The 112,500-nt window shown below is 46.5% G+C and overlaps 8 protein-coding genes and 1 pseudogene across 15 annotated transcripts; 3 read left to right on the top strand and 6 right to left on the bottom strand.

Annotated features, from left to right (window-relative positions):
* Nucleotides 1-17,261: 17,261 nt before the first annotated feature.
* ch25h (cholesterol 25-hydroxylase) lies at nucleotides 17,262-18,577 on the bottom strand. The gene is made up of 2 exons (XM_080872051.1): nucleotides 18,090-18,577; nucleotides 17,262-18,004 (listed from the first exon to the last, which is right to left on the bottom strand). Exons 1-2 carry the CDS (start codon nucleotides 18,516-18,518, stop codon nucleotides 17,672-17,674), a joined length of 762 nt encoding a protein of 253 aa, XP_080728177.1. The 5' UTR covers nucleotides 18,519-18,577; the 3' UTR covers nucleotides 17,262-17,671.
* A 6,549-nt stretch (nucleotides 18,578-25,126) lies between these two features.
* On the bottom strand, nucleotides 25,127-26,384 carry LOC308390261 (cholesterol 25-hydroxylase-like protein). Its single transcript, XM_080872050.1, has 2 exons — nucleotides 25,955-26,384; nucleotides 25,127-25,869 (listed from the first exon to the last, which is right to left on the bottom strand). Exons 1-2 carry the CDS (start codon nucleotides 26,381-26,383, stop codon nucleotides 25,537-25,539), a joined length of 762 nt encoding a protein of 253 aa, XP_080728176.1. The 5' UTR covers nucleotide 26,384; the 3' UTR covers nucleotides 25,127-25,536.
* A 2,511-nt stretch (nucleotides 26,385-28,895) lies between these two features.
* LOC308390249 (interferon-induced protein with tetratricopeptide repeats 5-like) lies at nucleotides 28,896-42,189 on the top strand. 2 transcript variants are annotated; one of them, XM_080872026.1, is made up of 10 exons: nucleotides 28,896-29,144; nucleotides 34,582-34,761; nucleotides 34,837-35,026; nucleotides 35,782-35,973; nucleotides 36,130-36,357; nucleotides 39,250-39,391; nucleotides 39,465-39,591; nucleotides 39,677-39,815; nucleotides 40,142-40,189; nucleotides 40,633-42,189. In XM_080872026.1, the coding sequence occupies exons 1-10, from the start codon at nucleotides 29,140-29,142 to the stop codon at nucleotides 40,828-40,830; spliced, it is 1,449 nt and encodes a 482-aa protein (XP_080728152.1). In that variant the 5' UTR covers nucleotides 28,896-29,139; the 3' UTR covers nucleotides 40,831-42,189. The 2 variants fall into 2 exon arrangements, with proteins under 2 accessions (XP_080728152.1, XP_080728151.1); XM_080872025.1 differs by lacking the exon at nucleotides 28,896-29,144 and adding an exon at nucleotides 29,277-29,849.
* On the top strand, nucleotides 41,184-54,288 carry LOC308390270 (interferon-induced protein with tetratricopeptide repeats 5-like; annotated as a pseudogene). The gene is made up of 10 exons (XR_013974747.1): nucleotides 41,184-41,294; nucleotides 45,596-45,775; nucleotides 47,452-47,641; nucleotides 49,246-49,437; nucleotides 49,633-49,857; nucleotides 49,990-50,131; nucleotides 52,860-52,983; nucleotides 53,330-53,471; nucleotides 53,638-53,685; nucleotides 53,780-54,288. The product of XR_013974747.1 is annotated as an interferon-induced protein with tetratricopeptide repeats 5-like (transcript).
* Nucleotides 54,289-54,435: 147 nt separating this feature from the next.
* noc3l (NOC3-like DNA replication regulator) lies at nucleotides 54,436-64,065 on the bottom strand. Its single transcript, XM_080872008.1, has 21 exons — nucleotides 63,277-64,065; nucleotides 59,789-59,993; nucleotides 59,571-59,700; nucleotides 59,315-59,469; nucleotides 59,150-59,233; nucleotides 58,902-59,032; nucleotides 58,665-58,826; nucleotides 58,473-58,566; nucleotides 58,214-58,389; nucleotides 58,016-58,144; nucleotides 57,794-57,925; nucleotides 57,085-57,165; nucleotides 56,897-56,997; nucleotides 56,708-56,780; nucleotides 56,543-56,606; nucleotides 56,029-56,100; nucleotides 55,765-55,946; nucleotides 55,310-55,438; nucleotides 55,114-55,211; nucleotides 54,910-54,994; nucleotides 54,436-54,825 (listed from the first exon to the last, which is right to left on the bottom strand). The coding sequence occupies exons 1-21, from the start codon at nucleotides 63,283-63,285 to the stop codon at nucleotides 54,694-54,696; spliced, it is 2,424 nt and encodes an 807-aa protein (XP_080728134.1). The 5' UTR covers nucleotides 63,286-64,065; the 3' UTR covers nucleotides 54,436-54,693.
* A 791-nt stretch (nucleotides 64,066-64,856) lies between these two features.
* LOC308390246 (uncharacterized protein) lies at nucleotides 64,857-67,235 on the bottom strand. Its single transcript, XM_080872022.1, has 5 exons — nucleotides 66,917-67,235; nucleotides 66,488-66,647; nucleotides 66,352-66,410; nucleotides 66,180-66,276; nucleotides 64,857-66,107 (listed from the first exon to the last, which is right to left on the bottom strand). The coding sequence occupies exons 1-5, from the start codon at nucleotides 67,064-67,066 to the stop codon at nucleotides 65,083-65,085; spliced, it is 1,491 nt and encodes a 496-aa protein (XP_080728148.1). The 5' UTR covers nucleotides 67,067-67,235; the 3' UTR covers nucleotides 64,857-65,082.
* Nucleotides 67,236-67,799: 564 nt separating this feature from the next.
* nudt13 (nudix (nucleoside diphosphate linked moiety X)-type motif 13) lies at nucleotides 67,800-71,560 on the bottom strand. 5 transcript variants are annotated; one of them, XM_080872040.1, is made up of 9 exons: nucleotides 71,448-71,559; nucleotides 69,899-70,008; nucleotides 69,679-69,821; nucleotides 69,488-69,595; nucleotides 69,296-69,399; nucleotides 69,025-69,150; nucleotides 68,851-68,962; nucleotides 68,548-68,702; nucleotides 67,800-68,433 (listed from the first exon to the last, which is right to left on the bottom strand). In XM_080872040.1, exons 1-9 carry the CDS (start codon nucleotides 71,535-71,537, stop codon nucleotides 68,239-68,241), a joined length of 1,143 nt encoding a protein of 380 aa, XP_080728166.1. In that variant the 5' UTR covers nucleotides 71,538-71,559; the 3' UTR covers nucleotides 67,800-68,238. The 5 variants fall into 5 exon arrangements, with proteins under 5 accessions (XP_080728166.1, XP_080728165.1, XP_080728168.1 ...); XM_080872039.1 differs by having other exon boundaries at nucleotides 69,296-69,402; nucleotides 71,448-71,558; XM_080872043.1 differs by having other exon boundaries at nucleotides 68,296-68,433; nucleotides 68,834-68,962; nucleotides 69,296-69,402; nucleotides 71,448-71,560.
* Nucleotides 71,561-74,204: 2,644 nt separating this feature from the next.
* On the top strand, nucleotides 74,205-81,136 carry rpp30 (ribonuclease P/MRP 30 subunit). The gene is made up of 11 exons (XM_080872049.1): nucleotides 74,205-74,364; nucleotides 76,391-76,449; nucleotides 76,619-76,741; nucleotides 77,028-77,099; nucleotides 77,429-77,518; nucleotides 77,603-77,719; nucleotides 77,803-77,832; nucleotides 77,906-77,943; nucleotides 80,111-80,190; nucleotides 80,269-80,343; nucleotides 80,956-81,136. The coding sequence occupies exons 1-11, from the start codon at nucleotides 74,283-74,285 to the stop codon at nucleotides 80,991-80,993; spliced, it is 804 nt and encodes a 267-aa protein (XP_080728175.1). The 5' UTR covers nucleotides 74,205-74,282; the 3' UTR covers nucleotides 80,994-81,136.
* A 1,382-nt stretch (nucleotides 81,137-82,518) lies between these two features.
* LOC308390269 (uncharacterized protein) lies at nucleotides 82,519-86,083 on the bottom strand. 2 transcript variants are annotated; one of them, XR_013970420.1, is made up of 4 exons: nucleotides 84,406-86,083; nucleotides 83,549-83,644; nucleotides 83,337-83,390; nucleotides 82,519-83,215 (listed from the first exon to the last, which is right to left on the bottom strand). XR_013970420.1 is itself a non-coding variant. In XM_080872057.1 (4 exons), the coding sequence occupies exons 1-4, from the start codon at nucleotides 85,807-85,809 to the stop codon at nucleotides 83,186-83,188; spliced, it is 243 nt and encodes an 80-aa protein (XP_080728183.1). In that variant the 5' UTR covers nucleotides 85,810-86,043; the 3' UTR covers nucleotides 82,519-83,185. The 2 variants fall into 2 exon arrangements, 1 of the variants encoding a protein (XP_080728183.1); XM_080872057.1 differs by having other exon boundaries at nucleotides 85,747-86,043.
* Between the last annotated feature and the right edge of the window lie 26,417 nt (nucleotides 86,084-112,500).

Here is a 112,500-nt window from a genome sequence, read left to right as displayed (position 1 = left end):
GTGTCATACAACTGCAACATTCAGTTCTGTTAACAAGGATTAGAACAGTTACAATCTCATAGAGAAATAGAGCTAGGTGTGTGCCAGAAAGCACCTGACTAGCTAACTAGTATTAGCGTAGCATCCTAACCAAAAAGGCTACTCATGAATAAAGTTACTATCCGGTCGTTAAGTGATGATGTGACGAATCCTACTTCCAGCTAGCCAAACGTCAGTAACCCTACAAACGTCACTGCTGTTTAGTTTTCTGTCTTCATTTATGTTGGAAGTCATAACAGAGCTGTACGTTTGAATTTGTTTCCAAAACCCCGCAGTCAGGACATGCTATATTGTATTTAGATAGAAGCTAGCGAGCTAACTCCCTGCTAACTTCTAACTCCGTTAAATGTCATAAATTCCGTTTTCATGGATGCCTGGATGTTAAACTCAATTGTTACACCTGGTAGAGCAGAACACTGATCATTTTATTAAAGATGAAAGACTTTAGACAGTTTTTCAACTCTCAGTAATGCCATAGTGATCGTTTGATATGTGGACCTGCAGCGGAGTTTAGGCCCAGACACGGCTAGTGACGTCAGACTGAACGACCGGATTGATGCACCAAAATGCCTGTAGATTTCATGCTAGTGCTGCTTACAATAATACTACATATTGACAATTACCACTATAAGAATGTTTTCACTAAGAGACATTTAGAATTGACAACAGCATCGCTCACGTGCACCAACATCCATCTAGGGATTATTTTCCTTTGCTGAGGCATGCACTGTGTAGCGATTTGGAACCCTAACAATGTAGGTGCGGTATTTGACCAGTAGGTGTCTCCAACTATTCACAAAGCACACCAATTTTTAGGAAATTCATTAAGCTGTTTTCGAACTAAGTTACATCCAGTGTTGCCAACTTAGCGACTTTGTCGCTATAGCGAGTTTTCAGACCCCTTAGTGACTTTTTTTCTAAAAAAGGTCGCTAAAAAACACGTGAAAGCGCGTATCGCTTTTACTCTCAACAAGCAGCGGGTGCTGTAACGCAGTCAGCTCTTCTTTTACTCTTATGCTGTTTTGTGGATCACAAGGTTTAAAACTACTTAGAAACACACACACAAAGTAACTCCACCAGAGCGCCTATTTCGGGTCACTTTTGTCGGTCCAAGCCCGGGTAGGGTTGCCAACCGTCCCTTGAAAAACGGAATCGTTCCGTATTTAGAAACAAAAGTATTGAGCTGAAAAGGGACGCACTTTGTCAAATGGTGAAAAAAATAATTTCACACACAAAAAAAGAGCTAAAAAATTCCCCACACTGGGAAGGGTGAAGACTATCGGGTCGCCCAGCCCTGGCCATGAGGTGTCCCATATTTATTTTTCAGGGAGTTGGCAACCCTAAGCCCGGGTAAAGGAGCAGGGTTGGAATTGTGACATTAAAAAAAACAATAATTGCTAAAAGAATTTAATTTGTAGTTCTAAATAAACTCTAAATGCATTTAGGACGTTTTTTACTCACTTTATGTCTCTTCCACGATGTTATTTCTCTCTCCAACAACATAGGTTACAATTACATTAGCATGACCAATTATGCAAATTAGACGATGACGTCATTTAGCGACTTCTAGCGACTTTTAGGACAGCCAATAGCGATTTTCCTTACTGAGGAGTTGGCAACACTGGTTACATCTGCCATACTATGTGTGGCTCTTCTTCAGTGTAGCAGACCCAGATTCTGTCCACACATATTTGCAGTCAATAAAGTTTTTTACATTTGAATTCGAAAAGGCAGTGAGCCGTGGGCAGTGGGGTGAATAACTCGACTGCAGGGTGAGCAGTTTACTTTTGTTAGCCTGCTACAATCAGCTGCTCCATCTCACCTCTCCTCATGTCTGCCTTCATGCAATGACTCTGCAGAAAATAGATGCAGAAAATATAATGCTTACTCTGAACCCTTCGCCTGATGCATGTACACCAGCATGCATTTCTTACACAGGAAGGATTTGACAAATCAAACTAGTCTGCAGCTTCTGGAGTAACTGTGGAGGGACTGTTGCTCCTGGATGGTCTGTAGCTTGTATCTGATACAGGTTGGCTAACAACGTCAAAGGACGATGGCTCATAAGCACAAGGGCAGCTACTTTAATAGGCCATGAGTGCAGCGCAGCTGAGACAGCAGCAAATAGCCTCTTCCTGTGCAGTGAAAACTAGCATACCTAATAAACTGGCAGAGATTTGAAACCGAGGTGTAACTTGAGCTGTTTGGAAGAGCAGCGCCACCCTGTGGTTGCATGTGTTCCTTCAGGAAAGGAGAACGCCTTCATCCTGAACTCTGAATGAAAGTCAACAAAATCACACAGAAAAACAAACAAATACAACATTTGTATGAATGTAATAATAAAAATAACATTAGTAGATAGGAATAGAAACTTTTATTGTTTTTTAATGTAATGTGCTGTTCTGAAAGCAGACAGAAAGAAAACTTATTGCTGATACAGAAACAGTTTTCTATACCAGCTCACTGTAAAAAGTGCAGCCTTACCTAATCTCCACCCTATTGTTACTCATTTTATATTAAGATTTAAAAATCTAGTTGCTATCCATCAACTCTAACAGTCTGCAGTCTGTGAACTAACCTCAGCTAAAGCCAGCTAACAATGTAGAATAGAATAGAATAGAATAGAATAGAATAGAAAAGCTTTTTATTGTCTCTGTTACAAGAACAATGAAAGGCAGTTTGGCATCTCTCCATGTGTGTGATGTACACAATAGTGTAAGTATTTACACAATAACAGACAAATTTACATTTACACAAGAAAGATATGTACAAGTTATGCATACACCTGCAAACATATACGCACATATTTCCACATGCACGCTTACATCTGTATACATAATAAATCACACAGTAATAGTACATTCATGTAGTTGTAAAAACTATGACAATATATCAAGTAATCCAAAGTATTCAGAATACATTACTCCCATTAAGTAACATAACGGAATACGTTACAAAATACATTTTGGGCCATGTAATCTGTAGTGAAACACTGCTCTGACCACAGCATAAAAATCTGATTGGACTCAAAATGATCTCCAAAGCCTTGTGAGTTTACCTGGCAGGTGAGAATTGCAGTTTTCTGACTTGTCCTCTTAGCCCCGCCCCCTGGACAGCCAGTGCCCCCCTCTCTGTCACAGAGCCAAGCTTGCAGGTGTGAGCATGGAGCAGGAAATGAAATCCAGGCTGAGGAAGTGAATCTGTGGACAGATCACCTGATATTGCTGCACACCTGTACACTGTCTTTGCCGCTCTTCATCACGTTCCGTCGCTGATGTTCTCCAGCATCACACAGCTTTAATACCCCTGAGGTTAGGCACTGTGAACACGTTTAGTTTCCAGTGTCATGGCTCGCTCTCTAACAGCTGACTGGTAAATTGATAAATATTACCATTAATGCCCTCACTGTGCACTGCCTGCACTCAGCCAGCAGGGGCAGCCAGAGGAGTGTCATTGTGCAGTGGAGGTGGGCGGGGCATTTAGATGTGGAAATACAAAAGAACAGTAACTCATTTCCTGCCTTAGCTGAATTGAGTTACTCAGTTATTAATTGAGTCATGTGATGGTCATGTGACCGGTGATCAAACATCCTGAAGGAATTTCCCGCAAATCTGCTCTAGTTTCACAACACAGGAAGTTACATAATCACACACACACACACACACACACACACACACACACACACACACACACACACGAAAACGAGACATTCCCTACAGAGCTGCAAACTTGGATTACCTCGAGTATTTGGAGATGGCGCATTCATCAGATGCCCAACAATAGAAACTGAATAGAAAACAGCTGGAACAGCTGGCTGTAAGAGTGCTGTGACACAACTTCAGATTTTAACTGTGAACTCAGTTTACTGAGTTACTGAGCAACTTAGACATGGTAAATGGTAAATGGCCTGTATTTATATAGCGCTTTACTAGTCCCTAAGGACCCCAAAGCGCTTTACATATCCAGTCATCCACCCATTCACTCACACATTCACACACTGGTGATGGCAGCTACATTGTAGCCACAGCCACCCTGGGGCGCACTGACAGAGGCGAGGCTGCCGGACACTGGCGCCACCGGGCCCTCTGACCACCACCAGTAGGCAATGGGTGAAGTGTCTTGCCCAAGGACACAACGACCTGTCGCGCTGTCACTTGGTGTTCGCTCGCTCTACAGTAGAGTATCACTTCCTGCTCCTGCTCAAACACAGTGGTGTTTCTGAGTAGCTTATTTGCTTAGCAATTTAATTAACAACCTTTAAATACATTCTTCTTTCATAGTATAATCTTCACGTGCTTCATCCGAAGCACACTTTCTGTGTACTCACTACCTAAGTTATAGCCAAAGTATTCACTCTCTGTCTCTGTACTGTTTCGCTAGCTTAGCTTAGCTCGTAGCCGACTCGTTAGCACCATGGCTACTTCACCTGTCCCTCCTGCACTTTCTTGCTCATTGTGTCAGATGTTTAGTTACTCCTCGGCCTCCTTTAGCAGTAATGATATCTGTAACAAATGTAGCATATTTGGAGCTCTGGAGGCCAGGATTACTGAATTGGAATATTGAATCGGTGTGCAACTTTGCCAAAACAATGTCGGACTCTGTAGTTTTCTCTGGTCCCCTCCCCAATCAGACCAGGAGTGACATGTTTAGCCGCATGTTCTCCTTAAATTGCTGGCTGTCTGAGTGGTGTCCCAGAAACAATGTGGGCTTCATAGATAATTGGCAAACCTTCTGGAGGAAACCTGGTCTTGTTAGGAGAGATGGCATCCATCCCACTTTGGATGGAGCAGCTCTCATTTCTAGAAATATGGACAAATTTATTAAACCCCCCAAAATATGACTATCCAGAGTTGGGACCAGGAAGCAGAGTTGCAGTCTTACACGCCTCTCTGCAGCTTCTCTCCTCCTGCTACCCCCCCAAAAACCCATCTCCATAGAGACTGTGTCAGCTCCCAAACAGACAAAAAACAAACTAAAAACCATCAACAAACAACTTAAACATAAACAATTACAAAGAAAGAACAATACGGTATCCACATCTGAACCAAAGAGTAAAACAGTGAAATGTGGATTATTAAATATTAGGTCTCTCTCCTCCAAGTCTCTGTTAGTACATGACTTAATAATTGATCAACAAATCGATTTACTCTGCCTTACAGAAACCTGGTTGCAGCAGGATGATTATGTTAGTTTAAATGAATCAACACCCCCGAGTCATTCTAACTACCAGAAATCTCGAAGCACAGGCCGGGGGGGCAGTGTGGCAGCAATTTTTCACACCAGCCTATTAATTAATGAAAGACCAAGACAGACTTTCAATTCATTTGAAAGCCTGATGCTTAACATTGTCCACCCCAGCTGTAAAACTCAGAAACCAGTCTTACTTGTTCTCATCTATCGTCCACCTGGGCCTTACACAGAGTTTCTGTCTGATTTCTCAGACTTTATATCTGATTTAGTTCTGAGCTCAGATAAAATAATTATTGTGGGTGATTTTCATGGGGCGCCGTTTGTAAAGTGAAACATGCTGAAATTAACGGCAACATTTTTCCACATTTAGCTCAAAACCTTACAAAAACATATTTTTTCGAGTAATTTTTTACAACATTTAGTAAAATATTTGTAACTTTTCATCAAATGTTAAATATTAAATCTAAATGTTAAATATTAAATCTAAATATTATATTTAAATCTAAATGTTAAATGTTAAATCTAAATGTTAAATGTTAAATCTAAATGTTAAATGTTAAACCTAAATGTTTAGGCTAATATGCAAATTTTTTGTACGGATCAACGGAAATACCAAAATAAAAGCTTCCCGAAAACCTCCGGTGCAAAATTGTGTCTGTTCTCCTCCTCACTTCTCCCCGCCATGTGCTACTTCACTTCTTGCCTACCAGCATGTCCAGCGATTTTGCTGGACATGTGCTGCAGCGATTGTGAAGTGGAGACTGCAGCTGCTAAGAGTGCACTACTGCTGAACCTTTGGATGGCCGACAAAACGGATCTTCCGATGTTTTCAGCTAAATTGCCGGACGTGCTTTCTCATGGTCGGGTTATGGCTGAATTCCAGTGGAATGACGGTCCCGCCATAATAGACGTTTCAGCCATGTGTTCCAGCCCTAAACCTAACCTTATCCCTAACTATAACCTTATTCATAACCTTTACTAGCAGTTAAATGACGTAAAATAGTGTTTTCCAAATCGATTTTTAGAAAATGAACGAACATGTGTAGATTGAGTCCAAACGGTTCTCATGTGCTCTCCTTTTTCCGATGCCGTCATTTAGGAACGTGTTGGGTACCCGAAAGCATAAAATGTTGACAATTTGTCACCTAGCGAAAATTATTACGCTTTGGGAGTGAGAACGTGTCTGACCACTACCGGCACACTTTTGCACCGGAGGTTTTCGGAAAGCTTTTTAGTATTTAGTATTTATTTATTTATTGTCATTGTCAAGAACAATGAAATTGCGTTTGGGGCTTCCATACAACCCAAAAAAAAGAAGAAAATAATAAATACCCCTTAAAACCCAAGTGTACATATTTAACCCAGTGTGACTCCAATGCAATAAGACAATCCTTAGCAATAATGTTCGTAGAAATTCAGACAAAGACCTGAGAAACATGACAAAATACAACAATGCAACCCATTCAATATTATTGTACTGTGAGATATGATATCAGATATGATAGTTATCTATTTAAGAAAGAGGGGGGGGGGGGGCAGGAGGGGGAAGAGAATAAAGATATGATGCACCAATGCAGACCAGTTCATTGCTATTAAGAAGTTGGATATGGTTATTGTCCGTGAGAGGGGGGCAGAGAGTTCAGGAGCCTCACAGCCTGTGGATACAGGCTGTTGGCCAGTCTGGATGTTCTGGCCTGTATAGACCTGTACCTTCTCCCTGAGGGCAGCAGATGGAAAAGGTGGCGCGCAGGGTGATGTTGGTCCCGCAGGATACTGTGCACCCTCCTCAGACAGCGAGTGGGGAAGATATTACTGATCTCTGGCAGACTTGTTCCAATAATTCTGCCAGCTTCCTTCACCACCCGCTGGAGTGCTTGCTGATCGGCCTTGGTGCAGCTGGGGAACCACACTAGAAATCCATACGTCAGAACGCTGCTGATGGCACAGTTGTAGAAGTTCAACATCAGAGATCTGGGAATGTGTGCGCTCCGCAGTCTCCTCAGGTAGTAGAGGCGCTGTTGGGCCTTCCGTACAACTGAGGTGATATGGTTGCCCCAGGACAGGTCCTCGGTCACAGTTACCCCCAAGAATTTAAAACTGCTCACCCTCTCCACCGCCTCACTGCCAATGAAGAGAGGCAGATGGTTGTTATGACCCCTCTTCCGGAAATCTACAATGATCTCCTTGGTCTTTTTGGTGTTTAAGACCAAGTTATTGTCGTGGCACCATGACTCTAGTTGTTGCACCTCTGTCCTATAGTTTGTCTCATCATTGTTGGATATAAGTCCGAGCACTGTAGTGTCATCTGCAAACTTAACAATGAGATTGGACGCGCAGGAGGAAATACAGTCATGGGTGAAGAGAGTGTATAGCAGAGGGCTCAGAACACACCCCTGAGGGGCACCGGTGTTGACCACAAGGGTGGAAGAGGTGTTCTTACCCACTCTGACACTCTGTCTACGGTTAGTGAGGAAGTCCACAATCCAGTTGCACAGAGAGGAGTTAAGTCCCAGTTGGTGGAGTTTGGGACGTAGTTTGTATGGCCGGATGGTATTTTGGTATTTCCGCTGATCCGTGCAATAAATTTGCATGTTAGCCTAAACATTTAGATTTAACGTTTAACATTTAGCATTTAGATTTAACATTTAACATTTAGCATTTAGATTTAACATTTAGATTTAGATTTAACATTTAACATTTAGATTTAACATTTAGATTTAAGATTTAGATTTAAATATAATATTTAGATTTAACATTTAACGTTTAGATTTAAATATAATATTTAGATTTAACATTTAACATTTAGATTGAATATTTAACATTTAGATTTAACATTTAAAATTCTGTTTTAAATATGAAAAGTTACAAATATTTTACTAAATGTTGTAAAAAATGACTTGTTTTGAGCTAAATGTGGAAAAATGTTGCCGTTAATTTCAGCATGTTTCACTTTACAAACGGCGCCCCATAGATTTTAACATCCATGTAGATGCTAAAAATGACAGCCTCAACATGGCATTTAATCTGTTATTAGACTCAATTGGTTTCTCTCAAAATGTAAAAGAACCCACCCACCACTTTAATCACACTCTAGATCTTGTTTTAACATATGGCATAGAAACTGAACATTTAACAGTGTTTCCTGAAAACCCTCTCCTGTCTGATCATTTCCTGATAACATTTACATTTACAATAATTGATTACACAGCGGTGGAGAGTAGACGTTATCACAGTAGATGTCTTTCTGAAAGCGCTGTAACTAAGTTTAAGAATATAATCCACCCACTGTTATCATCTTCAATGCCCTGTACCAACACAGAGCAGAGTAGCTATCTGAACGCTACCCCAACAGAGGTCGATTATCTTGTTAATAATTTCACCTCCTCACTACGTACGACTCTGGATACTGTAGCTCCTGTGAAAACTAAGGTCTCTAATCAGAAGTACCTGACTCCGTGGTATAATTCTCAAACACGTACCCTAAAGCAGACGACTCGTAAGCTGGAGAGGAAATGGCGTGTCACAAATTTAGAGGATCATCATTTAGCCTGGAGAAATAGTTTGCTGCTTTATAAGAAAGCCCTCCACAAAGCCAGAACATCTTACTATTCATCACTGATTGAAGTAAATAAGAACAACCCCAGGTTTCTCTTCAGCTCTGTAGCCAGGCTGACAAACAGTCAGAGCTCTGTTGAGCCAACCATCCCTTTAACGTTAACTAGTAATGACTTCATGAACTTCTTCACAAATAAAATTTTAATCATTAGAGAAAAAATTACCAATAATCATCCCACAGATGTAATATTATCTACAGCTACTCTTAGTACCATTGATGTTAAGTTAGACTCTTTTTCTCCAATTGATCTTTCTGAGTTAACTTCAATAATTACTTCCTCCAAACCATCAACGTGTCTTTTAGACCCCATTCCTACAAAACTGCTCAAAGAAGTCCTGCCATTAATTAATGCTTCGATCTTAAATATGATCAACCTATCTCTAATAATCAGCTATGCACCACAGGCCTTCAAGCTGGCTGTAGTTAAACCTTTACTCAAAAAGCATCTCTAGACCCAGCAGTCTTAGCTAATTATAGGCCAATCTCCAACCTTCCTTTCATATCAAAAATCCTTGAAAGAGTAGTTGTCAAACAGCTAACAGATCATCTGCAGAGGTTTATTTGAAGAGTTTCAGTCAGGTTTCAGAGCTCATCACAGCACAGAAACAGCTTTAGTGAAGGTTACAAATGATCTTCTTATGGCCTCTGACAGTGGACTCATCTCTGTGCTTGTCCTGCTAGACCTCAGTGCAGCGTTCGATACTGTCGACCATAATATCCTATTAGAGCGATTAGAACATGCTGTAGGTATTACAGGTACTGCACTGCAGTGGTTTGTATCATATCTATCTAATAGACTCCAGTTTGTGCATGTAAATGGAGAGTCCTCTTCACACACTGAGGTTAATTATGGAGTTCCACAGGGTTCAGTGCTAGGACCAATTCTGTTTACATTATACATGCTTCCCTTAGGCAGCATCATTAGAAGACATAGCATACATTTACACTGCTATGCAGATGACACCCAGCTCTATCTGTCCATGAAGCCAGATAACACACACCAATGAGTTAAACTGCAGGAATGTCTTAAAGACATAAAGACCTGGATGGCCGCTAACTTTCTGCTTCTTAATTCAGATCAAACTGAGGTTATTGTACTCGGCCCTGAAAAGCTTAGAAATATGGTATCTAACCAGATTCTTACTCTGGATGGCATTACCTTGGCCTCCAGTAACGCTGTGAGGAACCTTGGAGTCATTTTTGACCAGGACATGTCCTTCAACGCACATATTAAACAAATATGTAAGACTGCGTTCTTCCATTTGCGCAACATCTCTAAAATTAGAAATATCCTGTCTCAGAGTGACGCTGAAAAACTAGTTCATGCATTTATTACTTCCAGGCTGGACGACTGTAATTCATTATTATCAGGATGTCCAAAAAACTCCCTGAAAAGCCTTCAGCTGATCCAAAATGCTGCAGCAAGAGTCCTGACAGGGACTAGAAAGAGAGAGCAGATTTCTCCTGTTTTGGCTTCCCTTCATTGGCTTCCTGTTAAATCCAGAATTGAATTCAAAATCCTGCTCCTCACATACAAGGTCTTAAATAATCAGGCCCCATCTTATCTTAATGACCTTGTAGTACCATATCCCCCTATTAGAGCACTTCGCTCTTGCTCTGCAGGCCTACTTGTTGTTCCTAGAGTATTTAAAAGTAGAATGGGAGGCAGAGCCTTCAGTTTTCAGGCCCCTCTTCTGTGGAACCAGCTTCCAGTTTGGATTCGGGAGACAGACACTATCTCTACTTTCAAGATTAAGCTTAAAACTTTCCTCTTTGCTAAAGCATATAGTTAGGGCTGGACCAGGTGACCCTGAATCCTCCCTTAGTTATGCTGCAATAGACGTAGGCTGCCGGGGGATTCCCATGATGCATTGAGTTTTTCCTTTCCAGTCACCTTTCTCACTCACTATGTATTAACAGACCTCTCTGCATTGAATCATATCTGTTATTAACCTCTGTCTCTCTTCCACAGCATGTCTTTATCCTGTCTTCCTTCTCTCACCCCAACCGGTCGCAGCAGATGGTCCCGCCCCTCCCTGAGCCTGGTTCTGCCAGAGGTTTCTTCCTGTTAAAAGGGAGTTTTTCCTTCCCACTGTCGCCAAAGTGCTTGCTCATAGGGGGTCATATGATTGTTGGGTTTTTCTCTGTACCTATGAAGCGCCTTGAGGCGACTTTTGTTGTGATTTGGCGCTATATAAATAAAATTGAATTGAATTGAACGACCGAGACTGTCCAAGCCGGGGCTCAAACCGGCAACCTTCCGACTACAAGGCGAACTCCCAACTCTTGAGCCACGATCGCCTCATCACCACCATCATCATCATCATCATCATCACGTCATCATCTTTATCTTCACATCATCCTCATCATTCTCATCCTCATCACCACCATCATCATCAACCTCATCCTCATCACTACCATCATCATCATCCTCATCTTCATCACCACCATCATCATCATTATCACCACCACCATCATCATCCTCATCCTCATCATCACCACCATCATCATCATCCTCATCCTCATCACCACCACCATCATCAACCTCATCCTCATCACTACATCATCCTCATTACCACCACCATCATCAACCTCATCCTCATCACTACCATCATCCTCATCCTCATCACTACAATCATCCTCATCACCACCACCATCATCAACCTCATCCTCATCACTACCATCATCCTCATCCTCATCACCACCACCATCATCAACCTCATCCTCATCACTACCATCATCCTCATCCTCATCACTACAATCATCCTCATCACCACCACCATCATCAACCTCATCCTCATCACTACCATCATCCTCATCCTCATCACCACCATCATCATCATCCTCATCCTCATCACTACCATCATCCTCATCACCACCACCATCATCATCCTCTTCATCATCACTACCATTATCATCATCATCCTCATCACCACCACCATCATCATCCTCATCCTCATCACCACCACCATCATCATCGTCATCCTCATCACCACCACATCATCATCCTCATCCTCATCATCACCATCATCATCATCATCATCATCATCATCATCATCATCATCCTCATCACCACCATCCTCATCATCCTCATCATCCTCACTTCATCACCACCATCATCATCATCCTCATCACCACCACCATCATCATCCTCATCCTCATCACCACCACATCATCATCCTCACTTCATCACTACCATCATCATCAACCTCATCCTCATCACTATCATCATCCTCATCCTCATCACTATCATCATCCTCATCCTCATCACCACCACCATCATCAACCTCATCCTCATCACTATCATCATCCTCATCCTCATCACCACCACCATCATCATCCTCATCATCACCACCATCATCATCATCCTCACATCATCACCATCATCATCATCATCAACAACCGTATCATCTTCACATAATCCTCATCATCCTCATCATCCTCCTCCTCATCATGTTCCTCACAGTATCAGCATCATCCTCATCATCCTCATCCTCCTCCTCATCATCATCATCGTCATCACATCATAACATCATATTCCTCATCATCACTGATCAACTCGAGCTTCATACAGAGGAAGTCAGGATGAAGATTGATGTTGAAGATGGGTTAAACTGACCGAGGCCTCGCTGGGCTGGATTTAGCCTCATGTGTCGGCAAAGAAGCTTGTTTTTGAGTTTCCACACAGGAAGTGGACGAGCTGCTGCAGGAGCTGTTAGAGGAAGGTTATGTTATGGTTATGATGATTATCTGAGCTTCCCGAGGAACTCCCATGCTTGCTGTGGTGAAAAACTGAAGCTAGTTCCTTGTAGTTCCGGCGCTGGGATAAGGCTGGGCGTGGACGAAATGCCTCACATTGTACTGTGTTTTGAAAGAAAGATGACCTCATGGCCTGGCACGCTGTCGTAACGGACAAGTGGACTTTCCATGGGTGGTTTCCAAGAAGTCGCTCAGTTCTGGTCAGAGAAGAAAATTGGTGTTTCTCCTGTGGATTTCCACAGGAAGTAAGAGGCAGCATTGAATCTGAGAGGATTTAAATAACTGCTGAAACCGAAAGCGCTCCACACCAGCGTCACTCTGAGCATTCACAAACAGGAAGCTGGACTGAAGGCTTTAACCTGCTGGGCTGTCAGGGTTTACCTGGCCGAGGAAAGCAGCTGCAGGCAGCTGTGGCTGTCTGAATAAAAGCAGAGCCGCAGGTTTCCCGTCCTGTGGGTGGACAGCGTGCAGGTGTGACCTGAGTCCTCTGACAGCTGGCTGCAGTTTAATGTGGCGTGATCACCTGTCACTGTGTGCGTGCAGGCAAATGCACACACAGGTCCCGTTCAGCCGTCTGTCAGTCAGAGAGTCATGCAGACTCTAACAGAGTTTAAGCGCTCACAGTTGTTACGACGGAGAAGTGAGCACCTCTGCTGGATGGTAGAGGAACTGCAGGCTCGGAGCTTCTTGTTTGTGGAGCTCGACGGTCGTGTCACTGAGCCACAGCGTGAGCCGTCAGTACAAACCATTTAAAGGTCATGTTATAGGCGAGGCCTTCATGGCGGGACTCCAGCGCTCTGGACGGAGCAGCTCAGGGGCAGCCGTAATCGCCTGAAAGAATGAGCAGCGAGATCCCAGAGCTCTTGGATGGAACAAAGGTGGAACTGTGTGGATCCGTGCTTTGTGGTTCCACAGGGGAGGTTTTAAGGAGGCGCACTCTGAACTGTCAAAGGCTTCATTGTGCGTGCCACTACCCGATCCGTACCAGAAACCCGATTGGTACCACGCATGTGCAAAAGGCCACTACTTCCGCTCGAAGCATTTTACGATAGTTACAGGTCAGAGTATCAGTTAAGATGTTAAGAATAATAAGCATCTCTGAAAATGTTTGCAATGAACAATTTCAATATAATCTAGACAAAAACGAAAAGTAAAAAGATAGTTACGGATCAGGACTCTACGGAGCCCCGCAGGGAGAAAAAAAATTAAGACGGACTTTTGCGAGATCCCGAGTTTGTTTTGCGAGATCTCACAAAAGTCCGTCTTAATTTTTTTTCCTCCCATGTCCCCTGCGGGGCTCCGTAGGACTCCCTGATCCGTACCGCACATGTGCAGGTGTTTTCTTCTTCTTCTGTTTTGTCTAATGGCAGTTTACTCCCCAGTGTATGAGGATACTGCCCCCTGCTGACCGAGTGAATGAGCCCTATGAACTAGCGTCATTACAAACGTGTGTTAAATTTGATTTAGTGATAGTCGAGTGTGTTTATGCTCGTCTGTGTGCAGAGGATTGTTGGAATAGTGATGATGATGTCCACTATCACTGTCAACTGCCAGTAAACACTTCATCTGGCTGCTGAATCATCACGTGACATATTACAAAGTCTGCATTATTAACTCTGTAATTAGGCGCCTGAATTCATGAAGCATGAATTTGTTTGTAAACGGATTATCCATTGTTTAAATGTCGAAAAGGAGGCAGAGCTGTTGAGAAATGCTAGGAGCTAACTGGGTGCTAACCGTGTCACTCAAATACATTAATCGTTGCAATGTTGGCAAAGAGAGGAAGTGACGTAAGATTTGTGCATGCGTAGTACCAATCGGGTTGCCGGTACGGATCGGGTAGCCGGTACGGATCGGGTAGTGACAGTGCGTCCTTTTGCCAGCATGTGAACTGGTTCCTGCTCCGGGGCTGATCCCAGAACCCTCAACGATTCTTCAGATATTTCACACTGAAGCTGAAAATGATCACAGTAACTGTCATCTGTCCGGACTGTAGCAATCGCCCAACAGATTTTTTTCCCAATTGCATCATTGCGGCTTTGCCATACTGGTCCACCTGATTGTCATAGTTTGTTTGAGAAACAAAGAGAAAGACGAGGACAAAGGACGATGGAAAGAAGCTAAAAAAAAAACGGAGAAGAGACACTAAAAACCTGCTCGATCACCTGCTGGGAAAAAAAGCTAAAAATACCTGGCATCTTCTAACAAACCCCGCCCCCTCTGACAGCAGTGAGCAGTGGAACAATTCAAGATTCAACCGTTCAGCTGTCGTCAGAGAGTTTCCACATGGGTGACGAATGGCGTACGTGCTCTGCAGAGAAGCACAAAGAGGCCTGCCGAGACACGACTGCAGACAGTTGCACAACCTTCACACACACACACACACACACACACACACACACATGCTCACGGTCAGGTAACCTGGTGCTTGTCACTCTGCAGACGCCTTCATCGCTCTCATCATTGTCCTCTGACCAGCTGATTGGTCCGTCACCGTGTGCAGAGGGCGACCTTTGACATTTCACGAGTCAGTGTTACAGCAGGCAGGTCGATGCAGGTCACAGAGGAGCACGCTCGGTTCAGTGCGATTACTCATGCTGCAGCACATTCCTGCGCTTACCTGTCTCTTCCTTTATTGGTGAATCATATCAGGGAAACAAGGGCCTGATATGATTGAAAAAAATCCTCTTTCAATGTTTAGAGATCAGGTCTGAGTGACGGCTCTCTGCACGCACCTCATTCAGGCTCAGGGAGGGGCGGGGCCATCGGTCGGGGTGAGAAAAGGAAGACAGGATAAAGACATGCTGTGGAAGAGAGACGGAGATTAATCCGGTCTGACGTCACTAGCCGTGTCTGGGCTCAAACTCTGCTGCAGGTCCATAAATCAAACGATCACTGTGGCATCACTGAGAGTTAAAAACTGTCTAAATTCTTTCATCTGTAATAAAATGATCAGCGTTCTGCTCTACCAGGTGTAACAATTAAGTTTAACATCCAGGCATCCATGAAAACGGAATTTAAGACATTTAACGGAGTTAGAAGTTAGCAGGTAGTTAGCTTCTATCTAAATACAATGTAGCATGTTCTGACTGAGAGATTTCTGAAAAAGTCAAACGTACAGCTCTGCTATCACTTCCAACATAAATGAAGACAGAAACTAAACAGCAGTGACGTTTGCAGGGTTACTGAAGTTGGGCTAGCTGCTATATAATGATGTGCTACGTGATTGCTAGCGACACAGCTATGTTAGCATAAACAGTGAAGCTGGAGGATGAACACTAACTTCTTTCCACTCTATAAAAGTTAACGTGAGGGTTCCTGATGGTTAGAGACAAATGCAGTCGCATGGCAGGATGCTGTAAACGGACCAGACTTCAGTCAGGAGAACAACTGAGATAATCCATCCACAATACGAGGTTAGTCATTAATATACTGCTGCATGGGCTGCAGTTACATCCTAAGGATTTAAAAACTGAGCTTTAAAATGAATAGCGGTAATAAAAACCGAGAGAGGCCGACAGTGATCACTGACTGTTTTTAGGGGCTTTTTAGATCAAATAGAACAAGATACAAAGCATTAAACATGTTAAAAACACAAACGCCATGTTAACTGCAGACTACTTTGGGCCCGGAAGCAGGATTCGTCACGTCGTCACTTAAAGACCGAATAACTGATATGATTCAATGCAGAGAGGTCTATTAACACATAGTGAGTGAAGAAGAAACACCCAGTGCATCATGGGAATCCCCCGGCAGCCTACACCTATTGCAGCATAACTAAGGGAGGATTCAGGGTCACCTGGTCCAGCCCTAACTATATGCTTTAGCAAAAAGGAAAGTTTGAAGCCTAATCTTAAAAGTAGAGATAGTGTCTGTCTCCTGAATCCAAACTGGAAGCTGGTTCCACAGAAGAGGGGCCTGAAAACTGAAGGCTCTGCCTCCCATTCTACTTTTAAATACTCTTGGACAGGGGTCTCAAACTCCAGCCCTCGAGGGCTGTTGCAACACACCTGAAAAGTGCTCTAATGGGGTGGTATGGTACTATAAGGTCATTAAGATGAGATGGGGCCTAAAAACTGAAGGCTCTGCCTCCATTTTTACTTAAACAACATGACGACGTCTCTGCAGACGACGTGCTGAATAATTGTGATTATTAACAATAAACTTTATTCCTGCTGAATGTTCACAGATGCTGTTTGAATCGTGACGTTCAGAGATCGTCTCCACCAACGATCTGTCTCCTGCTGAAGCTCACAGACACACAGGTGTGTGTGTGTGTGTGTGTGTGTGTGTGTGTGTGTGTGTGTGTGTGTGTGAGAGTCTGTGTGTGTGTGTGTGTGTGTCTGTGTGTGTGTGTGTGTGTGTCTGTGTGTGTGTGTGTGCGTCTGTGTGTGTGTGTGTGTGTGTGTGTCTGTGTGTGTCTCTGTGCGTCTGTGTGTGTGTGTGTGTGTGTCTGTGTGTGTGTGTGTGTGTGTCTGTGTGTGTGTGTGTGTGTCTGTGTGTGTGTGTGTGTGTGTCTGTGTGTGTGTGTCTGTGTGTGTCTCTGTGTGTGTGTGTGTGTGTGTGTGTGTGTGTGTGTGTGTGTGTGTGTGTGTGTGTGTGTCTGTGTGTGTGTTTTGGACACAAACAGGAAACAGACTTGTGTGTTTCTCTTCACAAACTTTATTTTAGCTTCATTTTGTCTTCAGTGCTCAAACTTTCACTTCCCAGTTCAGAATCAAACTTTCCAGTTTCCCTCTGACGCCGCGCTTCTCCTTCAGCGGCGGCGCGACTCCTCGTCTTCCTCGCCAGCTTATCTCTGTCCCTCGTTTCACTTTCGTCTGTCCCGCGCTCGCAGCCAGCTGCCTCATCGGCACATCTGTCCGGTATCAGTTAACGTGCTCACGCCGTCGACGGCTCACGGCGCTCTCGTGGCTCCGACTGCTCCGTCTCTACGTCAGAGAGGAGCAGCGAGTCGAGGAGAGCCCGCTGTGATTGGTGGGCTCAGAAGTGGCATAATAAATAAAAACAGGAAGAAATAAATAAATAGAAAACGTCTCTACATCAGCTCCTCGCCATCACGGCGGCTCAGTCCTGCGTCTGCAGCGTCCCGGCCAGGCGGTCCCAGTGGGTGAAGTACGGCGCAAAGTTGCACTTGGACTTGAGGTGGTGAAGGTCGTGGTGGCGCGCCCCGCCGTACAGCCCCAGCGGCACCAGGCGGTGCGTGGCCCACGGCAGGTCGTAGCCGCAGTGATCCTCCACCGACAGCCAGATGTTGACCACGAAGAAGGCGAGCTCGGTGAGCGGGTGGCAGCCCAGCAGGAGGGGGTTGGCGGCAGCGAACAGGCCCAGGCTGAGGGTCTCCCAGGTGCCCGAGTACTCGGCGGTGAGGGCGGAGGTGGAGGTGTAGGTGTGGTGCACCTGCAGGAGGAGGAGAGAGAGCGTGAGGTGGAGGAAGAACAAAGGCGTGACACCGTCACCACCGCCATCGTCCTCGGGGACTCACCTTGTGGAAGGTGCGGTAGAGCCAGGGCACTCGGTGGTGCAGCAGGTGCCAGGCGAAGCTCTGGAAGTCAAAGAGCAGCAGGCACACGAGCACCTGAGCCAGCAGGCGCGGAAGGGGCGGGGCCTCCTCGGTCAGGTGCACCGGCCTCAGGTACCAGTGCAGCACGGTGAGCGGGAAGATGAAGACCAGGTGGTTGTAGAGCGTCAGAGCCAGGCAGCGCCGCACCGACGACCAGCTGACGGAGCTCTGAGGCTGCAGCTTGTACCTGAGCACCCACGCCCACCTGGTGGACAGCGCGTCCAGCAGCAGGAAGGGCAGGCAGAAGGACAGGTAGACGCAGAGCGAGAAGAGCACGGGGAAGAAGGGCGAGCGCAGGAGGGGGGCGTGTCCCAGCACGAAGGTCCACAGAGGCTGCAGCAGCATCGCCATCCTTCAGTTTGTCTCACAGTCGGAGCTCTGCTCGCCTTCATCACCACTGCTCCATTTAATCAGGCAGCAGGCCCCGCCCACACAGCGTCAGCAGCAAGAACCCGCCCTGCCGTCCTTATTGGGATGTTTCCTACTGCCGGAGGGAAAATGGAAAACTCTCCCTCCCACACTTCCACATTCCACAGCAGGCTCTTTCACTGTGCACTGAGGATTGTCCCTGTGAGAGCCGCTCACCTGCTTCCATTGTTGGCAGGTTGAGCACGTGTGTGATGTTTACACGGGCTGAAGCAACCTTTAGCTACAGCTGCGGTGTTAGCCCGCGCTGCCACACCTGAGCTGTGCAGGTTCACACACCTGAGGCTCTAAGTGAACATTAAAGAAGCTGTGCTTCAACTTTGTGGTGCGTGAGAGTCTGTACCTCTGCTGAAGTACAGGATGTGTGTACTTGTGTACTCGTGTGTGTGTGTGTGTGTGTGTGTCAGCATTATGAGAAATGAATGTGTGAGCTTACAGTGGTTCAGACTCACTGAGGATGATGACGACAGGTTGTTTCCTCTGATGATGAAGGCTCACATTCCTCGCCGTCTCTTCTCGTCACGTGTCAGTCGAGCGTCGCGAGGCATCAGAAACCGGAGAAATGGCGGTAGGTGGTTCCGGTCCGTGTAAGGATGTCGGCTCTTCATTTGTTGACTGCACAAACTGTCGACTCAGGAGCTGATGGGATTTAAACATCGTGCCAGTTTGAGCCACACAGGTTCTTCTGCTGTTCTCAGTCTTTTCTATATCTGATCGCAATAAATAATAATAAATAATAACATCTTCATTAAGGAGGCGTTCCTTCTTCATTGTGATAAAAAACTGAGTTTATTGATGAAACATTTGGAACTTTACTTTTCCAGAATCACAATAAAACATTTCAGTTTCATTTCACTGAAACATCAGGAAGTAACGATGATGTAACGCAGCCGTCCTGCTGCAGGGTGCCGCGCCGTGGCGAAATATCTGCTCTATTTACAAGAAACATCAGTAAAATGACAAAACCTGAACATGTTAAATGTAAAGCTGTGAATAAACTTAAATCACATGCAGTCACAAATGTAACAGTAACAGTTATTAGTGTTTCACAGATAAGTACTGAAAGTTTCTGTAACTGAAATAAGACTAATTATGGTGTTGGGAGGTCAGATCTTCGTTCTGAGCAGGAAGTGGTTTATGGCGGAAACGCTGGCGAGGACATTACAGAGTGTGGGACGCTTCAAACGCACAGCGTGGACTTTTCAGCCTTTTGGGAACGAAACAGCCAGAAACAAGAGAGAGCAGAGCGGTTTTAGCGTGAACCGAGTGATGACAAAACGCAGCTATTATGTTTATTTGTGAACACAGGGGAGGTGGCAGCGACTGTGGTTAACACACTCTGACGCACACTCCAGCAAAAAGCGAAGACAGCTCCTTCATTTTCCTTCTGTTGTGTTCATCAAAAGCCACCTGACACCGAGAACGTCCGATTTTATAACCAGCTGTTTGAAACACAACTATTTGTTTTGTCATCACAATAAATGAAGGAAATAAGCGTGTGCTAAATGTCTGAGAGGTGGCACTGACACTGAATCTCATCCTTCTGTCATGTACGTTGCTCAGCTTAAATATTTCTTTGTTTTAATAAGTGAAATTACATCTGAAGTCATAAAGTGGATTCAGAGGACAAATATAGCAAAGCAAACTGTAGCAATGCTGCAGTTCAGCTCTGTGATCACATCATTAGATGAGGTGACGTAGCCTCTGTTACAGTTTTTTACAGACGCTAGGACACATGTCTCAGTACTTAGGTCACGTTTGCAAACCTCCTCACACAGTGAGCACAACAGAAGTCTATGTGGGCTAAACTGAGGACCAGTTATCATTGTTTTGGCACAAAATGCATTCAATGACTACATCTCTCAAATTTCATGAATTATCTTCTCACTCAGACACAACAACTGCCAAAACTCTTTGTACGTACAGGACATTTTGCATGTGCTTACATACTGTTTTCAAAACTGTTAAACTTATGGCCAAAACAATAACACAATGCAAAACTTAAAAAGACAGCAAAATCCAACGGCAATATTTTATTGAAACATATTTTAAATCTAACAATGCAGTTTAACCAGCCACAGCTGATTCTCATTGTAGATGAACATCTGCACAGGTGTTACTCCTTCAATTTTTCAACTCCTTCAATTCTGGCAGCCAGAAGATTCTTTCCTAGGTGTGTTGCCCTAGATGACATAAGATGTGATGTGGATGAGAACCTGTGGCCAAATGGAGAAGACCGAGTAGATTAGCATTACTATTGTATGTGTATCAGTGGATGGTGTGTATATAAATACTTGTATTTTGGGATTACTTAGTGCAAAAAAAAATAAAAATACATAAACAAATATTAACGAATTCTGCATGATGTCTGATTCATTCCAGTAACATATATTGAAATTATAAACAGAGATGTGTCCTTGTTTTACACAAGAAAACACTGTGTAATGCTACATGTTGTTAGTGTTTTTAGGTCATTGTTTTGTGGGTGACAAAGTGTGTTTGTCAGCTGTCAACCTTTGCTAGTGTTCTGGAAGAATGAGGTTATTTGAGACCTGAATAAAGTGTTTTGGTAGTTGTAGTGCATTTTGAATGTGGAATGAACTGCTTTGCCAAGCTGACGGTCAGTTAGGAGGATTGTGTGAAGAGTTTTGCAAAAGTGACCTAAGTATTGTGACATGTGTCCTAGCGGCTGTAAAAAACTAATCCCACAGAGGACAAGCTCCCATTGTTCCAGCAGCAAAGGAGCCAGGCAGCAATGAACACACAGATGGAACATTCATGTCCAAAAACAGAAGAAAATATAAAAATATACACGTAGAAGAAATATATAGATAAAAATATATGTCCATGTGCTCCCACGGAGGGCTGGGATGTTAACAGCAGCAGGTTTTCAGCTTTGAGAGATTTTTGTCTTATAAACCGAGTTTCTGTGCACGATGGATTATTTTCTTATATTAAAGATTTGAATGTAAAAGAATTTTCTGGATCCGTGATGAGAAGAGACGACTGTTCTCAGGAATCATCAGGGGAACCACAGCCTGTCATCATCATCCTCAGTGAGTCTGAACCACTGTACGCGCACACATTCCTTATAATGTTGACACACACACACACACACACACACACACACACACACACACACACACACACACACACACACACACACACACACACACACACACACTGGTTTAGCCTCCCCTCGCTGTGATGAAGACCCTCCCCCTCATGCAAACACACGCCTCCATAAAAACAGCACACATGTCTGATCTTACTGTAAAGCACTTTGTGATTTTTATCTGTGAAATGTGCTATATAAATAAATTTTACTTACTTACTACAAATATTTCCTTCATCTCAGAAATGTGAAGCAAGAATTTCAAATAAAATGCAACAGAAATAAAAAACCAAGAAACTCAGTCAGAAAAGGATTTGGTCAGATTCCAGGTCTCAGGCTGTAATCACAGCGCGGGGGGGCAGGAAGTCAATGAATGTGTGTGCGCTGCTTGAAACAGAAAGTGCAGCAGCACAAAGAGGAGATTGAAGGATAACAGCATGTTTGTGCGGCTCTGACTCACTCGGTCTCCCACGCGCTCCACAGCCTTTCCAAGGACCAGCGTTTCTCCTGAAGTGACGTCAGATTCCTGCTGCGCGCAGATTTCATGTCATCCTGAAACACACATCGGGATTTTCTGGCCTCGCTCCACCAGCTTCCCGACTCCCGAACACATGTTTATCACATCTCTTTATCTCATTCTCAGCACACTGCAGCTTTCAGAACAGTTCAAACGTGTTTCAGCACTAAAGCCATTAAAACTTTTCACTCAAATCACTTCAACTCTGATCAATTCAAAGTTTTCATCCCCGTTTTAAAACTTGGACAGCAGATCTGATCCACGTTCACTGGCTGTGAAACCACTTCTGTGGGTTTGCATCATAATCGGGAAGAAAGATGACTGAACACGGTTGTTGATCTGAGGGTTTCACAAACTGCTGACTTGTTGGGACACGACAGAGAAAGCGTTTCTCACACAGCGATTTGTTTCCCAGCACCGAGCTGAATCTCAGCCACCAAGCAGCAGACCCGAAGAAAAACGTGGGTCAGCCCGGTCCCAGCAAGCTGTACCTGATAAAGTGATTTGTAGCATAGGCATGGGTGTGACACGCACCTGAGAACGTGTCGAACTGAAGGACGCGTCGCTGTGGACTGAGCATGCTCACTCTGCACAGGCAGGAGGTAACGCAGTACAAATACTGTGTTTCTCTACTTAAGTAGAATTTTCAGGCATCTGTACTTTACTTGAATATTTATTTTTTAGGAACATTTTACTTCAAAACTTGGTTTGATTCGAGGGGAGCTAATATTTCGTCACAGCCTCCTGTTCTGTATAATCTCCATATTCAGGGCTGAACGTGAGCACATTCGGCACCACGCTGCAACGACTGCAGGACTGGAAGCTGCAGTTAATGGATTAATAATAATGGATTGGATTTATATAGCACTTTACAAGGCACCCAAAGCGCTTTACAATGCCACTATTCAGTCACTCTCACGTTCACACACGGGTGGAGGCAGCTACGGTTGTAGCCACAGCTGCCCTGGGGCAGACTGACAGAAGCCAGGCTGCCATATCGCACCATCGGCCCCTCTGGCCAACACCAGTAGGCAGCAAGGTAAAGAGTCTTGCCCAAGGACACAACGACCAGGACAGAGAGCCTGGGGATCGAACCGGCGACCTTCCGGTTACAGATGCGCTTGCGGTACATCAGCATCCAGCTAGCCCGACTGAAGAGGAGCGAGCGCAAAGGCAGTGACGTGGGGAAATGTGCAAGGCAGCTCTACAAACATCAGCAAACACACAAACTGTTGTGTGCAGTTTGTCTCACAGTGTGTTGCAGATAAAGTCCAGCTGCTGTGTGTGACAGGGAGAGGAGAGACAGAGAGCTAAGTTCACTCAGAGATGGAGACAGGAGAATAAACAGTGTCAGTGTAGAGACATCAGCCAGGACACTCATCAAACATCTGCTCACATCTGTTGTGTACAAGCACAGAGAGCAGCAGGTCAGCTGATCACAGCCTGCACACCAAGGAAACGTAGTGCAGCTCTCAGTAGAAATGACTGAGTTTGATTGGTGTGGGAGCATCGCAGTGTCACATTCCCCCCCCACACACACGGTGGATTCAGGAGGTGGTGTGTAACCCTGACTGAGCTCATGTTCCTCTTTAGAGTCACCCTCCACATGCAGGCAACAGGAAGTAGATTCATCTATATCCTGTGTGCTGATATTATTGTATTACAACATTCAGAGAACACAAGGTTCAGTTAGCTTTGCACAAACAGAGCTGTTCTTTGTACTCTGAGTACTCTTCAGGTAACGTTTCAATTTTACTCGAGTACAGACTCAGTACTTCAGCTTTAATGGAGTAGTTTTAAACAGGAGTATTTGTATTAATACTTGAGTACAGAACGTGTACTTTTACCACCTCGTTCACTCATCAACTTTGAAGGACATCAACACAACAATACACACAAATCTGTGTGTGTGTGTGTGTGTGTGTGCGTCTGTGTGTGTGTGTGTGCGTCTGTGTGTGTGTGTCTGTGTGCGTCTGTGTGTGTGTGTCTGTGTGTGTGCGTCTGTGTGTGTGTGTGTGTGTGTGTGTGTCTGTGTGTGTGTGTGTGTGTCTCTGTGTGTCTGTGTGTGTGTCTGTGTGTGTGTCTGTGTGTGTGTGTGTGTCTGTGTGTGTGTGCGTCTGTGTGTGTGTGTCTGTGTGTGTCTGTGTGTGTGTCTGTGTGTGTGCGTCTGTGTGTGTGCGTCTGTGTGTGTGTGTGTGTGTGTGTGTGTGTGTGTGTGTGTCTGTGTGTGTGTGTCTGTGTGTCTGTGTGTGTGTCTGTGTGTGTGTGTGTGTCTGTGTGTGTGTCTCTGTGCGTCTGTGTGTGTGTGTGTGTGTGTGTGTGTGTGTGTGTGTGTGTGTCTGTGTGTGTGTCTGTGTCTGTGTGTGTGTCTGTGTGTGTGTGTGTGTGTCTGTGTGTGTGTGTGTGTCTGTGTGTGTGTCTCTGTGCGTCTGTGTGTGTGTGTGTGTGTGTGTGTGTGTCTGTGTGTGTGTGTCTGTGTGTCTGTGTGTGTGTCTGTGTGTGTGTGTGTGTCTGTGTGTGTGTCTCTGTGCGTCTGTGTGTGTGTGTGTGTGTGTGTGTCTGTGTGTGTCTGTGTGTGTGTCTGTGTGTGTGCGTCTGTGTGTGTGTGTGCGTCTGTGTGTGTGTGTGTGTGTGTGTGTGTGTCTGTGTGTGTGTGTGTCTGTGTGTGTGTCTGTCTGTGTGTGTCTGTGTGTCTGTGTGTGTGTCTGTGTGTGTGCGTCTGTGTGTGTCTGTGTGTCTGTGTGTGTGTGTGTGTCTGTGTGTCTGTGTGTCTGTGTGTGTGTGTGTGCGTCTGTGTGTGTGTCTGTGTGTGTGTGTGTGTCTGTGTGTCTGTGCGTCTGTGTGTGTCTGTGTGTGTGTTTTGGACACAAACAGGAAACAGACTTGTGTGTTTCTCTTCACAAACTTTATTTTAGCTTCATTTTGTCTTCAGTGCTCAAACTTTCACTTCCCAGTTCAGAATCAAACTTTCCAGTTTCCCTCTGACGCCGCGCTTCTCCTTCAGCGGCGGCGCGACTCCTCGTCTTCCTCGCCAGCTTATCTCTGTCCCTCGTTTCACTTTCGTCTGTCCCGCGCTCGCAGCCAGCTGCCTCATCGGCACATCTGTCCGGTATCAGTTAACGTGCTCACGCCGTCGACGGCTCACGGCGCTCTCGTGGCTCCGACTGCTCCGTCTCTACGTCAGAGAGGAGCAGCGAGTCGAGGAGAGCCCGCTGTGATTGGTGGGCTCAGAAGTGGCATAATAAATAAAAACAGGAAGAAATAAATAAATAGAAAACGTCTCTACATCAGCTCCTCGCCATCACGGCGGCTCAGTCCTGCGTCTGCAGCGTCCCGGCCAGGCGGTCCCAGTGGGTGAAGTACGGCGCAAAGTTGCACTTGGACTTGAGGTGGTGAAGGTCGTGGTGGCGCGCCCCGCCGTACAGCCCCAGCGGCACCAGGCGGTGCGTGGCCCACGGCAGGTCGTAGCCGCAGTGATCCTCCACCGACAGCCAGATGTTGACCACGAAGAAGGCGAGCTCGGTGAGCGGGTGGCAGCCCAGCAGGAGGGGGTTGGCGGCAGCGAACAGGCCCAGGCTGAGGGTCTCCCAGGTGCCCGAGTACTCGGCGGTGAGGGCGGAGGTGGAGGTGTAGGTGTGGTGCACCTGCAGGAGGAGGAGAGAGAGCGTGAGGTGGAGGAAGAACAAAGGCGTGACACCGTCACCACCGCCATCGTCCTCGGGGACTCACCTTGTGGAAGGTGCGGTAGAGCCAGGGCACTCGGTGGTGCAGCAGGTGCCAGGCGAAGCTCTGGAAGTCAAAGAGCAGCAGGCACACGAGCACCTGAGCCAGCAGGCGCGGAAGGGGCGGGGCCTCCTCGGTCAGGTGCACCGGCCTCAGGTACCAGTGCAGCACGGTGAGCGGGAAGATGAAGACCAGGTGGTTGTAGAGCGTCAGAGCCAGGCAGCGCCGCACCGACGACCAGCTGACGGAGCTCTGAGGCTGCAGCTTGTACCTGAGCACCCACGCCCACCTGGTGGACAGCGCGTCCAGCAGCAGGAAGGGCAGGCAGAAGGACAGGTAGACGCAGAGCGAGAAGAGCACGGGGAAGAAGGGCGAGCGCAGGAGAGGGGCGTGTCCCAGCACGAAGGTCCACAGAGGCTGCAGCAGCATCGCCATCCTTCAGTTTGTCTCACAGTCGGAGCTCTGCTCGCCTTCATCACCACTGCTCCATTTAATCAGGCAGCAGGCCCCGCCCACACAGCGTCAGCAGCAAGAACCCGCCCTGCCGTCCTTATTGGGATGTTTCCTACTGCCGGAGGGAAAATGGAAAACCCTCACTCCCACACACAAACGGCTGCTTGTCTTTGAACGTGTTATTGTCGGGGAGACTTCACACAAGTTTGTCAAAGCCACGCCCCCCGGTGCGTTCCTCCTCAAAGGTGATTAAAATCATCAAAGAGGTTTAAAAACATGTTTTTCTGCTTATCTTGCGTGTTCAGCTCTTTTAGATTAAAGATGAGCTGAAGAATAAAATCTGAATTCCAAAACATCTCGAGGATTCCTGTTGAAATGTTACCGTGGTGACTGTGACCCCCTCGCACTAATGACACGTGAGTGCTCGAAGAAGGGGTCAGGTGTAGAGAGTGCATGAGGTGAGGTGCTGTTCTAAATAAAGTTTCATCTTCCTCTCTGAAAGAATCAACGTGAAGCCTCACTGAAGTCCAGCCAGCCTGTACCTGTGCTGGGCGGAGCCTCAGAGGTGCCAGGTGTCCTCAGACTGAGCTGATGTTTCTCTTCGTGTCAGAAGCGGTGATGGTGGGAAGTGCTGGTCTGAGCATGCTCACTGACTCGCTGTTAGAGATGTGCTGAAGAGTCACAGCTTCACACTCAGCCCTACGGTGACACCTGCTGGTGCTTCAGCCTCACTGCAGCGTGAGAGTTTCAGGTGTGGACGTGGAGCTCTGAACCACAGCTGCTGTTCAGCTGGGTCTGTTCCAGATGTTCCAGCTGTGCTTCACGTTCCTCTGCTGCAGTAAATGAGTGAATCTGTGATGGAATCATTCATTAACTTTATTTAAACGTCTGTTTCATTAAATGGTGTGCAGACGCCACAGACAGGTAAGGTACACCTGAGCAGCGAGCAGCAGGTAAATACGAGGAAAGCTGCAGACACAGTTGCGTGTGCAGAGAAAAGCACGAAGCCTTTCTGAAAGACTCATTACGACCTCGTTAGACAGGAATAATGTTTACTGGCATATTCATAAAGTGCTCCTCTTCACTTGACCCCTGTTTCAATCCAGGGGGTCAGTGTTGACATTGTGGAGGACTATAAATACCTTGGAGTACACATTGACAATAAACTGGACTGGGCTAAAAACACCACAGCACTTTACAGGAAGGGCCAGAGTCGTCTCTATTTTTTGAGGCGACTGAGGTCCTTCAACATCTGCCAGAAAATGCTGAGGATTTTCTATGAGTCTGTTGTGGCCAGTGCGATCCTCTATGCTGTTGCATGCTGGGGGAGCAGGCTGAGGGTCGCAGATGCCAACAGACTTAATAAACTGATCCGTAAGGCCAGCAATGTTGTGGGGATGGAGCTGGACTCCCTCAAGGTGGTGTCGGAGAGGCGGATGCTGTCCAAGATAAAGACAATGTTGGATAACACCTCCCACCCACTCCATGACATGTTGGTCAGTCACAGGAGCTCGTTCAGTGAGAGACTGAGATTACCGAAAAGCACCACTGAACGACACAGGAAATCATTCCTGCCTGTGGCCATCTCCCTGTACAACGCATCCACCTAACACACTGTTTGCTGCTACAACTACACATGTTTCTTTTCCAAATATTTATTTATAAGTGACTTATGTATGTATGTATGTATATATATGTATATATTGTACTATTCTTAGTTAGCGTATTGTCTGTCTTGTCTTAATGTTGGTTTAAAATGGAGCACTGTAACAAAAAATAATTTCCCCCAGGGATCAATAAAGTATTCTGATTCTGATTCTGATTCATCAAGTTTACACTGCAAAACACAGATGGTTACACTGAGCAAAGAAGTTCTTACTTTAAACAACTAAAAAACAAACAAAAACATTTCTAACTCTAAGCACAGTCAGTGGCTAATCCACTGACTGATCCCAGATCAGTCAGTTACAGATTACCAGCTGATCAGTGAGCTCGAGGCTCTCAGCTGGTTCACAGAAACGAAACTTGGCGTCTCATCGTGCTGCCTTCAAGGACCCCTCTGAAGTCACGTTTCACATCACGTCCACGTGCCTCTTTTTAAAAAAATGAACTTTATGTGTCAACCACAGTAGTTTTTAACCACGTGATCCTTCCTTATATGATGACATTTGCTCCTCCGTATGAACTGAGATTTAACTAGTTTTGCAGACATGTGCAGAGACACAGATTAGTGTGGACGCAGCAGAAGTGTCCCAAACACAGTTCTGTCCCTTGCAGCCACCTGTTTGTGTTCATGGACCTGCAGGCAGAGGTCTGTGATTACAGAGCACGTGACTCCTTTCCAGATGTTCCACCTGTGCTTCACGTAACTTTATGTAAACCTGTCCATGTGAACAAGGCTGTGCAGCTTACCTGTGAGCCACCTTCACACGTCATCACATCATTTAGGACGCTTGGCGCTGCAGTTCACCTGAAATAAGCTACGTTAGAGTGGCTGAGCATGGAGTCAGAGGGGACACGCTGGGAGTGTCACCCGTGGAAATGACTGTGTAACACGAACAAGTGTGAGTCTGCGTCACCCGGCTGAGCTCTCTGCTGTACATGCATTCAGAGAGGACCGTGAAGGCCTCACGTTAAGTTTCCGTTCTGTGACGGAGCGCACGGACCGGTCACTCGGTGCTCACGCTCTCCCTCATCCTCATCATCACTTTGCTCCCTCTGAGGAGGAAGAGGGCAACATGAGGTGAGTGTTTGAGACTTCCGATCAGTCTGATAATCGATCACTTATTGGAAAGTGAAGTCAGCTCAGGGCCTCCCTTTAACCTTTAACCCAGTCGATCTGGATCCAGGGTGTAATCAGATTACTGTGAAATCTGCAGAGAGCAGAGTAAAGCCCACGCAGGGGATTCTGTTCACCTGGGCGAAACGTTTCGTCATCCAGGTGACTTCTTCAGTCTTGTTTCCTCACCTGGATGACCGAGAATGCGTGAACCGCGGCGATGCGAAGTCACCGTCCGGCCCGCCGCACCTACGACGTTGCTTTTGTTTGCTTTTCTCCGTCTCTGTTTCAAATAGGCCGCAAGTCGGTTGTGAACATGTCTGTGATCGTTGTCTCTGTCAGTCAGTGTCACCAACTGTTTCTCAGTAAATGTGTAGCGACAACATTCACAGTACTCAAACCTGAAGTATTACTCTAGTAAAATGCGTCAAAGCTGCCAGGAGCAGAACGTGAGGCCACAGAGAGGAGAGGAAGAGGCTGCAGGCAGGGTGGAGGCGAGACCTGCTGTGATGGGTGGAGACGGTGAAGATGTTCAGATATAATGGCACGAGGCCGTCAAAGGGACAGCTCAGAGTCAGAGGTGGCGTAGTGAAGGAGGACATGCAGAGGAGGATGATGGGATAGAAGATGGAGGAAGATGATGTGCTCCAGAGACCGCGAAAGAAGAAGGTAGTAACACCGATAGTATGGTCACATTAACAGTTTTTAACAGTGAAGCTGTACTTCCAGAGGGTGGTGGTGACGTCCTCCTCCACGCGCTCATCTTTGGACAGTAATGCGATCAAAGCCGCTGTGCTCATCATACAGGTGACGCAGCGGCCTGCAGACTCACCTGAGTGTTGGTCTGAAGGTGCTACTCAGACACAAGGTAACAGATTTAAACACATACATGTAACTCAGTGTGTCTGATGTGTAATGTACACCTAGCTTCAGTGTCATATCACATGTGCGGCTTTCATTTTGAAGTATTATTTTACAACGTCATCTTGGGCCCCTCCCAGCTGTAGTGGGAGGGGCCGTGAGCTCAGGAGGAAGCCTGTGTGAGCTGCTGGCAGCTCGTTACCCATCCTCCTGCTGACAGAGAGGAGACTTTCCTTCTTGGGTCTGAGAGGGGACGGTCGTCCAGAAATTCTCATTTAAACCATGATAATAAATATTTTAGTTCTTTGTTAGAGTTGAGTTAAGCTTCCTGTAGCTCAAACATGCACAGGAAATGATGATGATGTCACTCCGAAATGACAACACAGGCACGGCTTCTTCAAGACGGGCGCTTCGCTGCATTTATTGAAAACTACAAACATAAAACACGAAGGCTTTATGGTAAATGGCCTGTATTTATATAGCGCTTTAATTAGTCCCTAAGGACCCCAAAGCGCTTTACACATCCAGTCATCCACCCATTCACACACTGGTGATGGCAGCTACATTGTAGCCACAGCCACCCTGGGGCGCACTGACAGAGGCGAGGCTGCCGGACACTGGCGCCACCGGGCCCTCTGACCACCACCAGTAGGCAACGGGTGAAGTGTCTTGCCCAAGGACACAATGAACCGGCAACCTTCCGATTACAAGGTGTACTCCCAACTCTTGAGCCATGATCGCCCCGCTTTAAGTGCTTCAGTCTATCAAAAGTAACACTTGTGCTTTAACAACCAGGCCCCCACAGATAGCTCGCTGAACTCCTTAGCGTGATTATTAAACGTGGGCTCACAGCCTCTGTCATCACGCCCAAACCTCGCGATAATAGCGGTGTAACAAAACTTGTTCTTTGTGACAAGTTAAACACACCTTTACAATATTGTCCACAGAAATGTACAAGCAAGAACATTTTAACTGCTGGAACCATCTATTAAACTTCTTTATACATAAGCCATCTCTGTGACACTTACAGATGATGTCCTGAAGTCGTTAAGGACATACATGCTGCTGTCCAGACAAAGGTGTGAGATATTGGACATGGATGGTAAAGTGCTGTTGTTAGGGCTTCTGTTGTGGCGGTAGAGCAGTACGGTCGCATAAGTACAGAGCTCCCGCAAGCCAAGTAGATAAACTCTGCTAAAACACAAATTAAAGCGTGAGACAAAACAACTTTGGAAGATGAGCAGAGGGACAACAAAGCAAAGAATAAAAGAACTACGGACACCCAAGGTAAAGACATAAAACACCCGAACAACGAGGACAAGCTAGCACCCGAAGCTAATATGGCCGCGTTTCAAAACGGACTGGATTGTATTAGCAAACAAATTCAATCACTCCAAAACGAATTGAAATCAGACTTCACGACATTCGAAGAAGAAATTAAATGAGAAATGAGACACGAACTGTCTAAATTCAAAGAAGACATCGACCAGCAGTTTCAGAACATGACTACAGAACTTAGAGAACAAGAAGGGAAATTAGAAGCTGCGCTGACCCGCACGGAAGACGTGGAGCCACGAGGCCAATCAAACCCTGACAGAACTAATGACAGAACAAATCGATGGTGACCAAATTGGATGACTTGGACCTGCGATCCAGACGTAACAATCTGCGGATCTACGGGATACAAGAGGGAGCCGAATCTAAGGCAGAATCGCTGACCCAGTTTCTGGAAGTCTGGCTCAGGGAGGAGCTTAATATTAACATCAACCTCCAGATTCAACGCGCACACCAAGCGTTAACCTCAAAACCGGCAGCCGGTCTCCCCCCCGAGGTCAGTCGTTGTCAATTTCCAACAATTCACAACCAAAGAGATGGAAGTTAAACAGGCATGGGAAAAGAAAATAGTCACTCTGGACGGAAGCAGGGTTTATTTTGACCACGACTATTCGGCGAGAATGGTGCAAGAACGTAAAGCGTACGTGAATATCAAAAAGATATTAAAGAAAGAAGGCATCCGCTTCCAGACTCCTCTCAGCAAGATGCGAGTCCACTGGCCAAATGGAGTGAAAACGTGTGGCGAAGCAGAGGAGGCTGCTAACGACCTGCAAGCGAGAGGATACAACGTGGAAAACGGGATAAACAGCCGGGAGAGAGAGAGCACCGAGGGACAGGTTTAGTTAAAAACAGACAGGCACAAGACAATATCAGAAGGACACATCATACACCAAATACATAAAGACAAGATGCTGGCTGCGTTGATGAGTTTAGACACAGAAAAAGCCTTCGATCGAGTCAGCTGGGACTTCCTGTACCTAACCATGGCAAAGCTCGGGTTCACTACAAAATCAATCCAATGTATTAAATCTCTCTATGACAAACCGACTGCAAGAATAAAAGTTAACGGCTCATTGACAAAGACGTTCCAACTAGAGAGGAACTAGACAGGGTTGCTGTTTAAGTCCAACCTTATTCGCCTTGTATATTGAGCCATTGGCACAAATGATTAGACAAGACGCCCTAATAACAGGAATAGAAATCAATAGACAAGAGCATGTAATTAGTCTGTTTGCTGATGACGTGTTGATAGCCCTCAAAAACCCCACAAACTCTTTTATGCAGCTCACAGAAATGTTAGGAAAATTTGGTACGCTTTCTGGCTACAAAGTAAATATACTTAAAACTCAAGTTCTAATGTTTAATTGTATACCAACTCAAAATCTTAAGGAATGGGAAATAAAGTGGGAGGCAAAAACCCTTAAATATTTAGGTATAAATATAACCAAAAACTATGCCAAACTATATCAAAGTAACTATGGACATATAAATAACAGGATAAGGCAGGATATGGAAAGATGGAATACATATCCGTTAGGATTTAGTGACAGGATAAATGTGATAAAGATGAATATCTTACCACGATTGCTATATTTATTCCTCTCTCTTCCGGTAAGCATACCTCAAACCCAATTCTCAGAATGGGATAAGTATATATCTAGATTTGTCTGGGAAGGCAAGCGGCCAAGGGTACGATACACTACTTTACAGCTTACTAAGGAGAAAGGAGGAATGTCGCTTCCTAATTTAAAAGAATATTTTCGTGCTGCACAGATACGCCAGATAACATATTGGTGTAGTGATGATGACGGGGCTCGCTGGAAGGATGTGGAGCTCTCCACACTCAATGTCCCAATTCAAACAAACATGGGTATAAAAAAGACCCCTGAATACATAACTAAAGACCAAGAAAGGAACCCGATAATATCCTTTACATTAAATGTATGGTATGACACAGTAAAGGAGTTGAGAATTGGCAAAGAGCTTGGTTTGCTAAAATGGATAGCCTTCGATGAAGAATTTAGACCAGGAAAATTGGATCTTGGTTTTAAAAATTGGAATGAAAAGGGAATGACAGCAATTTGTTTATTAATCAAAAAAGGAGAAATTAAAAGTTCTGAAGAATTAAAACGGGAATACAACTTAAAAAACAAGGATTTTTACAGATACTTACAGGTGAGCGATTACTTTAATAAAAACATAAAAATAAAGGAAGACAAAATCCATCCTATTATAAAAATAATTATACTGGCATATAAAAGTGTTATTCCAAGAATGTTTGATGGAATTGAGACAGGAATCAACTGTATATGTTAAAGTAAAATGGGAAAGAGAGCTGAGTGAAGAAATCACTGAGGTGTGGTATGAAACATGGAAAGAACATAAGAATACAGCTCAGTCATTAAAGTGGAGAGAATTCATCTGGAAAAATCAAATTTGCTACTTTATTAATAATGATAATAATAATAATAATGGATACTTTATTGATCCCCATGGGGAAATTACTTGTTTTTCTCTGCATTTGACCCATTCACTCAGTGAAGCAGTGGGCAGCCCACTAAGCAGGCGCCCGGGGAGCAGTGTGTAGGGACGGTACCTTGCTCAGGGGTACCTCAGGGTAGCCGTTAAGTATTAAGTATTATTACACCTAAGATTAAAAATAAACAAACCAATACACAACAACAATGTTGGAGGCTGCGTGGATGGGATGGATGGGATGAACCACACACACATTTTCTGTCTGTGACATATCAGGTTACATAATTCCCAGAACCTGCCTTGTTTTGTATCTTGGATACTTGGCAGGCACTGTAGATGTAAAGGATCGATACCTGGCTCAGATTCTCCTTTTGGCAGCAAAGAAGGCCATCACCAAAAACTGGCTTAAGACAGAGACACCAAGAAAGCAGCAGTGGTAGCAATGGAGGACATTATGGAGATGGAGAACTGGGGACTGGGGAAAATAGTTAATGTACGTTTGTGACTCTCTGTTTTTCTGAACGTGTATTAAACAGGAGAGGTGTTGAAATAAAAAGTGCTGTTGTTAGGATGGTTGTTTCAGCTGTGATAAACTGACATGCTGTTTGGACACCATGGGAGGGTCCGGGCTCTCCAGGACGTCTGTGCTCTGTAATGACTCATTTTTAGACCATGTGTGAACATGAACACAGAGCTGAGAGGCTTTGTCTTTGTGACTCTCTTAAAGTGAAGGTAGCAGCGCTCTGCTCAGCAGGCTGCAGCAGCTGCAGTGTCACTTCACCTGGGATCTGAAGAAGGAGGACGTGGACCTGGAAAACCTGAGCACCCGACTGCAGGAGCACATAAAACTTCAGCTCGGGCAGCGCGGGGCAGTGACTCGGTCTTACAGCTATTTGGCTTATGTCAGGTACAGTTTCCTCAGCGGTGAGCAGTCTGATGACAACTTACTTAACATCAGTTGTGATGACCTGTTGGTCTTCAGGTATCTTCAGGACCAACGAGAGGAAGCGCTGTCACTTCTAAACCAATCAGAGGAGACCATCAGGGAGAGTTATGGTGATGAGAGTGAGAGGCGGCTCATTGTGACATATGGAGACATGGCCTGGCTGAAATACCACACCGGAGACTACGCACAGTCACAGAGCTACTGCCAGAGAGTTGAGGACATCCTGGTATGTACAGCACCCGTCCATCCAGCCAGCCAGCCATCCTCCATTTCTGCTGCTTATTTCGTTTGGGTCGTAGGGGCAGCAATCTAAGACAACCTCCTCTAACTCATGTGGGGGGACACTGAGGTCTTTCCAGATATAATCCTTCCTGGGACCTCCTTCTAATAGAACATGTAGCATCAGGAGGCCTTCAAAGGGTTTCCTGCTCAGATGCCTGAACTACCTTAACTGGCTTGTTTATATTTAGGGCTGGACCAGGTGACCCTGAATCCTCCCTTAGTTATGCTGCAATAGGCTGCCAGGGATTCCCATGATGAGTCCACTGTCAGAGGCCAGAAGAAGATCATTTGTAACCTTCACTAAAGCTGTTTCTGTGCTGTGATGAGCTCTGAAACCTGACTGAAACTCTTCAAATAAACCTCTGCAGATGATCTGTTAGCTGTTTGACAACTACTCTTTCAAGGATGTTTGATATGAAAGGAAGGTTGGAGATTGGCCTATAATTAGCTAAGACTGCTGGGTCTAGAGATGCTTTTTGAGTAAAGGTTTAACTACAGCCAGCTTGAAGGCCTGTGGTACATAGCTGATCATTAGAGATAGGTTGATCATATTTAAGATCGAAGCATTAATTAACGGCAGGACTTCTTTGAGCAGTTTTCACAATGAGATAAAGGGTCACTGAACTGTATGTATACCATCCAGCCCAAACATTATGAGCACACGCTGCTGAATCTCTGACACGTTCTTCTATATTACAGTCAAACCATCCCACTGGTTCCTCAACAAGGCTCCTTCCAGAGGTGTACGGAGAACAAGCCTGGACCTATCTTAAGTTTTCGAGGTCTTCTCTTTCCAAAGCCATCGACTGTTTCCGTAAAGCACTTGAGGTACAGACTCACGACAGTGAGTGGAACGCCGGCTACGCCATCGCCCTCTTTCGCACAGAACAGGTCAGTTTCATAGGAAGTATGAAGACTCAATGAATGGTAAATAGCAGAAAAGGAATCCGTCAGTTTAGTGTCAGCGTACGTTTCAGAAGACTCAGTAATGACAGTTTAAAAGAAGAACATTTCAACAGGGTACATTAATGGGTTTCTTATCTGCAGAGGACTTTGGAAAACTTAAAGAAAGGTGAAGAGTCCCCGGCCATCACACAGCTTCGCTTGGCCCTGGAGATCAACCCTGATGATGCAGTCCTGCAGTCCATGCTGGCTGTGAAGCTGGGGGCCTATAAGGAATACCAAGAAGCTGAGGAACTGTTGAATAAAGCACTGAAAACTGATCCTGATAATCCTCATGTCAACCGCTATATAGGAAAACACTTTCGTAATCAGGTAGGTCTGAGTGGAGACTCATCTGTCAAAGACATCCACCATGCAGGGTCGGTCTTGGGCTCAGTTGAAAGTATTGTGTTGCTATAAAAAGCAGCCAGAGACAGATCATCATAACTGTTTCATACAGAGAAATTACAAAGAAAGTCGAGGTCCTTCTGTTCCAGGGCAGAGGCGGAGCCAGGCATTTTATACACCCGGGGCTTAGCCCTAAAGGGTGGTATGCATGTGTGAGGGGGGGTTTAGAAATGACTGAAAGATTTATTAGGCTGTGTTTTCAGTTTGGTTCAAAAAAGAATGACTTCATATAGGAAAAAATATATATCACATGTGCAGGGAAAACAAACCAGGGCTGTATCAAGACACGAGGACTAAACCCCGATTCAGCCAGACCCAGAACTGATCCGGAATTAAAACAGGACTACAACAGTTCAAAATCAGGACTACTGAGGACTTAACCAAAACAGAATCAGAACTAGATGATAGTAGCACTAAAAATCATCACAGACCTGCACTACACTTATTGTTTAATTCTACCAAAGTCCACTGTTTAGATTCAGAAACGTTTATATAATTATTTAGTCTTGTTGTGCAAGCAAGCTGCAAAACTTAATAAATATAGAATTTGAAAAATAACAAATGGTATCTAAAAAGTTACACTCGGTACTGGATACATGTTCCGATGAGTTTTGGCAAACAACCATGTGACTAACAGGTGACTCACCTGCTCTTGTTCCCTCTCTCTCTCTCTGTTCCTAAATTTCTTAACTTTAAGAGTAAAGAGAGAAACTGTCTGTATTTCTTAATTGTAAATGGCACCAAATTGTATTCAAACTGAGCCACACTTATGGAGCTCCACAGTTCTGTTCCTGGTGTTTTGTTGACCTCTCTTGATGTTCCCATGTCACAGAAACAGGCTCTGTGTTTTGCCTTGTATGCATCCACAGCCGTGCCACCAGTTTACTCACATGGACTCTACTAACCAATCAGAAGCTTCTTCAGCTCAGAATGGAATCGTCTGGAGTTTCTTATTAATTAACAAACTTAGTGTACATGTACTCCTAAATTTGATCAAAGTGATAAAAATAGAAGCTCTCTCTCTCTTTATTCTGACATTTAACTAATTCAAAATATATTTCAACATTTATTTATACAAAACAAAACAAGTTTACTCTAAATTGATGTTGTACAGTAAAATAATGTTTTTATGTTTTCTCCCTAAAGTGTAAATATCTGGTTTCAACTGTGAATATATTGCTGTGTGTTGAAGTTCCTCTTGTTTTGCATAGAAATATACTGAACAACATCCAAAGCATAATATATAAAATAACATCTGAGTTTTTTCTTTGAAAGAAGCTCCTCATGTCCATTCTTGTTCATCAGTGCATGACTGAAACCGGTTTAGAGAGTTTGTTTAGCTGTGGAGGGAAACAACTGAAAATATGAAATAAACACATGTGAGCTGAGACTCTGTAAAGAAGCAGCGTTGTTGTTGTTCGGCTTTTCATTTCACCATTTGTTGATTCACTCGAACAGCAAGTAACGTAATATGGGTCAAGTCTGACATCTTTCGTGATTCACCGTCATATTTATATTATTTGTACAGTACGAATGATTTGCTTTGGTACCTGCTCAAACTTAAGCTCTCCTCTGGTCTCTAGTGATGGGTCGGTCGCGAACGAAACGGCTCTTAGAGCCGGGTCTTTGACGTGAACGACGCGAGCCGTTTTTTCTTTCTCTCACCCTCTCTCTCACTCCTTGTGTTTTGCGCTGAGCAGAGGGGGGAGGGGCGATAGTTACACTCAGTAGCACAGGAACAGAGCGGGAGGGAGAGAGAGAAAGAGAGGCAACAACGTCACATTAGAAAGGTATAGTAATCATCCACAACTATTTTCAGTTGCAGATGATAAAGGATTCAGAAAGTTTATTCATGCAGGCCCATATGACAGAGAATGTGCATCTTCTTTTTGTTTTCATATTATAATTTATATTTAATTGTGTTGTGGTTTGCAGTGTTTGTGTTGTTTCACTTTAAATTTGTTTAAAAGGAAAAAGCTGAAAATTTAAATAGTTAAAAGTTGAAATGTGAATAGTTGGTTTTTGTATTATATGATTTATTTATTACATTTTATGTGGAGTGAATAAATAAAAGTATATTTATATTTACGGTGGCCCCTAGAGACAAAGCACGTACAAACTCCAAAACACGTACAAACTCCAAAACACGTACAAATGCAACAGAAGTGCTCCAGGATGCTGGGCGCAGTGTTGAGCTTTTGTTATCTTGTGGCTACACAAGCCAGCAAGTACCAACAACCAGATCTGGTGTGTGGTAGTAACAGGTAAATGAACTTTTTATTTAATTATTTGAATATATATGAGTGCCTGTGTATAAATACACAAACAATACACACATGCTTTCAATTGTGTAATTTAAGTGATCTAGGCTCTGTTTGGAAGTTCAGTTCATGCTAGGAATGTGTTTTGGAGTTTGGAGTTACGTGTTTTGTCTCTAGGAGCCACCGCATATATTTATATATAAACATATATACGGTAAATAAAACCACGGGTTTTTTTACATTCGTAATTTCTTTTGTGCATAATTTTATATTGTTGTTGATTGTGTGTAGTTATTGTTTTATACAGTTGTCAGTCAGGCATCTAACTGAAAAAAATTACACTTGAAAAGATCCCGGGCTTCTGAAAAAACAACTTAAGCCGAGTAAGCCACGCCCCTCTAAAGTTTCATTTTACCATATTCTTCTTTGACTGGGAGGTTATCCTGTGTCTGTTTAATTCACTGAATCTTCTCCTCTGAGCCAGGTCTCAAAGGCTGTGGTTGCCTTTAGATGCTGCGGTGATCCTGTGAGTTTCACCTCCTTCACTGTGTTTCAGAATCGACTGGATGAGTCTATTGATATGTTGGAGCGAGCACTGAAGCGGGCCGATCAATCCCCTTTCATCCACCACCAGCTGGCTCTGTGCTACAAGATGAAGAAAATTGCAGAGCAGAGCCGCCGGCCCAACAGCGACCAGAGTAACAAACAGCATGTCTCCAGTCCAGTTCAATAAACGCAGCTCAAATCTAACCCTGATTTCTTGCCCCACAGGAGCGGTGCGGTACTGGAGGCGTCGTTGTATCCATCACCTTAAAGTTGCTGTGGAGATAAGGCCGTCCTTTGTCCTGGCATTGACTGATCTGGCACAGCTGTATGCAGAGCAAAGGGATTTGAGCAGGTACTGGTCTGTGCAAAGCTGCAGTGCAGTCGCTCTTTTGTTTTTGGCTCTAAATTCATCATCATCATCGTTTCTGGTTCCTCAGGGCTGAGGAGATTTTCCAGCAGTGCTTGAAGCTAGCAGAGTCGGAGAAAAGCCTTTTTCAGACTGTCCATCAGCGCTACGGTGACTTTTTCTTCTTTAACAAAAAAACCGAGGCTGAAGCCATCGCCCACTACACTCAGGTGAGTTGGGTGTAGTTTCCCAGACTCTTGGTGATGTGCAGCTGGCTTACTGGAGGCCGGAGCACTGTTCCAACACTCCACTGAACTGTAGCATCAGCCTGTTAATGTCAGATTTATTTTACATTTCCACCACAGCTGAAAGGAGCTGTCATAGACTCTCAGGTCATGGCTTCACACTTCGTTATGCTGTGTGCTTTAATACCCACGAGCAGCTGGAGGTCCACCTAATACAGTGGTTCCCAAACGTTTCTTGCTAGGGCCCCTTTGTTTACAAGAAAAATGAAGTCGGTTTGATTTATCTCGGTGTCTTCTTATTTCCTCTTCAGGCTCTGCTGTTACCACCCTGCAAGTATGAGTGGAGACAGTGCGCTAAGGTGAGCACAGGTCACGAGTCGTCTGGTGTTGGGGGATCAGAGGGTTTAGGCCAGGTCAGATCTGGTGAGAGCCTGGTGTGACTGAAGACTGAGGTCGAAAAGCCAGTGTGAAACATCACCACAGTTCACATGGTTTCTGCTGGAGGGCTGCTGGGTATTGCAAACATCTTCCACCAGTTACCTGGAAGAGAAGGAGAAACTCAGCCACAGCAGAAGAAAACTGGCTTTGTGGAAACTTCTAATATTTTTCAGCTGAGAAGAAGAAGCAGAAGAACGAGAAGAAGGTGGAGCCCTGCTGTTTCCCAACATGGAGGTCACAGAGTCCAGGTCACAGGGTGCAGGTTACAGGGTGCAGGTCACAGAGAGACACTGAATGTAGTAGTCACTTACTTTAAATACACAGAAATCCATCTTTCTTTGTTCCTCCATGTTTTTTCTTGCAGAGACTGAAGCAGATCGCTGACAGACGTCTGACAAAGACGCGGCGTGATGGTCAGGCGCTCGCTCTGCTGGGTCTGGTGGCCAGAGCTGAGGGTGACAGGAAGAAGGCTGCTGAGTTTTATGAGGAAGCTCTGAACTGTGATGAGGACAATGAAGAGTACCTGTGTGCTGTGTGCGAGCTGCGCCTGGAGCTGCAGTGAAAGCGCTGATGCTGAGTTAGAGCTGCAGGCTCAGGACCGCCGTGGCTGCTCCTGGCTCATTAAATGCTGATTTTTCCCTCATGTCTCTGTGTCTTTGAAAGCAGCTTTCTCACATTTATGTTTGTGTGATGATGAAGAGAAACGAAAGCTAAGCAGACTGTGGTGCATTCAGGTGTTGTAGGAAAAAAACGATCTTCAAAGCACAACCCAGACCTCAGTCATAGACAGGAAGTGTCTGCAGGCCTCAGGACCTTGATGGGTTAAATGTTGAATTTCTTTGGTGACCTCACAGCTGAAAGAAAAACCTGCTGTGTTGCTGTTTGCTTCACTATGATGAATTATCCTGCCATTGTCCTGTCAGAGGTGATCCTGAACGCACCATTATTTCTTTCATATTGCTGCAAACTGCTGCACATCCAGTACGCTTTGTGCCAACGTGTCTGAGCCTTAATAACTAAAATGAGGTGAGTGTTTTTGTCTTTATTTCAAGATTCACTCACGATATCCAACACAGAGAGAAAACTCCTCAGACTCAGGAAATAATAATACATAGATATGAGGGTTTGCATGCACACAAATGTGTGGAACTGTATTATTCACAAATGATTTAAATGCAGAAAAATGCATTTAAACGACAAGCAGAGGTGTCAGTGAGAAGTTCCCAGGCTGGAACATCAGTGTGGGTGTGGTAGGCATGCCCAGATATGACCGCTTCTTGCTGCAGCTTGCTCGGCTCGTAAATCATCAGGACGTTTTGATGTTCCAACTGTCAGAATCCTCAAAACACTTTTTTTGAGATTTAAAAAACTCAGGAACCAGTTTTATTTGCTGTCTGTCGTTGTACTGCTCAGCCAAGACATAACACTACAGCTCAATACTAACCACATGCACCAGTAATTACTTCCTCCAAACCATCAGTGTGTCTTGTGACTGCAGGCAGGAAAAGGACCCAAGTGCAAACTCACAGAAATGGAACTTACCCCTGTGATTCCCTTTGTGTCACATTTGATACAGGAGCTTCTGAAACCTCCGTCTCTCTCAATTTAGAAAACAGTTTTAGAATATTGTCAGGAAGTAGGTTGTTTATTGCTTTATACATAATTTGTGCCGTGAAAAAATGAACCAGATCTGTGAATTTTAGTGTTTTTGATTTTAAGAACAGTGGATTTGTATGATCTCTGTAACTGGTGTTATGGATTATCCTCATGGCCCTTTTTTGTAATATAAAGATTGATGATAGCGAACATTTGTTGCCCCAAACCTCTGCACAGCAATGCAAATACGGTGCGATCGGTGAACAGTAGAGACTGTGGAGTGATCTGTGGCCCAGAGTGGTTTTTACTTTACTCAAAATTTAAATACTGCTTGAAATGCTGTTCTTTAAATTATTTATATGAGACTTAATTTATCATCTATTATCACACCAAGAAACTTTTGTTCAAGAACTCTTTCAGTTTCCACACCATCTACATGAATCTGCACTTGTGTGTTTCCCAAATAAGACGATTTTAGTTTTACTTAGATTTGTTTGTTTGTTACTCGTGTCCAGCAGCTCCTTTAGATTCCCCCCAAAACAAAAAATATTTGTGTCGTCTGCAAATAATACTAATTTTAATATATCAGATACCTTACAAATATAATTTATATAAACAGTAAATCATTTAATACCCAGTACAGAGCCTTGTGGAACACCACATGCAAAGTCCAAGCATGAGGAGAAATATTCACCCAGCTTCTGTTTCCTGTCACTAATTTGTCACCCAGTGCATTACAACCCGCCTGACCCCGTACCGTTCCAGGTTATTAATTAATATGTGATGATTGATGTGGGGAATGAGGACCCAAATGCAGGACTCTTGCAATGAAGCAGTGTCTTTATTTACAGTGTAAATAAAGTTAAACCACAACAATAAATCCCCGTGCGCTGTCTGACTCCTGTGCAGTGTTTTCTCCCAGTGTCTGTGCTCCAAAACTCTGCTTCCCAGTATTGTCCCAGGTTCTTTTATTCTTCAGGCCGGACAGAGAAGACGCAGAGTGAGAGTGGCCAGAGTATTTATAATCATTTTATTCAATCATTACCTTCCAGAAGGGAGATGTGCACGGTGCTAAGCATCTGCAGATCTGAAGCATTACAGGCCAGATGTGTATAATATAGTCTGCTCCCTCCTCCCCTACCAAACCGTCACTTTATCAATTTTAATTCAACATGTCCGCTACGTAGCTGCAAAAACATCTGCACAACTACACTCGTGTCTAGTTTTTACAACCCAAAGGTCATTTCCTGTTGTTCTCTTTTACCAGGACAAACGTGGGCGATGCTCTCTGCAACTCTGCACAAAGCTTCCTGTTCTGCACAGTTTTCAGTCTTGCTAAACAATCTAATGACCTTTATAACTCAAAGGTTATTAATTTACTGGTCTGTTATTAAATGCATAAAACAAAATGCACAGCAAATAAGCGCTAGAAAACGTATTTTCCTAACACTAGTGTCCGTGCTCGCTGCCCTCTCGTCTCCACACTCCCGCAGGAAGAACAGAGACAGACGTTAATACTCCCCCCCCCCCCCCCATACACACACACACACACACACACACACACACACACACACACACACACACACACACACACACACACACATTAAGGATTGTACATTAACATAAAACTTGTCGGAACCACACTGAGTCTTACCGGAGAAACACACACATGGAGAGAGAGAGTGCACAGTATGCAAACAGCCATCATAATTCATCATACAATGAGAACAGGACAAATCAACAACTGACAATGACTGATTAATATTAAAACCTGTAACATAATGTTTGCAGTTTAGTCTGTTACTGTTGCTATTTTTACCATTTCTTCTTGGAGCAACTGTAACACATAATTTCGTTAGGGATTAATAAAGTATTCTGATTGTTTCAGGATGAGCTGCCATCATCCAATCACACATCTGCTTACCTGCATCTTTTGTTTCTCCTCCTCTTCTTTTCTCTTTTTTCTAAACTGAGCACCTGATGGCTTTGAACTTTTCTTGTCCATCTTCCATTGGTTTTAATTTTGCACTCCAGTATGAACACCCATCCTGAGGGAAGTGGGGACTGGATGTCACATGGCTAAAACCCCAGAGGTTTGTGGTCTGTTTCAATGTGGAATGTTTTCCCAATTAGGAACTCTGCAAACCTCTCACAGGCCCAAGTTGAAGTGAGGGCCTCTTTCTCAATGTGAGCATATCGCTGCTCTGTTGCGCTGAGAGCTCTTGAAGTGTATGCTACTGGTTTCCACCCTAAATCGGCGTGCCGCTGGAGAAGCACTGCTCCCAAGCCATACGAAGATGAGTCAGCTGATACGCACGTTTCAGCACTTGGATCATACAGAGCAAGCCCTGGGGGTGTTGTCCGAGGCCGAGAGGGCAGTCAGGACCATCAAAAGTCTTCTTAAAAAGTCTGGTGATCCCTATCTCGCCCTTATGGCATACCGGGCCACTCCATTGGCTACAGCCCGACTGAGCTTCTCATGGGTAGGAGGATAAGGACAACTATTCCTGTCATCCCATCACAGCTAAATCCAAGAGGTACGGACACAGACAAGCTCAAAGCTACAAACGTACAGACAAAAACAAAGACAAAACTACAACCGCAGACACAGAGCACATGACATGCTACAGCTCAATCCTGGAGACAAAGTGTGGGTCTCAGACACGGATACTAGAGGGACAGTCGTGTCCATGGCAGGCTCACCGAGGTCCTACATCGTAGAGACAGCAAAGGGCACGCTGAGAAGAAACCGTTACCATCTTACACGGACACCTGGGGCACCGGAGATTTCTGTCGATCCACCAGAGGCTTCACCTGAGAACTCTGTTCCAGCTGCACAGAGTGTGTCGGTTCCAGACACTATCTCACAGGAGGCCAGCCAGCAGACTCCTGAAGCTGGGAGAAAGATCCCACCCAGGTCTAGGAGGCCTCCAGCATATCTAAAAGACTATGTTTGCTCATAGGGCTAGGAAGTGAGTGAGCAATGGGGCAGAATAATCCCCACACTCAGGCAGAGGGCTGGGTAGTCGACCCCATCCCTCATAGAGACAATGAGAAATAAAGCAAATGGTTGCACTGTTTAAACATGTTGTTTGTAGCTGCACCGAATAGTTCAGAAATGTGCACTTATGCTTGGTGTTCAGAGTTGTATACTTTGAGAGTTTATTTTTGGACATTCTGAGAAGTCTGGGTTGAAACCAGACGAGTTCAGTAAACAAGCTGTTACCAGATAAAGCATAAGGCAGTAGTATACTTTAAAGCGTGCGGGTCTAATCTGTTGTCTTGGTTATATCCCAGCATCACATCCTGTTTAGTAGGGGGGATGTAGCATCAGGTAAATGCTAAGCGGTAGGAACGTTTCTGCTGGGTTGTTGTGGGGGGCACTCATAATAAAGGACACTCATTGGAGTAATGGCGCGTCTCGTGTCTGTGAGTTATGCCTCCAGTCAAATAACATCCATAACCTCAAATAACGGAACAATTAGGACACAAGGATCTTTGAGTTTGGACTGATCAGCATGTTCTGTTTTTCAAACATGCTGAAGAGGTTCAAAAACTAACAGTGAGATTAACACAATCTCATCATGTTGCTTCCATGTGCTGCACACTTGTTTTCCGTCAGTTTTCTTAGTGTCACAAAATAAAACCATAAATACTCCTAAGAAACTATTAAATTGTTCATGTTTGTGAACACTTGCTACTATATTGAGAATGTGTTTTGTCTTACGCAGTGATCCAGGTAACGATCTACACCGCAGGCTGCAGAAGCTGCAGAGTCGTTTCACCTGGGATCTGAAGAAGGAAGACTTGGAGTTGGACGACCTTAGCAAGCAGCTGCAGCATGATATAGACCTGCAACTGGGGCAGCGGGGCGCCCTGGCCCACTCCTACAGGTTCCTGTCTTATGTGAGGTAAGCAGTGCAGAACATTGAACAGGAACCCTCAGCTAAAAGCCTTTGTTTGTGGGACATTCAAAGATAAAATCATCATAATTGGGCACAAAATAGCAACAAAGATGGAAAACAACAAGATTCAACAGTGCAAGCAGGCGTTGCTTCTGTGAAGCTGGCTTTTTACATGCACATTATTGCCAAAAATATTCACTCACCCATCCAATCACTGAATTCAGATGTTCGATTCACTTTCATGTCCACAGGTGTTGTCATGATCCTGGGTCTTTTGACCCAGCGTTTTAAGTTTGAGTTTATTTTGTTCATTAGGTTATCTAAGTTCATTTGGTTATTAGACTCCTTGTGTTTTCTTCCCCTGTATTTAAGTTTCCCCTCACCCTTCGTGTTTCATGCTGCGTGTCTTATGTTATCAAGTTTGTATTATTATGCCTAAGTGTTTCTAGTTATTATTTTCCCCTCGTGTTTCCAACCATGTTAAATCTCCCCTGCTCTTCATGCGTTTCATGTCTGTGTCTTACGTTGTCAAGTTCGGGTTGTCATGTCTATGTCTCATTATGTTTCCTGTTTTATTGTGAAGAGGTCTGGTGTTCTGTGTTCATCATGTTCAGTTTTACTCTCCCACTGTGACGTCATTATGTTCATGTGTGCCAGCTGTTTCCTCATGTGTCTCCACTTCCCCTAATCACCTCCTGTGTATTTAAGTCCTCTGTTTTCAGTGTGTGATTGTCAGGTCGTCTGTTGTCCACGCCATGTTTCCTATGCCATGCGTCCAAGTTTCTTGTCTAGGTTTTTCTTATTGCTTGTTTAGATTTCCCAGTTTAGGTTTGTGTTAATTTTGCTTCAGTTTGCCTTGCCCTTTGTTTGTACCTTTTTTTCCAGCCATATTAAACGGCTCGCTTTTTGTTAACATTCAAGTTTTGTTCCCTGTTCCTTGGAGTCTGCATTTTGGGTCCTTTTTCAATTCATACAGTCTGCCCTCGCCAGACTGTGACAGGTGTAGAAAATCAGCACCTAGGTCGCTCCCAGGAGCTCAGTGAATTTCCAGCTTTTAACCGTGATAGGATGTCACCTGTCCAGTCATAAACGTTCCTCTTTATCCGACTGTTAGTGGAATTAGAACAAGGTGGAGGAGATTAGGAGGAAGTGAAGCGGGGTCAGTGAGGATCATAGTGCAGAGTCAATCGCTGCACACCTCCAAACGTCAACATTGCGTACAGAGCTTTAGGAAATATGTTTCCATGGCGAACAGCTGCATAAAAGCCTTACATCACCAAGCATCGATGCGTGAAGCACGCCGAGCTCTAGAGACGTGTTGTCTGGAGCGACCAATCACGCTTCTCCGATGGAGGAGTCTGGGTTTGGTGGTTGCTAGGACAACAGCACAGTGTGACCTCACAAAGGTGCTTCTGAAAGAATGATCAAAAATTCCCATAAACACTCACAAGCCGGTGGAAGTCCTTCCCAGAAACGCTGAAGCTGGTGGGCTGACATCGTATTAAACCCCTTGGATCACGAGTGGGAAGTTCATGTGTGGGTGAAGTCAGGCGAGCAATTACTCTTAATAATATAATGTCTCTGCGCCGCAAAGTTTCATGGCTTTACAGGTACAAAGACGTGTCAAAACCCTGAAGACGCTGGAGCACTGCGAGTTATTCCTGTTTGTTGTCCATCCTCAGGTATCTTCAGGGTAAACCAGAGGAGGCGCTGTCGCTACTCACTGAGTCAGAGGAGAAGACGAGGGAGTGTTACGGACAGGAGAGCGAGCTGCGGCTCATTGTGACGTACGGAGACCTGGCTTGGCTGAAATACCACACCGAAGACTACGTACAGTCCCAGACTTACTGTCAGAGAGTCGAGGATATACTGGCATGTATACACCCTCAGAAACACGACTGGTTTAACCTGTTTCTAAACACGTTTTTAACACCCACCCATAAACGCTGTTATGGATCTAGAGGCGCTGACTATAATAAAAACCTTTACATCTAAAGAACCCCTGCCTGTAGCCTTCATGGCTGTTATAATATCCAGACACTGATATGTTCATAAAGACTGTCACCGAAACACAAACTTCATCTCTCTTACAAACATTGTACGCGCAGCTTGCGCTGCCACTGAACGAAAACACGTTTGAAGGACTTATCATAGTCAGCTGTGGAGTGGACGATCACTGAACACATGTTCAAAACATCATTTCATCATTTCTGGAGCGTCAGGGTATCCATGAACAGCTGCTCCAGATGTTTCTGCTCCAGAAACTGAATGAAAATATTTTTAATGTTAATTTCATTTTTTACATGACATTTTGCATATTAATGATCATAAACTGACCTCGCAGCCCAAAGTTCGTCAACGGTTTCAGTCATTATGTCCTGTTTATAAGGTTGAAGCTTGCTGTCAGCTGAGGCTGAAGAAGTCACCTGATGATGATGAAACATTTCTCCCACTGAAAACGTCCAGATGAACAGAATTAACTTTTCTGGGCTTTAACTTTAATCTCGGTCAAACCGATTTACTCAGAAGCAAAAACAAAGAAGAAAACAAAAGACAACAAAAAAGCTGAAATAAACACAAAGATTTAGAAATCATCAAAATGAAAACAATGTGCTGGGAGTCAGGCGTTCTCACTGGCTCTAGTAAGCCTCAGCCTCCGGTCACCTGACAGTTGGTGCTCCATCAAGCAAAAAGGTGATGTGTTGATAAATGCAGCATGTTTACAAATCGACTGTTTATTCTGTGTCACAGAAACAGTCATATTTCAAACGTTACTCGCTGCTCTTCTCCGATGCTGCCGCTAAGTTTTGGACAAAATGCATTCTGGGATATTTGGCTGAGCCAGGCCCACACAAGTCACAACGTTGCCTGCTCGATGGGCGGAGCGGGAATACATCGAGGCGCTTTGAGCGTACTTGACTTTGATGTTTGAACTGGAACAGTACAGCCACTGATGAGGTTTCACAACTCCACGAGAACACATATTGTGAAAGGGCCCTGGCTTTGCATAAACACTGGAAATCAGCCAAGACTGACAACACCTAAACCTCCATGTTAGTTTAATATAAAGAGAAATGTGACAGCTCCATGTTAGACCTGTTACTGGACCACAGAGTGTGCAGGTTACCTGAGGTGTTTCTACAGGATCCAAACCTGCGATCACTCACTTACACGAAGACCCTGTTATAGCGCACACTGCCAAACAAAACAAACAAGTTCAGAAGTGTTGCACGATTCCTTTCTGGACCATGTGTATGGATATCAGACCATCTTTTCAGTTTAGCAACCAAACACTTCAGGATATTTCTGTGACAACTATAACTTTTGAAACATTAACTGCATATAACGAATGAGACAAACTAGACTAGTTTGTGCATTTGTGGCTTCTCGGCTGAAAAGTTGATAAATGTTCAGACACTGTCAAAGAATTAGCTGCAATCAAATCTATTTCTTTTAAATATACTGTGACTCTGCAGGTGAACCATCCGCCTGATCCTTCCACTGACCTCCATCCAGAAGTGTACGGGGAGAAGGGCTGGACCTTTCTTAAGTTCTCCAGTTCTTACTATACCAAAGCTGAAGACTGCTTCTGCAAAGCTTTGAAGCTGCAGCCTGATGACTGGGAGTGGAACAATGGCTATGCTATCGTCCTCTATCGCACAGAACAGGTACAATCTATCAGCCAATCAGCCTTTCGGTTTAGCATATAAGCAGTTATCCTGCTGAAGCAGACAGTCCATACGATTCTCCTGTATTAACCATTGTAGTCATTAACTTTGCAGTCGTGTTGTTGTTGATTCTTTGAGAGGTAACACCCATTAAATAAATTACATCCAGCAAACTTATGGAGCTCTTATCTTCAGAATGTTAATGATTGGTATCCCGAGGAATCACCAGCCACTAAACGGCTTCGTCGAGCCCTGGAAATAAATCCGGATGATGGCGTTTTGATGTCCATGCTGGCTCTGAAGCTGGTCCACGACACGAACAAACACACAGAGGCTAAAGGTTTGGTGAAGAAGGCCCTGGAAGTCGGACAGGACAACACTCAAGTCACCCGCTACGTAGCAAAATATCTCCGCAACCAGGTAAAACATCTGTAGCTTATAGGAAAAACATACTGGTCTTGATGGCGAATCAAGGGACTCGAGATAAAATATTGGTTTTATGCTTCTAACGTCTCGTCTCTCCAACGTTACCGTGACTCGTCCCTGTTCTAGGATCAGGTGGATGAGTCTATCGATCTGCTGAAGAGTATGCTGGAGAAGAAAAGCCAGTCATCTTTCATTCATCACCAGCTTGCTCTGTGTTATGAGAAGAAGAAGAATAAGCTGCTTGGGAAAAGAGTCCGACCAGAGTCAGGTACTGCACTGTACTCTGTTTATACTCTCATCAGCAGGTAGGACCTGGTATAAAGTTCTTCCAGTCGGGTAAGTATTTGGACAGAGATACGATCTTTATTATTGTGCCTCTGCACACCACAGCAGGTCTCAAATAAAGCAATCAACATTTCAATTCAATTCAATTCAATTTTATTTATATAGCGCCAAATCACAACATAAGTCGCCTCAAGGTGCTTCATAGATACAGAGAAAAACCCAACAATTATATGACCCCCTATGAGCAGCACTTTGGCGACAGTGGGAAGGAAAAACTCCCTTTTAACAGGAAGAAACCTCCGGCAGAACCAGGCTCAGGGAGGGGCGGGGCCATCTGCTGTGATTGGTTGGGGTGAGAGAAGGAAGACAGGATAAAGACATGCTGTGGAAGAGAGACAGAGGTTAATAACAGATATGATTCAATGCAGAGAGGTCTGTTAACACATAGTGAGTGAGAAAGGTGACTGGAAAGGAAAAACTCAATGCGTCATGGGAATCCCCGGCAGCCTACGTCTATTGCAACATGTGAATACATTTTCAGGTTTAATCCAGTCTTTAAGTCTGACATCATTAGCTTTTTCTGGGCCCAAACTATGCTTCAGGACACTGCGGCTTCACTAAGTTACGAACGGTCTAAATTCTTTCATCTTTAATAAAATGTGCTGCTGCTTTACCAGGTGTAACAATTAAGTTTAACATCCAGGCATCCATGAAAACAGGATTTATGAAGTTTAACGGAGTTAGAAGTTAGCAGGAAGTTAGCTCGCTAGTGTCCCGAATTCTCTGATGTTGTGCTGAGAACAAACAACCAAGACTCAGAGCAGGTCCAGTCAATCGCTGCTGCGAAGATATCCTCCAAAACCATGTTCAAACCTCGAAAACGGAAAGATGGCGTTAAGTTACAAAGAGAAGGTGGGAACACTCACCGCTGTTGTGTCATAAAAAAATCTAATGATCAATTTTGACGTTTAAAGCGTTTAGATCGATCAGTTGTTTACATCACTCAGCACAAGCAGAACTGCATCACTGCAGCAGAAGACACATCGTCCACATGCAGAAGCACATCTCTGTATAGTGACTGGTCTCATGATTTAAACAGGCCAATGTTCAGCATTCAGACTACAGGTGAAGAAAAGTCAAACCAGATGTTTCCCGTTATGTCGAGATCAGCTCGTCAAGTACACACCTACACAGCATGTTAACAAACCCTGAAAAAAGCCACACAAAAATGAATGATTGTAAGGGTTTCTATACATTAGTATGTACGAAGGGTATGTTGTGACTTAGCTTAAAAATTACAGCGGTCCCTCGCTATAACACAGTTCACCTTTCACCTCGCTGTTTCACAGATTTTTTAGTGCAAGTTTGCTTATTTTTTTACGTCACATTGTGTCCTGCGTCCTGATCGCTGCAGACGATCTCCTCCGTCTCTCCTGTACAGTACAGAATCGCTGCATCGATGCTAGCAGTGTGACTCTGAAGTGCAGCGCTGTATGTCCACGATGTCCACCAAACGTTTTGCACCGTCAAAAATAAAATCGGCTACTTGATTTCACCTCTCGCTGGTTATTTTTAGAACATAACACCCGCGATAAACGAGGGACAGCTGAGAAATATAACATTTGAATCCATTTTCTCTTTTGCTCTGAGGCGCGGGGGGGGGAAAATATCGACAAGTCGATGAACATCATTTACAGATATATTGGGTAAATGCCCGAGACATCTATAGAAATGTAAATCGCCGCTTGATTCATTCATTTGCTTGTTTTGGACCGTAAACCAGGCGCGAATAGGACACCGGAAACAAAGCTCCCCACAGGAGTTTCCGCACCGGAAGTAGCATATGCTAACGTGCACACAGTCTATTATGGTTAGTAACAGTTAAATGCAACTCCTTTTTTGGTAATCTTCTATAACACTTAGAAAGGTGTCTCAATTGCCTTTCACCTCAGCTGCTTCCTGTTGTTCTCGTTAGTGGGCCCATGATCGTATATAGCACATCCTGAGTACATCCTGTTATAACCGTCGCTGTGCAGGCACATATGCAGTTACAAGCGAAACACTTCTAAGGCTCTATGCTGTGTATGTTCATTAGCTTCTGGATTAATATGTCACTAATTAAAGCACTACCACCTAATATATTTCCCACACTAGTTTCCACTTAAACATGATGTAGCATGTTCTGACTGAGAGATTTCTGACAATAATAGCTGGTATATAATGATGTGCTACGTGATCGCTAGCGACACAGCTATGTTAGCATAAACAGTGAAGCTGGAGGATGAACGCCAACTTTTTTCCACTCGATAAAAGTTAACGTGAGGGTTCCCGATGGTTAGAGACAAATACAGTCGCATGGCAGGATGCTGTAAAAGGACCAAACTTCAGTCAGGAGAACAACTGAGATAATCCATCCACAATACGAGGTTAGTCATTCATATACTGCTGCTGGGCTGGAGTTACATCGTAAGGGTTTAAAATGAACAGCGGTAATAAAAACAGAGAGAGGCCAACAGCGATCACTGACTGATTTTAGGGGCTTGTTCGGATTAAATAGAACAAGATACAAAACATTAAAACATGTTAAAAACACAACAGCCTTAAACACAGAGGAGTTTGGACCGGAGCAGTGTTCATACGTCATCACTCAAAGACTGGACACAAGGGCGTGTTTAATATTTCAGTCAGTAACACCTGTTTTTATCCAATAGAGGTGCAGCATTGGACACGTCTTTGTATTCAGCATCTGGAGGAATCAGTGAGGCTCAAGAAGGGTTTCAATGCTGCAAAAGCTCTGCTGGCTCTGCAGTACGCACAGAACTTTGAAAGAAGGAGGTCTGTTTACCTGTCAGTTTGTTTCCAATGAAATATTCTCAGTGTTGGTTTTATGTTTATTTAAAAAAGCTGGTAGTAATGACACAGGTAGAAGAACGGTTGGACTAAACCTGACCAACGTGATCACTTATGGAATAAAACAGTGTTGAATCATATTACCAAAGCTGGAAACAAGTGTGTGAAGGAAACTTTGACCCCTGTGGTCACACCAACATTATGTCAGATTGGACAGTTTTACTCGACTGTATTGATGTTTCTACAGACAGTCATCAGATGGACTGTTGATTCCAAAAACATTTGATGCATTGATTCTTTTTGTGTCTAAGCTTTGTGTTTGTTGCTTCAGAGCTCAGCAGATGTTTGATGATGTGCTGCAGACATTAGAGGATGAACCTCCAGGCATCCGTCAGTACATCTACCGGTATTATGCAGAGTTCTGCTACTATCACACCCCTCAGAAAGACCTCGGACTCACCTATTACAAAAAGGTATGGATCGTCCAAAACTGCATTCAGACTGCAGGTGTGCATGCCAGGTGCATACGCCAGGTGCAACCAGTATTAGCGAACGGGCCTCTGAGGCAGACGGACATTTGGAAAGTCGAGCTGTGGACAGTTAACCGTCTGCTAACGTGTCCTGTGCTGCATCCAACAGGCTCTGGAGTTATGCATCAACACATCACATTGGAAGCACTGTGTGAAGGTTGGCCAGCTTCTCACTCTGCTTTATGCAAAACTAATGCAAACTCAACCTCATCTTAGTAAACAGGAAGTAACCTTCAGGTATTCTTTTGCAGAAACTGACGACGATAGCTGAGGGACGCCTCGAAAAGAATCGCAGCGACGCCGCGTCCTATGGCATCCTGGGAGCAGTGGCCAGAGCTGAGGGCAATCGGAGCAGGGCTGTGAGAAATTATGAGCGCGCTCTGGAATTAGACGCCAACAACGACGAGTATCTGTCAGCCTTGTGCGAGCTGCGCCTGGATCTGACCGCACACAGGGAAGAGAAAGACCGCCCGGAGGAGAAGCTTCCAGAGGTCGTGTGAAAAAGTTTGTACCAGGAAGGCCACCGTTTGAACGAGGTTCCAGAACCACAGCTCAGAAATGCTCGGCTACGTCACATCACACCTGGGAACCGCTACATCGATCACTACGGCCGACTCCTTCTGTTTGTCTACCACCACTATGTCCGGTTGGTTAGCCACCACCTGTTTGTCCGTCTGTATCTGCAAGTCCCACAGGATCTTAGCTCGGTCATTCTCCACCACCTCCCATGTTGACCTCGGGGCTTCCAGATGTTTCTGTATACTATGCTGGCCACTTGGCTATGGCGTTCCATGTATGCCCTGCATGCTAGCATCTTGTCTCTGGGTCATCTTTACACAGCCTGCACCTGGGGTCTTACCTGGTGTGGCAGACCCCAGCCTCTAAAAAAATAAAAGCAGCTTAAATGTTAAAGAAGAGTTTTTCTGGTCTTTATTTTTAATATCTGACATTTAAACAGCACAGTCATGGCACTCAAACTGGGCACTCCGCATCGACTCACCGGGTTGCCCAACATCACAACTCTTCACATCAACATGATGAAAACAGTCCAACTCCACCCTGAAGACACTTTGGGCTTTTATTTTGAAGGTCTGCCTATCAGGTTGCAGCTGTACTTCCTCTCCTGATGGCCATAAAATGTTGTTTTATTTTATGTGTGTGTGTGTCAGTGCTGGGTGGTTTTGTGTGTGTGCGCTGCAGTAAAGTCCAGCTGTGTGTCCTCGGCGGCGGTCAGGGCGCACTCGAGTCTTCTCTGCAACTCGGCGTCAAGCAGCGTCGCTCCGACCACAAAATGATCCTGACACAAAGCAAAGCGATAGTCGGTCATCAATCAGTCACATGACTCACTAAAGTTTAAAATATTTTAGTTTGACTTTCAAACCTTCTTCTTGAGGCTTGGTGATGCTACAGGGGGGTTAAAGGTCATATCTTTGATGCTGTAGTCGTCAAACAGCTCCACAGATGACCTGCAGGGGGCAACGTTCACACTTCAGAAAAACGAAACTTTTAAAGGAGCAGTACACCGTTTTCACTGATCCTCACACAGGCCGAGCTTTCTGATTAAACACAGGTGATGTGTGTGTACCTGCGACTCAGCTCCGCACTGAGCGCCGCCGAGCCTTCAGAGGGAGCGCCCTGACTCAGGTGGACTGCAAACCGCCGCACGACCGGGTGGTAATGTCTCTGAAAGAGCACAAACACCACGCAGCTACATTCAGAAACACGTGGGGCCATGTGTGCACCTGCATACCTGTGTGTGTGTGTCTGCAGTGTGTGTGTACCTGCAGTGTGTGTAGCTCCCACAGTGCTGTGTTCTGAGCGTTGCAGTGTTCAGGTTCGTCGAGCTCCGGCAGGTAGAACCCACTGCCCTGAATCTCGTTGTCCAGCAGGAAGTCACACTTTGGGAAGGACTGAGACACACACACACACGTCAAACTTCTACCTGTACAACTACTTGAATTACTGAGCAGCTGTTAGGTAACCACACCTCTTTTCAAGTGACTGAATCAGACTTTATATAGCAACAAATCACGACAGTCACGTCGAGGTGCTTCATGCTGTAATGTAAAGAGTGTAGGAGCGTCCACTAACACAGAGAAAACCCCTGAAATCACAATCGATGAGTAAGCACTCTGCCGACAGTGGGACCGGGCGGGGAGGAGTTCTGCTCAGGGAGGGTTGGCGGTTGGGGACGAGGGGACGAAGACAGGATGTCAACACACACGTTCAGACTCACATGCATCGTGGCTCGGTTGGCGGCAAGAATTCCCACGCTGGCGTTGGGCATTACGTGCAGACTGATCGTGCTCAGCCTTTTGACAAACGCCATTGCCCTCTGTAGGGTCACCTGCTTCCTGCGGCGGGTCAGCATTGCGTCCAGACACCGCAGTACAATGATGGCGTCATCGTTGGGCGCCCCTGAGGGATTCAAAGCGTGGCTGTTAAAACAATCATGTGACGTGTGACGTCATACTGCCGGTTCAAAGTGAGGCTAACTGACCTGCGTGGAGCCTGGGCAGCAGTTTATATAACTGGGAGTAAAAGTTGAGCGGGTCGATGTTCAGGACGTCACCTGATACACAAACAAACTTTATTGATCCAGGAAACTCAACAGGAAGTGACATCATGTGCAGGAAACACACCTGACTTTTCAAAGAGTTTTTAAAAATAATTTATTGGTCTATCTCAGTGAGAATAAACTGTAGCCAGTGCTATTGCTGAGCAGTGCTGCACATGTGCCTCTGTGAGCCTAACACGAACACACACGTTTGTCTATGTCACTGGGAGGGGACCCTTACATATTCCCAGGACTACAATCCAAGTCTGAACCTTTAAAACAACTCGTTATTGCAGCTTATTTAAATAAACATCCACAAATGTCTCAACATTGATACACAAAGAAGGTCCTGACTTCTTGTGATCATATAACAAAAATATTTAAAATGGCCTCAAAGGTCTTCATCAGACTAAGGTCTTCACAAGTCAGATATACGAGCACACACACAGAGTCTGACCTTGTCCTGACAGGATGGTGAAGACGGTCTGGATGCAGTGCAGCGTCTCCTTATTGGACAAATCCTGCAGGTATAAATAAAGAAACAAAAATAAATAAAGAACTATTTGTGACACCAAACTAGCAGGTGACTCTGCAGGGGGCGGGGTCAAATATGAACACTCACTCCTGCATGGATGAGGTCCTGCAGCACGTTGAGCAGGTCATCAAAGAACTCCAGGTTGATGAGGTGAGCAAAACTGACAGGAAATGACATCATATTCAGCACTATAGTAGTACTAAAGATTGTGTGTGTGTGTGTGTGTGTGTGTGTGTGTGTGTGTGTGTGTGTGCGCGTGTGTGTGTGTGCGCGTACTTGGCGAGCCCCTCCAGAACTGCAGGGAGAAGAACTGATTTCTGAGCCTTCTTCAAAATCCTGAAGTAAATGAGGAAGACGATGTTCAGCGTCTCTGTGTGCTGGAGAGGAAGAGCAGAGGGGTGAGGAGGAGGAGGAGGAGAAGTGTCCTTCCTCTCACCGTACACGCTCGTGACCTTTCAACTCACCAGCTTGATCTTCTTGTCTTTGCTCTCTGAGGCTTCGGCTTCCAGCAGCTCCTTCTCCAGCTTCTCCTCAGCCTTCTTCCACTACACACACACACACACACACACACGCACGCACACACACACAAACACACACACACACACACACACAGGTTGGTGTCTCTCACTGCCCCCTGCTGGACGGACTGAGAAATCCCTGAGCATCAGCTCATCACAGAGGAAGTTGTTAATGCTTCTTATATTAATGCTCATAGACTTCAGTGAATTCGCACGAGCATGTAGAAACATTTTATTCTGACTCACATGTTCTTCTCGTGTTTTTGTTACTTTGCTAATATTTCCTCAGGTTATTGTAAGAATTGTTTTTTATATTTTGCCCCAGTAACATTAACTTTTCATTGACACATTCTCTTATTCTCACATTATTATGTTTGGAGTTTATTTTAAATTAAAAATATCTTTTACACGTTTCGCCCATATTTGGATCCTTTGTTTACCTTGTGATCGTGAGCAGATCATCTCTTTGTGCTGATGTTTCTGGCACAAACGTTTGAATGAACACGTGTTCCTGTTTCTAAAGCCTGAGTTTCTCTCACTGTTCGTCTGCTGCTGCAGCTCCAGCCCTTAAAATGAACGAGGCCTCGTTAACGGGGCTGTCGGGGGCGGAGCCGACCGCTGAAACAACCAATAAGGACTCGGTGCGAGGGTTTACCTTCCTCTGCATCCTCGACAGGTTCTTCTTCCTCTCCTTGTTGGTCATGAACTTCTTCTTTGGTGCCGCAGCCTCGATGTCCTTCTTCATCTCCACCTCTTTAATCCTCAGACTCAGCAGCGTCCGCAGCAGCTGGAGGGGGCGGAGTTAACAGCGTCTGATTAATAATTTATCAACAGTCTTCTCGGAGTGGGCGTGGCCTGGATACGTTTCGTTCGTTACCTCGGGTCGGACGTTGTAGTTCAGGCTCTTCACGAGGCCGGAGATAACTCGCACCGTGGCCAGCGAGGCCCCGCCCGCTCTGTCCTGCTGGAAGAGCTTCCTGAACGCGTCACAGCACACGCCGGACACCTGAAACACAAAGAGCACGTGAAGGCGTCGCACAATGCTGGGCTGCGCTGCGGCGCCCATGAGACTCACCTTCTTGGTGGAGTCGTTCATCAGCGGCGCCAGGACGACCACAATGTTGTTGTGGAAGTTGAAGTGAGGCAGAGCGACGAGCAGCTCGCACAGGCAGCGGACGGCGACCTCGGCCAGCCCGCCGTACGCCTGCAGCGCCACCGCCTGACTGCGCTTCTTCTTCTTCTGCTTCCAGTCTGTGGGCGGAGATGAGCGGTCAGGGCGCCGTGAGGTGTGCGGGTGTCAGTGTGTGGCTGTTGCTATGGTGACGGAGGCGTACCTTTGACAGTCTGCTCCAGGTCCTCCAGGTAGAACTTGTACTGACTCACCAAACCCTCCTCGAACTCTCGGAGCACCTGCGTCTCCTTCTTCACCTGGAAGACGGCGAGCGGCAGAAGCAGCAGGTTAAAACGTGGCGACTGTGGCGACCTGCCGCCAGGCGCTTCCTCTACAAACAAACTCACAAACGCACCTTAGCGGTCTTCTCCGCCGAGGTCAGAGGTCGGATCCTGTAGGTGGGGGCGATGTCTTTGAAGACCTCCATCAAAGAAACCATCACCAGCTTTCTGACCGTCACCGCCACGCTGGGGTCGGCCTCCATCAGCATCCCCCGCAGCTCCTTCACGCGCTTTATCTGTCACACACGACGTCACGTTAAACACACACATACACGCCACGAGCCTGATCCCAGAGCGGCGCCCGGCCTTACGCTGCCGATGGGGTCCGACACGATGGCCGACGCCAGGCCGGCGATGGTCAGCTTCCTCTCGTTAAGCTTCTGATTCCTGAGCCGCTCTCTCTGCGCCGGCGTCATCTCCTGGCAGCTCGGTGGCTCCGCCTCTGCAAGGAGGACACGTGACAGATGAGAGGACGCCTCAGCCTCGTCACGGAGGCGTTTACCCCGCCGTGCCTGCGGAGTTTAATTCTTATTCCAAAAGTTCTGATCGCTTTTCATACCTGTGTCGACGTCATCAGGCTCCTCCTCCTGCTCCTCCTCCTGCTCCTCCCCCTGCTCCTGCTCCTCCGGCTGCTTCTCCACCACTGAAAGAACAGAGGGAGACGTTTCGACACAGCCGCACAGAACCAATCAGATTGATCAGGGATCAACGCAGCACGCCGTACCCCTCTCGACGCTCTGTGGGATCACGCCCGTCTTGTCTTTGATCGGCAGCAGGTGGATCACTTCCTTTTCCTCCGTCCTCGCCATCTTCCTGGGAACCTTCTCGTAGCTGCGAGCTACGTCCGATTTCCGCTTCTTCCCGCCATGCACCGGCCCGCTGGGACGCCCCGCCGCACCACACAAACGCACCTCAGTCACTGTGCATCACACCTGCTTCTGTATCTAAATATGGTTTGTGTGTGTGTGTGTTGGAGTTACCATGACGACAGGTCCCTGGTGATGAAGGACGCCTGGCGAGCCATGGCGGTCATCTGCTGCAGGTCTTCCTGCTCCATCATGTCTGTGGGTAGGCTCTCCAGAAACTCCTCCTCCTCCTCCTCCTCCTCCTCTGTACGAGCAGGAGCAGGGTCAGACAGTTCTGGTCTCTGATTGGTTTACAGCAGACGTTAGTAATCACGTGATCGTTTGCCGCTCACCTGGTCTCTTCCTGTACATCTCCAGGGGGCGGGGCGTTTCGCCGACGGCGCCCTTCACCGCCTGCCTCAGCCTTTTCTGCTCCTTGCGCTGCTTCTTGGCGACGTTCTGCTGCTTCAGCTGGCGGTTCTTCAGCTTGTTCTCCAGCTTCACGCCACTCGTCTTCAGCAGGCGGCGAAACGTCGGCCGCCGCTTCTTCGAGCGAGGCTGCGGAGCGTCAGAGGAAAGAAGGAGAGGTGTTCAGCAATGATGTCACGGTCCATGGAGGCTCTGGCTTGGATCCTGTGAACACCTGACGCTGTGTGACCGACTCTAAACCGACCAATCAGAGACAAACTCAGCGTCGAGCTGCTGATTTACTGGACTCACTGTGGGCGTGGCGCTCAGACGCTCTGCCGCCTCAATACTACCTCGCACTACACAGTACTACCTCGCACTACACAGTACTACCTCCCACTACACAATACTACCTCCCACTACACAATACTACCTCGCACTACACAATACTACCTCCCACTACACAATACTACCTCGCACTACACAGTACTACCTCGCACTACACAGTACTACCTCGCACTACACAATACTACCTCGCACTACACAGTACTACCTCCCACTACACAGTACTACCTCGCACTACACAATACTACCTCACACTACACAGTACTACCTCCCACTACACAGTACTACCTCACACTACACAATACTACCTCGCACTACACAGTACTACCTCGCACTACACAATACTACCTCGCACTACACAGTACTACCTCACACTACACAGTACTACCTCACACTAGGGCTGCCACGATTAGTCGACTAGTCACGACTGATTTAATAGTCGACGCGTCGTTTGAAGCTTTGTAAGATCACAAAAGACGCAGGAATAATAGCAGGAATTAAGAGTGTAATAACGGACTGAAACAGAAGATGGCAGCACTGCATGTACAAGGATGTCAGCTGCCCTTAAACCCCGAAGAAGAAGAAGCTGTGTCCCAGAATTCATAGCGCAGCCCAGCTCAGTTTCCTACGGAGCCCCGCAGGGGACATGGGAGAAAAAAAAAAAATTAAGACGGACTTTTGCGAGAGCTCGCAAAAGTTTTAGCCGCATTCTTCGGAGGCCGCCAGCTCGAAGCCGACCGGGAGGTCGAGGCACGATGTGCTGGGAAAGCGGTGTTCCTCCCGGCTGTAGTAGGTCTCGACCGCCCGTTAGCTTCGAGCTAGTGGGTGTCAGATCTCCAAAAACGTCGGAGCACTTTTGCAAATATGTGATGTCTTGTAAACCGAGCAGGTATCTGACGTTTACACAACTACATTCACGCCTCAAAATATCTTAAAAGTGTATTTTGTGACCCAAAAAGAGTAATATTACAACTAAGTAGCTGCCGCCATTGTTGGAGTTTTGCGAGATCTCGCAAAAGTCCGTCTTAATTTTTTTTTTCTCCCTAATTTTTTTTTCTCCCATGTCCCCTGCGGGGCTCCGTAGTTTCCAACAATGGCGGCAGCTAGTTAGTTTTAATATTACTCTTATTATTCTTTCTGGGTCACAAAATAAACGTTTAACATATTTTCATGGAGAATGTAGCTGTGTAAACCTCAAATATCGGCTCAGTTTATCAAGACACCGCATATTTTCAAAAGCGCTCCGACGTTTTCGGAGACGTCTGTTACCCACTAGCTCGATAGCTAGCCGGGGGCTAGGTCACTAGCGCCGTGAGAACACCGGACTCCCAGCAAATCGTTTTCAAACCCACCGCCGTCTTTCGCTACTCAGGTTAAACATGATATATGAGTCACTTAGATAACGTAAAAATGTTATTGTTTGGCTTTTTTCAGTATTTTATTTGTTCCTGAGTAAATCGGTTTGTCTGAGATTAAAGTTATAGTTTTTACACAGCTGAATAAACGTCAAGCAGACAGCTGATTATCAGAAGTGTGAGATGCTGCAGAATTTACTCCGGTGTCCTGTTATATTTTAGATAGCAAGGAGTTTATTAAACTTCACCGAAACAATCTGCAAATTTCATTAAAATGTAATAAACTATCATCTTGTCTTTATTTTTAGTTAGCACAGACCTGAAACACTTAAAGCTGTAAGCTAATGATAGTTATATAAGAGCAGATGCTGCTGGTGCAATAAGCTGTAGTTTTACGTCCAGTGGATGATGATCTGATTAGTCGACTAATCGCAAAAATAATCGGTGACTAGTCGACTATCAGAATAATCGTTTGTGGCAGCCCTACCTCGCACTACACAGTACTACCTCAGTCCCAGGTACTTAAATTTAATAATCAAAATTTTAATCATATACGTAATAATTTAAATATGAATGTTGCAAAAACTTATTTTTACTCAATGATCATCTCTCATATGGACTACTGTTTGACGTCCTGGTCACTTGCTTGTCCAACAACACTTAAAACTATTGAAAACATTTATAAAAGAAGTTTAAAACTACTTGACAAAAAACCGACCTCCCACCACCACTGTCATGTGTTAAAAAACATAAATTACTGAACTTCAATAACTTAGTGAAACTTAAAAGAGTGAGTTTAATATATAAAGTCTTACACTCCCTTGCTCCACCACCACTAAAGCAGTTCATTAGGCATAAAGAAAGCTCAGACAGGACCACTCGAGCTACAATCTGAGGAGACGTGTTTATACCCCACAGACGGACAGCATTTGGGCAGAACGTCCTCTCTGTCCAGGAGGCCATCTGTGGAACAGTCTTCCTCAACCCATTAGAGAATGCTCTACACTCAGTTTGTTTAAGGCAAAGGTTAAAAACTGGTTATGGACAAATCAAGTGTGTGATCATGTATGAGTTGTATAGTTTTAATGTTTTATTTGGGAACAGAATGGTGTGTATGTGTGAGTTTGGTGATGGAGTTTTTATTATGAATGAATGATGAATTTTTATGAATTATTATGTCTATTTTTTTATGCTTAAGGACAACAGATGGAAGTTAGCCTTTGGCTATAATCTGGCATGTTTACATTCATGTAAATTTTTTTTTTACATTTATGTTCATTAACATGCACTGTCCTAAATAAAATAAATAAATACTACACAGTACTACCTCATACTGCCTGGTACTACAGGACACTACATGTGCTACGTAGCTGGGTGGATGATGAGGTGTGTTTCTTTCCTGAGTGGGACACAGAGTGGCTGACTCGGGGCAGACCATCAGACACTGAGTCCTTCCACGTGACCGTTTGTGATGTTGTCAGGCGTAAAGCAGCAGCGGGCTCTGATGGAGGCGCCATCACCGTGTGTGCTCGGACCACACTCCGTTCAATGCGCCGTTATTTTGGGGCTCTGGTATCCCTCTGAACACCCGGGAGCTGTTTTAAAATGAGTCTGACTCTAAAATCGTGGGTTTTCTGTGGACTCGGGCTGTGAGGACACAGACGCTTTGAGCATGTTTGTTCTCTCAGACCAGACTCCGTTCATTAAACGGCGGATTTAAGCCTCTCACTCACCGGGCCCATGGCTGCAGGACGTTCCGGTGTCTCCGATGTGTCTGGCCGGACTACAGTCGTTCCCGCTCGGTCACTTTGGTTCGGAGTGTTTTGGTGCCGAGATGCGGGTTACCTCCACACGTTGCTCTCCAAAAACCCGGAAACAGAAAAGTAACCGCCCTTCTGTGACGAGAGGACAGCGCCCCCCGCGGCCGGAGGACAGGACCAGTTTTTTTCTGCTGGACTGGAGCGCGCCTCAGACACCTACGGCTCTCCGCGAGGCCTCCACGGGGAGATTTACCGATGTTGCTTCAAACAGACTCAAGAGAAAAAGTGTGTGTGTGTAATCTGATTATTTTCCCTCGGATTCAGACTCCCTGAGGTCCTGCCATGCTTCCTGGACGTGTTCTCTATGCACCTTTCAGGACCTTGAAACGTTCTTGAGGACCTGAGGTGGAGTAGTTCATGTGACACGGAACACGTGATGACTGCGCATTCAGTAGACTAACAGCTGGAGGGTTTTGTCATTGTCCATATTTTAAGGGAGTTTTCTTTACGATGGGAAAATGTTTTGTTTCTTTAAGTTCCCCAAGAAGAATGATAAATGTTTTTTTATGATAAATACTTTTAGCTAAATTTCTTATCCATAAATGTAAGTTTACTAACAAAACACCATATTTCTGTCATTATTTTAAGGATGTGGAAATATACATACAATCAATATCAGACTCCACCAACAAAAACGCTCAAAACAATACATGTATGTGAATTTTTGCATGTATTCTTATAATTGTTACTTTTTTCTATTTACCCCTGGCTTTGTGTGTTCATTTTGTTGTTTTGTATACTTCATCTGTTCGTATGTTGTATACTCATTGTTTGTTAAATAAAGTTAAAAAAAACAAACAGCTGGAGGATGACCCTTCACCTGCTCTGCAGGCTGACACCTGAAGTTTACTAAAATACACTTTGTGAATGACCAGAAACGGATCAAAGATCAGACTCCTGCTGTGGGCGTGAAACTGACCTGGGTGCAGTTTCTCTGCCCCCGGGCTCACGTGGCGCTCAGCTGGCCATCACATAAAGGGGCGGGGCCACCAACAGCTGACCAGTCACATTGATTATTGTACCAACAGCTGACTTTATAAAGGAGGGCTAACCTGACATCAGACACACACTTGGTGGATCAGGGAGCTGTGGATGTGTGAAACAGCTGCTGTGCTAATAAAGTTTGAGTGTTTGAAGGCGTGCTGGTGTGAGGGACCAGCCTGATCACCTGCGATTCACAGGACGGCGGCGTTCTGTGCGGCGCTCGCTGACATCACACCCAAACCACCTTCTGTGACCATGCCCCCACCTTTTAAAGTATTACCATTTATTTTTCTCATTAACTTTTTATACTTTATTCTGGATGGGCCTCAGAAATGTGCTGACAGGTGTGCTGCACCTGCTGATGAAACAGGAAGCTGCAGTCTCTCACCTCGTGCTCCTCAGATTGATCACCAACACTTTTTGATTATTATTATTATTATTCATGGATCCGTCCTGCAGGATGTTTGTCTTCTTACGTCACTTTATAAAAATGATAAACAAACATTTCAGAACAAAAATAAACGTTTTCTTTTATTTTGAAAGGTCACTTCATGTCATCAAAACCTTTTCAAATTAAAGTTCACATCTGAGTATTATCAGTGTTCACAGTGACCTCAGTGATGACGTCATGCGTAAGCCGAAGCGGCGCTCCGTCCCATTAAGGCAGCAGGTGGACAGAGTCTGTTTGCCAAATCAGAGGCCCCGCCCCCTGCACACTCAAGCCCTCCGGGCCCTTCAGGCGTAGCCGCACTTGTGCAGCTTCAGGTTGCGCTGGTCGGCGTAGCGTTTGCCGCAGCGGTCGCAGATGTACTGCTTCCCACCGGCGTGCAGGTGGCGCTTGTGCGTGCGCAGGTGGCTGCCCTGGCTGAAGCTCTTGCCGCAGACGTCGCAGGCATACGGCTTCTCGCCCGTGTGCACGCGTGTGTGCAGCTTCAGGCTGTTGCTGTTGTTGAACTTCTTGTCGCAGGCACCGCACGCAAACGGCTTCTCGCCGGAGTGCGTGCGCCCGTGCGAGATCAGGCTGCTCTGCTGGCTGAACGTCTTCCCGCACTGGCGGCAGCAGAAGGGCCGCTCGCCCGTGTGCGTGCGGCGGTGGATCTTGAGGTTCACCGCCTGCCGGAAGCTTTTCCCGCAGAGGTCGCAGGCGAAGGGGCGGGCGCCGCTGTGTGTGCGCTGGTGGTTCCTGAGGTTGACGGCGTGCCGGAAAGCTTTGTGGCACTGCTCACACCTGAACGGCTTCTGGCCGCTATGGATCAGCTGGTGCGTGCGCAGCGTGACGGCGCGCGTGAATCCCTTCCCGCATGCCTTGCACACGAAGATCTTGGCGCCTGCGTGCGTCCGCTTGTGGCGCTGCAGGTTCTGCGGCAGATTGAAGCGGCGGCCGCACTGGTCGCAGGCGTGCGGCTTCTCGCCCGTGTGCACGACGGCGTGCGCTTTCAGTTGGCCCTGCTTGGAGAAGCGTTTGCCGCACTGGGGGCACTCGAAGGGCCGCTCGCCCGTGTGCGTGCGCATGTGGCTCTGCATGCCCTGCCGCTGGCGGAAGGCGCGGCCGCACACGCTGCACAAAAATGGCTTTTCTCCCGTGTGCACGCGCAGGTGCGTATTGAGGTTGCTCTGAGATGAGAAGGACTTCCCGCACGCCGTGCATGTGAAGTACTTCCAGGTGACGCTCTCCAGCACGAAGCCCGCCGGGCTCGTCACCGTCGATGGGGACAACAGCCGCTCCGACTCGTCCGGTGGGGCCGCCTCCACCTCGGCTCCTGAGAGAATAAGCACAGCTGATCAGACCATCACACATGCGGGCATACTTCCTGCCGCGGTCGAGCACTCACTCTCTGCGATTGCGCCCAGGTTGATGTTCCCGTGCTCGTCCTTAATGGTGACCGCCAGCACCAGCGGCGTCTCCTGCTCCTCCTCCTTCGAACTGGTCTGCAGGGACACATATACATACACTCAGTCACGGTCAGTGAACGCAGCACAGGTGAGCCAGAGCAGCAGGCTTACCTTAGGGGGCGTGGCTGAGTCACCGCCCTGCTGCCGGAGTCCATACGAGTGCTCGAGCTCTGCCACAAACATAACACAGTGAGGGTGATGTCACTGAGGCTCGGGGGTGGAGTCTTTGGGCGGGGCCAATACTTACCTATATGGGCGTTGCTGAGCACGTTGAGTACGCTCGTCTGCAGTCGCCGGGCGCCGCGGCCCGATGGTGGCTCCGCCGTCAGCCCGACTTCATCCAGCAGGTTGAGGATCTTCCCCAGAGCCTCGTTCCCCAGAGTCTCCATGATGGAGGCGAACAGCACCTGAGGTCAGAGGTCACACCCCGTCACCATGACAACGGTCAAAACTATACAACCACCACCAGCTACAGTCTGGGCCACCAGTCACACCACCACACCAGCTACACTGGGCAACCAGTTACACCGCCACACCAAGGCAAGTTTATTTGTATAGCACAATTCAACAACAAGGTGATTCAAAGTGCTTTACAGAGACATTAGAAACAAGAACAAATAAAAAGCAGGATTTAAAATTGATTAAAACAAACGACCAGGCAGTCCTCGCTCCTCACCATCCTCTCGCGGCTCTCCGTCCTCTCTCTGGCCAGCACAGTAGGCTCCTCTCCGGCCTCCACCAGCTTCTTCAGCTCCGCCACTGCAGCGTGGACGAGGGACTCCATGACGGCGGCCAGCTGTGTGTGGAGGCCGGCGGAGAAGCTCATCCTGCGGGCTGACAGGCCGCGGAGCCCTGCCGACCATCAGCGGGACCTCGGGCCGCTCTCAGCGGTTACTCAGAGGACAGAGGGCCCGGAGGAAAGAACCGAGAGTCCAGTCTGATCCGACCCACAGACCCGAACTACACGGGGGGTTGCACCAAGAGCTGCTCTGGCTTCCGGTTCAAACAGGAAGCAGCTTCCGTTTCTAACTGTGATCCGGACAGCGCTCACGGATGTCTGACTGTCGTTCCGCCTGTTTCTGGGCTGGATCAGGTTACACGTTACGGTTTGTGCCTCCAACGAGTAGCTAAATATTTATTTTTTCATCTAAAAATCAAACAAATAAACACTTTCAATAAAAACCGTTTTGCTCTATTTCCATTTACAGCCATCCAATCAGAAACATGATGGATAAACAGAAATCTTTGGTGTACAGAGAAGACCATGTTTAGCTCTCAGCAGTGCTGCCACTCTGGGTCAAAGCTGCACGCAGGGCGGTCGGTCTCATTTATTTATCGTCCTGATACGAATCTCACAAACCAGACTGACTCATTTATCCTGGGAGCTTCCTCACACTCTGAGGACGAGCAGAGCAAACCTGTCATCACAAACTGCTTTATCCTGAGTGAGCCCGGAGGACAGATACCACAGAAGAAGAGTGATCAATCACGCCCCTCCAGTGTTTCACAGGAAATACCAAAATAAAAGTTGAGCAGAAGCAGGGCAGTGAAAATGTTTCTCTTCCACCCGAGTTCATGTCTGTCCTGCGAGCCCTCAGGTAAACCTGGACAGGTGAGCCACCGCGGCCTCGAATGCCCCTCGGCCAGCTCGTTTGTTAAATCGGACGTTTGATGAGTGAACGCTGGTGTTTGCTGATTCTTTCTCAGACAAAAGAAACCGAGCACTAGCTTTTTTCCATTCTGGGATTTTTATTGAAAATTAAAACCAGTTTGGAGGAAACATCAGCAGGTCAGAGACCACGAGCTGCTTCCTGTCGTGACTGACTGAATGTTTTTCACATTAAAAGTTTCTTTCAATAAGATCACAGGTTAGATCTGTGAAGGAGGCTAAAATCAGAGAATCTGAATGGACTTCTGAACTGTGAGATCTCAGGAGCGGAGGTGAAACATCCGTGTTTCAGGTGTGATCTGATGACTCCGACTGGAACTCCGCCTCCATCACTCTCCGCCCTCACTCTGCCGCTGCTGCTCCACCCACTCCCTGATGAGGCGGTTGGCGAGGGCGTGTTTCGGAGGAAGCCAGATGATGGGGGGGTCGCCTCTCCTGGGCGGAGCTTTCACCTGGAGGGCGCGGGTGATTTCGTCCATGGTGAACCAGCGAGCATCTTCCAGCTCTGAGTTGTCCACGCTCAGCTGCACATGAAACGAGAGCAGGTCACATGACACTACATCATTGAGTACGAGGAGCTCCGAGCTCGCTTCTCCTCGTCCTGATTACACAACCTCAATAATCACCTGTGAACTCACCTGAGTGTGGGTGGGGCTAACCAAGGCGTGGCAGCCCAGCATGAAGGAGCTGTGCGGGAACGGCCAGTGCTGCGAGGAGCTGTAGGAGATGCTCTGGATCTCCAGACCCACCTCCTCCGCCACCTCCCTGCAGAGCGCCTCCTCCAGAGTCTCACCTGGGACCACACACACGCACACACACACACACACACACACACACAGGTGAGTTCTACACACACACACACACACACACACAGGTGAGTTCTACACACACACAAACACACACACACGGGTGAGTTCTACACACACACGGGTGAGTCTGACCCATGTCACAGAAGCCGGCCAGAGCGCTGTAGAGTCCACGTGGGAAGGATGGCTGGCGGCCCAGCAGACACCGACTCCCATCAGACACCAGAGCGACCGCCACCGCAGACATCTGTAGACACAAACAGTCAGACCCGGCTCGGTTCTGGTTCAGTTCTGCACCGAGGACGTTACCTTCGGGTAGTAGACGGTGGAGCTGCTGCTGCAGAACCTCTGGCTGCCTGCTCGGTTTCGTTGAGTCGGCTGGCCCGAAGCGCCGCAGAACCTGCTGGTCTGATGCCAACGCAGCAGCGCCTGACCCTGCAGGGTCAGGACACACAGACTACTGTGTGACTCTTCTACTGGGGCGGTATCAGTATCGGTTTGGTGGGACTGTGTTGAAACGTTCCTGATTTGGTACCAGAACCGAACAGGTGGGTATCAGAGGTCAGCTGCAGTCACTCACCTTGGACACTAGAGGCGCCTCAGCTGCGGGCAGCAGAAAGAAGGCCTTCCTCAGATCGATGAAGGTCCCCTGAGAGGCTTCCTCCACCGCCGCCTGGTCCAGTTCTCCTGAACAGAGACCAGAACCTCCAGAGTCAGGAACATGGCGCTGGCGAGCTCAAAATGCAGGGATCTGGATTTCAATCGTTCTCACCGACATCCAGACAGAACTGAGCCTGGTTCTGCTCAGAACAGCCAATCAGAACTGCCTCCTTCAGCTGCGACCCGTCTGAACCGAGCCTCTGTAGGACCAACTGCACATCTGGAACACGAAAAAGCGTCTCAGCAGGAATCACACCGGACTGTCAGGTCCTCAGCGCTGCTCGCTCGGTCTCGGTTCTGTACCTGAGCAGGTGAAAGCTGCTGGGCTGAAGGTTCTGGCGTCGGGGCGTCGCAGCAGAGGAGACAAGCGGTGGAAGAGGAAGATGGAGCCATCCTTCAGCGCCGCCGCGCACGCCTCGTCGTCCTCCTTCAGCCTGTTCACATACCTGAAAGGACAGATCAGCTGATCAGCCCATCGATCGACCGACTGATCGATCAGTAATCGAGCAAAATAACGAGTTACCTCATCCTGGACACGAAGCTGGAGCAGCAGCGGCTCGGCTGCGTTTTCAGGCCTGAGAGGAGGAGCCTCAGAGGTCTCAGCATGGCTCTGATGTGGGCGGGGTCTCCTACCTGCAGACAGGTGACAGCAGATGACCTCCACACCTGATTCTCTGAAGGACAAACGCTCAGGTACGGCGTCTGTGGTCTGACACCAGAGAGTCCGACAGTGTGGACCTGTGACTGACGACCTCAGAGAGGAGGAGACCTTTGACCTCTGACCTTTGACTTTTGAAACAACTCTTTGTCAACAGTTACACAAAGAAAGAGGGGAAAATATTACTGCACGTGTTCACAGACGCACAGCATCAGAGTTCAGTCTTCACAGAAACATGTGGATGTGCCGCCGTTTCATAAGCAGTCAGACCCTGGAGGTCAACATCTGTGGACCTCGTTTTCTTTCTCCTAGTTAGCATGAATCCCATCTTTGCCTGACCAATGAGAAAGCTGGAAAGGCTGCTGTGCTGCTGTATTTGGGAGGGGAATATGAGCACTCTCAGCGCCGCTGCTGGAGTGATGTAGCTGGGACATCCACCCCACTAATGTAGCAGGGTGGACCCATGGACCACCCCCCACTGCAGAGCCACTACGTTTCTGCAGCGGAGGCTTGCACACGAACCTCCAGCTGCCTCTCGGAGAACCTGCTGCTAAAAGCACCGCACCACTTGGACTGCAGAGGACCGAGTAACGAAGCTTTGTTGCAGTGGTGGAGGAGCAGGAAAAACAGTTTCCTGGAAAAACAAATTTCCCAGAGTCCACTGTTCCCTCCTGTAGCTGATATAGAGACAAAAGATTCTCATTCAAGTTTTCCTGATTTCCCACTGAGTTAACGACTTCAAGGGATTTTCCTCGACACCCACTGGCTCCAAAAAAGACTAAAAGCTTAACAGAATCTCATCATGAACACTGAACTGTTAATGCGAGCACCGCTGCGGTGCTACTGCTGCACGATGGTCCGATGATGAAGCCCACAGGTGATGTTGCTGACCTTATCACTGCTGTTACAGTGACACTCGTCACTTTGACTCATGAGTATATTTTAATTCCTGGGTTAATTCGTTCTCTGCCATGTTCTGGTCTGTGTCCAGCTCAACAGTGAACTGTTAACTCAAACTCCTCATTCTACACAACCCAGTGAAATAAACTTATCTTACCTTTAACCAATGAACAACCACAGGGTGTAAACTTCTGAAATACAGCCCAAACAAACTCACTCACACTCCCAGCATGCAGTGCAGGAAGGAGAGGAGCATTTTGTTTTAATGTCAGTTGCCTTGGAAACAAATGTACTGTGTTATTCAGAATAACAAGATCAAAGGTTAGACCCACTCACCCAATAACCAACCAGCTGCTGTAAAAGCTGCTGATCACGGCCTGGACTCTGCTGGAGCCAATCACCACGTGATCTGCCCTTTAACTCCACCCACAGCAGTGGGAGCCTCCACCTTGAAACCTGCAGTAACCGTCTGCAGTTACACACACAGTTCTTGTATTAAAGCTGCAGCTCTGACCTTAAATCTGCCACTTTTTGAACGGAGTCTGGTGTGAGTCTCTTTCTTTCCCGTGGAGCTGCTGACGCTACAGCTTCTTCTTCTGCTCATATTTTCATGTTGCTGACGACAATAACAGCAAGCAAACTACCGCCCCCTGCAGGAAAAACACCGCACTTACAGGAATTATAATTATATTATGATTCATGCATGTAATTCATCGCTTATGATCAGTTATGATATAACTAAAATGTAAATGTATTTAAAAATAAAACTGTGTGTAAAGTATAATATTATATTAATTAGACGATAGAAAACATTAATGTGATATAATGAACATAATTGGGATATGATGTCACTGTTTGCTGCGTCATTATTTGAATGTTATTATTGTACTGGGGCCAGTGTGGTTACTGTGGACAAGCGTGGCTCTGACAGGGCTGAACATCCATCAGTAACTGTCTGTTTAAACTTTATTTCCAGTGTTTCACAGTTTGAATAAATAAAGGTTTCATATTCAATTTTCACTTCAGACAATAGTGATGTGTCGGTCGCGAGCGAAACGGCTCTTAGAGCCGACTCTTTGAAGTGACCGACGCGACTGGCTCCTTATCGCGAGCCGTGGGTTTTTTTCTCTCTCTCTCAGCCTCTCTCTCGCACTTTTTTTCCGCTTCACTCTGCACGCGAGCCTTGTGCTTTGCGCTGAGCAGAGGGGGGAGGGGCGGTAGTTACACTCGCAGTAGCACAGGAACAGAGCGGGAGAGAGAGAGAGAGAGAGAGGCAGGGACAACAAGGTCACATTAGAAAGGTATAGTAATCATCCACAACTATTTTCAGTTGGAGATGAAACAAATTTAAAGTGAAACAACACAAAACACTGCAAACCAGAACACAATTAAATATAAATTAAACTATGAAAACAAAAAGAAGATGCACATTCTCTGTCATACAGGCCTGGGATTATTTTTTGGGAGAGTGTTTTCCTGCTTGGAATTGCATACATAGGATTCACTGCATGGATAAACTTTCTGAATCCTTTATCATCTGCAACTGAAAATAATTGTGGATGATTACTATACCTTTCTAATGTGACGATGTTGTCTCTTGTTGTTGTCCTTGGCTCTCTTTCTCCCTCTGCTTTGTCTCCAGGGGCCACCCTATATATTTATATATAAACATAAATAAATAAAACCACGTTTTTTTAACATTAGTAATTCCTTTTGTGCATATTTTTATATTGTTGATGATAATAAATTAATTAAAGCAACAAAACAACCCAAAGAGCCCATTGGGAGCCGAAAGACCCAGTTCTCTAAAAAGATCTTGAATTCCCATCACTATCAGTGCGGTAAAAACTACTTTAATGCTACTTAAAATTGAAATGGTTAAGATCTTTCATTAGGAACAAAAATTCCTTTTGGAACATTATTCCCAGTGTGATTTTTGGCAAAATGGGTGGAATAGACTTTTTGTTATGTTGTGACTTTGATTGCAGTTCGTTACCTGTTAAACTCTCAGCTTTCCATCAGCAGGTCCTTCTCTACTGGAAATTAATCTACAAACATAACTTTACTCCTCACAATACCCCTATATGGAACAACAGGTATATCCGTTTGTGTAGGAAATCTGTGTACGTGGATGAATGGAGATCTAAAGGGATTTGGGCTGTAGCTCATTTTATGGATGATAATGGGGTCTTATTAAAACATGAGACGTTTTGTGAGAAATTTGATGTAAGATGTACTGTTAAGAGATATAAATCCCTAGTGAAAGCCATCCCAGTCCCTTTGAGATCAATGATAAAAGAAGATATTGTGCACTCTAAAATTTCTCCTGGACTGAGGCAGCTCTGCATAGCTGGAGTTGAATTTGGTGACAGCAGGTTTACAAACAAAGTGATCAGGAATATTTTGATAAACGAAATTTGCCCTAATCCGGTTAAAAGAAATTATATCCTTAAAGAATTTGAGACCATGGAGGTTAAGGCGATAAGAAAAAAATATATTTCACTTCCTCTTTCTCCTAAAGCAAAAGAGGTTCACTTTAAAATCATTAATGAGGTTTATCCAACCAATGAATTCTTAAGACGGAAATTTAATTTAGATGTGAACGCCTGCACATTTTGTGAAAATGATATTGAAAGTCTGGATCACTTGTTTTTCAACTGTGAATCAGTGCACTCCTTCTGGACTGACATGTGGAGCTGGCTACAGTCCAGGAGAATTCAGTTACCACATTTGACGGTGACAGTAATAAAATTTGGAATACTTGCTGAGAATGCAGATTTTGACCTGTTGATTAGGACGATTTTGTTAATGGGAAAATTTTTTATTCACAAATGCAGATACTTTAAAGCTAAACCATGTATAAACAGATGGCTGAATGACTTTAGACTCTGGGCTAAATCGCTGAAACTTGTGAATAACAAGAAAGCCCATAAACTTGTTGTTTTATTTAAAGAGTTTAACCTATGTTAAAAAACAAAACAAAAAACCTCCCTATTTTATAATCTCGACTGCCCTTTTTTTGCACGTTAGTTTTTGCCTTTGGTTCGAATCCTTCAATGACTGTTCTTTCTTTTTGTGCTAACTCTTTTAACTTTGTGCTTATTGTTGTTGTTTTGGGGTTTTTTTTTGTTCGTTTTGTTTGTTTGTTTGTTTTGCTATAATGCTCAACCGAGGATGTAACATAATCGGATTAATGATGGTGCCTTGTATGTTATACTGTTGTTTATAAATAAAGTTTAATTAAAAAAAAAAAAGACTTTAATGCTACTTCCGGCTGTGACGTGAGGACTGCTGTTCACAGCAGTCTTTGCGGCTGCGCACACGTGGTGGAACGGCGGACGGAGGCATCATGGCTGTGTTTATGGACCTGAACGTGTCGTTTCTCCCGGACAGGAGCGACCTGCGCAGCGTCGTGGAGACGGCGGCTCACCGTGAGTGTCCGCGGCCGCAGACAACGCTCTGTTCGCCGGCCTGCCGCTGCTCAGCCGCGGGAACGTAACGCTCCTGTCTCCGGGACCAGCGGCTTTTAAAAATGACTGTTTTTTGAATGGAGTCTGGTGGAAAAGGGCAGGCAAGAAGTTTTCCATCAGACTCCATTAAAAAAAACAGTCATTTTAAGGTTTCTCCGCGGTTTGCAGAAATGTAAACTAAAGTCTGTACCCTCTATTCCCGAGAGACTGATGATTTTAATTATGTGGTCGCAGTTGTTCCGAGTCAGAGCCGTAACACACTGAACTAAGTAACATAATACAGCTTAGAACAAACAGCTCCATAATCAGTTACACACAGTAAATGTATAAGTGTTAACATCGAGCAACTCTTGTCCTGCGGACTTCGTTCCTCTGATAGTGAGGCTGTAACTATCACAGTGTGTTAGATGCAGGTGCGTTATGGATAATCTGTCTCTCACTGAGCGTGCTCCTGTGATTGGCCAGCATGTCATGGAGTGGGTGGGAGGTATTGTCCAGTATTGTCTTTATTTTGTACAACATCCACCTCTCAGACACCACCCTGAGGGAGACCAGTACCCTCCCCACAACATTACTGGCCTTGTGATCAGTTTATTGAGTCTGTCGGCTTCTGCAACCCTCAACCTGCTGGCCCAGTGTGCAACAGCACAGAGGATGCACTGACCACAACAGACTCGTAGAAAATCCTGAGCGTTGTCTGGCAGATGTTGAAGGACCTCAGAGACGACTCTGGCCCTGCCTGTAGAGGGCAGTGCTGTTTTTAACCCAGTCCAGTTTATTATCTATGTGCACTCTGAGGTATTTCTAGTCCTCCACAACGTCCTCACGCTGGATTGAAACAGGGGTCACAGGTTTCCTGGTCCTCCTAAAGTCCACAATCGGTTCTTTGGTCTTTGCCACGTTGAGCTGCAGATGATTCTGTGTGACGTCACAAAGGAGTCGACCACAGCCCGGTACTCTGACTCATCACCCTCACCGATGCATCCAACCACCGCAGAGTCATTAGAAACCCTACTGATGATGGAGGTCTGTGTGCAGTGGCTGAAGTCTGTGGTGTGGAGGGGAGAGAACGGTCCCCTGTGGTGCCGATCACCTTGTCAGACACACACTGTGGAAGACGCACATATTGTGGTCTTCCTGTAACAACAGGTAACAACAATCCAGGACACCAGGGGATCCACCTGCATCACTGTTAGCTGATCACCCAGGAGGGTCGGCCTGATGGTGCTCGCCGGCTGGTCCAGCAGACCTGGCTGAGTGGAGTCTTCTCGTTTGTCTCTGAACCTGGTTGTGAGTGAAAGTGACAGGTGGGGAAGGGGTGTGGCTGTGGACTGCAGGCTGACTACAGGTAAGGCTGTAGGGGGAGGAGTTTTACCTGCAGTGTAAATCTGGTGAACAACACATTCACTCCTTACCTCTGCCCTCACCCTCCTCTGCTCTCTCATGCTGTTCTGCTGGAGTTTCCACTCCTGCTTCCTCCTGTAAATGTCCTCATCCTCACTGATCTCATCTCTCAGTAACACCTGAACCAGTCTCACCTCCTCTCTGATGCCCTCCACCTGTCACTGAGGAGGGTTTGATGTCTTCAGCCTCTCACGGTCACTTTATTATTAGTGAAACGTCCTGTCAGTCAAGTTTCAATGATCAGCTTTACACCCAAAACAACAAACAACAGCCAAACCAGACTCCATTCAAAAATCTGCAATTTTTAACGGTTTTACGAGTTTAGTTGAAACAAAATGAAAAAGATTTAACGCAGAAATCTGACTCAGCATCAAGTAAGCCAAGGTGCAGATGTAATCTGTGAGCAGCGTTTACACCAGACTCCATTCAAAAAACGGGCCGTTTTAGAGGTTCCTCTTGCTGTGAGTGTGTCCGTGACATTTATGCAGTTGTCAGTGATTATCAGCCGCCTCCTGCTCAGATGCGTTGCATCGCACGGTGAAAACCTTCCAGCCCTCACACATGTGTTTCTGTCCTCCTGCAGTCGGGTTCTCCACCATCGCCCTCAACTACGTATTTGAGCCCACAGCCAAGAAGAAACAGGTGAGTGCACCTGCTGCGCTGCGTTCAGGAACAGCACAGAAACCGTGGAATTAATATTCAGGTTGAACCTGTCTGATTAGCAATCAATAAATAAAACATCTGTGGCTAGTTTTTAACAAAAAGCATCCGTAGCTTCAGATGTTTATTTTGTGTCACTTCCTTCCTGCAGGAGATCCCCACCCCGACTCCGATCAACGAACTGATCGATCAGCTGCCCGTGGTGCAGGGTCGATCTCGTCCAATCAGAGTGCTGAACAGGCTGACGGTGGTGATGTCAGACGCGAGTCACTTTGTGAGTTCTGTAAACTCCGACGTTTCATAAACCTGTAAACTCATCGATCACGTCTTCATAATCAATCTGTAAGGCAGGGTGCTGAGGGGGGCGGGGCCTGTGTCAGCTGTAAAGTACATTTTAAATATCTGGATTACAGGATTACTCGAGTGGTTAGAGGCAACCGTGGTTTCTGCTAAAGTTGAATTAAAGAGATTCCAGATTACATCAGCCGTGTCCATGGTTACAGGATGATAATCTGAAGGGTGACAACCTGATTCATGGTTTGGTGTGTGTGTGTTTTCAGAGGCCGAACGCTCCGGAGTACCGTCGCTTCGACCTGCTCGCTGTCCAGCCAACCTCAGAGAAACTTTTCCACGTGAGCTTCACTGACACGCAAACACTGTGCTGTGTTCACTGACTGCAGGACTTTCTGCTTCATCAGCTTTATTTGCACACTTTTAAAATAAATCTGGCTTTTCGTGCTGCACCTGAACACTGCGTAAAAATAACACTGCTGTGTGGTAACACACACACACACACACACACACACACACACACACACACACACACACACACACACACACACACACACACACACACACACACAGGGTTACATTACATGCATATGAGAGGTTTTGGAACTGAGCATCCAATCATGGTGCTGATGTGTGTATATTGTGTGTGTGTGCGTGTGTGTGTGTGCAGGCAGCCTGCATGGTTTATGACATCGACATCATCTGTGTGCCGATGACGGAGAAACTTCCTTTCTTCTTCAAGAGAGCGCCGATCAACGGGGTGACCGAGCATCGTGACCCAGATTATTACTGCGACCGTCACGTGACTGTTTATTAAGGTGTGTGTTTGTGTGTGTGTGTGTAGGCCATAGACAGAGGTGTGGTGTTCGAGGTGTCGTACTCTGCAGCCATCAGAGACTCCACCATGAGGCGCTACACCATCGCCAACGCCGTCAGTCTGATGGAGAGCTGCAAAGGAAAGGTGGCGCTGTTTCTCCAATGCTTCCTGTACCAACGACTTGACTTCCTTTCACGTGACTAAATTGTGTTTGTGTTTTTTCTCAGAGTGTGATTCTGTCCAGTGCAGCTCAGAAGGTCTGTGATCGGTGACTGTATTGATCGCTGATTGATTGGTGGCCGTGCTCAGTACGCTTATTTTTGTTTGCAGGCTCTCGAGCTCAGAGGACCGTATGATGTCACCAACCTGTATCCTTCATCAGTACTACTGCGTGTGTTACTGCGTGTGTTACTGCAGTACTACTGCGTGTGTTACTGCAGTAGTACTGCGTGTGTTACTGCAGTAGTACTGCAGTACTACTGCGTGTGTTACTGCAGTAGTACTGCAGTACTACTGCGTGTGTTACTGCAGTAGTACTGCGTGTGTTACTGCAGTAGTACTGCGTGTGTTACTGCAGTACTACTGCGTGTGTTACTGCAGTACTACTGCAGTACTACTGCGTGTGTTACTGCAGTAGTACTGCAGTACTACTGCGTGTGTTACTGCGTGTGTTACTGCAGTAGTACTGCGTGTGTTACTGCAGTAGTACTGCGTGTGTGTTACTGCAGTACTACTGCGTGTGTGTTACTGCAGTACTACTGCGTGTGTGTTACTGCAGTACTACTGCGTGTGTTACTGCAGTACTACTGCGCGTGTTACTGCAGTAGTACTGCGCGTGTTACAGCGTGTGTTACAGCGCGTGTTACTGCGCGTGTTACTGCAGTACTACTGCGTGTGTTACTGCAGTACTACTGCGTGTGTGTTACTGCAGTACTACTGCGTGTGTGTTACTGCAGTACTACTGCGTGTGTTACTGCATGTGTTACTGCAGTACTACTGCGTGTGTGTTACTGCAGTACTACTGCGTGTGTTACTGCATGTGTTACTGCAGTACTACTGCGTGTGTGTTACTGCAGTACTACTGCGTGTGTTACTGCATGTGTTACTGCGCGTGTTACTGCAGTAGTACTGCGCGTGTTACAGCGCGTGTTACTGCGCGTGTTACTGCAGTACTACTGCGTGTGTGTTACTGCAGTACTACTGCGTGTGTTACTGCATGTGTTACTGCAGTAGTACTGCGCGTGTTACAGCGCGTGTTACAGTGCGTGTTACAGCGCGTGTTACTGCGCGTGTTACTGCGCGTGTTACTGCGTGTGTTACTGCAGTACTACTGCGTGTGTTACTGCGTGTGTTACTGCAGTAGTATTGCGTGTGTTACTGCAGTAGTATTGCGTGTGTTACTGCAGTACTACTGCGTGTGTGTTACTGCAGTACTACTGCGTGTGTGTTACTGCAGTACTACTGCGTGTGTGTTACTGCAGTACTACTGCGCGTGTTACTGCAGTAGTACTGCGCGTGTTACAGCGTGTGTTACAGCGCGTGTTACTGCGCGTGTTACTGCATGTGTTACTGCAGTACTACTGCGTGTGTTACTGCAGTACTACTGCGTGTGTTACTGCAGTACTACTGCGTGTGTGTTACTGCAGTACTACTGCGTGTGTTACTGCAGTACTACTGCGTGTGTTACTGCAGTACTACTGCGTGTGTTACTGCATGTGTTACTGCAGTACTACTGCGTGTGTGTTACTGCAGTACTACTGCGTGTGTTACTGCGTGTGTTACTGCAGTAGTACTGCGCGTGTTACAGCGCGTGTTACTGCGCGTGTTACTGCAGTACTACTGCGTGTGTGTTACTGCAGTACTACTGCGTGTGTTACTGCATGTGTTACTGCAGTAGTACTGCGCGTGTTACTGCAGTAGTACTGCGCGTGTTACAGCGCGTGTTACAGTGCGTGTTACAGCGCGTGTTACTGCGTGTGTTACTGCAGTACTACTGCGTGTGTTACTGCGTGTGTTACTGCGCGTGTTACTGCAGTACTACTGCGCGTGTTACTGCGCGTGTTACTGCGTGTGTTACTGCAGTACTACTGCGTGTGTTACTGCGCGTGTTACTGCAGTACTACTGCGTGTGTTACTGCGTGTGTTACTGCGCGTGTTACTGCAGTACTACTGCGCGTGTTACTGCGCGTGTTACTGCGTGTGTTACTGCAGTACTACTGCGTGTGTTACTGCGTGTGTTACTGCGCGTGTTACTGCAGTACTACTGCGCGTGTTACTGCGCGTGTTACTGCAGTACTACTGCGTGTGTTACTGCGTGTGTTACTGCGCGTGTTACTGCAGTACTACTGCGCGTGTTACTGCGTGTGTTACTGCGTGTGTTACTGCAGTACTACTGCGTGTGTTACTGCGTGTGTTACTGCGCGTGTTACTGCAGTACTACTGCGCGTGTTACTGCGTGTGTTACTGCGTGTGTTACTGCAGTACTACTGCGTGTGTTACTGCGTGTGGTGTTGTGGTCCTGATGCTCCTCCTCAGAGCTCTGCTGTTCGGTTTGTCAGACGGAGACGCCAAAGAAGCCGTCTCGTCCACCTGCAGAGCCGCTCTGCTGCATGCAGGTGAGCACCCGGTGCTGCACCTGCACCTGTGAGCGAGCACGAACCCTCTCACGAAACACTTTGTTTGTTTGTGGTCAGAAACCAGGAGGACAGCCAGCGGAATCATCTACACCACGAGGAGCCAGCAGGAGGTGCCACAGGGCTCAGTAGACGGTAGGTTTAAGTCCGGTTATCTTTACAGATGTTACAGATGTTTGTGCTCTGTGGCGATTGAGCTGCGGTGGAATAAAGTGATGATGAGCGAGTCAAACACACCTCTTGAAACTGGCTGATATCAGACACGTCCATGTGCTGGACGTCCGTCCTGAATGTCACCTGGATGTTCGGGTTTATTGAAACATTTCTTCCTGAAGAAGTGACCTGAGCCGGCTGCAGCGGGACTCACGGTCAGGAATACTCATTTCCCTCACAGACGGTCGTCTCTAAGCCCGTGTGACTGAAGCTTCAGTCCAACACTGACGGACGGCCGAACGTCATGTGATCAATGGCCACGTCTGCACAACCTCAATAACAGCATCAGAGGAAATGACCCCGGCCCTGTGATGGTCGCTCTTGGAAACAGACGTTTTGGTCAGAAAGGAGGACATGTCCAGGATGTGTTCTCTGGATGGCAACTTTTGAATGTTCCAGCGTGTAGCAACATAAACGGAACCCAGAGTGGGGTCCTGTGTACCACCGAGTGGGCTTCGGAGTACTGATTGTAAGCTGTGTCATCAGTGCTGAAGATAAACAGGTAACTGACCAGGTGTGTTTCTACCCGAACAGGTGAAACTCCAGCAGCCAAGAGAGCCAAACCATCGTGACCGCGAGAATGACCGACATCGGAGGAGGAGGGGACTGTCAGTTGTGTAGGGGGGTGGCCGATAGCGGTGGAGGGTGGGGCATACGGTGGAGGAGGGCGGGCCAACTCCGGTTTCTTCTCCTGCCTTTTTTTTCAAATTGTTGATGTTTTTTTTGTTTCTGCTGACAGTTTAAAGCAAATTCTGAGTTTAATAAACAGTTTGAAGAATTCACATTTGTCTCTGTGCAGCAGGGCCTCTGCTTCCATCCTCTGTGCTCCCCGACAATTCAAACAAAAAGTCCATTTATATGCAGATGAAACTGGTTTTTATTTACAATTATATGGAAATTTGGACTGTGCAGCTCTGTGAGGACCAAACTGTGACTCAGCAGCTTGTAGAAGCTCCATTATCATCAGCATTAATGGTTTGCTGTGGTTCACTCAGCTTCGTCTCATCGAGGTTTGCAGCGTTCATTCATGCACGGCTCTCTGAGCTCTGACTGGACCGTAGCAGCAGCTCTGTTCTTTTCTTTTGGGTCATCGTCCTGTTGATGACCCGGTTTGGTCCAAGCGTCAGCTGTGGGACAGACAGCCTCCGAATGTAGAATGCTTTGGTGGGCAGAGGAGTTCACACTGCTCTCGGATCATCATCCACCGTGCTGATGGCTCGTGTGAGGTGTTCGAACCCTGCTGTGCATTAAGGACAAACGGGTCCAGTCCCAGCTCCTTAGACTATGGACGAGGTTTGTTCCAAAACGCTTTCCAAACCCAGGTTTGCATGTTAGACGGAAGACCCTTTCTCCTGCGTTTCCTCCAAACAAGCCTTACATGTTTAGTCTTTTTCTAACTGTAGTTTCATGAACTTTAAGTCTTTTCCCTGTAAAGACATTTAGGAAAAGATGACAGTAGATGTCTTTCTGAAAGCGCTGTAACTAAGTTTAAGAATATAATCCACCCACTGTTATCATCTTCAATGCCCTGTACCAACACAGAGCAGAGCAGCTATCTGAACGCTACCCCAACAGAGGTCGATTATCTTGTTAATAATTTCACCTCCTCACTACGTACGACTCTGGATACTGTAGCTCCTGTGAAAACTAAGGTCTCTAATCAGAAGTACCTGACTCCGTGGTATAATTCTCAAACACGTAGCCTAAAGCAGATGACTCGTAACCTGGAGAGGAAATGGCGTGTCACAAATCTAGAGGATCATCATTTAGCCTGGAGAAATAGTTTGCTGCTTTATAAGAAAGCCCTCCACAAAGCCAGAACATCTTACTATTCATCACTGATTGAAGAAAATAAGAACAACCCCAGGTTTCTCTTCAGCTCTGTAGCCAGGCTGACAAACAGTCAGAGCTCTTTAAACATACGATGTTCAGCTGAGATCTAGAGCATCAACACTTCTCCAGCACGATGAAGGTCAAAGGTCGTTGACCATTAAAGGCGCCACCGTGCTCTCTGAAACGCCCCAGCTGCCATCATCACTGTTCTCCTCGCTTCAGCTTGTTTGCTGGTTTAGTCAAAAGAAAAGGGGGACAAAGCTGTTCACAGTCAAAGCTTTTATTCTGAAATCAGTACAAATGCTGGCCTCAGATAGCGGAAGTGATGTCATCAAAAATAGGGAGCTCCTTTTACATTCAGTCAAATTCAGAGTAAAAAATATACAAATCTGCCTCAGAAAAATAGAAATGTACAGACACGAAGACTCTTATTTTGAAAAACCACGTGGATTTTCCTTCCCCTTACAGTAAACTCTCATTAACACCTCGTTAAGCCTTTCAGTCGGTTCTATACTGGAGTTTAAAAAATATTCTACTGGCATTTTTCCTGTAAACACATCACAAGTCTTCACCGTGTGAAAGCCCTTTAAACAGAGACAGTGAACGCACCACCACGTCAATCACAGTTATTGATCATTGATTGGACTGTTGCACATATCACACAGGAGAGGGGGTGGGCTTAAAGCTCAGGTAAACGCTCACACTCAGTGGTGTGTTCAGGGACACAAGGACATCAGAGATTTCAGAACTTAAGTCTGAGGAGTACTGCTGGTCCTGAATGCATCACTGGATGGAAACGTTAAACCGTCTCCTTGACAACGATGTGAAGGTGGGGTGGGCCTTGATGACATCTTCCAGCAGCACCATTTTAGTGAAGCACCTGAAGCATCAATTTGATTGGACGGCTGGTTGCGGGAGAATGGGTGGAGCTTCAGAGGCCCATGATGTGGTTGAAGTGACCCTGAAAAGGCAGAAAGACACCGTTGAGGCTCTCAGCCAATCACGGAGCCACAGAGACGACTCTGTAAGCCTCGCTTCCACAGGGGGCAGGGCTTAAATGTTTCGTGAGTTCGGCGTCTTACCGGTTCTCCTCTGAGACACCTCGGACAGCAGAGCAGAACAGGTGTGGGCCGTACCTGCATACACACACAAGTCACCATAGCAACAGCACCTGTACACCTGTCCTCCAGCTGAACACGGTGAGGACTTTCCACCACGTTTATCTGAAGCTGACCTCTGACCCTCACATCTTAATGACATCTTGTGTTAGTCAGAGGAAGCTCGACGAGCTCACCTGTTGATCCGGCTGCTGATTGGTCGCAGGACTGCTCTGCGACGTCTCCATTGGACAGTCGGACATCTGGAGCTCCGCCTCCAAACAGAGACGCTTCTGAAAAAAAAACCCCAACATCAGCACCATCAGCACCATCAGCACACCTGAGGACCTCACCTGAAACTGTGACCTCACTGACGGGGTGGGGCTAAGCAGGTGTGTCACTTTCCTTCTAAACTTGCGTTTTGGTAATCCAGAAGTACAGCACGCAACCACAGAGGTCATGAAGAAGTCACTGAGTGGCCTCCGTCAGCCCTCAGTGCTGCACACCTCCTTTACCCCATGGACCTGCTCTCAGACACTCCCACAGCTGTCACTCTGTCTGTGACGCTGGCTTTAAGAAATCAGTGCTTCAAGTGTTAAAAACATGTTCAGCGCCATCTTCTGTCAGCACGGAGTGTGACGTCACGCGGTTGGTTGGCCGGGCTCACAGGCTCACATTAGTTTATGTTATACCTGAGGAAAGTAAACAGCAGTGTGAGGGGATCACTGTGGTGCTGCAGCAGTGAGTCCATGTTAAACCAGGATAAACTGTAAACAGGAAGTGGCTGTTTGGCTGGCTGCACTCAAACAGGAACATCCAGCTGTTGGCCGTGATGCTGGTGTTTGTAACGCACTTTATAAACGAGGACTGTGTCAGACCGACATGCTGGAGTCTGCAGCTGTTCCTCATCGAGCCTGCAAAGCAGATGTTCACGTGCTGCCATCAGCCAACTTTATGCAAAAAGCAAAATGTTCCCAACACAAGCAAACAGTTGTACCGACACAAGATTGTGCTAAACATGTTTTCAAAACCCCAACTTCACATACAGAGTTACCTCTACATGCAGCGTCTCACGTCCCCTCTGACCCGTTGTTTCCCGTCACAGAAACACGTCAGCGTTCCCGTTTCTTTAATGAATCCATGAAGCTCTGTGTCAGTGTACATGCACATGTGTGTGTGCGTGTGCATGCGTGTGTTCAGCCGAGAGAAAGGTTAAGCAAAAGTCAGCAATCTTCGGTCGACACGGGCGGCCTTGAATGAGGAGGGAGAGAGTCACAACAAACAGTCTTATTATCTAAAGGAGAGTTTTGTTATTCCCGTCAGCTTGTGCCCTGAGCATCTTCATGATGGAGATGGCAGCTGTTTTGGGGCAAACAAACTGCTTCCAATTTTACAGTTGGTCTAATGTCCGTCACTGGTCACCAGGTCTCTCAATTCCCGTTCTTCTCCAAGATCGCATCCATATTACGTTCAATAAACAGTCTTACTCACAGCCCTGCCCATCGTCTGTCATGTCGGCCAGCCTGGTGGGATTTTGAACAGCTGTAGCCGCTTCTTGTTCTTCAATAAGCTGAACCAGCTCCAATCAGCCAGAACTCTGTTATCGTGGTTCTGAATTGGTAGATGTCGTTCATTGTCCTCCATCGAGCGTCGTCAGACACACGACGCAACCGACCATCGAGTATCCGGCAGCAAACGTCTCCGCCGGACAATCGGGCTCTCCCAAGGGTGTCAATTCCATTAAGGGACCAGTTGATCAAATCCATATTTCTTCTTTAGGTTTTTAGAGAACAAGTCTGGGAGACTCTCTTAGGGTTAGAGAATAAGCGAGACTATACAAAGGACATGAAAGCCAAGCAGGAAAGATAAGGGAGAAAGTGCGACTCCCAGAGAGCTGTCAGCTGAAAGCTCTGCTTATCTCAGCGTGGTGCGCTTCGACTTCTTAGGAAGCTGGACAGAAGAAGAAGTGTGAGGCCTAAAATCTCCACAGCAGAGGAACGGGTTCTGAAGACCCGACACAGGACCCGGGAGATGATTTGGACCTTTAGCCCATCAGGAAGCCGTTCTTAATGAAGGGAACGAGGAGGAAAGGCTGAGGTACGAAGATCAGAGGAACAGAGCCACATCTGAAGGTTCAAATAAGAGCTCCAAGCAACCGAGAAGCTGCAGATGTTCCTGCAGATGTACTTGATGTACTTGAAGAGGCTCAGGACTGATGTCACTTTGTTTTTATATTTTGTAGTTCTCTTATTTCGCTGTTTCTTCTTCTATGGTTTTTGTTTGGCTCGTGTCTCTGTAAACTGTTTAAATAAAGTTATTACTGTTTTTGTCCAAAAACTCTGATAACCCCGGCTACTCCTAATAAACTGCTCCTCCTCCTCCTCAGGTGTCTTACCGCTTTGGAGTTGCGCGGCTCCGCCTCCAGACTTCTCTTCTTCATGGGGTGCGCGCACTGCATGCTAGCAGCTAATAGTTAGCCTGTTAGCATTAGTTTGGTAGACACTGACCGGAAGCTGCCGGTTTCCCGCCCAAAGAGCACAAACGGAGCCGATTAACCGATCGATCGTTAACTTCGTGCTACCTGACCGACAACTATCTGCTGCTGCTGCTGCTGTTGGCTGACCTTCTGCTAACCGGGAACATGAAGCTCTCAGCATCAAGCCCACCGCTTCCGGTATGACACGGAAACAGCTTTTCACAATAAAAGCACCGACGGTTTCGCTTCCGCCTTATTTTTGTGTGTGTATCTGAATATGTTTATATATATGTTCAAATATCTGTGTGTGTGTGTGTGTGCGCGCGTGTGTGTAAAAGGCGGTGTCTCTTCTGTGCTGAGAGCTACCAAATAACAATCTGTTGTGTGAACACATAATGATTCTTCTTTTTCTTGAACCCTAAAAAGAAGAAAAGTCATCTGATTTTGAAATTTTAAAAAGAAAAGGTTATATTTTTACTGTGTTTTTATAATAATTACACATTTCAGTGTGTATATTCACTCCATTTAGATAAACTTCAAAGTCCTGAAAGTTGTCACTTTCCTGCATCACAGCAGCCAAACGTGAAACACAAACTTAAATCAAATAAAATCATACATGTGTAAGTCTAACATAAAGGCTTATCATTCAAGGTTAAAAAGAGAAACGAAGAAAAAAATAAAACGGCACATTACTTTTATTTTGAAGCGGAAATTGTTGACGTTTCGCGTGTTGATTTGACATTTTTAGGATCGCCTCAATTTCAAATACTGTGACGTGAGGCAGACCATCCAATTAAGGTGAGGTGATTGTCTCGCGAGGTTCGAAGAGAATTGAAAAGATTTATTTATTTATTTTTACTGAACAGTCTTTAAGTTACAAACATGTTCATCAAGCAACCCAAGCAGCAGTCCTGAAATACATAAATAAACTCTATTTAATTATTTACAATTATCTTGCACGTATGCTGCTGGTCCCTCTGACACTTTTAAGGCCTTCTTCTTCTGCAACACTTTTAAAGGCAGGAAAAGTTGGAGAAAGCTTTCAAACGTCACATATTTTGTATTCTGATCATCTCCACGATTGTAAATCTTTCCAGTGTAAATTTCTTTTCACAGGAAGAGAAAAACATCGTTTCGTGCATTTTGTTTTTACTTCTATTGTCCAGAAAGTTGAAATCTTTAATTCTCAGATGAGGAAAAATCTGTGTTACGAATACTGTAATGATCCTTTCGTTAAAGCTAGCAGGTTAGTAGAGAGCAGTTCACTTTAAATGCGTCCTTAAAAGCAGAATGACGTCGAACCTTTCCATCCATGACATGGACCCTGGTCCAAACTCTTCCTTTAGAACCTGGCTGTGCTTCTTTTTCATTACATATGTGCAGCTTAAACTTAATGACACCTTTCATTACTTCAAAGTCAAGTACAGTCATACTTCCTGCTTCTACTGGACTTTATTGTCATGTTTATTGTTCCAAATAAAATTCTAACGACTTTGGTTCCTTTTAATATTTCATTTTGATGCTTTTCAATCAATTGTTGGATAAATGAATCTCTCGATCCATCGTTCTTATAGAATAGAATAGAATAGAATAGAATAGAATAGAATAGAATAGAATAGCCCTTTACTGTCATACAATGACATCGTGCATGAATAAAACATAAACAGCAGACAGCAGGAGGAAATAACAGACCGGAGGGAGGCAGAGAGAACAGGCAGCTTGGACGTAGTAACAAAATATGAATAAGTTATAATGACAGTAGTTAATATTATTTATTCTTTGGTAAAACACACTGAGTGTTTATCTGTCGTCACTGTGATTTTCACTGAAAGCTGTAAATGTTTGACTTCATGTTTATCGAGTATGGTGCTTTCGGTGTTTTCATGCATTTCTCCACATTTACATGCAGACCAGATGCTTGTGAAGGTTTTTTAAATCAATCTGTGTCGCCTGCTAATGACCCGTGATAATGATATTAATAATGTGGTAATTGTGATATTTCTATTTTCCTGTTTTTATCTCTCGAGTAATTCAGCTGCTTGAGTAAAAAGAGGGCTGATGTGTTCCTTTTAACAGTTGTTCCTGACTGCAGGGAGACGGCTCTCATTTTTACGGCACTGAAATAATATTTTCAGGTCTATAAAATGCTTTAAAGAAGTCCAACACTGAAAGCACACACCAGAGGACAGAACTGATCTCGTCACTTCCTGTGTCGGCTTTAAAAAGCTGCTCGGCGTAAGGCTGAAAGTGTCCAGCAGGTGGCGGCAGAGCAGCGCGAGTGAGTTTGGCTGGGCTGACGAATCTGTGAGGCTCAGGTGACGCATTCAAAGACCGAGACCAGAGTTTTAAAAAGTGAAACCAGAGATCGGTGAGTGACAGCCTGACACACAGTGATGTGAAACAGCAGCTTCATTTTGAAACAGCCGAGAAGATCGCCGACGTTGTCATACAGCGATGAAGACTGTTCACCTGACCTGAGCGGAGCGATGAAGAGGATCACAGACAAGTATCAGACCGTGTAGCTCTGAGAGGATCGACAGACGAAGGCAGACGTTTAATAACTGCAAAAACAGCAGCTGTGGCTGTTTCCGGGTTCTCTGCGTCATGAGCTGCCGACAGATGTCGAGCTCGTATGTTGCTGCAGGTATCTGCAGCTCGGTGTGAGCGCATGAATTAGATGTGAAGAAGAAGAAAAGGAGGAGGAGGAGGAGGAGTGATCCTCAGAGATGGAAACAGCTGTTCAGGAGGTGTTCTCATCCACAGCTCGCTGTCTGCAGGTATCAGCAGTGAAATCAGTGGAATGAGCCTTTACAGGAAGCTCTTTGTGATTTCAGGGGTCAGAGGTCAGCTGATGGTGAGACAGGCGGCGTGCAGACGGCGTCTCTCTCCCGAGGCTCGGTTAAACGAGTGGAAGCTGTTTAGAGCAAACGGAGCGAAAGAACAAGGAGAGAGGAAGGAGTGCGAGGAGCGATTGAAGGTCAGCCGAGTGCTAAACGCTGTTTTAGATTCTCCCTCAGGCCCTCCATGCCTCCTCCCACCTCCTCCCCGCTCCCCGGCCCGCTGTCGTCCCTCCGTCCTCGCCGGCTCCGCCTGAATTGTTTCACATCATCTTCATGTTGAAGTATTCTGAGCGGAAAATCTTTGTCCCGAAGGCCCGAAACACCACACGGCAGCTCCTCCTCCGCCCAAACAAACAGCCTCACCCTGCAGAGCCTCCATCTTCACCTCCACCTGCAGTTTGCTCGTCTTCAGCTCGTTCACCGGACCTGCAGAACCTCAGCAGAACCTGGCGGTCTCTCGGTGTTTGTGTGTTTCTGATCTGGAGTCAGTGAGGTCCTTCAGGTGTGTCTGCAGATCCTTCAGTGGACCCGCCGACTTCCTGTTCGCTCTCTGTGAGTCTGATTCTTTCCTCTGACTTTCGTAAATTCTTGCGGCGTCACACGTGAGCATCCATGCCACAAGCATCTGTATGCTGATTGGTCGGGACCTCGTTATAAATGATGTCACACCGCGTTACCGTTATCAATATCACCGGGCAAGCTGATGCACAAATCCCAGGCTAGTCAAAGTGAAGCTCCGCCCACTTGTTCATGACCCTCTTGTGTTTGCTAATAAAGGTCGCAGTCACATGATCATTTTCCCCAATTAGTCAATCTGACCCTGGAGCATGGCGCCACGCCCACACTGGCAGGGATTCACAGGAAGCGAATTAGTCTTGTGAAGTGGGCGGGTTCAGAGAGAAACTACCAATGACAGCGCAGGATTGATTAATGGGATACAAGCTGGTTAGAGCGACCAGCTGCCAGCTTCACGGGGCGGGAGCGGATCGATGATGAGCTCATTTATGACCCGCCTCCACCGAGTTTGTCCACATTTGATCTGCTCTGACTGTGCTTACGAATAAAGTTTTGTGTTGCATGTTTGGCCGCTGAGTCGGTGAGAATGTTTCCTGCGTTCAGCTTCCACGGTCTGTCAGATGTTCTGATCTTCCTCGTGGTCGTAAGGATGAAGGCGTGTGGCCTCCTGCGGTCTTACTTGGTGGGCGCCGCCGGCGGGGCTTCGCTGACAGTTAAATGTGTTTGTGAAGCTGAAGTTTTCCTCAGCGTGAAACTCGGGTTTCTTCTTGTTGCCGTCGGCGTGGAAACGTCCCGGCAGAAAACGTGTCAGAAGTAAAAAAAATCAAAGGAGACATTAAAGCCTTTTAGAGGCTTTTATTTTGCTGAGCGGAGACGCCGTTCTTCTTCTTCTGCAGCTGCTTTGTTCTCGCTGTTGTCGATGAATTGTTCATGAGCAGAGACGTCCTGAATACGAGAGCAGCACCGAGACACACTTTACATCATCCGCACACATGTTCTTCTTCATCATCATCGTCAGAGAAAATAGACAAAAGATCAACAATAGTTGGTCTGATTCTGCTGTTTTGTTTATAAGATTCAGAGAGGGTCAGTCTGTCACTGTCTAAGCTTTACATGAATCGTAATACACCTGACCATAGGTGACACACTCCCCTCTGATGATCTCACAAACCTTTGAGCTGGTCACGTACTGTAACTGCTGGATGAAACTGTCTAAGAACAGAGATGAGACAAATATTTGTTGTTGGTGCAAAACCTCACACACAGAAAATGTGTTCACGTTAGTCATCTCTGCCTTTGACACACATCCATCAGTAAGGTCACCAGAGCTGCCTTCTATCACATCAAACTACATCTAAGTTTAGATCATTCCTGTCTCTGTCCATGTTTTCGTATCCAGCGCGTGAGATCACCGACACATTGTGTTCGATGGACTGAAGTTCATTCGCCAGAATCTTAACAGGTATGCAGACATGTGACCACATTACTGCAGTACTGATGGCACTTCACTGGCTCCCAGTTCAACACAGAGCAGGGCCAATGGGTCAATATACTTTCAGTCCAGCTTTGTCCAGCCACTGGTAGGATTTCTGGATATCAGCCACCTCCTCTATCTGCCGGTGGTACATACCGTGCAGGGGCCTGTCCTTCCATGATGGTTCCTCGTCTCCCTCCTCTTTCTTGGGTTTCTGCTGCCTGAGGTATTCACTGAGCACTCGGTCAGTTGGGGCCATCTTCCCAATGTATTCTTGGATGTTCGTTGTCTCATCCTGGACTGTGGTGCTGACACTCACCAGTCCCCGGCCCCCTTCCTTCCGCTTAGCGTACAGCCTCAGGGTGCTAGACTTGGGGTGAAACCCTCCATGCATGGTAAGGAGCTTTCTTGTCTTCATGTCAGTGGCTTCTATCTCCTCCTTTGGCCAGCCTATTACCCCAGCAGGGTACCTGATCACGGGCAGGGCGTACGTGTTGATGGCCCGGATCTTGTTCTTACCATTCAGCTGACTCCGTACCTGCCTGACCCTCTGCAGGTACTTGGTGGTTGCAGCTTTCCTAGCGGCCTCTTCATGGTTCCCATTTGCCTGCGGGATCCCCAGGTACTTGCAGCTGCCCTCAATGCCTGCAGTGTTGCCTTCTGGTAGTTCGATCCCCTCCGTTCTGACTACCTTCCCTCTCTTTGTTACCATTCGACTACACTTCTCCAGTCCGAACGACATCCCGATGTCATTGTTGTGTATCCTGGTGGTGTGGATCTCTGTCTCTCTTCCACAGCATGTCTTTATCCTGTCTTCCTTCTCTCTCCACAACCGGTCGCAGCAGATGGCCCCGCCCCTCCCCGAGCCTGGTTCTGCCGCCTTGAGGTGACTGTTGTTGTAATTTGGTGCTGTATAAATAAAACTGAATTGAATTGTGCATCAGTGAATCGATGTCTCGTTCACCCCTGGTTTTGCAGTCTCGGGTGACCGCTCGGTGTTTCGCTCCTCTTGCCACTCCCTTTCTGTGCCCCGCTCATGTATTGAGCAATGTGCCAAAATTAATCATTCACAGATTTCATCACTGCAGCATCAACCTGAACCTCACACCAGACCTTACACACACACCTAAAGCTGGGCTACACTGTGCGAGTTTTTTCAGTCGTGTTATTCAGCTCCTGCTCAAACTGCACGATTGACTCGCAGGGGTCAGAAGTTCATAGGTCACGATGCAGGTCTCACACTATACGGCCCGATGCTCTGATGCGACCTGAGTGCTCAAACTGTGCGTCCATAACATGAAGCTTATAACACAAAAATCTGCGTGAGGCTGCGGTGACGCCCTCACGACGTCCGACAGGATTACAAACAGGTTTGATTTTCTTACGACCAAGCGATTGATGATCGGGAGTTGGTCGTGAGGTGTTAATCGCTTATCGTTACCCCACATATACTACACGATGCACGACACACGATGAAGGCGAAACTCAGGCCGATCCCGAAAACGGTCGCACGACTAAAAAATCGGCTCAAAATGGGCCAAAAATCGTACAGTGTGAGCCCAGCTTAAGACACACTGACACAGTGGGTTCAGTACCTCCGTTAACCAGTTCTTCTGCAGTCGCTCAAAGGGCAGGTGGACAGGTGTTTCCAGGAGAGGGTTGGACGGTACACACTAAAAAAGAAAGCACACACATGCCTTCTGGGTTTTTGACTGACAGGCCTGACAGCCAGGTGATTGATTAACCTCCACCCAAGCACAGTGTGAGGTCATCAGTTGGGGATGAGGTCAGATGGCCCGCCCACATCGAAGGTCTACAGCTGATGGTGACCCAGACGGTGCATTCAAAAGTACCTCCTACAGTGGTGTGAAGAAGTGTTTGCCCCCAACTTCCTGTTTTTTTGTGTGTCACACTTAAATATTTCAGGTCATTAAACAAATCTGAATATTAGGCAAAGATGACACACGCATCTTGATGTATGTTCAATCATCCAGGTAAATCTGTTATAATCTGACATAATGTCCAGATGAACAGAATCAACTTTTTAAGATAACACGAGAAAACACAAAATACAGTTTCTGAATTCAATTCAATTTTATTTATACAGCAAAAAATTACAACAACAGTCGCCTCAAGGTGCTTATATTGTACAGTAGACGCTACAATAATACATCCAGAGAAAAACCCAACAATCATATGACCCCCTATGAGCAGCACTTTGGTGACAGTGGGAAGGAAAAACTCCCTTTTAACAGGAAGAAACCTCCGGCAGAACCAGGCTCAGGGAGGGGCGGGGCCATCTGCTGTGATTGGTTGGGGTGAGAGAAGGAAGACAGGATAAAGACATGCTGTGGAAGAGAGACAGAGGTTAATAACAGATATGAGTCAATGCAGAGAGGTCTGTTAATACATAGTGAGTGAGAAAGGTGACTGGAAAGGAAAAACTCACTAAGGGAGGATTCAGGGTCACTCTGGTTTTGTTGAGTGAAAGTCGAGATGATTGGATGTCCCACAAACAGCAATCGCACCGCATGACTCTGCTCCGATTATCAATCAGATACGAGTCGATTCGTCGTCACGCAGAGAGACGACCCAGATGAGACGGAGACTGCGTCGGTAATTAGAGGAACTCTGACTTCGTGCTGCAGGTCTCCGACCGAGTCGCCACGGCAGCTCACGGGTCAATAAAGAGCTCCCGCCAATTATCGATCAGAGGAGAGGCGTCAACGTTATCACTGCAGTCAGAGAGCTGTTGGTTCAGATAGCAGCGCTTCACTGTAGATAAAGATGAAGCGTCGACGGGCATCTGAAACACAGCCAGTTATTATGGCAAATCAAAGCGTGTTTAGTACCGTGGAAACGATCTCGCTGTTTGCTGGAGCGCTACAGCTCCACACGGTTGCTTTACATTAGCACCATCTCATCGAGGATGTCCACCATCGTCCTCGGCTGTGCGACGGCTCCTTTTGTCTCACTTTAAGCATTTCAGCTTCTACCAACTTGTTTTAGTCAGCTGTTAGCATGCTCAAACTTCAGATAATGTTAGCTGCTTTGGTTAGCGCGCCGTATCACGCAGACACAGAGTACCTGCTCATTGGTGCTCAGCAACATCCAACACCTGGTCTGCTCTCTCTTTCTAGTCCACTTTCTAAATGAAGGTGTTTATTATTAAGGGGAAGAAATGAACCTAATAACTGATTGAGCCACCCTTAGCAGCAACAACTGCAGTCAGATAATGTGATAACTGTCAGTCTTTTCCAGCTGTGGAGGAACTGTGGCCCACTCATCTTTACACCATTGTTATATTTCAGCCACATTGGAGGTTTTTCCAGCATGAACCATGCCTCAGCATCTCAATCGAATTCAGGTCAGGACTTTGACTAGATCACTCCAAAGCCTTTATTTTGGTTTCCTTAAGCCATTCAGAGGTGGACCTGCTGCTGAGCTCAGCTTGAGGTCACTAGCAGGTAGTTGGACACACTCCTTCAGGATGTTTTGGTAGACCCAGACCATCAAACTACCACCAACATGTTTTACTGCTGGCACGATGTTCCTTCTGTTAGTTTCATGAGATGTAATTTTGGTCGGCCCTCCTGGGAAGGTTCATCACATCTTTGCACTATTTGTGAATAACTGCTCTCACTCGGTTCACTGCAGTGCCACAGCTTTAGAAATGGCTTTGCAATCTTTTCCAGACTGAGAGATCTCAACTGCTTTGTTTCTCAGTTGTTCCTGAACGTCCTTGGATCGCAGTGTGATGTCTGACTTTTGAGGATCTTCTGGTCTGCTCCACTTTGTCAGGCAGGTCTTTGAACAGGTGTGGCAGATATCAGGTGGGTGTGGCTAGAGAAACTGAACTCAGATGCGCTACAGTTAATGTGAGTGTACTGATGTGTGACCCACTGTTTCTCGTTTCTGGACTGTTTATTTTAAAATGTTCTCTGATTCTCAGCTTCATGGTTATTTCTAGTCCTGCAGTGATCTTCATTAGTCTTCAGTTCTTTGTGATCGTTGAGTTCCTCAGTGTCCTCTCCTGTCTTGTCTCGGTGTTGGGTGTTCCCTGTCGGTCATGCCCCCCTGTGCCAAGCCTGTGTGGCTTCGTCTCCGTGTTTATCGTACTTCCTGTTTGTGACATCAAAGCTGTGAACGGGAGAAGTTTTGGCCCTGTGTGTTGGTAAGAGTTTCACTTTCAGGAAGAGAAAATTTCAATGAGTCACACAAACATGAATTAAGTTTGTGACACACAATTTACAGAAAACTGCACAAAGTTTAAGGGTTAAAAAAATCAACAGTCTGTGTCCTCCTACAAACGTCTCGAGATGGTTGATGTAGGACATGTAGGAGGAGCTGTGACCTCTTGAGGCAGTTTGAACCCGGCCTCCTGCTGACGGGCGGCAGCGTCCAACTTGAACGCCGTCCGTGAGTTTCACTGAACATCTGCATTAAAAACATCCTGCTGCTCTGAGTGACAGTGGGCAGCAGTCTGTGAGCTGCACTTCACCAAGCCTCCTGTAGGGGGAGCTGCGGCTCCACAAATGAGCCCCAGGTGCGCCAGCCTCACTGCAGTACTGGGACAGTAATACTGCAGCAGTACTGCATGGCTGCAAGCAGACTGAGAAGCTGGAAAAAAGATTCAGAAGAATAAAAAAGTGTAAATCTGGAGCTTCAATCACTGCAATCAGGAAAACTCTGATCAATAAACTTGAACCTGATCGGACCGCCGTTGACCCCGAACTCGTCTTCTCAGGCAACAGGAGGAAGGAGAGAGGACAAGGAGCAGCTGCGTGACACAAAGGAGTTCAGATAATAAAATTCAAAGAAGAAGAGGAGGAGGAGGAGGTTTGTGACACGAGGAGCGAGAAATCAAACAGACTCTGTGACACAGAAACACGGCCGAGTCCCTCAGGAAACATCGCTGTCGCTCTCAGGTCATGTGATGTTGGCCTCGGATGTCCCAGCAAGGGATTCACTATGTAAATCTGACACACACACACACACACACACACACACACACACACACACACACACACACACACACACACACACACACACACACGCAGTCTGGCTGCATCTCCTGCAGCCGCTTTACCTGGAAAACACTTCAGAGGCGTCCTGGAAAATCCTGGAGAGCCCTGGAAGAGTGGAGCGCCGAGAGACTGAGCTTCAGTCCAGAGGAGCAGAACAGAGGAGGAGGAGGAGGAGGAAGGCTGGAACTGATCCAGAGTCTGTTTATCACAGAGCACACACACACACACACACACACACACACACACACACACACACACACACACACACACACACACACACACACACACACACACACACACACACACACTCTTCATCTTAAACATCAGGAGGATGAAGAGGAGGTTCAGTCCCTGTATTTCAGACTTCAGGCGTTGCTGTGGGGACTCGTCTTCATTATGGAGACGAGCAGCAAAAGTGTGACAAAGCTCAAAGCTAAGAGGTGCTGATGATGATTCTCACTGTGCTTCACAAAATGAAACCATTTGCCATGAAACCAGAGCTTTGTTTGTTGCCATGGCGCTGCCTCACCTCTGTGGGTTATGAAAATCCAGACGTGCACGACGAGCTGATGTGAGACCATGTGGTACCACTTTTGTTGTTTTTGATTTCTAGGGTGAAAACGCTGAGCATAATGACACCATCAATTACGGCTGCACGTCATTTAAACAGGCCACACCCCTAAAAATGCATATGTCACAGTTTAAGCCCCGCCCTGGGTGTTTCTTGGAATAAAAGTTTGACTCCTGCAGACTCAGAAACTTGAGCTGTGGTGCGTTCAGGTGCAGTGAGTTAATTCAACGACTTTCCTGATGTATACAGACTGTGGAAGTCAAAGGTCAGCCGTTAATGAGAAGATGTTTTATAAACTCTGTGCTCGCTGCAGTGAGTAAACGAGTTTTATCGAGCCACCGCTGACGAACTGTACCTGCTGCCGCACTGCTCCCTGAGAGGTCGAAGGTCAGCCTTCATAAACAGCCTCACGCTCATAAATTAAGCGCTTCCTGCTGCCCAACGAGCCCATGCCAACTCTAATCAGACAGCACCTCCCTCGTCTTCCCCGCTGTGTGGATCAATAAAAGCTGCTGAGCAGCAGCGGGAGGCCTGGAGCGTGCTCAGTGAGGGTCACAGTGGGACTCTGAGGCCACAGCGACTTAATGCGAGAGGAGGTGATTAATCGAGGACCACCTGAGCAGGTGAGACTGTGTGATGGCTGGATCAGAGGTAAAGGGTGGAGACAGCTGGATGCCACTCGCTGCCACAGCAGCTCACGTCAGGTACTCGGAGTTGTGACGTAGATGGATTAACAGGAGACTTGTTCCTGAACTGCACCTGTGTGCAGGTGTGAGGCAGGTGGCATGGATACCTGCGGCTCCTCCTCCTTTACCTTTTCACCTGTCTGCCTGTCATCCACACACACGTATTCTGTCTCTGCACATCACCTGGCCTGCAGGTTCTTTCCTGTTGTTGTTGGTTTCTCACCTGTTCAGTGTCACCTGGTTTGCCTCGCTTCTCTCTCGCTCTGATGACGATATCATGAAGCACCGATGGTAACGTTAGCCCCCCCCCCCCCCCGGCACCCTTCAGGTGGAGGACATTAAACTGTCAGAGGAAGGTGATTAAAGAGCAAGAGATGAAGAGCAGAGGAGGAGGGTTCAATCAAACGCTCGTTAGGTGTCCTTAACGAGATTCTTCCTGTTCCTCCCACACAGTAAGAGCTTGTTAAGAGTCATGTGACTCCTAAAGGCAACAGCCCCGCCCCCACCAAACCAGAACCAGGAGCTGGCTCTGATTGGAATCCCTTCTGGTAATGAGGCGCTGATTAATGACCAGATAGTTATTGATCCCTCATCATGACCCAACGCTGTGAGAATGGCTTCTTTTTGAATGGATTCTGATCACATGACTTCCTGTGGTGGCTCCAGTCACGGTGAGGGCATCATTAACCTCCTCCTGCAGTCATCTTTTATTCAGGTGTTGCTCTTTGATCGCGTCGCAGTGATCTGCAGATAAAACGTCCTCCTGCACTGATTTATTAGATCAGATACTTTCTAAGTTATTCATCATTCATAATATTTCATCTGATTTCTCTCAATACACTCGTCTTATTGTTTTATATGATTTATTCCAACAGGACATGTATGTGTTGATTTGGAACATTGAATAGAGACTGTTCTGATGAGCTCCTGAATGTGGAGGGCCGCACCAATACCGTGAGCTTAGTCCCGCTCAGTATCACTCGATGTCTTCATGAAGCTGCTCTCATTACCTTTCACAGCTGCGTGGAAGCACCAACACGTTCTCACTCCCATACACACTCACACACATGGCAGGAACATGTATTACCGTGGGAGCGTCATTCTACTGCATTTCATTCATAACCCGGCGCGGAGAACGAAGAAAGTCACCTTTCGCGTTTGTCAGGATGAGGACGGGCTGGTAGCACGTCACCGTGTTCGGTCTCATGTCCAAAGTCAGCGTGCTGTCATTCAGAGCTATTCCTGCGCCCGGCTTCATGTCAGCCACTTTACCCTGCATCTGCTTCAAAGGTCCAACATTTTTCCAGACAGTTTTTCCCATTTCAGCCCGAGCATGCACGCACCTCTGATCTCCCTCTGTCAGAGTCCCTTTCACTGAGTGCATTGCTGCCAGCTCCACCTTAATAATGAGTAACTGGGTGGTGTCGCAGCTCTCACAGTGGCTGTAGCTCATCTGCTAATCGAAAGGTTTGTTGTTTGATCCTTGGCTGCTCCTACATGACAAATATCCTACACCAAGTAGCATAGCAAAGCAGAAAGTCAGGCTCCAGATTTCCCACAATCCTCTCAATTCGTGTGGTGACGGTTCTCCTGCAGAGGGGCTTATTCTCCCTCCTGGATGTTTAAAGCTGGTAACAAGTTTTTCTGCAGCTTAACAAAGGTTCAGAGATGTATTTAATCCTTAAACACAGCGATCTGCTCCCCACAAACGAAGCCCACAGCTTAACCTCTGACCTCAGTCCATGATGTGTATCTTGCACACGTTTGACTGCTGAACCCGACGAGACCGGATGTGATGCCGACACCTGTTTCAGGTTTGGAGAAGCAGACTGCAACTTACTGTTGGGCCCTGAGTGTTTGAGCTGCAGATGTTTTCTGAACCCAAACACCTGGAAGCAGCGAGTAAGTTGATCTTAAAAGCAGAGAGCATGTTCGATGCTGTTTGGCTGACTCGACTTCCTGTCAGTTTTCTCACTCTTACAGTTTCGCTGTCCTTCATTTACAGCACTGACTCAGACGGACAGCTGCCCTCCCCCGCCTCACCTGTCCAGACTGGTCGCCATGGTTTCATCAGATGAGAGAGAGCAGTAACCGCGTTTTATTGGCTGAGCTCGTCCGTCTGTCTTAACGAGTGCTCATCGTTAGCTCATTAGGGTGGGAGGGGTCATTAACGAGACAAACTGACCAGCCTCCGGACACACACACACACACACACACACACACACACACACACACACACACACACACACTCAGAGCAGCTGCAGGATGACCACTGCACATTAAAATTTTAATTTTTTCCTTTTATGGATCTCGTTAATGTTTTTTTTTTTTTTTTTAGAGCAAAGCTAATGAGACACACACACACACACACTAGCACACACACACACACACACACACACACACACACACACACACACACACACACACACACACACACACACAGGTGTGATGTGGTTTTTATCTGTGTCATTAGGTTTTTACTGAGCATCGGTCCTGCTGTCGACCTTTAGGACAAACGTTTAAAGTCTGAGGAGTTCGGCGCGCAGACTCACGGTAACACGAGTGAAAGTTGAAGGCGGAGACTTGCAGTGACTTCACTGAAGCTGAAGCTCCAGCTGAAGTCTTCATCGGCTCAGTTACAGTTACCACGCTCAGCTCCAGCTTCTGCGCTCTGGTGTAGGAGAAGAAGAGCGGCGCGTACGCTCGTGGCTTCGGCCGTGCTGCACCGCCAGCAGCTGTGACATCACTTCTGCTGCACTTCGCTGTTCACGAGGAGGCGAGGATTAACCTGACATTAGACTGACCTGTTTCTGCAACCTGGGATCTGTTTCAGCTTTGACACATGACTTCCACACCGGGCGGTTTTATCAGATAATCCTTTAGTTTGTAACGCTAACCCTGACCAATCAGAGGGCAAAGAAATCACTGTAACTGCAAAGGCTCAGAGGCTTCACGTCAATCATTAGTTATGCCAAGTTTTTCTTTTCCTAACGAGTTGCTCTGCTACCTGCACAGTTCATGATGTTACTTACTCCTCACCTGTAACTTTGACCGCTCAGCCAGTTCAGGGTCACGGGGGGCCTCAAACCCATCCCAGCTGTGGGGTTACAGGGGGTACACCTGGACAGGTCATCATCCATCACACAGAGACGTCACACTGAGAATCAGCTTCACTTTTCAGCCATTACTCAAACATCTCAACAACCTCGTCAGACCTCTGCAGGTCCTTTCAGTTGAGTAGGTCAGCTAATCTGTGCAGCTCACAGGTTACTGCGGTACTGCCCCGTACCGGTGGCTGGATCAGGGTGCAGGCGGTTTCTGTGAGCGGTTTGAAGGATGTTCACATACACACACATACGCACACACACACACAAACACACACACAATCGGAGTGAACATTAGAGGGAATATGTGATTTTTCCCAGAATGCTTCAGGGCGTTCTCGTCCTCTAAACTCTGAGCTCTCTGATAGATCTGAACTGATCCAATCATCTCACACACACACACACACACACACACACACACACACACACACACACACACACACACACACACACGCTCAGATGACCAGTGTGTGATTGAAGCAGCTTCCTGTCCTGTAGGGAAAAGTCTTAAAGGGGAATTGCACGTTTTTCATCATCAGACTGAGACGAAGCTGTTTCTGGTTCAGCTGCAGACATCTGAGAGAGTTTACTGTCTGCAGCTCCTCACTCATCATCTCCACCAGCAGGACCGGCCTCTGTAGATCGCCCACTAATGAACTGCAGGACACTGGGGACTACTGCTGCTCCACAGCCAAGAACCTCCAGAAGATCATCGTCCTGTCCTAAAAACACCCTCCTGGTTCATGAAAGTCCTGAAGAACTTTATGCTTTCCTGAAAACACCTCCAAAGACCATGATCCTGGCCTACAGAATGAAGTCAACAATACTGTTCTGTCCTTCAGGGGCTCATGTAGAACATGGTCTGTGCTCCTCTTCTCCTAAAGAAAGTCCTAGAACTTCATCCTGTCCCACCCAGCACAGACAGCTGTGGACTTTGTTTTCTGGGTCCTTTAAAAACACATATGTTAAAGGTGTAGAGAGTGAAAAGCTCACTACGACCGGAAACAGTTCAATTCAGTGTTGCCCTCCATGTGTCCCACAAACAACTGCAGCATGCTGACAGCTGCCCGCTCGGTCAGCGCCTCAAACCGGTTTGTGTTTCCATTCAGATCCAAACTGAATCTGGTTTCAGTGACGTTCCTATTATTCTGTCCAGCCTGAAGACAAAGAGGAGAAGGGGACGCACCAGACACACTCGAGAAACCAGATGAGTGTGTGTGTGTGTGTGTGTGTGTGTGTGTCTGTGTGTGTGTGTGTGTGTGTGTGTCTGTGTGTGTGTGTGTGTGTGTGTGTGTCTGTGTGTGTGTGTGTGTGTGTGTGTGTGTGTCTGTGTGTGTGTGTCTGTGTGTGTGTGTGTGTGTGTCTGTGTGTGTGTGTGTGTGTGTGTGTGTGTCTGTGTGTGTGTGTCTGTGTGTGTGTCTGTGTGTGTGTGTGTGTGTGTGTGTGTGTCTGTGTGTGTGTGTGTGTGTGTGTGTGTGTGTGTGTGTCTGTGTGTGTGTGTGTGTGTGTGTGTCTGTGTGTGTGTGTGTCTGTCCCTCGGTGATGGGAGCTAATCTTCTCTGATGACCGCTGGGAACAACATGATCGTCACATCTTCTAACGACAAGAACACACACACACACACAGACACACACACACACACACACACACACACACACACACACACACACACACACACACACTCCTCAGTAATTAGTAGTCCTGTGTTCTTCCTGCCAAGCTGTTACTGTGAGCTCTCAGCTGCCAATCATGGCTATTCCCTCAGTAATTCAGCAGCCAATCAGCTGTGGAGAGAAACAACGGCGAGCGCGCCCTCCAGCTACAAACAGACAGACGGAGAAAGAGATGAAGAGGGAGGAGGAGGAGGAGAGGGAGTCAATTAAAGAGATGAAGAGCGAGGCGCTGAGCTCCAGTAAAAAGACCAAACTACTGAGAGAGGACTCAACTGTTTCGCTCTCTCCTCTTCCTCCTCCTCCTCTTCCTCCTCTCACCTGTGAAATATTCAGGCTGTTGTCAGGTGATCACCACCCTGTGTGTGAGCTCCACAGACCTTCAGGAGGATATTTGAGTGTAAAAATCTTCCTCACAGTCTGAGCTTTGTGGTGATTCCTGGTCACTCTGAGGTGCCGTAGGTCAAAGGTGAATCTTTGTTCGTATCCTAAACAGAGACGATTAATCCTAATCGGCTTAGGGGGTTGGGAATCGCATCTGTAACCGGAAGGTCGCCGGTTCGATCCCTGGGCTCTCTGTCCTGGTCGTTGTGTCCTTGGGCAAGACACTTTACCCTACTTGCCTACTGGTGATGGCCAGAGGGGCCGATGGTGCGATTTGGCAGCCTCGCTTCTGTCAGTCTGCCCCAGGGCAGCTGTGGCTACAACTGTAGCTGCCTCCACCAGTGTATGAATGTGAGAGTGAATGAATAGTGGCATTGTAAAGCGCTTTGGGTGCCTTGAAAAGCGCTATATAAATCCACTCCATTATTATTATTATTTGTTTCAGGAAGTGACGGTGTTTGGGCGAGAGGGTGGAGGGCTACGTTGTCAGCTAATTCTAGCTGCCCTGGTTAGGAGCGTATGGGTCTGTTATACAGGCACAGATAACTGATAACTAAACCTATAACTAAAACCAGACTTCTTGGATGGCCTGTTAGCACAGTAACCTCACAGCAGCCATAACATTGGTCAGATATTTGCATTACAAACACACCAACAGAGGTCCACGGACTCCACTCAGACGGGCAGCGAGCAGCTACAGCCGCCCATTTCACCATCCACCTGTCACTCACAGAGGCCACGCCCCTAACAATGCAAACTTTAAGCCTTAATAGTATCTAAACAGAATAAATATAAACAAATGCACCGACCTGTACAGTTGTTATGTTGTTATGATATTCAGAGGCTCTGCTTCGTCCTGTTAATCAAACAGGTTGTTAATGAGCAAAGAGCGCAGAGAAGATTTACAGACAAAAAATAATTAGAGCAGCTCGTTAGCACTGCGAGGGCATATCACTGTATCACTGAGTAATTAAATCATTACTGTTACATTGACACTGTTAGTCTCAAGGCCAGTCCTCACAGCTAACGAGCTCGCTCTGTAAAGTAATTAAACCTGGATTTATACTAACGAGGAAACACGACGCTGCCGTACGCCACGTGTTGGTTTAACTGTCTCTGAGAAAGAACAGCATCACCCCTCATACCAGAAATCACATCACAGAAGAAGAAAGAGGTGCAAGCACACTCAGCGTTAGCATCCCCACAAGGGAAAAAGAACATGTGTATGTCACAAATACCAACACACAGACGAAGTAAGTGTGTTGTTTAAAAAGCCGAATGAGGGCGCTCAGCAGGGTCAGCAGGCGGCCCATGTGCCATCCAGCTACTGCAGAGCCCTGGGTTCAAATCTGCCTTCAGGTTATGTGCTGATTATCTGCTTCCCACGGTGCTGTTTCTATGAAGCCTTTTTGTCCCCAAAACAAGAAAACCTCAAACATCACGAGCCAACACGTGTTCCCAAATCGACATGAAACTCAGAGGTGTGCCTGAATCAGACCAGCATCAAGAACAGCAGGCCCTAAAAGAGTCTGACCTCTGACCTGGTGAATGTCAGAGGGGGGGCGATGCTGATGTGGATCCAGCTGTGCTGTCTGAGACGGTGACCCGCGCTGCAGCTTTGAACACAGTCAGAGTCCCGATGCTCACAAATGTCAGTGCACACGGGCTCAGGTGGCGGTCGCTCCCCCACAGGTACGGAGCAATAACGAGGCGGCAACGCTCTGAGACGTTTTCAGAAATATACCAAATAAATAAGGCAACAAAGACGGGTTTTTGTGGGCCCTTTCCTGGAGGGGTGGGGCTTAGTGGGCGCTCCGATGTTAGAACGACAGGCAGACAGAAGGGGAGGAGTCTGTCCATCAGTTAGCACTTCAGGTAATTAAAACTAATTAATCATCCATGTTAACGTCATGGAAACACAATCAATCATCATCAGAGCCGACACCACCTCTGTCACCATCATCATCATCATCGTAGCTGTTATTACAGATCGCTGAGGTGCCCCGTCTTAGTCTTATTTAAATGTGTGTGTGTGTTTGTGTGTGTGTGTCTCAGCCTGATCTGCACGCACTGCTGTTAATTAGCTCTGTCAGTCATCCTGCGGGGGTGGGTAGGTGGGAGGGGCATTTCAACTCCATGACTGTTCCTGTGGTTGAGATTAAGCTTCTGATTGGTCGAGTTCAGCTTTGATTTCGTCCCCTAACATGACTCCAAAGGAACTTTTTTATTCATTGTTTAAAAAGTAAACTTTTGTGTATTATTGAATCAAATTTGGTCAGACTTCCACGCGGTCTGCATTTGTGCTATGTAACTGTAACTGTAACTGTAACTGCTGAGGAAAGTGTGAGTGTGAGCTCGCACAGCTCTGGTGCGATGAGGGAGGAGTGGATCTGACGGAGGAACCAGAAGTGACCGTCAACGTGCCAAACTTGCAGTACCGCTCATGTCCAGCAGAGGCAGCAGTGAGTCCAGCCCCATAGCGCTCCACCTGCAGGTCCAGATGTGGCTCTGAAGAAGCCAACGTGGTGCTCACGCTCACGGTTCCTGTGCTCGTCAGGAATAAAGCCGGCAGGCTGAAATAAAGCAGAATGGCCCTTTAAATCTACAGGACACACGTCAGTGAAGGTCACAGGTTTAATCCCCGAACCACCACAAGTGCCCCGAAGCAAGGCAGCAGCCGAGAGTCCAGCTGTCTGCTGACACACACACACACACACACACACACACACACACACACACACACACACACACACACACACACACACACACAGTCTCCTCCTCTCTAATTAAGATTAATTACCTGCTCGTTAATGTGCTGTGAGCTTCCTGAGGAGACCGGTGACGGCTCAAGGACAGTTTGGACATTAAAACGCTGCTTTGACGTCCACGTTTAAAACAGCTGACGGGAGTCTCCTCAAACTGCAGCAAGCTCATTACTGACATCAAAGCTATTGTCTCCTCAAACGATCCCAGTGAAAAATGCAAATCAGGTGTTTTCTCTTTTACAGCGCCGGCTAAACCCACGCTGGAAATCCTGATTTTATCTCAGCGATATGTTAGAGGGTAAAAACGTAAAACATCAGGACAACTAACGAAGGAACAAAAGTTCTAAAACTTGAGTTTTCTGAGGATTGAAAGTGAGGAGACTGACGGAGACGAGCGCCTGTGGAAGCAGAGCTTTACGTTCCGGCGAGGCGTCGAACATCTGTGAAGGCCTCATCGCTGATGAAGCACCTCTGGAAGAACCAGAGTACAGCCTGACACTGAAACATCTGAAACATCTGGAGCGTTGTGGCTCCGCAGACACCACAAAGCAGCAACTGATGAAGTCCAACGAACTCGTGCGTCTAAGCTCTGACATGCCGTCGTCGTCTTCAGTGTCCCAGAAACATCCAAACATCGTGAAGTTCTGATCCGATCGATTTGTGTCCCAGCAGGAAAAAGGTCGTATTTCTTCTTCTGCTGCTTTTAAATAAAGAAGAACGCCGCAGAGAGGAGACGTCCTGGTTTGGACCGGGTCAGAACCGAATCATCTCCATTACATCTTTCTTCTTTTTTGTGTCTGTGGACCAATCAGAGTGAAGCTCTCTGCCTGCTGATTGGCCGCCCAGCTGCAGGTGATGACTGTTTCTGAGCAGCCATGTTTAATTCAGTAAAGGCGCCGGCAGGCAGCGTTAGTTATTAAAACACCTTAAAACCATCACTCAGCGCGCCTTAAAAACCACTTAGTGGGTTAAATATTCAGCAGCGCGTCGGCCTGAAGTGGCCTCAGAGTTTCACGCCGGGTTCAGTCCATTACACGCCGGCCGCGAGCGAGGCCCACAAATCAAAATATTAAGCAGCAAATGAGTCAAATAATCGACTGAATAACAGAGCAGAGACGCTCAGATGGACAAAGCAAGCGCACCCGCTCAGGAGCAGCCGAGGGAGGGAGACACCCGCGGTGTGAGCGCGCTCAGTGCGGCGCTGTGACTGAATGATGATAACTACAGGTGTGAAACACAGTTTAGACCCGTCCGAAATGCTCGTGGGTGTGTCCCCAAGATGGACGCTGACCCACTGTTGACCATGTGACTCATCACATCACTCATCATCTCAGGTGTGAAAACGGGTCGTTATCAGCAGAGGTGAAACCACTCTGAGACCTGCCACACCCACAGGGAGTCGGCGTTAAGGCGTCTGGGAACTACATTACAGATGGCAGACGGTTGGCGTCATAAGCTCCGCCCTCTGTTCAAAGATGGTCGTTCACAGTGGACGTAGATGCTTCTTTCACTCCTCTTTCAAACCATCTGTCTTCTCTTCTTCAAAGAACGACCTTTGACCTTTATATGCAGCTGTATAGCTGAGTCTTGTCCCGTGTCCTGTGCTCCACGACTGACAAACCAAACGCACCCAGGGCCTGCAGGGACAGGAAGTGATGTCTCGCAAAACGCTACTCCTTCTTCTTCTTTGATTTTTCGTACTCGGATGTTGCAGCAATGTTGCTGTCAGCACTGAAGTGTGACACGTATGATGAACGGCGCGGCTTTGACCGAATCATGTGTTATGATTGTGCAACCACCTGACAGGAAGCAGAGCAGCTTTATGAGAAGTCATGTGACTGAAAAGCCCACATGTGAGGTTCAGCATCAATGACTTGTTCTTCAGGTCTTCTGTATTTGGTTTGACTGTTGTTGTTTTAACACGAGTCAGAGATCTGCAGCACACACACACACACACACACACACACACACACACACACACACACACACACACACACACACACACACACACAGTGAAAACATACAAACACACTCTGAGGGCGTCATGGGTCAGACAACGTTCAGCCTGCAGCTAAACAGAGATGAGAGGTTTCCTGTTTCAAACCACTCTGACACACATTAATAAATTATCTCACACACACACACACACACACACACACACACACACACACACACACACACACACACACACACACACACACACACACACACACACACACACAAGCCCGTTCAGCTATCTTAGTGAGGACCTTCATTGACATAATGCTTTCCGTAGCCCCTTACCCTGACCCTAAGCTAACTGTAACCCTGACACTAAAACCAGATTCTGAGCCTCAAAAATGTCTTCAAACTTTTGGGGACCAGGTCTCCACAAAGCTTTGAATATACGCTCACAAACGTGTGTGTTTGTGTGTGTGTTTGTGTGTGTGTGGTGCTAATTGCTCGTCCTCGTTTCTTATTTAAATGTGAACAAATGGACTGGTGGCTTCATTGAGACGCAGAGAGAAAATCCTCGTTAAACTTTGATTCTGTCGGTGAATCTTTCAGCAGCGCCGAGCAAACAGAGCTCGTTAGATGTGCACGCGCGCGCATGAATTATCCAGGCGTGACATGAAATATTAACACAGACTTCAGCTCTGATGTGCATCACAGCTTCATGTTGGAACAGGGAAGCCACAGAGAGGAGGTCACGCCACCGCCGCTCACCTGTTCTATGCCTGATCACATGACACACACACCTGCCGCTACTGTTCAGGCCCGAGGCAGCTCTCACCTGCTCCAACATGGACACCTGTGATGTTGTCCTTTAGTGTCATCAGGTGGGACTCTGCAGTTTGGAGGCCAGGTCAGCACTTTGGCTTTTTTTCCTTCTGGTTTTTTAGTGCTGGGGCGGAGCTTCCTGTTTGCAGGTACCCACAGGACAACAACTTCTGACGGAAGCTAACCAAACAACCAATGAAAATGGAGCATCAGTTCACAGACTCAAAGTCTGAGGGCAGAGTCACGTACTCCTCCATCAACTATCAAATGTGCCGTTCTGTCTTTTCAAAGCAGATATGACTCAAAAGATCCTGTCAAAAAAGTAAATGAACAGATTACAACATCTGAGAAATAGTGCAGCGATTCTGTGACAGAGCTTGTGTGGCTTTAACGAGCTGTGATGTTTGGTGTGAAATGCTTCATCTCAGCTCTGTGAGGATCTTCAGGAACAGTTCTACAGGCTTCCTGTCAGGATGAGGTCCGGCTCTGATAGAGTTCCCCTGTGCGTTTCTTTCCAGGTGTGCTTTAACCTCCTAAAACCCGAACTCTTCCACAGCAGCATTGTAATTTCTCTTTGATATTTGGACACATTGGGACCTGATGAATGTAAAAACAAAGAATTACCAGATTTTTGTTTCTAAGAAAAATCAGAGCCACATATGAGGATATTTGTTTAAAATTTCGATAGAACAGTAGAACAGGATATCAGGCCCTTGTAGAGCAAAATTGAGTGTTTTGGTCTAAATAACCCAAAATGTGATGTCCCCACATGTGGACGCAGGTCCTAGGTTAATGCACCTGCAGCATGTTTGGATCAATTTCATACTGAGGCATGAAGCTGATGTTTCCAGATGTTCCTGCATGGTGGATCAGACGAATCAAACAGCACTGACTGACCGGCAGCCGAAACCATGGATTTAGAGTCTAAATGCTGGTGGTGGCGAAGACGCAGCTCGGGGGCTGGACTGAGCTCTGAGTGTGGTTCGGTGAGGTTCCAACGTACAAAGTGCTGTACATTGGAAGCATATAATAAAATTATATAGGATATAAATAAAAGCCAAATAAAAAGTAAAATAATTAATTAAATAACTAATTTAATTACAAGAGAAACTAAGTCTCGCTGAGGTTAAAAGCCAAAGAATAAAAGTGGGTTTTAAAACATGATTTAGAAGTGGACAGTGAAGGGGCCTCTCTAACATGCACGGGCAAATTATTCCATAATTTAGGAGCCACGATAGAAGAGGCCACGCCCCCTCTGAGCTTCCTCCTGGATCTCTCCAGCAGCAGCTGGTCAGCTGACCTGAGAGACCGACAGGGTGTGTGGAGAAGCTCAGAGAGGTAAGACAGGGCGAGACTGTGAAGGCATTTAAAAACAAACATGAGAATTTTAAAATGAACTCTAGAAGACACAGGCAGCCGGTGAGGCCAGCACAGGGTTATGTGCTCTCTTTTACGAGTTCCTGTTAGGAGTCGTGCAGCCGCATTTTGAACCAGCTGCAGACGTGAGAGCTACGACTGACTGACCCCCACATAAAGTGCGTTACAGTCCAGGCGGGAAGAAATAAAAGCATGGATCCTGTTTCAAGGTGCTGCCCAGAAAGAAAAGATTTCACTCGTGCCAGTCGGCTTAAATGATAAAAACTGGACTTCACCACTGCTCTGATTTGGCTGTACAATTTAAAATCACTGTCCAACTTAAAACCAAAGTCAGTAACAACAGGTTTAAAATAAACTTCCAGGAGTCCCAAATCTACAGAGGAGGACTCGCAGGGACAACTGGGTCCAAACACCAACAGACGGAGCAATCAGGGAATGAGAGACAGGAGGGAAACACAGCAGGGACAAATCAGGCCTAATGAGACAGGAAAAGCAAAACCAAACACACTAACATAAGACATGGACCTTCAAAGTAAAACAGGAAGCATAACAGCTGATACAGCAGACAGGGGAGACAGAGCAACTAAGGAACACCGACAGAAACCAGCAGGCAGAACTCAAAGTACAGTAATAATGAAACTCTGGACATCACACGGTGAGTGTGCTGCACTGACACAGCTAAGCTTGATTAATTTGGATGCATTTTGTGAGCACACAGTTTCAGGGATTTTCATATTTCAGTTAATCTTTTTATTTTTAAAGATTTAGTTAATCACTATAAAGACACATGTGAGGTACTTAAGTGTATATAAAGACTGTTTATAGGCCAGAAAATTACTGAAAGCAGAACAAGCCCATCGTTAGGAACAAAAGACACAAAGGAGTCGAAGTGCAGTGCAGTCATTCTCATCATTACAATAACATTACACTCTGAGCTGAACACACACACACACACACACACACACACACACACACACACACACACACACACACACACACACACACACACACACACACACACACACACACACAGAGCTCTTCATGAAGTTTCTGCAAATTTCTACTTTCCAGCCTTGTGCCACCCTGACCGCCATCACACTGCTGCTCTGGCCAAACAGTCCATCACTTCACACTAATAGACTGCCAACTGGTCAGCACACACACACACACACACACACACACACACACACACACACACACACACACACACACACACACACACACACACAGAGGGTGGTGACCTGCTATTACTGAGCTTTTCTGCTTCGCTGCAGCCTGGTAATGATGGTCAGCTGTGTGTGTGTGTGTGTGTGTGTGTGTGTGTGTGTGTGTGTGTCCGGAAACTAGTAATGTGTCGGCTGAATAACTGACTGATTGACGGAGGGAGGGAGGGAGGGGGAGGGATGACAGGCGGCGTGACAGCAGAGGAGGAATAGAAATGGAGAAAAAGAAAAAAACAAGAAAGTGAGTGTTGACCCGTCCAGAGTTCAACAGCACACTGACACCAAGAAAATATCTGACACACACACACACACACACACACACACACACACACACACACACACACACACACACACACACACACACACACACACACACACACACACAGAGCAGGCTTTTAATTAGTGATGTAGTTTTAGTTGAGTGATCAGCCTGTAAAGCTAACAATGTTTGCTACCCTGCACAGAAACACAACAGCTAATTCAATTCAGTACACACACACACACACACACACACACACACACACACACACACACACACACACACTGAGCTGGGAAATTAACCCAGGTTAAATCAATTTTATTTTGTGCTTATGGGATGAAACAGTGAGTCGGTGTGTCAACAAACACATGTTCATTAAAACTCCATTTTGTGCCGCCGCTCCTCGTATTGACCCGGCGGTTATTAATTCTGTCTGATCGGGTTTAATGCGGACCTGGACTCAGTCTGCTGAACACGTTACGGCAGAGTCCTGCCAGCTCAGCACGAGTCCAAACAAAGTCCGCCCAGGATAAACTCCAGAAATCCACTTAGAAATCGGAGCGGCGGATCCGTCCTCTGAGAGTTGGTGTGTGATTTTCAGCTTCCTTCACTCGCTGATATTCGTGTGCGTGCACGTCACTGCAGAGCCCCGCTGCTCTGGACCAGTTTGAATCCACGTTTTCATTTTGTTTGAGCTGTTCTGAGTGTTTAGATTGAAGCTGTCTGCATCCAGGTGTGCATGATGTAAATGTCCCCACACACACGATGAACACTACGACTGTGGAAACTCCAGTTCTATGAACACACACGGCTGTAGGAGGTTTGCAGGTTTCCACCACAGATGTAAGAGATGGACGCCACCTGCCGGCTGTCGCAGATATTTTTGTGTTTTGAAACTATGATGAGTTGAGGTGAGCTGTCAGTGCGCTTGTTTTGGGGCCTTTGTGACTCTATTTGAGCCATAGCTTCTGAAACAAAGCCCTCCCTGCGTGTTTGGAAGGAGCTGACGGCGACCTGAGCGGCAGGTCCTCGTGCGTCTTTGCTCAGAGGATGCAGAAAGGTTTGGACACGTTTAAGTGGACCGCACACCAACGGGAAAAAGCAGAATGACCTTTTACGTTTCTGCGTTCGACACGAGTAAGAACAAACAGATTCATCTAACATCAGACGGCGCACAAAGTTTCCCATCATCCCTCTCTGCGGGTGAAGCGGCGGCCGCCGACTCTCGACCTTCAGCGGCACCTCGGAGGACGAAGCAGTCATTGGAGGAAGCGTTCGGGGGCAGACAGACGGAGATGGACGGGGGAGAGAGGCAGAAATCCATTCAGAGACGTTAATAAAATCAAAGAGCCCGATATGATCAAGCATGAAGTACATTACAAAGGTAATGTGAATTTAAGCCCAGATCCTTTCATTATCAAAAACAGTGAGCCGTCGCTCGGCGGCCGACAGACGCCGGCGAATTTATGAGGCCAACTCCCCCAATCTAATAGAAGGATTCAGGTGTTACTAATGGACGAGAGAGGGAGGTAATAGAGGAGAGAGAGAGCTAATATGGAGTGATGGAGACAGACGAGAAAGAGAGCGAGATGAAGACAGATGAGAGACGGACGAAAAGTTGGAGACAGACTGGAGGAAGAGGAGGAAGAGGAGGAAGAGGCGCGTGAGTCCATTTATATGAGAGAAGCTTCTGAAGCCTTTTCTGCTTTCACCGTCGAATAGATGAGAAGAATCCACAGAGCCCGGCTGTCACACCTGCACCGACCTCACCTGTCCCTCTGTCCTTCGTCTCTGCGCTCTGACCTCAGGTGTGCTGGGCAGGTAACGTCCTGATCTGAGTCTGACCTTTGACCTTAACCCTAAAACTTACTGATGAAGACTGAAAGAGGGAGCACACGCACACACACGCACACACGCACAAATAATCACACAATCATTTAACCCACGTTGACTCTGCTGTGTTTCAACCTGTTAAACTGAGTGTGTGTGTGTGTGTGTGTGTATGCGTGTGTGTGCG

Source organism: Rhamphochromis sp. 'chilingali' (assembly GCF_963969265.1).
Source record: "Rhamphochromis sp. 'chilingali' genome assembly, chromosome: 22".
Taxonomy (NCBI): Eukaryota; Metazoa; Chordata; class Actinopteri; order Cichliformes; family Cichlidae; genus Rhamphochromis; species Rhamphochromis sp. 'chilingali'.
This window is presented reverse-complemented; position numbering and strand designations above follow the sequence as displayed.

What these genes read in the sequence shown, in the direction of transcription:
- ch25h (XM_080872051.1), bottom strand. Translation starts at nt 18,518, where the DNA reads ATGGCGATGCTGCTGCAGCCTCTGTGGACCTTCGTGCTGGGACACGCC. An exon ending in TCTACCGCACCTTCCACAAG is followed by an intron (nt 18,005 to 18,089) that starts GTGAGTCCCCGA and finishes CTCCTCCTGCAG; the next exon opens with GTGCACCACACCTACACCTC.
- LOC308390261 (XM_080872050.1), bottom strand. Translation starts at nt 26,383, where the DNA reads ATGGCGATGCTGCTGCAGCCTCTGTGGACCTTCGTGCTGGGACACGCC. An exon ending in TCTACCGCACCTTCCACAAG is followed by an intron (nt 25,870 to 25,954) that starts GTGAGTCCCCGA and finishes CTCCTCCTGCAG; the next exon opens with GTGCACCACACCTACACCTC.
- LOC308390249 (XM_080872025.1), top strand. Translation starts at nt 29,818, where the DNA reads ATGATGTGCTCCAGAGACCGCGAAAGAAGAAG. An exon ending in GAGCAAAGGGATTTGAGCAG is followed by an intron (nt 39,592 to 39,676) that starts GTACTGGTCTGT and finishes CTGGTTCCTCAG; the next exon opens with GGCTGAGGAGATTTTCCAGC. An exon ending in AGTGGAGACAGTGCGCTAAG is followed by an intron (nt 40,190 to 40,632) that starts GTGAGCACAGGT and finishes TTTTTCTTGCAG; the next exon opens with AGACTGAAGCAGATCGCTGA.
- noc3l (XM_080872008.1), bottom strand. An exon ending in CCAACCGAGCCACGATGCAT is followed by an intron (nt 55,439 to 55,764) that starts GTGAGTCTGAAC and finishes TGTGTGTCTCAG; the next exon opens with TCCTTCCCAAAGTGTGACTT. An exon ending in AGTGCGGAGCTGAGTCGCAG is followed by an intron (nt 54,995 to 55,113) that starts GTACACACACAT and finishes TGCCCCCTGCAG; the next exon opens with GTCATCTGTGGAGCTGTTTG.
- LOC308390246 (XM_080872022.1), bottom strand. Translation starts at nt 67,066, where the DNA reads ATGAGCTTCTCCGCCGGCCTCCACACACAGCTGGCCGCCGTCATGGAG. An exon ending in ACTCAGCCACGCCCCCTAAG is followed by an intron (nt 66,277 to 66,351) that starts GTAAGCCTGCTG and finishes GTGTCCCTGCAG; the next exon opens with ACCAGTTCGAAGGAGGAGGA. An exon ending in CCTGGGCGCAATCGCAGAGA is followed by an intron (nt 66,108 to 66,179) that starts GTGAGTGCTCGA and finishes TTATTCTCTCAG; the next exon opens with GAGCCGAGGTGGAGGCGGCC.
- nudt13 (XM_080872039.1), bottom strand. Translation starts at nt 71,537, where the DNA reads ATGAGCAGAAGAAGAAGCTGTAGCGTCAGCAGCTCCACGGGAAAGAAA. An exon ending in AGCAGCTTTCACCTGCTCAG is followed by an intron (nt 69,596 to 69,678) that starts GTACAGAACCGA and finishes TTCGTGTTCCAG; the next exon opens with ATGTGCAGTTGGTCCTACAG. An exon ending in TTAGCCCCACCCACACTCAG is followed by an intron (nt 68,434 to 68,547) that starts GTGAGTTCACAG and finishes TTTCATGTGCAG; the next exon opens with CTGAGCGTGGACAACTCAGA.
- rpp30 (XM_080872049.1), top strand. Translation starts at nt 74,283, where the DNA reads ATGGCTGTGTTTATGGACCTGAACGTGTCGTTTCTCCCGGACAGGAGC. An exon ending in AGAGAGCGCCGATCAACGGG is followed by an intron (nt 77,519 to 77,602) that starts GTGACCGAGCAT and finishes GTGTGTGTGTAG; the next exon opens with GCCATAGACAGAGGTGTGGT. An exon ending in GCCACAGGGCTCAGTAGACG is followed by an intron (nt 80,344 to 80,955) that starts GTAGGTTTAAGT and finishes CTACCCGAACAG; the next exon opens with GTGAAACTCCAGCAGCCAAG.
- LOC308390269 (XM_080872057.1), bottom strand. Translation starts at nt 85,809, where the DNA reads ATGCAGTGCGCGCACCCCATGAAGAAGAGAAGTCTGGAGGCGGAGCCG. An exon ending in AGCCGCGCAACTCCAAAGCG is followed by an intron (nt 83,645 to 85,746) that starts GTAAGACACCTG and finishes TTTTTTTTTCAG; the next exon opens with AAGCGTCTCTGTTTGGAGGC. An exon ending in ATCAGCAGCCGGATCAACAG is followed by an intron (nt 83,391 to 83,548) that starts GTGAGCTCGTCG and finishes GTGTGTATGCAG; the next exon opens with GTACGGCCCACACCTGTTCT.